Source organism: Monodelphis domestica, chromosome 1 (assembly GCF_027887165.1).
Source record: "Monodelphis domestica isolate mMonDom1 chromosome 1, mMonDom1.pri, whole genome shotgun sequence".
In the NCBI taxonomy this organism is placed as follows: Eukaryota; Metazoa; Chordata; class Mammalia; order Didelphimorphia; family Didelphidae; genus Monodelphis; species Monodelphis domestica.
Window position 1 is genome coordinate 408,729,100 of NC_077227.1, and position 116,197 is coordinate 408,845,296.

The 116,197-nt window shown below is 39.5% G+C and overlaps 2 protein-coding genes across 4 annotated transcripts in view; both read right to left on the reverse strand.

Annotated features, from left to right (window-relative positions):
* The window catches only part of MYLK2 (myosin light chain kinase 2), a 26,974-nt gene extending 18,913 nt beyond the window's left edge, over positions 1-8,061 (reverse strand). Inside the window, 4 exon segments of the mRNA XM_056811975.1 lie at positions 4,808-5,205; positions 5,742-6,141; positions 7,498-7,594; positions 7,908-8,061. Of these exon segments, the coding sequence (XP_056667953.1) occupies positions 4,808-5,205; positions 5,742-6,141; positions 7,498-7,558 (859 nt within the window). The 5' untranslated portion in view covers positions 7,559-7,594; positions 7,908-8,061.
* Positions 8,062-51,370: 43,309 nt separating this feature from the next.
* Positions 51,371-111,477, reverse strand: TPX2 (TPX2 microtubule nucleation factor). Of its 3 annotated transcripts, none has more exons than XM_007474463.3 (18): positions 111,332-111,477; positions 105,781-105,896; positions 96,288-96,446; positions 90,669-90,791; positions 82,608-82,746; positions 80,278-80,406; positions 78,651-78,764; positions 78,303-78,418; positions 77,628-77,779; positions 76,133-76,304; positions 72,150-72,288; positions 71,052-71,268; positions 64,169-64,264; positions 62,659-62,832; positions 59,168-59,314; positions 58,316-58,427; positions 54,356-54,522; positions 51,371-52,453 (listed from the first exon to the last, which is right to left on the reverse strand). In XM_007474463.3, exons 3-18 carry the CDS (start codon positions 96,388-96,390, stop codon positions 52,343-52,345), a joined length of 2,211 nt encoding a protein of 736 aa, XP_007474525.1. In that variant the 5' UTR covers positions 96,391-96,446; positions 105,781-105,896; positions 111,332-111,477; the 3' UTR covers positions 51,371-52,342. The 3 variants fall into 3 exon arrangements, with proteins under 3 accessions (XP_007474525.1, XP_007474524.1, XP_001364540.2); XM_007474462.3 differs by having other exon boundaries at positions 54,356-54,543; XM_001364503.5 differs by lacking the exon at positions 111,332-111,477 and adding an exon at positions 111,075-111,240 and having other exon boundaries at positions 54,356-54,543.
* Between the last annotated feature and the right edge of the window lie 4,720 nt (positions 111,478-116,197).

Genomic DNA, 116,197 nt, shown 5'->3' on the forward strand with positions numbered 1-116,197 from the left:
GAAACCCAGCATCTCGGAGAAGTCTCATTTGCCATAGAAGAAGGTTGCCACCTAGTGCCAAAGACCCAGAATAGGTATCCTTTGCTCAGAGCTGAAAGGAAATGAGTCAGCTCCCTGGGAGCAACTCTCTTACCTGGGAGCCCAGGAGCACAGGTGTGCCATGGGGCAGGGTGTGGGTCCACAGTGGCAGATGGGTCCTGCCCCTCACACTACCTCATCCCTCCCCAGGGCCCAGTCCATTTCCAACCGTCTTCATCCCTTGGGGAACTAAAGATAAGCAGTCATCATCTGGGGGCAGGGGTGGCCTCCCCCTTGGGCAAAACCTCAATGTGGCCCCAGAGGCAGCTGGGTAGTGCAATAGGTAAAGCATTGGGCCTGAGACATCAGATACTTATACTTACTACCTGTGTGACTGTGGGCAAGTCACAGCCTCTGTTGGCCTCAGTTTCCTCAATAGGAAAAATGGGAATAATGAGAGCACCTACCTTGAAGGGTTGTTTTGAGGGTCAAATAATAATATTATTATTTGACCCTCAGATAATATTTGTCAGATAATATTTGTAAATCACCTAGCACATAGTTTGTCGTTTAAACTTTTTCAGTCTTATCTGACTGTGACCCTTTAGGGATTTTCTCGGCAAAGATACTACTTTGGTTTCCTTCTCCAGCTCATTTTACAGATGAGGAAACTAAGGCAAACAGTTAAGTGACTTTCCCATGAGCACACCACTAGTAAGTATCTGATGTCAGATTTGAATTCAGGTCTTCCAGACTTTAGGCCCGGTGCTCTATCCACTGTGCTACCTAGGTGATATAAAAATGGTTATTTCCTTTCAGTTTCATTTTGTTTCTTCTCTGCTCAAGAATATTGCAAATGTAGAGGAGCTGGGTAGCTCAGTGGATTGAGGGCCAGGCCTAGAGACAAGAGGTCCTGGATTCAAATGTGGCCTCAGACACTTCCAGCTATGTGAACCTGGGCAACTCACTTAACCTCCACTGCCTAGCTTTTACCACTTTTCTGCCTTAGAACCAATACATGGTATTGGTGGTTCTAAGGCAGAAGGTAAGAGAAGAAAAGAAGGAAGGAAGGAAGAAAGGGAGGGAGGGAGGGAGGGAGGGAGGAAGAGAGGAAGAGAGGAAGAGAGGAAGGAAGGAAGGAAGGAAGGAAGGAAGGAAGGAAGGAAGGAAGGAAGGAAGGAAGGAAGGAAGGAAGGAAGGAAGGAAGAAAGGAAGAAAGGAAGAAGAAGGAAGGAAGGAAGGAAGGAAGGAAGGAAGGAAGGAAGGAAGGAAGGAAGGAAGGAAGAAAGAAAGAAAGAAAGAAAGAAAGAAAGAAAGAAAGAAAGAAAGAAAGAAAGAAAGAAAGAAAGAAAGAAAGAAAGAAAGAAAGAAAGAAAGAAAGAAAGAAAGAAAGAAAGAAAGAAAGAGAAAGAAAGAAAGAAAGAAAGAAAGAAAGAAAGAAAGAAAGAAAGAAAGAAAGAAAGAAAGAAAGAAAGAAAGAAAGAAAGAAAGAAAGAAAAGAAAGAAAGAAAGAAAGAAAGAAAGAAAGAAAGAAAAAGGAAGGAAGGAAGGAAGGAGGAAGAAGAAGGAAGGAAGGAAGGAAGGAAGGAAGGAAGGAAGGAAGGAAGGAAGGAAGGAAGGAAGGAAGGAAGGAAGGAAGGAAGGAAGGAAGGAAGAATATTGCATGAGTTTCTGTTGCTTTAGGATAAAGTCATAGACTCTATTTCTAAGAGGGACCTTAGAACAGAATTTTTGTGTTCTATTACCAGCAATTTCATGTGTAGGGAACTCTCTACCTGGAAATTCCTTCCGCTGATGAAGAACAGCTACTACTCTCTAACTCATAATCTTATGGAGTGACCAGGGGTCATTTGGAGGTTAAGTGACATGTCCACAGTCACACAGCTAGTATGTTTCATAAGCACACACAACCCAAGTCTTCTTGACTCCAAAACCAGTCTAATATGCCTATCTAGCAGCCGCTTTCATAATAGAACGTTAGATTTGATTGGGATCTTAAGACCCCACAAGAACTAGAAGGAACATAGAGATCATTTAGTGTCACTCTATTAGGTGGGAACTGCTGCTCATGCCACAGTATCTCCAGGGTCCCTAGGGAGAGAACTCCCATCAAACCTGCTGATAGCAACACAGCCCTCCCCACCTTCACTGAGCTTCTGGAGGTCTTTTTTTCTGTATCCTGAAGTTCAGTATTTATTTACTCTGATGCTTGTGAGATTTTTCTCCCTAGCCAAGACCATGACCACCCCAAGGGCAGGCACTGAATTCTACTTAGGTCTTCATTAGTTCTAAAGGGGGAGTGCAAGCTGGGCATTCCATCTAGAATTCTCTTAACTCTAAGCTAACAGTCACAAATCCTTCACTTCTTGTAACTCTCTTACAGCCCCTCGTATTTGCATCTAGAAATTAATAATCTTGGGCATAAACATATAGAGACCAAGAATACCAACCCTTTATACCTAGATTGAGACTTCCACTTCCAACCTCTCACCTCAGTATTTAGAACCAAATATGAACACTTCCCAACAATACACACACACACACACACACACACACACACACACACACAACACCCCCCCCCCCCCCAATGATCTCAATTCCTCTCATTTGTGGCCGGAACCTAATAACTCTAATTCCTTTCAACTAAATCTAGAACTCAATGATTCTGGCCCCTCTCATCCGTACCTGTAACCTAACAATTCTAATTCCTTTCATCTCTCTCTAGAATCCAACAATCAACCCCTCTCACAATCTCAATTCCTCTCCTCAATAGCTAGAATTTAAACCCTCACAATTTTGTCTAGAACCAAACATTTCTAATCCTTCTTATTTGTATATAGAAACTAACAATTCTAATTCCTTTTGCATGTATCTAGAATCCAGCTATTCCAATCTGCCCTTCATCTATATCTGGAACCTAGCCATCCCAGCTCCTCTCTTTGATGTCTAGAATTTAACCCCTCACAGTTATGTTTAAAAGCAAACAATTCCAAAGCTTCTTATCTTCATCTGGAACCTAACCATCTCAACACCTCTCATTAATTATCTAGAATTGAACAATCCCAAATTCTCTCACCTGTGGCTAGAACTTAACCCCTTACATTTGAGTCTAGAACCTAAAGACCCAAGGCCCTTCCTTTCTATACCTAGACCCTAACCATTCCAACTTCTCAGATTTATACTGAGAACTTTTGAAGTCCAACCCTCTCACATCCATATTTAGAACCTAATAATGAAATCCCCTCACATCTGGAAGCTGAGTGTGCTGAACAGGGCAATGGATTTGGAGCTAGAAAATTCTAACCCTGCTATCCACTATGTATATGGCCTTGGGCAAGACATTTGAACTCCTAAATCTTCGGTTTCTATACCTGTGAAATGAGAGGAGTGGACTAGATGGCCTCTGGAATCCTTTCCAGCTAAAAAACCCTATGCTCCTAATCACAATCCTTCACATCTGTATCTAGAACCTAATATCACAGCCATTCACATCTGAACCAAGCTACGCAGGCCTCCCTGGGTCACAATATCAGCACATTGCCTGGCCTGTTAGTTTCCTAATAAATCGTGACTGATTGAAGTAGATACTTTGGTTATAAATCATGGTCTTTATTGATTCTCATAAATGAGGCAGCCAGGAGGCACAGTGAACAGAGGATGGGGTTCAAATATGGCCTTAGATATTCCTAGCTGCAGGACTCTGGCACTTAACCCCTGTTTGTTTCAGTTGTCTCATCTGTAAAATGGACATAAGAATAGCACTTACCTCCAAGGGTTATGGTGAGGATTAAATGAGATAATATTTGTAAAGCACTTAGCATAGTGCCTGGCATATTATAAGCACGACATAAATGTTAGCTATCATAGTTATTATTATTCATAGCATCCTTGTAAGAAAGGTTGAATAAGGATTTTTATCCTCATCTTATGTGAAGAAAGCACTTTGTAAAGCTTGAAACACTATAGAAACAGGGGCAACTAAGGTAGCAGAGCAGATAGAGTGCCAGGTCAAAAGTCAGGAAAATATGGGTTCAAATCTGGCCTCAGACATTTCCTAGCTGTGTGACTCTGGGTAAGTCACTTAACCCAAATTGCCTAGCCCTTATCACTCTTCTGCTTTGGAACAACTGAGGCTTAGTATCAACTTTAAGACAGAAGTTAAGAGTTTTAGAAAAACACTCTAGAAATGTGACATGTAATTAATTATTATTGTTCTTGTTGACAAATCTCCCTTCCTCTCAAAAAATAAAAACTCTTCCCTCTGGTCTGGGAAGGAGCTCAAAGCATTTTACAGAGTACTTGGGCTTCTGCCTCCCCGAGGTAGGAGAAAAACAACAGAACTGTTAACTAGTCCGAGCTGGGGTGAGGCTTCTGCTTCTGCTCTGCCCCAGTCCATGAGGCTGCCTGGTCTGGTTTTCCAGCCCTATCCTGTGACATCTGCTTGATGGCAGGGCTTGGTGCCCCTGCCTCAGGCCCTCTCCTTGGCCAGGAGGGGAATCCTGTCGGGGAGCCTGAGCTGAGTGAGCAAAGGTCAGGCCCCAACTTGTCCCCAGGCCGGGAGGATGGGGGGAGAGTAGGGTTGGCAGTGCCTTTTCTGAATCTAATATTACTGCCCTGGGGGCCATTCAGGCTGGGCCTGGGATCTGGTTGGCACACGATCTTGGTCCTTTTGGTTCTTAGGCAGGCTATTGACCCCATTGAGTTGAGGGGGGGCAGACAGTGCTAGAGTTTGGGGACTAGATCCCCCTCCCACCCTCTGCTGAACGGCACCTCGTCACTACAAACCTACCTAGAATCTCGAAGTTATCCTCTTTGTTGGCAGTAGGACAGGCAGTCTTCTCTGTCGTCTCTTTTTCCACAGGAACAGCCTGGAACACGATCCCTTCAGGGTTGTCCCCTGCTTCTTTAGCTGAGCTGCTGTCCGGCTGGGCCCTGGGAGGACTAGCGGGGCTGGACTGGGCCTGGGATCTCTCTCCATCTGGGCCCTGAGCCTTCTCCAAAGGCTTCTCCTTCTGGCTCCCTGCCAGAGGATCCAGGGACTTCTTCCCTCCCTCTTCAGGCTTGCTAGAAGCACCTGGGGTGGAACTGGTTTGTCCAGGGACAGTTTCTGAGATCTGGGAACTGTGCTTTCCAGCACCTAGAGCTTTCTCTGCTTCCCCCAAGCTCTTCTCTGTCGCTTTCTCAGAGCTGGAAAATAAGGAGGGGGCAGATTTCAGGGCCCCTGATCTCCTTAGGGGTCAAGGCTCCCTACTCCCCAGCCATCTCAGGAACTCCAGTAGGGCATGCTCACAGAACCGTTCACCAGAGAGACAACTTCGTCATCAGGAAAAATTCAAGGTCCCAGGGTAGGAGATGAAGGGAATAGGTGTCCAGGAAAGGTCAGGAATGGTGTCGGGGGACTGATAGGCTCTGTTTGTCAAAATAGGGACTATACCTGGTGTCCCAGAAAGGAAGGCCATGGAAATAACCTTACAATTATTCTCAAAAGATTTATAAATGTCTTATCAGAGCTAAAAGGAACTTTAGAGAGATATCTAGTGCAACCCTTCTTTATTTTGCAGACAAGAAAACCAAGACCCAGGAAAGGAAAATGACTTGTTTAAGATCAAACATGTTGGCAACAGAGCAAAACTAGAACCCAGATCTCCTGCCTTTCACTGGCACTGGCTCCATGATCCCATGGCTCAGGTGAAAAGCCCTGTGGGTGCCAGGAGAGTACTTACCTCTGAAGAGTAGCAGGGCAGCTGGGGCTATGCAAGAAGGGTGGGGGTGCCTTCTTAGGGTCAGATTTGCCTTCAGGCTTCTTTTCTCCCTTGGCCTGTTCTCCTGCCCCTCGGCTACCCTTGTCCTGTCCAGTCTCAGAGCCCTTGGTGCCAGCCTCTGATTTCTTCCCTGAGGAGTCCTTCTGTGGAGACTGCTGGGGCAGGGCAGCTGTTGGTCCAGCACTTCCCTCTGCTGCCAGGGATGCCTCCCCTACCCCTCCATCTGGGAGGGCCACCCCACCAGCAGCCGTAGTTCTCTCCTTGGGGGGGCCTGGGCTGCCAGGCAGAGGCTGACTTGGAGGCACAGCCCCTTTCTCTTGGACAAGAGAAGTCTCATCAGCCCTGCCTTTGGGGGCATTGTCTGCAAGTGAGAAGGTGATGTTAAATTGGGTGGTCCCCTGAGCTCCACCTGTACCAGTGTGCTGGAGCTCTCTGCCCCTGCAGGGTCTTCTTAATCCTCCCCCAAGTAACAACACTAACAATTTATATTTCTACAGTTCAAGCAACACATAGGGCAAGGATCATAGCTCTACACCACCACCCCCGCTGCCCCTTTTACAAAAGTGAACAAGGATTCAGAGAGGATCATGGGATCTTAGAGGTAGAAGGAACTTTAAGCATCATCTACTGCAGTCCTGTCATTTTGCAAAGAGGAAACAGGCTCAGAAAGAGAATGGGACTTGCCTGTGATCATGTACCCAGAAAGCATAGAGCTGGGATTTGAACAGGGATCTCCCCTGACCTCAGATACAGTACTCTTTCCCCACCACCTCATTGTTAGGGTCTATATCGCTGGCCCATGTGCCAGGCCCCTTCAGACTCGGGGTCTCCTGCCCCTCCTGATAGGCAGCTAGAAAATGCCCACAACTTCACTTCCTCTGTGTTTAAGATGCTCTTGTCCTCCTCCCAAGGTCCAACTTCCTTTAGCTGGCTGAAGATGACATCCACCCCTATAGCCCACTTGCTCCTTTCCAGGAATGCTCAGAACTGAACCCTCTGCCCAGGGTGTCTGTGGATCTTTTCAAGAAGGGAGAGGGAACATGCCAGGGGTTTGCCCAGTGCTCAGACCCTGCCTTCCTGCCTGCCAGATGACCTGGGAGCACTTCCCATCTCTCTTGAAGAGACCTATGGAGTCATAGAAAAGTCCCTGCATTTAGAGTCCAAGAAGACGGTTGAAAATTCTGATTCTGCCCCTCGTGGAACAAACCACTTCTTGTCTTTGGGCCTCCATTCTCTAGTCTCTAAAACAATGAGAGGGAGGGAGACAACAAGCATCATGTAACCATGGGGAAAATGATCTTAAATAAAATAAAATAAACAAAATGATGAGCTTGGAATTGGTATCATTCAAACACCAAGAATTTATTAAGGTACTAGGCTAAAAGACAGAGCTGCAAAGAAAGGCAAGAACACAAGCCTTGACCTCAAGGAGTTTCCACTCTAATGGGAAAGACAAAAGACTCTTCTCATCCACCCAAAGCTCCAGAGGGTATCCCTGCCCTCTGAGGTAGAGACAATAAGCAGAGGATGGCAGGAAATAACCAGCTTAGGGCCCAGCCTCACAAAGAAAAGAATTCCATCTCAAAGAGCAGCAGGGAGGGCAGGGCTCTGACTTCAGCCTCCAATCTCAGAGTTCAAAATTCTCCACTAGCTACCTCCCAGGGCTGGCTCTTTCCACTCCCTACTGCCTGCTAGCTACTACCCGCAATCCCAGCACCTGTACCCGCTTCTGGGCTCGGGCTTCCTGGCTGGGTTGCTCCTTTGTCTGCAGTTGCCATGAGGAAGGCTGGTCCTTCTGTCTGTCCAACTATTGCCTGCAGAGAGAGGAGGAGAGGGGAGGCTTCAGTCCCAGGGAATGAAAGGGCAGAAGGGGACCGGAGACAAGTGAAGGCAGTTCCTGGCCAAAGTGGGTCCTTGCAGGGGTGGAAAATCCAGAGAACTGAGGGGTGGGAGAGAAGGCATTAAAGGCGGCTCTGGGGCTTGCCACGGGTGATAGAGAATCCAGCCCTGACTCTGGGGTGAAGGCTGCTGAGTTGCATAGACTGAATGGGAATGGCCCCTAGATCGGGAAGGTGTTGAGTGGTAAGGGACCAGGGGATGGGTGAGTGAAGGGGGTGGGGAGGTTACCTGGTGGCCAGGCCAGGGCCAGGGCAGAGACGTGTGGCTGCCGGAGCTGGTGCTGCCCTATAACGAGTGTAACAGAGCTGGGGAGGCAGAAGAGGAGGAGAAGAGGAGGAGGAGGAGGAGGAGGAGGAGGTGCAGGACGAGAAGGATCCCTTACACGGGGGCCATGCAGCAATGAGCCCAACAAGCTTCGACTTTCGGGCCACCTGTTCCTCTTGGCCCAGGTTCAGAGGACACGCCATTCTTCCCACGGCCACCCTGCCGGCCAGCAGGGGCTCAGGCTTGGGGGAGCTGGAGCAGGAAAACAAGCAGAAGCAGATGAGAGAGGAGAGAGGGCCGAAGCAGTCACGACTCAATTGCCCAGGCCCAGGACCGCCCATGCATCCCTGGACCTAGAGCGCTACTCCTGACACCCAAGTTTCTTTTTGCTTGGGTCCTGCCTAGTACAAGGAGGATGACCAGAGTGCCAGAGTCTTGCCTGGGGATCACCCCCCTTATATCCCTCTAGATCAGGAGTTCTTAATCCTGGGGTCCACAGACCCATTTCAGGAGAATCTAGAAACTTGATTTTTTTTTTTGATAGCTGTATTTCAATATGGCTTCCTGTTTCTCCTATGGTTCCAATATAGCTTCAAACTTCAATAAGTCCTTCTTTGTAATCCTACCCCCTTTAGTTTATGAATTTAAAAGCTTATTCCAAGGAGGCCATAGGCTTCATCAGACTGCTGAAAGGGTCCACAGAAACACAAAGGGTTAATAACCTCTGGTCCAGATCCCACCATATGTGGGGATTCGGGGGAATTCAAGAGGGTCTGAACTGAGCTGTTAGGGAAATTCAGACTGTAGGTGACTAAGGACATGAAACCTGCATCATTCTCTGCAACGAAGGGAAATAGAATAAATGGGTTCCAAGGCCCCTTCCAGCTCTCCCATTCTTCCTACATTCGAATATTCTTGCCAGCTCAGGTCTTGGAAGCAGGAGACCTAAAGCTGAGACCTGGCTTTGATGCTTACCAGTTTTGTGACTCTGTGCAAGTCACTTTGCTTCCTGAGCCTGTTTCCCTATTGATGGATTTCCTACAAAACTGGGCCAATAATCTACCTTGAAGGATTGCTGTGAGGAGAATGCTTGGTGAGCTAGGAGGTTTGGGTTTTTTTCCATTGTTAAGGTCCCTCCAGGCTCTGCCATTCTGTGGCCCGTGTCCTAAAATCCTTCCCAGCTCTGACATTCTATGTTCTGTGTCCTAAATTCCTTCCTAGCTCCATCACTCTGTAAGTCTATGACTTTGGGCACTGACCCTAGGTGTATTGTCCTGAGGCTCAGGACACTGGGGAAGCTCAGAGCCTTCCCACTGGAGGCAAGAGTCTCTCCAGGTCTGGTTGGCATGCTCAAGTCACACCCACCCTAATGACATGAACAATGTTACCTCAGGCTGGCCTCCTGGTCACCCACCTCAGTCCAGAGCACTGAGGGGCTATTTAAGGAGCATGACACCCATCTCAGTGTGGTATGGTAGAGAGAAAATTCGATTTACAGTCCTGTCCCTGTCCTTAGTCTTGTCTTTGTCCATCCCCCATTAGACTATGAGCCCCTTGAGAGCAGAGACTGCCTTTTGCCTTTCTTAATATTCCTAGCTTTAGGAGCAGCTGGGTAACTCTGTGGATTGAGGGCCAGGTCCAGAGACGGGAGGTCCTGGGTTCAAAACTGGCCTCAGACACTTCCTAGCTGTGTGACCCTGGGCAAGTCACTTAACCCTTACCACTCTTCTGCCTTAGAACCAATACCCAGTTTTGGTTCTAAATCAGAAGGTAAGGGTTTAAGAATAAAAAATATTCCTAGTCCTTACCACAGTGCCTGGCACAGAGTAGGTGCTTAAAAAAAAAAAAAGCAAACCTTACCTTCTGTCTTAGTATCAATTCTAAGAAGAGTGTCAAGGGCTAGGCAATGGGGCTTAAGTGACTTGCCCAGGGTCCCATAGCTAAGAAGTATCTAAGGCCAGATTTTAACCCAGATCTTCCCAACTCTAAGTCTGACACTCTATCTACTGTGCTACCTAGCTGAGTTGCTTTCAAGTAGTTGGTGCTAAACTGTTTATTAAATGACTAACTGATTACTAACTATATATCATAGCTCAGCTCCAACAGGGTGTCCCCAAAAAATCTAAGTTTTAGACTTTTGAGACACCCCAAATGAATATTTGAGAAGCTCTTCCCTGGCCAACTCGGGCTACTAAACTTTTTCCTTCTCTTGAGTCCTAAATCCTTTACTTGATGTACCATTCATGGAGCATTGCCTACAGGCAGTTGGAGATTGTGAGCTCATTTTTTTTTAACATATACACATGTCCTACCTCAGCAGATAGACAGCATGTCGTCTCATTTATATCCACTAGAGCAATGATGGTGAACTTTTTAGAAAGAGTGCTGGACCCCACCCCACCCCCAGAGACCATGTGCTGTGCCCCTCCCCACCACTGAGTGCCCTGCCCCCCCCCCTTACTTCACACAGGGAAGGGAAGAAGCACTCTTATTGGGCTTCTGGGCAGAGAGGCAGGTCATGTGAGGAATGCCCTCAGTTAGTGCAGAGAGGGGGAGGGGAATGGCCTGAGTGCTCTGCTCCCCTCCAACTCTGCTACCTATGAGCCACCCACCTTATCCACTGTGTGCTCCCATTGGCTGCTGGGCAGAGGGCCAGGTGATGTGAAACAATGTCATCAGGCACAGTGGAGAGGGGGAGGGAAGCAGCTCCACCTGAGTCCCTCTTCCTTTCTAGTAAGGAACTGTGGTGAGGAGAAAGTGGCTGCGTAATAGAGAGTGATCTGCATGTCATCTTTGGCACTCATGCCATAGGTTCACCATCACTGCCCTAGAGTGCTTTACAAAGGATAGTTTGGCATTTTAGATGGACCACAACCTTAGAGTCCAAAAACTCTGAGTTCAAGTCTTCCAATATTTGATAGCAGTGTAACTCTAGCTAGGCAAACCACTTAACCTCTCAATAACTAATTTAGCCAGCTCTCTGAAGACCCATGAATTTCTGAACAATATCTTTGAAGGGAGTGTCTGTCTGAGAAGTTCCTTACAGTAATGAAGCTGAAGGTCTGGACCAAAAAGAGTGCTCCAAACTATTCTCTTGAGAGTAGGTGTCCTGTTCTCGAGGAATCTCTTGTTAATTTGGGAAATGAAACTTTTTAAAAAATTATTATTGTCTTAAAACTGTGTCCACATTGCTACCAAAATAATCTTACTAATTCTCAGATGTGCTCATGTCACTCTCCTGGGCTCCCTGTTGCCCAGACTACAAACTCCTTAACTTGGTATTTAAGGTCTTCCACATTCTGATTCAAATCTACATTTCTGGTCTCATTTCATGTTAGTAAAATACCCAAGAATAGCTAAACCCCTCAGCTCTGAGCTCCTGTCATTGGGCCATGCTTTCTTCCCACCTTCCCAACCTTCTACCCACCTACTTACCTCTTACACTTCTTGCTGTGGGAGCTTTAACCAAACCAACCCTACCATCGCTCATGATGTCTTTGAGTGCAAGAACTGTGGTGTGTTCATTCATGCAGCCTTGGACTTGGGAGATGCTTCATACATGTTGATTGGATTGAACTGTATTGAACTGATTGCTGAGAGGGGGTGAGATCAGAGAAGACTCTAGAATTCGGGGATTTCTTCCATCTTGGCCAAGAAAACTCCAAATGGGATCATGAAGAGTTGGACATGATTGAACAACGACCAAACAGCAACCACCACAACAGATGTTTATTAAGTTCATGAGACCATGCCCTCAGTCACTTAGATCCTCATTTTCCTCATCTATAAAATGGAAAGACAGAGTTTTCCTGCTCCCCCTAGTTATTAGTTCTCTCACATTCCTTAGAGTATCTTATATTTACTTTTTGAGAAAATATTATCTGTATTCTTCCAGGAGAATACCAGCTCCTCCAATGTAAGGGCATTTTGCATTTGGGTCTCCAGCACCAAGCATGGTGCTTTGTCCATTGTGGTTGCTAAGAAATTCTAGGTTAATTGCACTTAAAAATTATATTACAGAAGCAGTTGGGTGGCTCAATGGATAGAGAACCAAGCCTGAAGAAGAGAGGTCCTGAGTTCCAATCTGGTATCAGACACTTCCTAGATGTGTGGCCTTGTATAAGTCACTTAACCCCAAATGCCTAGCCTTTATCATCCTTCTGCTTTGGAACTAATACTTAGTATTGATTCTAAGACAAAAGGTAAAGGGTTTTTTTTTTTTTCAAAACAAACAAAAACCAGTTACATCACGTATTGTACAGGATTTTTGGGAAGACAGTGCCCTGCAAGCCTTAAAATGTTCTACAAATTGGGGGCAGCTAGGTAGCTCAGTGGATTGAGAGCCAGGTCTAGAGACAGGAGATCCTGGGTTCAAATAGGATTCTAAGAGGATAAATGACATGCCCAAGGTCACATAGCTAGCATCTGTCAGAGGATGGTCTTCATGAAGGGCAGGCGGGTGACACAGTGGGCAGGACCTGGAGTCAAGAAGTCTCATCTTCCTGAGTTTAAATCTGGCCTCAGACATTTCCTAGTTGTGTGACCCTGGGCAAGTCACTTTATCCCCATTGCCTAGTCCTTACCACTCTTCTGCCTTAGAACCAGTACATAGTATTGATTCTAAGATAAAAGGTAAGGTTTTTTTTTTAATTTTACAAATGTAAATTAATTTTTAAGATATAGCCTACTTTAAAAATGATTTTCAATTATGAAAATAAAATTATTTTTGAAAGTACAGATAAACCTGACTGTTAGAAATGCATCCTCTGAAGATAGACACTTCCCCTCTTGGAATTTCAAATTTCTAATCTATAAAATAAGGAAGCTGGATTAGATAGTCCCCAACATCCCTTATGATTCTCTTTTTTTCCTTAATGACCCTTACCTTCTGTCTTGGAATTGTTATTGTGTATCTGTTCCAAGACAGAAAAGGATTAGACAATCGGTATTAAATAATTTGCCCAGGATCACACAGCTAGCAAGTGTCTGAGTCCAGATTAGAATCCAGGATTTCCTGTCTCCACGCCTGCTGCTCTATCCACTGAGTCATCTAACTACTCCTGTTCCTTATGATTCTAAATCCTAGAAAACCGAGGCCTAAGGAAGGAAATTTACTTGCTTAACGTCACACAGCAAGTCTGTAGCAGAGCTAGGGCTAAAACCCAGGTTTCCTGATTTACGGTTCCCCTGGCATTGGCTCCAAGGTCCCATAGCCCAGATGAAAGGCCCTCTGTGTGCCAGGGCAAGAGTGCCCTTACCTCTCTGACAATCACTGGCATTTGACAAAGGAAAAACACAATCATTTGTTCCATAAAAGTCAAGCCAAGCCACGGAGGGGCTTCCAAAAAACCACAGCTATAGGACAGAAGAAGGGAAGTAATTTAGGCATGCAACAGGAACAAGTTACCAGAAGCTTAGGCTCTCCATCAAATGCCTAGCCCCCACGGTGAGAATCCTTTCTTGCTGGTGATCTGAACTTTTCCCCTACTCTTACTCGGTCCTCAAGAATTGGGTGGTCTGAACTCGACACATTATGTGTAACTATTGTTGCTAAGACTCTTAAAAGAAGTGATAGACTCGAGATACAGAACGGGACTTCCATTTTTAAAAAAATAAACTTTATCTTCTGGCTTAAAATCGATACTAAGTATCAGTTGTAAAGATTAAAATTTTTTTTACACAGTTTCAAGGCAGAAGAGTAGCAAGGGCTAGGCAACTGCAATTAAGTGACTTACCCAGGGTCGAACAGCTAGGAAATGTGTGAGGCCAAATTTGAACCCAGGATCTCTCATTTCCAGGCTTGGTTTTCTCAATTCACTGAGCCATCTAGCTATCCCTGGGAAATACTAATACTAGATTTTATTTCATTTTCATTTTTGCTTTTTTTACAGTGAGGAGAGTAATTTCCCTGGCCCCAGCCCAGAGGCACTGCTTTTCTTCCTCTGATTCTTACAGACCTGTTAATGACATCTCCTTGGTCTTCAACAGCATGTTTTTATGTATTTTTCCTCTTCTCTCTCCAGCTGTGCCCAATGGGGGTTGTAGCAGTATGAAAGTGGTAGAAACCGGATGTGACCGGATACAGCTGGATTCTAATCCCAGCTCTGCCACTGACACCCTGGACCATCAATTTTCCTCTCTGTGCCTCAGTTTCTCAGTCTGTGAAAGTAATAATAATACTAAATGACCATGAAGGACCCTCCTGGGTCTAATGTTCTAGGTTATAAGTTCCCTCCCAGCCTTGATCTGTAACTTGCAAAGACTTTGATCTACAGTATTGCAACTTTCATAAGATATATTCCTATGGTAGTTCTAAGTAGCCAGAAGTCAAGTTATGTAGGAGGAAGGAAACAAGCAGTTGTTTTTGTTTGTTCATTTTGTTCCTGATCACTAATAATGAGATTTTTATTCAAAGATATTTTATTTTCCCATTTACATATAATAACAATTTTCCACAAAAGCTTTCTAAAGTTATAGGATCCAAATTGTCTCCCTCCCCCTTCCCAGAGATGGTGAGCAATTTGCTCTGTTATCGTGCAAAACCCACTTCCATATTGGTCATTGTAAGAGCAAACTCATATAAACAGTTCTTTCTCTGGAGGTAGACAGCATCCTTTTCAGAAGTCCCTCAGAATTGTCCTGGATCATTATGTTGCTGTGAGTAGCAAAGCCCATCAGGGTTGATCATGCCACACTACTGCTGTTCCTGTGTACAATGTTCTCCTGGTTATTTTACTCCAGATCAGTTCATGAAGGTCTTTCTAGCTCTTTCTGAAATCCTCCTGCTCATCATTCCTTACAACATCACCATCAAATACCACAATTCATCCAGTCATTCCCCATCGATGGATACCCCTTCACTTTCCAGTTCTTCGCCACTTGCCACAAACAGTGTGGCTATGAATATTTTTGTACAAACAAGTCCTTTCCCCTTTTTCTGATCTCTCTGGTATACAGAACCCTTAGTGGTATTACTGGGTCAAAAGGTATGCATTGTTTTATAGCCCGTTTGGCACAGTTCCAAATCGCCCTCCAGAATGGTTGGATCAGTTCACCACTACACCAGCAATGCATTAATGTCCCAATTTTGCCACATCCCCTCCAGCATTGATCACTTCCCTTTACTGTCATTTTGACCAATCTGATAAGTATGAACTGGTACCTCAGAGTTGAAACAAGCAGTTATTAAGCCTTTACTGTGTGCCAGGTACTGTGCGAAGCACTTTATAAAGATCTCTTCTGGTCTTCACAACAACCCTAGGTGCTATTATTATCCTCATTTTATAGTTGAGGAAGCGTGAGGCAAACAGAAGTGACTTGCTCAGGGTCACGCGGCTTTGTAAATGTCTGAGGCCAGATCTGATATTAGGTCTTCTTGACTTCAGATCCTGCTTACTATCCACTGCACCACCTCACTGCCCACATATCCTAAACAGTAGCAAAATGATTATTAACATTATAAGTAGGGTATTCATTTTCCCAGCACCATCACTGACTCCTTGCCCCTCAAAAAGTGAGTGGTATGGAAAGTATAAAATCAGAGGTCTTGGATGCAACTCCCACTTCCAATGATTACTACTTAAGCAAGTTGATTAACTACCCTGAGCCTCAGTTTCCTGAGAGAAAGAGAGAGACAAAGGGAATGAGGGAGAGACAGAGAGAGGGAGAAAGACAGAGAGAGGGGAAGAGAGAGACAGAAACAGAGAGGGGAAGAGAGACAGAGAGAATCAGAGACAGAGAAAGAGAGACAGAGACAGAGAGAGGGGAAGAGAGAGACAGAGATAGAAATAGAGAGAGGGGAAGAAACAGACAGAGACAGGGAGATAGAGAGGGAGAGAGAAAGAGAGATTGAGGAGAGAGAGAGATAGGGAGGAAGAGAGAAACAGAGAGAGGACTGTTATGAGGGGGAGGAGAGCAGTGAGGATTCTGTTAGGGACTAAGGCGACAACTTAGAACAGCCTGGTATATGGAAAAGATATTCCATTTTGAGTGTGTCTTAGCTCTGATACTTACTACCTATGTGACCTTGAAATTGCTTTGCCTTTCTGGGTCTCAGTTTCCTTAGCTGTCACATTGGGGGTAAAGAGGGGTAGACTAGAGGGTTTCTAAGGCCTCTCCCAGTTGCCAGTTCTGTGAATGTCTTCTATGTTAAAGCTCTCCTATTAGAGGCCCTGGGAGTCCTAGGCCCCCCCCCCCCCAAAGTGCTGGTCCTCCAGGCTAGGGGGTGGCTTCTCTGGTGTTCCTGCCCAATCAGCACATTCCCTTGCAGGCTGTGATGTTGCTCATCTCTACTGGCTGTGGGCTGGCCTGGTTCCTGAGAGAGGGCTGGTGACAGATCCACGGGATTACCTCTGTCTTTCCCCGGCCGCCTCTGGTCAGCTGCCTCCCTGGAGCTGCCCTTCCTCTTCTTGGCGAGTCTCTGAATCTGTGGGGGAAATTCACCCTCTGCCCCCCACACACATGATCACCAGATCCCATCGGGGGACCCCTCGCCAGGCCACCAGTTTGCCACCGGCACCCCTTCAGGCCTCGGGCCCTGCCAGGCCACCTTCGTATTTCTGAGTTTGGGTGACTCTACATGGAACAGCTGCTCAGGCCCCCTCTCCTACTGGGGTAGGACAGGAAGTGGGAATCCCAGGGCCAATTAAAACTTCCCAGGGAATTAAGGTCAGTGGGATGTAATTACTCTAGTTCTATGTAATGGCCTAACTGCAGGGAGATAGAGGAGAGGACCTCCCGTGAGCATGCCCCATGGATACTGTGGGCCTCTGGCTCCAGCTCCCATGAGGTCTTACCCCAGGGAATGGGGCACCTGTGGCTAGAGGAATCCTCTCAATCTCTGGGAGATGAGGGGTTAACCCTTCCTGCCTGGTCATCAGCCATGTCCTCTCCAGCTCCTGGCATGGAACATGGAAATTCTCCCAGCCTCCAAGAGGGGAGGCATCAACACTTTAAAAGGCCTTGCTTGGAGGAGAGATTTCCCAGCCTAACCCTCTGCCCCCAGCCACCCCCCACCCAGCCCCCGTGATGGAACATACTAAGTATTGGGCAATAACCTTCCAGACTCTGAAAAGAACAGCCAACTTCCTCTCTTCCCTTCCCCCCAGCTTCCCCTGTCCTGGTCCTAATATGGGAGCCAAGGGCAAAGTCCACACCCCGAGGCAGCCCTGGGGCCCAGGCTCAGGGTGAAGGCAGCAGCTGTCTCTGGGGAGCCTCAGAGAGCTTGTGCCAGCGTGGGCTCAGGGAAGTCTCCTCCCTGCTTGTCCCTTCGCTGTGTTAGAGACAGACTGGTGTGGAAGGTCAAAGATCTAGGTTTGGCATTCTAGAATCCTGGACCGGGAGAGAACTTTAGAGACCAAAAGATTCAGTTTATAGGTGAAGAAATGAAAAAAATTAAGTGACTTATCCAAGGTCACAGGTGGAGTTCCTAGCAGAGTCAGGATTCAAACCCAGGGTTTCTAGCTCCAAATACATCACTTTTTCTTTGACAAGGTGCAGTTTTTTTTCACCTTGGGCAACTAATTCTCTGAATCTGTTTCCCCAACTGCAAAATGATGGTACCTACCTCATTAGAGATATTGTTGCAGAAAATGCTTATTGGTTCAGTCGACTGAGAATCAAATCTAGAGATGGGAGATCCTGAGTTCAAATCTGTCCTCAGACACTTATTAATTCTAGGATGAAAGGTAAGGGAGAGGGGGGGGGAGAAAGAAAGAAAGAAAGAAAGAAAGAAGAAGAAAGAAAGAAAGAAGAAGAGAAAGGAAAGAAGAAAGAAAGAAGAAAGAAAGAAAGAAAGAAGGAAAGAAGAAAGAAAGAAAGAAAGAAGAGAAAGAAAGAAGAAGAAAGAAAGAAAGAAAGAAAGAAAGAAAGAAAGAAAGAAAGAAAGAAAGAAAGGAAAGAAAGAAAGAAAGGAAGAAAGGAAGAAAGGAAGAAAGGAAGAAAGGAAGAAAGGAAGAAAGGAAGAAAGGAAGGAAGGAAGGAGGAAGGAAGGAAGGAAGGAAGGAAGGAAGGAAGGAAGGAAGGAAGGAAGGGAAAGGAAGGAAGGAAGGAAGGAAGGAAGGAAGGAAGGAAGGAAGGAAGGAAGGAAGGAAGGAAGGAAGGAAGGAAGGAAGGAAGGAAGGAAGGAAGGAAGGGAAAGAAAGAAAATGCAGATCTAAAACAAACAAGAAAAATACAGTTTTAAAATTTTTTAAAGTATGCTTCAATCTGCATTCAGACTCCAGCTCTTTCTCTGGAGATAGCATTTTTCATTGTAAGTACTTCAGAATTGTCTTGCATTATTATATTGCTGAGAATAGCTGTCATTCAGAGTTCATCAATATACAATATTGCTGTTACTATGTACACTGTTTCTGCTCACTTCCCTTTGCATCAGTTCATGTAAATATCTCCAGGTCTTTTCTGAAATCCTCCTATTCCTTGCTTCTTATAGCCCAATAGCACAACTTGTTCAGTCATTCCCCAAATGATGGATATTTCCTCAGTTTCCAATTCCCTCAATTTCCCAATTCTTTGCCACCATAAAAAGAGGTAATATAAATATTTTTGTACAAATGGGTTCTTTTCCCTTTTTAAAAAAAATCTCTTTTGTGAGATAATAAGGAAAAAGGACATATACAAGAATATTCATAGCTACACTCTCTGTGGTGGTAAAAAATTGGAAAATGAGGGGGGATGCCTTCAATTGGGGAATGGCTGAACAAATTGTGGTATATGTTGGTGATGGAACACTATTGTGCTCAAAGGAATAATAAAGTAGAGGAATTCCATGGGAACAGGAACAACCTCCAGGAAGTGATGCAGAGCGAAAGGAGCAGAACCAGGAGAACATTGTACAGAGACTGATACACTGTGGCACAATTGAATGTAATGGACGTCTCCATTAGTGGCAATGCAGTGTGATCCTGAACAACTTGGAGGGATCTACGAGAAAAGAACATTATCCACATCCAGAGGGAAAACTGTGGGAGTAGAAACACAGAAGAAAAAACAACTGCTTCATTGCATGGGTCGAGGGGGATACGATTGGGAATATAGATTCTGAATGAACATCCTAGTGCAAACATCAACAGCATGGAAATAGGTTCTGATCCAGGACACGTGTAATACTCAGTGGAATTGTGTTTCGGCTGTGGGGAAGAATGGGGCATCAGAGGGAAAGAATATGATTCTTATAACCAAGGAATAATGTTCTAAATTGACTAAATAAAATTAAAAACAAAAAGAATCACATCAGTGAAAACATTAAAAAAATAAAAATCTCTTTGTGATACAGATCTGTTAGGGTTATCAGTAGGTCAAAGACTATGCATAGTTTTATAGCCCTATGGGTATAGTTCCAAATTGCTCCTCAGAATGGTTGGATCAGTTCACAACTCCACCAACAGTGTGTTAATGTCTCTATTTTCCCACATCCCCTCCAATATTTGTCATTTTCCTTTTCTGTCACATTAATCAATCTGATGGGTGTGAGGTGGTACCTCAGAGTTGTTTAATTTGCATTTCTCTAATTAAGATGTATTTAGAACATTTTTTCATATGACTATAGTTTTAATTTCTTCTTCTGAAAACTTTCTGTTCATATCCTTTGACCGTTTATCAATTGGAGAATGACTTGTGTTCTTGTAAATTTGACTCAGTTCTTAATATATTTGAAAAATGAGGCTTTTATCTGAGAAACTTAATGTAGAAAATGTTTCCTTTTTCCTGTTTTCCTTAGCATTGGTTTCATTTGTGCAAACCTTTTTTTAATTTAATACAATCAAAAGTTTCCATTTTACATCTCTCTATCTCTTGTTTGGTGACAAATGCTTCCTTTTTGCCATAGCTCTGAGAAGTAAAATTTTCCACACTCCCCTAATTTGATCATGCCATTACCTTTTACCTCCAAATCATGAACCCATTTGGTCACACTGTGTGAAACATTGGTCTATGCTTGAAACACTGGTCTGCTGAACTGCTTTCTAGATTTCTAGTTTTTCCAGAAATTTTGTCAAATTCTGAGTTCTTTTCCCAAAAGTTTGGATCTTTGAGTTTTTCAAACAGTAGATTTCTATGGTCATTTACTACTGTCTATTGTGTACCAGAAACTATTCCACTGATCTATCACTCTATTTCTTGGCCAGTACCAGAGTGTTTTGATGATTACCATTTTTGCAATACAGTTTGAGAACTGGTACTGCTAGGCCACATACATTCCTTAACATTTTTTCCCATTGATTCTCTTGATATTCATGATCTTTTCTTCTTCCAGATGAATTTTGTTGTTTTTTCTAAATCACTAACATACTTTTTTTTTTGGTAATTTGATTGTATATCACTGAATAAGTAAATTGAAATGGGTAGAACTTTCATTTTTATTATACTGTCTTAGCCTACCCATGATCAGTTAACATTTATCCAATTATTTACATCTGACTCTGTGAAGTGTTTTATAATTGTGTTCCTATAGATAGATTGCCAAGTATTTTATATTATCTGTAGTTATTTTATTTTATTTCTTTTTTAAAATCCTTACCTTCCAATACTATGTATTGGTTCTAAGGCAAAAGAGTGGAAAGGATGAGATAATGGGGGTTAAGTGACTTGCCCAGGATCACACAGCTAGGAACTGTCTGAGGCCAGATTTGAATCTTCTGTTTCTAGGTCTGATTCTCAACACATTGAGCCACCCAGGTGCCCCCTATCTGTAGTTATTTTAAATGTAATTTTTCTTTCTATCTTTTCCTTTTGCTCTTTGTTGGTAATACATAGAGATGCTGGTGATTTATTTGGATTTATTTTATAGCCTGCAACTTTGCTAAAGTTGCTAATTATTTTCACTATTTTTAAATTTTGATTCTCAAAATATACCAACATATCTGCAAAATAAGATAGTTTTGTTTATTATTTGTCTATTCTAATTTCTTCAGTTTTTTTTCTTCTCTTATTGCTATAGTTAGCATTTCTAGCACAATATTGAATAATAGTGGTGAGAATGGGCATCCTTGCTTAACTCTGATCTTATCAGGAAACTTATAGCTTATCCCCAACATAGGTAAATGTTTGGTAGAATTCACTTGTGAATTCATCTTGTGCTGGGGACTGTTTTTATTATTTTTTAAACCCTGACCTTCTGTCTTAGAACTGATATAAGTATCATTTCCAAGGCCAAACAGTGGTAAGGGTTAGGCAACTGGGGTGGTAAATGACTTGCCTAGGGTTACACAGCTAAGAAGTGAGGCCAGATTTGAACCATGTCCAACCAATTCTAAGTCTGGCACTTTATCCACTGACTCACCTAGCTTACTCCTGGGGACTTTTTTCTTAGGAAGGTCATATATGGCTTGTTCAATTTCTTTTCCTAATACAAGGTTATTTTTGGATGGTATTTTCTTGTCTGTTAATCTGGCCAATTTATACTTTTGTAAATGTTTATCTGTTTCACTTAAATTGTTAGATTTATTGGCATATGACTTAGAAAAATAGCTTCCAACACTTGCTTTAATTTCATCTTCATTAGTAGTGAATTCATCCTTTTCATTTTTGATGCTAGTAATCTGGTTTTCTTCAAATCAAGTTAACCAATAGTTGTCTACTTTGTTCTTTTTTTTCATAAAACTAGCCTCTAATTTTATTTATTATTTCAAAGGTTTTCTTGCTTTCAGTTTTATTCATCTTTCCTTTGATTTTCAGAATTTCCATTTTGTTATTTAATTGGAGATTTTAAATTTGTTCTTTTCCTAGTTTTTTTAGTTGTATGGCCAATTCATTGATCTTCTCTCTCTCTCTCTCTCTCTCTCTCTCTCTCTCTCTCTCTCTCTCTCTCTCTCTCTCTCTCTCTCTCTCTCTCTCTCTCACACACACACACACACACACACACACACACACACACAAGCATTTAAAGTTAGAAAAGTTTTCCTATATACTGTTTTGACTGCATCACATAAATTTTGATGTTGTCTCATTGTTGCCATTTTCTTTAACAAAATATTGATTGTTTCTATGACTCACTCATTCTTTAGTATTGCATTTTTTCAAACTAGCTTTCAATCTATGCTTCCATGGCTTTATGTTAAATATAATTTTATTCCATTATGGTATGAAAAGGATGCATTTAATATTTCTGCTTTTCTGCATTTGGTTCTGTAACACTTAAATTAGTTTCTAGTAATAAAAGTATTATATTTTGTGAGGTTTATTAAGATTATTAGAAATCAAGGATAGTAGTAGTAGTCTCTCGGTAACCGAGAATGACAATTGTCTTTGTGCGTTTTCATCTATGGTGTATAGATGAATGTGCACAAAGACACTTGTGCATGAAGGAGATTTAAATGGAAAAGTCGATGCACAGAGACAGTCCCACTGATACAAAATAATAAACCACATTTGTGCCCACAGTTGATTAGCCAATTCAGAACCCCCGCAAAATCGTAATGGGAAACCAGTTTCCCCAAAAGGATCATGGAAGCATAATCAACTTAAAGATTGCAATAATTTGTGGGTAAAAGGAAAAGAGAACAAAACCAATGATTGCTAGGCACATTGACAAAAAGCCAGTTGGGGGGGCAGTCCCCTTTGGCATGAAAGTATACATACAAATAAATGTTCAATCAACCACTCCCAAAGTTCATTCTTGATCTTCTCCTGCACAGCTTGTGGTCTGTGGAGGCATCTTCATGGTGTCTTCTCCAAACAGTTCAGTTTCTGGATTCAGAGAGGTAGCATGTTTCTTAACCTAAAATTTCTCTCTCAAGGAATTTAAACTTTGCAATTTTAAATAATAAATTTTACATTTTTACATACCCCCCCCCAAGAGGATGATTGAAAAAACACAGGGATCACTTAGGGATGCATGGCTGAGTTATGAGGTATATGAATCAATTGGCAAGAGAAATTAAAAACATTTAAAAATCCAAATAAAAATAATTTCTGGATGAAATATAGACTATCAAAGTCTTATGTGTAAAAATTCCAAGTAAAGGAAAAATAATCTATGACAGGTCCTTGAATCAGGGCCCAATTAAAATGATATAAGCAAGTAAGCATTTACCCAGTCAGTAGCCAGGACTACAGAAAGTTGCCACACTATGAGTGGGTCATAGAAACAATCAATATTTTGTTAAAGAAAATGGCAAAATATAAAAAGACAGAAAAGGGACTAGATCATAGGAGCCAGGTAGGAGCCAAATTTGAGATACTCGTCTGTAAGTATTTTCACAAAGAGTGTGGATACAAGGAAGGCCTGCATATGTTAAGCATTGCAACCTCAAATCTCACACTAGGTTCTTAGTTCTTCTTGGCTTAGAAGTGCATGAATCCTACCTGGATTGGTTTCTTCTTTTTTGACCTCTGTGCTCTTTTGGCACAATTCAGGTTTAGCTTTGTGCTTCTTTGGCCCTGTGCAATGGTTCTTTTGTATATTCTGTCCTGGAATCAGACAGAATCATTAAGCAAAGTCCCATAATTTTTTAAAACAATTAGTGGCATCATTTATACAGTCTCAAGCTTTTGGGGCATGCATTGACATTATAGTAAATATATTTTAAACTTATGTTACTGCAAATAAAAAAAAAAGTTAAAGAAAATCTTAATACTGATGATATGTGCTTCAAATATAAAAAGGAGAGAAAAAATAAAAGACTGAAATAGTATATTGTGCATGCAAGAAAAATATAACAATAAAAGAGTTTTAAAAAATCAAAAATGTAGCTTATAATCATTGACATACTGTGTCAGCTAAGAAAATATAGAATACAAGGCTTTCTCACCAAAACTGAGATCCATTTCCTCTTCATACCTGGCCATGATCCACTGTGAGTATGAGCAAATGAATTGTACAAAGTAATAGTTTTTTATAAAGAACAATAGTTCAAAATCTGCAAAATTCACAATAGCCTAAATAATTACAAACCCACTATCATTTTTTACATGAATCTGCTGTATGACATTTAAAGAAAATGAATACTTGTCACAAGTTTTTCAGGTGTAGCAATGTTTCCACCTTGGCAAACATATTTTTAAACAAAGTAAAATTTATTTTGGTCTAGAACATCATCAAGAAATCTAGATATCATTACAAAAATGTGGCAGAGGAGTCTAGGAAAAACCCAAACCTCTGTACTGTTGATGTTGGGTAAAGTGAGCAGAAGAGTTATAAATGAAAGATGCTCCTCTTTTGGGAGTCATCCAGAAGGGTGCAATGCCCTGGGATTAACTTCCCAGCTCTTTTGGTATGAGACTGTGATGTCCCATATGTTCACATTTTTATAAATGTGGGAGGTGGGGATTAAATTTGTATTTCACTTCAGCTACTAAATGGACCTTACTTCCTGTTAGGGGCAGGCAAAATTACCAGAGTTGTTAGAAAAAATATATAAAAATCATTTCTAAAAGACCCCTTCCTTAAAATCAATTTGAGATATGTAGCTCATTAAATTTTCCAAAGGTTGTTATACAATTGTAACCAGTTCTGATGAAGTTCATATATCCTCTATGTTACAATTTACAAAGTCAAAAATAGAAAAGTTGTTTTTATATGGGCTTATTCAATATTTGTTCAGTGTAGTTATAGGGGGAAAGCAACAGAATATAACAGTAATGAAAACCCAGTACATTAAAACGATTCAGTGTAGCAGAATAGTATTGAATGCATTAATATATGAACTTAAAACCAACAAAATTAAATCTTAAATAAAACAATCAATAAAATGCAATAAAATACAGAGGTTTTTATAAAACATTTGAGTCTGAAATACCTTAAAACTATAACCTCCAGTCTCTTTAAAGTTTGTTGGGTTTTTTGTTTGTTTGTTTTTATCCATTTAGATGTCTATTGTCAGAAGGCAAAAGATTGGTAAGGGGTAGGCAATGGGGTTCAAGTGACTTGCTCAGGGTCACACAGCCAGGAAGTGTCTGAGACCACATTAGAACCCAGGACCTTCTGTATCTAGGCCTGGCTCTCAATCTACTGAGCCACTGAGCCACTGAGCTGCCTCCCCATAGTGAGGGTGGGTTTTTGGAATCTCAAATTGGGCCAAAGAGTTGCAGGGAGATGAATTTCTCCCCTGAATCTCAGGTGAGATAAGTAACAGAATCAGTGCACTCAAAAGATATCCTTTTAAATAAGCCATGCTTGTAACTTCCTGTTTGGAAAAGTCTCTTCCTTTTCCTCACTGTCCCCCTCCCTGTAGCCTAAGGAAAGAACACACCCATTTTTACCAGCTGGGTTGTGATTCCTGAAGACACAGGAGCAGCTACCAGCAGCCTGGGTCCTGGGGTGATGAGCGATCTGGCTTGGAGGCCAGAGTTGCTGGGGCTGGGGCTGGGGCTGGGGCCAGGAGAGCCGTCTGGGTCAAGCAGGTCCGGATTGCTAGAGCGCAGAAGCAGGCATCGGGACTGGGAGCAGGAGCCAGGCGGGCAGAGTCGGGACTAGGTGAGTGATATTGGTCAAGAAGATCAGGAGGAGCTCAAGAATCAGCTTTGCTGAAAAGCCTTGGCAGGAGGAACGTGGCTTAAAAGAATTATCTAGGCTATCTCATTAAAAAAAATTTTTTTGAGAAGTTCTCATCCAATCTAGTGGTTGCCATTAACTGTAACAGTTAAATTAGTTTCTAGCAATAAAAGTATTATATTTTATGAGGTTTATTAAGATTATTAGAAATCAAGGATACAAAATAATAAACCACACTTGTACCCATGGTTGATTAGCCAATTCAGAACCCCCAGTTTAGCTTACTTACTACATCATTGCAAAATGGAAGAATGTGTGTGGGAGGCAGAGAGGAAGTTAAATACTAATTGTAATTTCACCCAGGTGGAGACTGACGTGAGATTATAGGGAATTTTGGGAAATACCAAGGATTTCTGGGGATTGAAGTCTGGAGTTCAAATCTCCATTTTTACAGTTCTGAAGGGTTTTGTATGACTTAATACATGATGAATTTTTGTGAAGGTGCTATATAAAGCTGAGAAAAAGGTATACTTCTTTGAATTCCCATTAAATTTTTCTCAGAGATCTATGATATTTAACTTTTCTAAAATTCTATTCTCTCTTCAACTTCTTTCTTATTTTATGGTTAGATTTATCTAGTTCTGAGGGGAAAGCTGAGGTTCTCTCACTATTACACTTTTGCTGTCTATTTCCTCCTATGTCATTTAACTTTTTCTTAAAGAATTTGGATGCTGGGGGCAGCTGAGTGGATCAGTAGATTGAGATCCAGGCCCAGAGATGGGAGGTCCTGGGTACAAATCTGGCCTCAGACCCTTCCTAGCTGTGTGACCCTGGGCAAGTCACTTAACCCCCATTGCCTAGCCCTTAACACTCTTCTGCTTTAGAACCAATACATAGTATTGATTCTAAGATGGAAGGTAAGGGTTTAAAAAAAACTAAAAAAAAAATTTGCCGTGTTTAGTAATGATGTTCCTTCATTGCCTGTGGTAGCTTTTATTATTATTTTTAAACTCTTACCTTCCATTTTAGAATCAATATTGTGTATAGGTTCCAAGGCAAAAGAGCAGTAAGGGTTAGGCAATTAGGGCTAAATGACTTACCCAATGTCGCATAACCAGAAAGTGTCTGAGGCCAGATTGAAACCTAGAATCTCTTGTCTCTAGACCTGACTTTCAATCCACTGAGACATCTAACTGCCTCCTCTATGATGCCTTTTAGCAAGATATAGTTCCTTCCTTTATCACTTTTAGTGAGATCTATTTTTGCTTTTGTTTTGTATTAGGTCATGATACTTTTTTTTTCTCTTAGCTGAAGCACAACAAAATCTGCTCCAGTCCCTTATTTTTACTGCATGTGTTTCTCTATTTAAAGTGTATTTCATGATACATGTAAAACCCAGTGGAATGGCCACAGGAAGGGAGAGGGGGAAAAAAAACATTAATTATGTAACCATGGAAAAAATTCTAAATTAATTAAATAAATTTTTAAAAAATAAAATAAGGTGTGTTTCATGTAAATAACATACTACTGGATTCTAGTTTTTAATCCATTATGGATCCACTTCTATTTTATAGAAGAGTTCATCCCATTCGCATTTGCAGTTATAATTACTATGTATTTGCTGCTATCCTATTTTTTTCCCTGTTTATCCTTCTCTCTCTTTTTACCCTGTCCTTCTTCAAAATGCTGTTTTGCTTCTGATCATTGCCATTCCTTAATCTACCTTCCCTTTTATCAGTCTTTTTCCTCTTCTCTTTCCATTTTCTGTTAGGTAATATAAATTTCCAAACCCAAATGATTATGTGTGTTATTCCCTCTTTGAGTCAATTCCAGTGAATAAGATTCAAACATTTCCCATAATCCCTGCATCTTCCCTTCCACTGTAAAAGTTCTTCCTTGTGTGCCTCTTTTATGTGATATAATTTTCCCCATTCCTCCTCTCCTTTCCTCCTTTTCCCAATGCATCCTTCTCTCTCTCTTGAATTTTATTTTTTTGAAGTTATTCTTTCATGGTCAACTCACATTTGTGCCCTCTGTCTCTGTATACTCCTTCTAACTGCCCTAATAATAATGTTCTTGGGAATTACAATCATCTTCTTCCCATATAAGAATGTATAAACAGTTTAACCTTATTAAATTCCTTATGATTTCTCTTTCATGTTTACCTTTTTATACTTCTATTGAATCTTTTTTTGAAAGTGTGAAGGGTTAAAATTTTGGGGGTAGAAGTTTGAACAAAAGCCAGTGTGCAGTTTATTAAATGCAAAACACTTAGTTTATTATTAGGAAATAGGAAGGAGGAAAGTGCAAGTAATCTTATGACTTGTAACTATACTCCAGATCCCAATCCTTACTAAATTTCTCTAAAAAACCCTAAGTCTATCTGCCTCAGAAGGCAATATCGTCTGCTAAGTCAAAGCCCTCACCTACTCTCCTACTCTCTCTATCTAATAACATAACCACTATCTATCTACCTTATCTACCCAAGTTATAAATAATCAACAAGGCTATTAATGCTTTAATTCCATTCTCTATCTCCAACCAGAGAGAGTGCTAGCCACACACCCTCTCTCCAGGGGACCCAGAGACAAAAAGCCCTTTGCAACTGTCTCCAACTCACTAACTCCTCTTGGCCACACCCTTCTAATTGTCACTAACTGACAAGCGGCATAGCAGGGGGTTTCTTACTGAAAAATATTATTTTTCCTTTTCCTCTTAATATATAATTTTATAATAAATAATTCCTCTTAAATATAAAAATGGGAGAAATTAATAACTCTCTTAACAGAAAGTCAGATTTTCTATTCAGCTATTCTCTTTTCATAAGGAATACCTGAAAGTCCTCTGTTTCATTAACTACCCATTTTTTTCCTCTAAAGGATTTCAATTTTAGGGGATAAGTTTATTCTTGATTATAATCTTAGCTCCTTTGCCTTCCCCAATCTCCTTGATCCTCTACATGGAAGCTGCTAGATCTTCTGTGATCCTGTCTGTGGTTCCATCATAGTTGAATTGTTTCTTTCAGGCTGTTTGCAACATTTTCTCCTTGACCTGGACACTTTGGAATTTGACTACAATAATCCTGGGAGTTTTCATTTTGAGATCTTTTTCAGGAGGTGATTGTTGGATTCTTTCAATTTTTAAATTTCTTTTGATTCTAGGAATTATGGCAGTTTTTCTTGATAATTTCTTGAAATATAAGGTCTAGGCTTTTTTTTAAAAGCAAGGCTTTCATATAGTCCAAAAATTTTTTAATTGTCTCTCCTGAATCTAAGTTATTTTTCCAAAGAGATATTTTGCATTTTCTTCTATTTTTAATTCTGATGATTTTGTTTATTGTTTTTTTGATGTCTCGTGGACTCATCAAGCTTCTACTTGCCCAATTTTAATTTTAAGAAATTATTTCCTTCATTGAGATTTTGTACCTCTTTTCCCCATTTGACCTATTCTTCCATTTTAAGGACTTCATCTCTTCAGTGGATTTTTGCTTTTTTTATTTTTAAATATTTTTTCCATAGTAACATGATTCATGTCTCCCTCCCTTCTTCTCTCCCCCCGTCCTGGAGTTGACAAGCAATTCCACTGGGTTTTATATGTATCATCACTCAAAACTTATTTCCATTTTTATAATAATGTTTTAAAACCAAAGCCCCAAATCACATATCCACATAAACAAGTGATAAATCATGTGTTTTCTTCTGCATTTTTACTCTAACTGGGGTTAGCATTCTTTCTCATAAGTCCCTCAGAATTATACTGGATCAATGTGTTACTAATAGTAGCAAAGTCTATTACATTTGAACATCCCACGATGTTTCAGTTACTGTGTATAATGTTTGCCTGGTTCTGCTTAGTTCACTCTGCCTCAGTTAATGTAGGTCTTTCTGGTTCTTATAGAAGTCAAGCAATTCATCATTCCTTATAGCACAAATTCCATTACCACCACATACCACAATTTGTTCAGTCATTCCCCAAACAAGGAACAATCCTTCATTGTGGGGGTGTATACATTCCTAGTTGCTAGAATTCTAAAGACTAAGCAGAGTGGAGTAAATCTAAAATTCACAATCCCCCCTGATGATGATTGGAGGACTAGCCTCCCCAATTGATCACTTAACATAATCATCTTGTACCTCTAAAATCTTCTAACTACAGGTGCATACAAAATTTCACCTTCTAAGAGGAAACTATAAATAGTTAGAGATAAGAGGGAAATAGAAGAGATAGAAAGCAAAACCAATGTTTTGCTGGGCACATTGACAAAAACCAATTAGGGGGCAGTCCCCTTTGGCATAAGAGTGTATATTCAAAATAAATGTTCAATCAATATTCAGTTCAATCAACCACATCCCAAAGTTCATTCTGGATCTTCTTGATGTAGTGTAGGTTTTGCAGGATCTTTCTTCAAACAGTTCTAGAATTTAGGAGTTAGCAAACTTCTTTCCTTGAAGAATTTTTTTTTCTGAACAAACTTTTAGATCTTGGATTTTGTGAAAATACAATCCCCCCTGAAGCAGGTGTTGAAAAACACCCAGTTCAGCTCAGGATGCAAGGTTGAGTTATAGGGTATGTGAGTCAATTATCAAAAGAAAAATGGAAGAAAAAATCAAACTTTAGGGAGAAAGAAAAGTTCAAAAGCAGAATCAAAATATCAAAAATCTATGTACATAAAATTTTGAGTAAACAAGAATAAATTCACAATAGGCCCTTGTATTAGGGTTTAATAAATTTCTAACAGGCCCTTGTATTAGGGTCCAATTAAAGTAATTTCTATTCCACAGTCTATAGGACAGAATGCAGTAATACTTCACTTACCCATTTGCAGCCAACACTACAGGAAGTTGCCATACTATAAGAGAGAAAAAAGGACTATATTTTTTTGTGTGTATGATGGGGAAGTGTCATTCCTTGGTCTGAGTTTACCTTCACTCTCAGGGATAGGGGGAACCAGGATGATAGCCAAACTTTGGTACTTATCTATAAGTATTTCACAAAGAATGTAGATACAAGTAGTCCTACATCTTAACATGTCAAGTGTCGCAACCTCAAATCTCACACTAGGTTCAAGTTCTTTTGTAATGGCTTAGAAGTTCATCAATCCCATCTGTACTGGTTTGGTCCTTACTGACCTTGTGCTCCTTGGCACTGTTCAGTGGCTCTTTTGTTCCCTTCTCCTGGAATCAGGCACAATCTTTAATCACAGTCCCATAACTTTATCAATAAATGGCAGGTTTCCATAGCCCTAAAGCTTTTTTGAGTCTGCATTAATATTATAGCAAGTATATATATTTTAACTTATATCACTGCAGAATTTTAAAAAATTAATATAGATTGTATGTACCTTAAGTAGAAGAAATGAGAAAAGGGGGGAAATCAAATATTCTAATCAAAATAAAAGGCAATAATAAAATTAATTTTAAAATTCAGGAATTCAATGTGTTCCCCAAAACAGTAAAGTAAAAAGTAAACCTCTAAGATAACCTCATTGCACGGGAGGGGGGGGGTGTCCAGAAAACCAGTGTTAAAATCAGTTGCTCACCTCATGCCTTGCTTTAGGAATCTGAAGGTGGCTTCCAACCTTTAAGGAGCTTTCAGTCTACTGAAGAGATTTGGGGATGTGACACATACACCAACAAACATAAGGTAGAATGTGACGGGGACCGAGGAGAGATCCAAAACACCTTTGGAGGATATGAAGAGAACAAGATGGCTTGGGGTTGGAAGGAACTAATGAGGAAGTATGTAACTGGGTAGAAGTGGTGACACCTGAGCTGGGTCATGAAGGCAGGCAAAGGTTCAATGGGCAGAGATGGGACAGGGAATTATTCTCTGCATGGGAGAGAGGAGCCATGAACATATGGAGCCCACACAGTAAAGTGAAAAGGAACAGTGTGAGAGCAGGCTGGGAAGGTAGATTTAAGTTTAGATTATGGAAGACTTCAAATACCAGGCTAAATAAGGGATTTGAACTTTATCTTAACATTTTTTTAACAGCTCTGTGATATCAGGCATTGGGAAGATCACTTGGGCATCTGTGGGAAGGACAGATTCAGGAAGGGAAAGGACAGGAGGAGGGGAGATCACTTAAGAACATTACTGATTCACAGAATGGTTTGGCCCCCAGGGGAAGGGTGATGGGTCATAGGGAGAGTCTGGTGACTCACAGAGGAACAAAAAACTGGAGTTACTCCCCTTCCTGAGAAGCTGAAACCCAAGCCATCCCCTTAATCTGCAGCTCCTCCTGACTCATATGTTTTAGAGCTGGAATAGACTTGGAGATCATCTCTAAGTCAACCTTCTCATCTTACAGAGGAGGAAACTGAGGCCCAGAGAGGGAAAAGAATTTATTCAAAGGCAAATGCTAGTAACAGAGATAGGATTTAAAACCAGGTTCTCCAATACCAAGTTCAGTGTCCTTTCTACCTTACCAGGATGATCTCTCTAATCTCCGTCAATGGTCCCATGATCCCTCAGTGACTTGAAACTCTAGAACTCCATCACCTTTGACTTGTACCCGTACCCCCTCCAAATTCCTTCAGAATCCCCTGTGGATTCTACCTTCATGTACAGGTTTTGTCTCTCAACTAACAGTGTAAGCTTTCTGAGGGTAGAGACTGAATCGAGAGCAGACATTCACCACCCATGAATTGCACAGAGGATGCTGAGACTCAGGCATTTGACATTCAGGTACTAAGTAAGGTGCCTAACACTTACTCTAATCTTAGGTGCATCCTCAGAGCATCAGTCATTGAATTAGACTGGATTCATTGTATACCACATCCTGCCTAAGAAAGGTAATGCAGTAAATGCTGGATTTGGAGTAGGAGGACTTGGCTTACAGTCCTGGTTTTTCTACTTCATTTCTGTGTGACCTTGGATGAATAACTCTTTTCTTCCATTTCCTCATTTATTTCTTTAAAGGCATTAGGCTATAAGAAATGATGAGCAGATTATTTTTTTTTAACTTGGAAAGAACTATGGAAAGATAACAAAGAGCGAAACTAGTAGAACCAAAAGACCATTATACACAGCTACTGATTGAATAGTTGAAGAATAAACTGTGAATGTTCACCTCCAGAGAATGAACTGAAAAATGGAGACATGAAAAGACATGATCCATATATACATATCTATTTGCCAGATGCCTTCTATGGTGTGGGGAGGGGAGGAAGGGTTGAGGTACCTTATAACATTTTTTTAAAACACATTAGACTAGATGTTCTCTCGGATCCCCTTCAATTCTAAATTGTATGTTCTAAGAAATACTCTGTCCTACCTAGAGGGCAAATACTCACGGGGAACCCCCTAGACAAGAGCAAGCAGCTTCCCACGTCTCTTCATATCCCACCCCCATCTCTCGGAACTCCTGCAATCCAATGACTACATCCAAACATAGCACTCCGGTGACATCAGGGAACCAAGGTCATCTTAACACACCCTACACCTCCCTATAGGATCTAGTGGAGTGAAGAGCGCCTAGACCAGGCAGGCCCGTGCACCTGTTCCAAGGACAGGAAATGCCCAAGGAACAGACTTGGAAGCACCCCTCAGCTATATGAAGATATGAAGCCTGGGATTGGGGGGGGGGGGGGGCGCGCGCAGGGAGGGCATAGAAGGGGAAGCCAGCAAGAAGCCAAAAGGCTGAGCAGGGAGTACAAGCCAAACAACTTGGCTTTACCTGGACTAAAAGGCACTGCCGGACACCTGATCCCAGGAAACGGCCCAAGAAGTGAGGAATGCATGTTCTGTGCTGCTGCAGAGGGTGGCTCGCTGGATTATCTGCCATTGTGCTATTTATACCATTTGCTTGGGTCTGTTACCATAAGAACCGGGATGGACACAGCCAGGCTTGAGCCCTTGCCCATGGGCCCTGCTGAAATCAGGAGCCAGGCAGGGAGCCTCCGAGGTGGTCTTCCTGCCTCTGATCTCTCTCCTCTCCAATCCATTCTACACTTGCTGTCCAATTAAGTGCTCTAAGGACCTTGCTGATCACCTCAAGTCTACTGACAAAAGCACACTGAGCCTGGCCTTCACGCCTTCTTCCTCCACAAGAAGCCTCCTATTCCACACACATGGGGGGTGGGCAAAGACGAAGCGTCGCTTACTAATTCCTCTCCCTGTATTCTTAGCCTCTGACCATCTGGACTACTTTTCATCCCGGGGCTTGCTTAAATCATCCCGTATAGCTGGAATGGCATTATTCTCTCATTCTCCTCCATCTATCTTGCCTCAGAATCTTTCTTACCAAGTTGCTTCATTTCTTTCCCTTCCCCAAACCCTAGAAATCCTCTTTTAAGACAAATATAATAATACTTTCATTACTGATTCTCACAGAACTTTTGTGAGAAAAACACTTTACGCATCTTAAATGCCATAGAAATGGGAGCAACTGTTGCTAATAACAACCACAACAAATTGGAGAATTGCTTGAACCAAACTAGAGACATATAGGAAACAGATGTTTCACTATGTGTTCGTGGACTCTATTCCCAGCACAACTTGGAACAAAGTTATGAGTTGATGCTGTTAGAGGATGGCAGTGAAAAAAAAAATCTTGAATTTGAATCAAAAGCATTGGATTCAAATCTTGCTGCAAATTATAGAAACATGTGGAACCATGAGCAAGTCATTGCACTTCTACACTCGTTTTCCCATCTATGCCAGAACCACATTCAAATATAATTGGTTAATATTCAATAAAAGAAATAAAGATACAATAGACATGGATAATTTTACTACGTGGTTTTCTAAAGTCAATCTGCTGCCTTTGGAGAGCCTTCTGTATAGTTTAGCAGCCCCATTTTTATTTGAGTTTGACCCCACTGCTCAAGGAACATGATCCTATGTGGCCAGAACACTTTGACAATAGAGAATTTACCACAAAGACCACTCCTACCTCTATCCACTTAGTTCTGCGTTAGGAATGAATGTCACTTTCCGTACTGGAAGATTGTAAACGTGATGACTACAGAGAAATATAGAAAGATATGCTGATTCTGATGCAGAGTGAAATAAGTAAGCAGAGTCAAAAAATAATAATGCCCATAATGGCAACACCTACAAAATGATCAAATTATAAACAATAAGCATGGCTCCAAAGAGAAGTGAGGGGTAGGGGCAGCTGGGTAGCTCAGTGGGTTGAGAGCCAGGCCAAGAGACGGGAGGTCCTAGGTTCAAATCTGACCTCAGGCACTTCCCAGCTGTGTGATCCTGGGCAAGTCACTTGACCCCCATTGCCTAGCCCTTACCCCTCTTCTGCCTTGGAGCCAATACACAGTATTGACTCCAAGATGGAAGGTAAGGGTTTAAAAAAAAAGAGAGAGAGAGAAGTGAAGGGATAGCCCTACCCTACTCCTTTACAGAGGGTGGATTTCAGAGGCATTTTCAGACTTTTTTTTGGATGTATTGATTAGTTTTGATGATTTCCCCCCTCTTCTTCCTTTTTTTTCCCTTTAAAAATATTATTTGGTGTAATGGATGGCTCTCTGGGAGGGGAGGAGGGGGATACTGGGGAAAATTCTAATAATGTGAAAAACAAAAGGTGTGTGGGGGGGAAATATAGCTATAGATATAGATATATGTATATTTCTTTTTAAAGGAATGAATGCCACTCACTTCCTGGGTAATGAGGATGGATTTATGGATGAGTTAATTAAGTCCCTGAGAAATTCCAAAGGATAAATAAAATGGGACTAGTGGGGAACCTGCCCTAGAGGTATGTGACTGTGTCTATCATACCCACCACCAAGTCATCCAAGTAAGCTCCTTGGAAGCAGAATTCATACCTTATTTAAACCCTGCCCTGAGCATTGGGCCATGCCAGAAATTATAGGTCCTGGCTCCAGAAACCATAGGAACCTTTTAGTCTCTGATGAAAACAGAACCCAGAAAGGCTTCTCAATTGGCGTCACAGAAAATTGCTCAACCTGATATGGTCCCCTGGACACATAAATCAATCAATCAGCATTTATTAAGAAGCTGTTATGTGGGGGCAGCTGGGTGGCTCAGTGGATAGAGAGCCAGGCCTGGAGACAGGAGATTCTGGATCCAACTCTGAGCTGTGCAACCCTGAGCAAGTCACTTGACCCCCATGGCCTAGCCCTTACTGCTTTTCTGCCTCGGACCAAATACCCAGTATTGGTTCTAAGGTGGAAGGTAAGCGTGTAAAAAAAAGTAAACAAAATAAAAATGTAAAAAGAGAAAAAGAAAAGAACCCATCAAGAGTGGAGAAAACAGTGTGTACATGATTATATGCAAAACTGATCCCAAGTACATACAAGGTATGTGGGGCTGGGGGTAGGGAGAGAATAGAAGCAGTAAGAAGGGAAGGAATAGGAAGGACCATGGAGGAAGTGGTCCTGGAGCTGAGCTTTGAAGAAAGGCAAGGATCCTCAGCGCAGAGGGAAGGCCAGAATGCATTCCAAGCAAGGCAAATGGCCTTCAAAAGCAAAGGCGGAGCAATCGAAATAATCAACAACTTTAGCAAAGTTGCAGGATACAAAATAAACCCACATAAGTCATCAGCATTTCTATATAATTCCAACACAGCTCAGCAGCAAGAACTAGAAAGAGAAATCCCATTCAAAATCACCTTAGACAAAATAAAATACTTAGGAATCTATCTCCCGAGACAAACACAGGAACTATATGAACACAACTACAAAACACTTTCCACACAACTAAAACTAGACTTGAACAATTGGAAGAACATTAACTGCTCATGGGTAGGATGAGCCAATATAATAAAAATGACCATCCTATCCAAACTCATTTATCTATTTAGTGCCATACCCATGGAACTTCCAAAAAATTTTTTTACTGATTTAGAAAAAACCATAACAAAGTTCATTTGGAAGAACAAAAGATCAAGGATATCCAGGGAAATAATGAAAAAAAATACAAAGGAAGGGGGTCTTGCAGTCCCAGATCTCAGACTATATTATAAAGCAGCGGTCATCAAAACAATTTGGTACTGGCTAAGAGACAGAAAGGAGGATCAGTGGAATAGACTGGGGGCAAGCAACCTCAGCAAGACAGTATATGACAAACCCAAAGATCCCAGCTTTTGGGACAAAAATCCACTATTCCATAAAAACTGCTGGGAAAATTGGAGGACAGTGTGGGAAAGATTAGGTTTAGATCAACACCTCACACCCTACAGCAAGAAAAATTCAAAATGGGTGAATGACTTGAACATAAAGAAGGAAACTATAAGAAAATTAGGTGAACACAGAATAGTATACATGTCAGACCTTTGGGAAGGGAAAGACTTCAAAACCAAGCAAGAATTAGAAAGAGTTACAAAATGCAAAATAAATAATCTGGATTACATCAAATTAAAAAGGTTTTGTACAAACAAAACCAATGTAACCAAAATCAGAAGGGAAGCAACAAATTGGGAAAAAATCTTCATAAAAACCTCTGACAAAGGTTTAATTACTCAAATTTATAAAGAACTAAATCAATTGTACAAAAAATCAAGCCATTCTCCAATTGACAAATGGGCAAGGGACATGAACAGGCAGTTCGCAGCCAAAGAAATCAAAACTATTAATAAGCACATGAAAAAGTGCTCTACATCCCTTACAATCAGAGAGATGCAAATCAAAACAACTCTGAGGTATCACCTCATACCTAGCAGATTGGCTAACATGACAGCAAAGGAAACTAATGAAAGTTGGAGGGGATGTGGCAAAGTGGGGACATTAATTCATTGCTGGTGGAGTTGTGAATTGATCCAACCATTCTGGAGGGCAATTTGGAACTATGCCCAAAGGGCGATAAAAGACTGCCTATCTTTTAACCCAGCCATAGCATGCTGGGTTTGTACCCCAAAGAGATAATAAGGAAAAAGACATGTACAAGAATATTCATAGCTGCGATCTTTGTGGTGGCCAAAAATTGGAAAACGAGGGGATGCCCATCAATTGGGGAATGGCTGAGCAAATTGTGGTATATGTTGGTGATGATGGAATATTATTGTGCTCAAAGGAATAATAAAGTAGAGGAATTCCATGGAGACTGGAACAACCTCCAGGAAGTAATGCAGAGTGAGAGGAGCAGAACCAGGAAAACATTGTACTCAGAGACTGATACATTGTGGTACAATCGAAGGTGATGGACTTCTCCATTAGTATCAATGCAGTGATCCTGAACAATCTGCAGGGATCTAAAAAATACTACCCACAAGCAGAGGATAAACTGTGGGAGTAAAAACACCGATGAAAAGCAACTGCTTGACTACAGGGGTGGAGGGGATAAGACTGAGGAGAGACTCTAAATGAACACTCTAATGCAAATTCCAACAACAGGGAAATGGGTTCGAGTCAAGAACACATGTGATAACCAGTGGAATCATGTGTCGGCTATGGGAGAGGGAAAGGTGGGGGGGGGGGGGCAGGGGAGGAGAAGAGGATGATCTTTGTTTCCAGTGAATGATGTATGAAAACGACCAAATAAAATAATGTTTAAAAATAAAAAAAAGCAAAGGCAGAGCAATGGGAGAGGAATGTTCTATGTGAGGGAAAACATACCAAGAAGAACGGCTTAGCTGGATTATAGAAAGCAGGAAGTATTTGTGTAATAAGCCTGGAAAAATAGTCTAGAACTAGACTGTGGAGAGCTTCAAATGATAAACACAAGAGATTATATTTGATCCCTTAAGATAACAGAGAGGGAGCTGCACTGCTGGGCAGCTAGGTGGCACAGTGCACAGAGCACCAGACCTGGAGGCAGGAAGCCTCAGCTTCCCGAGTAGAAATCCAGCCTCAGACATATCCTAGCTGTGTGACCCTGGTCAAGTCACTTAACTCTGCTTGCCTTGGTTTCCGCCTCCATAAAATGAGCTGAAGAATGAAATAACAAACCATCTAGTATCTTTGCCAAGAAAAACCCCAAACGGAGTTACAAAATTGGACACGATTGAAAACAACTGAACAACAACAGAAGTTACTAATAAGAATGTGGCATGGTCAAACCTGTATTTTTTTGAAATTGGTAACTGTGTATGGATTGGAATGAGGAGATACATAAAGAAGGGAGATCAACTAGGAAGATAATATAGTAGTCAAGGCAAAGGTCATGAGGACCTGAACTAGGATAGTGGCCTTGTGAGAAAGGGACAAATGCCAGAGATGTTGTAAAAGAAAATTAGAGGGGACAGCTAGGTGGCTTGGTGGAACCAGGTCCTTGGTTCAAATCTGGCCTCGGATACTTCCTAGCTGCGTGACCCTGGGCAAGTCACTTAACCCTAGCCCTTTTTGCCTAGCCCTTACCACTCTTCTGCCTTGGAGCCAATACTTGGTATGGATTCTAAGACAGAAGGTGAGGGTTTAAAAAAGAAAACACATCATTGATAACTTTGGAGAGAGTGATTTCAGTTGAGGGATGACGGAAAGTAGATTGCAGACTTTTAAGAGAGTAAGAGGAAAGGAAGGAGAATTGAATGCAACAAATAGTAATGAGTTTTTTCTAGGAGTTTGACTGAGAAATAAATGAGAGATATAGATATAGGATGACAGAATCAAATGGGTGTTTTTTAAGATGGAAGCAGCTCAGATACGTCTATAGGCAACAACAAACAAGATACCCAAGACAGAAAGAGAATAAAGGTGAGACAGTACTGGTTGACGGTGTATATTCACTCTTCTCCTCATCCCCTACCCCAAGGTTGCAAATACACTGTAGACTAGGAAAAGTCATGAGGGAACAAGCCCACATACAAATAAGAGAAATAGTCTCTTAAGAAGGAAATGCCACGTTAATCTAGGGGGATCCATGGTTGATCAGATAATTGGACAATTCAAAATGGTTTAATAGCAACTTATGACCTGAGGAATGAAATTTAAATTCAAGGTTCTCTAGCTTTCAAGATCCTCTACAATCTGGCACCATCCTACTTTTCTAGTCCTGCCTCCCCAAACCCTTTCAGCCAAATGGAACACCAACTGGCACCCCACCCTGCCCCAAAACACATATTCTTTCAAGCTTCTGTGCCTTTGCTGATAATATTCCATAACTCTGGAAAGCTTTTCCCTTTCCCTTTCAACCTGTTGAAATCCTATTTATCCTTCAATACCGATCTTTTACAGAATGCTTTCTTTTGGTTGTTTCAGAATTTTGCAACTCATTTTTGCATTTGTATATCAAACCTTATATCTATCTCTGGATAAATTACAGGCCACTTGCAAGCCCTATTTGAATATCCTCCAGAGACACTCATACACTGTTGGTAGAGTTGTGAACTGATCCAACCTATTCTGGAGAGCAATTTGGAACTATGCCCAAAAAGCTTTAAAAATCATATATACTTTTTGTTATGGTCTATAGCCCAAAGAGATTGGGGGGGGGGGCGGCTTATATATACAAAAATCTTTACATCCGCTTTTTGTAGTGGTAAAGAATTGGAAATCAAGAGGATGCCATCAATTGGGGAATGGCTGAACAAGTTGTGGTATGTGGTTGTAATGGAATACTGTCGTGCTATAAGAAATGAACCAAAAAACCTGGAAAGACTTCTATGAACTGATGCAAAGTGAAGTGAGCAGAATCAGAACTTTATAATTCCTAAGAGCAATATTGCAGGATGAATGATTTAGCTGTTCTCAGCAATACAATGATCCAAACTCTCCTGAAGGAATTATGATGAAAAATGCTATCTACCTCCAGAGAAAGAACTGATGGGAGTCTGAATACAAATCAAAACATACTATTTTCACTTATTTTTTTTATGTCTTCTTCCACATGACCAATTCAGAAATGTTTTGCGTGACCCCACATATAAAACCCCTATCAGATTATTTACTATCTCAAGGAGAGTGGGAGAGAATCTGGGGACTCAACATTTTAGAAAACTAATGTTAAATTTGTTTTTACTTGTAATTGGGGAAAAAAGAGGAAAAAAAAATTAATGTTCTCCAGGCCTAGTACAAGGGACCCTGCCTATGGTGGCAGTGAATGTGTATGTTTGCTCAAGTTGAATTTGTCTGAATTTCATCCCCATACTACCAAAAAGAGAGTGGCTGTGCTCTATCTCAAGTTGCCACGAGAAGCTCTGCTGTTATTGGCTTCCTGTGACTGGCGCTGCTCCAAACTGTGCAGCTTTTGGTAAATCAGCAGGGGCTTCTGGCAGCCCCTGGTGACACATACCCAATGACGGTTAATACAGTCTAGATAACTCAGCAATGGGCATATCCAATTCACACCAGCCAGCTGGGGGGGTGCACAAGAATCTAATTTGAATCACCTGCTCCTAGTCATCTTCACTGCCCAAAGAACCTTCATTTTCTTCCCCTGTATAACCAAAGGAACTGTCCTTATTCTCCGGCTGCCACAGGTCATATGTCTGGGTCAAACTGCAAAGCAAGATAGGAATAGCAAGAAATGGTCTTGTGGGTGACATAAAAATGGCAGCAGTAAGAAAAAGCCTAACTTTTAAGTCTCAACTCTAATATACAGCAGGAGATGTCCTTGAGCTGTCACTTTCTCTGAATCTGCAGTTCCTCATCTTTAATATAAAAATAATAGCCGCACCATACCACCACCCTGATTGCGAGAAAAGTCCATCTTAAAGTGCTAAGGGAACGTGAACTGTGATGATGGTGATAATGCCCTTAAATACGCAGGATTAGAAAAAGAATCCTAGCTGTGTGACCCTGGGCCAGTCACTTAACCCCAATTGCCTAGCCTTTATTGCTCTTCTGCCTTAGAATCAATACTTAGTATAGATTCTAAGACAAAAGATAAGGATTTTCAGAAAAAGAAAAAGAGGTTAGCCAGTTAGCTAATCAGAAGAAAGACATTTTAAATGCTGAATTAACATCCACAAAATATTAAAGAACACAAGGGGGCAGCTGGTGGCTCAGTGGATTGAGAATCAGACCTAGAGATGGGGGGTCCTGGGTTCAAATCTGACCTCAGACACTTCCCAGCTGTGTGACCCTGGGCAAGTCACTTGACCCCCATTGCCTAGCCCTTACCGCTCTTCTGCCTTGGAGCCAATACATAGTATTGACTCCAAGATGGAAGGTAAGGGTTTAAAAAAAAAAAACATGAGGAAAACTTCATATGAGATAGCTTACAGCTGGACAAGAACTGCACAGACTAGGAAGGCAAGAAGATGCTGCAACCTATCCTGGTAGAGGGTCACAGCTCCATCCAAGGCAATCTGGAGGCCAAGGACCAGGCTAAGCTATTCTGTAACCAGACGTAAGACCATACTGAACAAGGATGCCAAATGGCGGTGTGTGCTTGAAATCCCTGCTTCCACCCACACTGAGGCTGGTCGACTGCTTGAGCCTGGGAATAAGCAAAGTAAGCATCGGTGCTGAGCCCGATACCAAAATGGTGAGTCTCGGAGAGAGGCAGGGCACACGCTGCCTAAGGAGAGGTAAACCAGCCCAGATCAGAACTAGCAGCTCAAAGCCTCAGTGCTGTCAGCCAGTACACTGGGATGATGAGTGACTACTGCACATCGGGCCCGGGGAAGGTGGGAAATAGTAGTCTCCAAAAGAAAAAAAAAGCATGGAACATTATGAAGAACATTTTCCAAGTCTCCCAAGGTTTAAGGGACATGTTTGCGTGCCAGGGGAGCGGACGACGGTCAAGAATTTATCCTTGGGGTTTTGAGAATGGAGTTTTGCTTCTAGAGAAGTCCTTAGAGTCTGCTAGAGTTGGCTTGCTACAGTTTTCACACCAAAATCCAAATGGAAATAAAAGATTGAATGGAGTTATTAGATATCCTCTCACAGGGATAGATAGAATTGCTGGCTGTAACAAGAATTTAAAGGGAAGGATAAGAAAATAATTCTGAAATGTTTATTAACAATAGCTAACATTCATATAGCGCTATGTGCTAGGCTCTATGCTAAGCTGGGGGAGTGTAAATAAGCAGCACATTTTCTGAACTGGCAATGAGATGAGCCATTAAACTGTTCCTCATTATTATGTGTATGTGTATGGTGTATGGGGTGCTCAGGGAGGGGTAGTACCTCAGGTATGGAGGACTTGTCGTGCCCTCCTAGGGCAGCTCTCCAGCCTCTGACCCTCACCTGACACCCAGCTCTCACTTGTGGCTCCCAGTAACTGCTAGCATGCAGCAGTGGCCACACCCCGGGCAACGGCTTTGACAGGCCGGCCAAACCTTGTGAGGGTAGCCATAGGGTCGTTGACCCCTGGTGAACCAGGGCTTTGCTCACCCAGCATGTGAAAACTGCTTCGGCGGAACAGGCGGAAGAAACCAACAAGAAGGTTCAACGGCTGAGAGGGCGACGCAGCAAAGCACTGTGGAGTGCTTAGGGAGTGATGGAGCACAAAAGACAACATGGCCTTCAATTGCAGCTGAGGGTCTCCAGGTGTAACGACTTTTCGTGCCACTGGACCCAGACTTCCAACGTCGAGAGAGTGGGACTGTCTCTGTGCATCGACTTTTCCACTTAAATCTCCTTCACGCACAAGTGTCTTTGTGCACGCTCATCTATCATAGGTGAAAATGCACAAAGACAATCGTCATCCTCCGTTACCGAGAGACTACTACCACCATTATTATTACAATAATCCTGGGAAGTAGATGCTATTATTTTTATTTTTATATTTTACAAATGAGGAAACTGAAACAAAATGGTTAAGTGACTTGCCCAGGGCCATATAACTCCGTGTCTGAAGCTAGATTTGAACTCGGGTCTCTGTGCCTCCAGATCAGGCATTCTGTTTACTGCATTATCCAGCTAGTGTTTACATGAGCACTTTAAGGGTTCCATAACATTCTACAAATATTGTCTCATTTGATCTTCGCAGCTACCCTGTGATGTAGGGACTATTATCATCCCTATTTTACAGATGAGGAAACTGAAGCTCAAAAGTTGTCTTGACCAGAGTCACAAAGTGTCTAAGGTGGGTTTTGAATTCAGACACAATTGAATTCAACTGAATACAGTTTATGCATAACTCTTCTTAGTAATATGGGCACCATCACCCCGATTTTATGGATTAGGAATCCAAAGCACAAATAAATTAAGTGATTTGTCTTTATTTGTGGTCAATTTTAGGCCTCAGTTTTGAATTCAAGTCTCTAGGATTAGCAGAATTTCCACTCCAGCATGCACTTTTTAAATAAAAAAAAAAAAAGAAATTAACAAGCACTTTTCCTCCTTTTTCATGCTTCTCCTCTCCCAATGGGAGGAAGTGAAGAAAATAAAAACCCTTGTAAAAAAAAAATCCATGGTCATATAAAACAAATTCTTATATTGCTTACATCCAAAAATGTCTTTTAGTCCATCACTTCTCTCAGGAGACAGGTAACATTTTTCATCATAAGTCCTCTAGAATCATGGTTGGTCTGGTCCGAATTCTTAAGTCAAAATTGTTCAATTTTTAAGATGTTGCTATTATAGAATAAAATTGTTTTCCTGGTCCTACTCACTTCCCTTTGCTTCAGTTCATCCAAGTTTTCCCAGGTTTCTCTACTACATCTCCTTTGTCCCTTCTTACAGCACAACAGTATCCTATCACATTCATATACCAAAATGGTATATGACTTTAACTGATTTAAAATCAGTTAAAAACTGATTTTAGTTTGGGTTTCTAGTTCTTTGCCACCACAAAAGGAGAATCTTTTCTTTTTACTTGGACCTCTTTGGCTTATAGGCCTAGAAGTGGTATCACTGAGCCATTTTGCTCAAATTCACTTTGAAAGCATAAGTCTAGGGATTTTGTAGTCCACTCAGCCACAGAACAAGTAAAAATACTAGCCCGGTCTGTTTTTCACAATACTGTAGGTTAAAAATCTTTTGATTTTGCAGTTTAATGGCTCATCTCATTACCAGTTCAGGAAATCTTATGCTGCTCAGGAAAAAAACAAAAACAAAAACAAAAAAACACAACATTAAAATCAAAACTAGGAATCAGATGAAAATAGAAAGGTAAAACAGAAAAGGAACTAGACTCAAAATCACAAGACCTAGGGCTCAAAGCTCACCTCCAGACACTTATTAGCTATGTCAGAATGGGTAAGTCACAATCTTTTAAAGCCTCTTCCCTCATTTGGAAAAAAAGAGAATCCACTACAAGCCTTGCAGAATTGACGGGGGGAGGAGGGATGAGGGGGAATGTTTAATAAACCATCAAACTTTATATTAATGAGTTATAGTTAGGGAACAATACTTGGTTGTAATTCTTAGTACATACATGGCTGTATTTTTTCCCTGATCTGGGACATGGGCATCTCTGAAATGGAGTCAGGAGGCTAGATTGTCTTCTTTCGAAGAAAACTTTAGGAAGTGTAGTGGCAACGCATTGGAAACTAAAGGGATGTCCCTCAATCGGGGAATGGCTGAACAAATTGTGGCATATGATGGTGATGGAACACCATGCTGTAAGGAATGATGAACAGAAGGATTTCAGAAAGAGCTGGAAAGACCTGCATGAACAGATATGGAGTGAAATAACCAGGAAAATATTATACACAGTAACAGCTATAGTGTGGAACAATCAAATGTGATAGACTCTGTTACTAAAAACAATACAAGGACAATTTTGAGAGACTTGTGAAAAAGAATGCTATCCACATCTAGAGAAAGAACTGTGGGAGTAGAAACACAGAAGAAAAACATACAATTTTGCCGGAGGCCATCATACCCCAACCAATTGACAAGGTCACGGTCCAAGGAAGGAAGGTCAGCAAAGCAGACCCCAGAATGAGGGCCCCCTACTGATCCCCCTTTGTGACTTCTCTCCCCCAAATTTCCCCACCAATGGACTTGTTATGATTATTATTCTCTCCCCAATATAGGAGAAATAATATGAGCAAATTCTTATAGGACCAATAAACATATACCCTACTTTCAGCCCCCTAGGTTATTAACCCAAAAAGATTGCAGTTACAAAATAAAAGCCCAAAGATTATTGCCCATGCCCCCTCCTTTCTCAAGAACAAGACATGCACCAAGACCCTACAATAAACAATAGCCGAAAGCTTGAGTACTATAATGAATCTTGTCCTACAGTCACCACACTCCAATGAATTTGTTGGAACAGAAGCCAAGCAGCATTGCTGGGCACTTCAAAGTAACACAAGAAAAACAGAACTTGTAAATTAAGGAAAACCCCAAAACCGGTCTGCTTTAAGTCCTCACACCTAGATACAAATATGTTTTGTTGTTCATCTCCCAAGCAATTATGATGGATAGTGAAACCTGACCAAAAGCACAATGATCCTCTCAGCAGGTCAAGGGATACTAACCTACAAATGGCTTGATTCCCATTAATCATATCTATCACAGAGTGTTGTAGAAACCTAGTAAATGATCACAGAATTCTTTGTTGTAGTAACATCGTGTTAAACAAGTGTTGTTTAGGTGATTTGATAATATCCAATCAAATTGTAGAATGACACATATGTAGATAATTGTGTGTATCTGAAAACCTATATAATAAACGTACCACAATACTATGGCAGAGCACTGTGTGTGATGCCTGCATATCTGGGTTGAATACATGGTATTTCTCATCTCCTTATTCCGACCGTGACATCACATCTGAGCAGAGGGACCTTGGATCCTCAGAGGGGTCTCTGGATGGACCCCTGTATGATTTATCACTCAGTTATATGGGTATAGGATTTGGGGTTTTGGTTTTATAAGATTATTTACTTACAAAAATGAATAATATGGAAATGTTTTATGTGATAATACATGTATAACCCAGATTGAAGGGGGGGATGGGAAGAAGGGAGGGAAGCCAATTTGGATCATATAACTTTGGAAAATGTATGTGGAAATGTACTAATTTTTTTTAATGTAAGAAATGGTTAGTGTAGCAACAATGCAATGATCCAGGACAATTCTGAGGGACTTGTGAAAGAACACTATCCACATCCAGAGAGAGAACTTTGGGAGCAGAAATACAGAAGAAAAACAACTGCCTGATCTGAGGGATCTTAAATGGATCACCCTTATGCAAATGTTAATAATATGGAAATTGGTCTTGATCAATGACACATGTAAAACCCAGTGGAATTGTTCATTGGCTAAGGGAGGGGGGAAGGAGGGGAGAGAAAGAATATGAATCATGTAACCATTGAAAAATATCTTAAATTAATTAAACAAATGCAAACATTTTTAAAAATGGTTAGTGTTTAAAAAAATACTGTAGAGGGCAGCTGCGTAGCTCAGTGGATTGAGAGCTAGGCCTAGAGACGGGAGGTCCTAGGTTCAAATCTGGCCTCAGACACTTCCCAGCTGTATGACCCTGGACAAGTCACTTGACCCCCATTCCCTATCTCTTACCACTCTTCTGCCTTGGAGCCAGTACACAGTATTGACTCCAAGACAGAAGGTATGGGTTTAAAAAAAAATATTGTAGCCAGGGGACTTCATTTCCCAGCATTCTTTCTCTTCCTGGGGTCCCCTTGTCTTGTGTTCCTGTGTTGCCCCCTTGTGTGGGTTTGTTTATAAATTTGCTGAAACCCACACTGGGGGGCTTTGGGGTTTTTGCTTTAACTCGAGCACGGCAGGTGTGGGTCTCTGGCTCTTTGCTCTGTTAACTCAGCTGAAGGAATCCCTTTCTCTCCCACTTTGTTGTTATGAAATCCTATAAATTTAAATTCTTGGGGTATTCATTCATTTTTGGTCTTACATTAGGTAGCTTATTTGCTACCTTCTTAGCAAGCCCAAGACTTAAATCTTCCTTACAGAGCTGATCAAACCACTCCTCTGCTCTAATCCTTCAATGACGGCCATTTTTCCCCCCTACCCAATGAAGACCAACTCCTTGGCCTAACATTCAAGATCCTTACTTGAGCCAAGCCCCATCCTACCTCTTTTCTACTCTTACTTAGTTGTCACCACATATTCTGATTCTAACTAAAGAGAATCTTGTTAACCTCCTTTTCCTGCCTTTCTCACACAGTACCTCATGCCCAGAATGCTCTCTCACTGGCAAAATGGTGGTATGGCAGCAAGAACACTGAACTTGTAGTTGGAAGCCATAGGTTTGAACATTGGCTCTGCTGATTATGACATTGGATTCTCTATAGCGCATTGTGTTATCTTCTCTACTGGACCTCAGAGGCTGTGAGCTCAAAATAATCTAACCTAATAGTCAAAATACACTAAACTCCATCTAACAAATGAAGAGGAAACCCAGAACCTTGTAGCACACAAGTAGCAAAGCCAGAATTTAAGCATTGGTCCTCTGGATCCAGAACCAGAGGTCTCTCCAATCCCCATACTACTGCCTTGAATTTTTCTAGCAGTCTTCTGTTAATAAATACCTCTTGAATGGAACATTCCTATTGCTTTCCCCTCCCCCTGCACTGAATCGTCAGAATGAAATGGTTTGCCCTTGTCAGGCCCCACCGAGAAGCTGACGCCTTCAGCACATAAGAACGGTCACCACTGAGCCTAAGCCCAGCCTCGCTCCCCAGGGATATGAAGGAAGCAAGCAAGCTTTGGCATTTTCAATGATGCTAACATTTCCTCTGACACTTGGAGAGATATCTGAGAGAATGAAGGAAACAAATGAAAAACACCAACGACTTTGCCCCTTGGACTTCAAACTAACGTCGCCACCAACTTTAGCTGGATAACAAACTGTCCTGGAATACTTGGCTGGGGGTCAAGCATGCCAGCTCCCTGGTTACACCCTCGTCACTGCCCAGAGCAGAACACACTTTAACCTTTCTGCTCTTTCCATAGGTTTGAGCAAGTCCCCACCAGAGCCAGGGCTTGTCCCATCTCCAGGAAACTTTATATGTTGTCTAAATTGAGTGTCCCAGCAGGCTGCAAAGCAGATGGTGGCTCCAGATTCAGAATGTTAACAACGTTCCTACCTGAATCTCTGCCACTGGAGCTGTAACTCACCCACCCTGTCTGTCCAAAAGGAGAGAAACCCAGCCTCACAGTTGACTGCTTCTTAACTGCCTCTCTCAGCACCAAGGACTTCCCCAGCAACAGGCCATAACTTGACACTGCCAACCAGCCTCAGCACGGCATGGACAGAAGGAAATGAAAAGGTGATCAGGCCCTCGTTTTCCAAGGGGCAGGAGCTATATCTTTGCCTTGGCAGCTGTTACACAATTGCCTTTAGGCTCATCAAGTCTCAGCCATTGGCTATGAGGCCCAGGGGCAGTCAGACAAGGGACACAGAAGGAAACGAAGCTACGTTCTGGTGTCTCCAATCTACTAAGTCAGCACTTGCAAACGAAATCTGGCCACAAAACAACCAGGGGACTGAAACATATTGGACAGACAAATTCTGGTTCTGAGGCACTAGAAGTACCTTGGGATTAAGGGAAGCTATGAAAATTGGAGAGCAGAATAAAAGAAAATAAAGATCATTTTAGACCAAAAATTATAAATACATTTGCTACAAGCTTCCTTCAATGTTTCAAGCACCCAGAGCTTTATCAGTGTGAATAAGTCACAGCCCCATTTTACAGCCCACATCACCACCCAAAAAAAAACTGGAGGAAAACACATAGATATTTTTCTTACCTATGGTTGGGGGGAAAATATTAAACAAGGAAAAGATGTGATAAAATTGTAAGACAATTTTGGTTACATGAAATTGAAAAGCTTTTGCATGAAAATCCATTACAATAAAGGAAAATCATGTAACAGGAAAAAACTTTTTGCATCAAATATATTCCCTAAAGGTTTAGGGCCCAAAATAAATACAAATTGATAAAAAAAAAAATACAAGCCATTCCCTTATGGATAAAAGAACAATTCTGAAAAAAGAAAAAAATCATTAATAAGAGATATGCAAGTCAAAACCATTCTGAGGTTTTGAAAAGACATCCCAGTTAACAAACATCTTTTTCTGACCTACCCCTCCTCCCTACCAAAAGGAAAATATGTCTAGTTAAAATAAAACAAATTACCATATACACCAGGTTCAAAAATGGATGTCTCATTTAGGCCCTCATATGTCTAGGGTGGGGAGTGGGTAGCATTCTTCATCATAATTCCTCCAAAATCAAGTAAAGTTCAGCATTACATCGATTTCAAAAGGTATTTGACATTTTGACAGTGATATAAATTATTCCCATTTCCCTCTGTATCAATTCATACAAGGCTTCCCAGATTTCTCAATAACATTTGTCTTTCCCTTTTCTTATGATAAAACAGCCTTCGATTAAATTAATATATAAATTTGTTCAGCCATTCCAACTGACAAGAACTCATCTTTAATTTCTAGTTCTTTGCCACTCCATAAAAAGGCCTTTTCTATTTTCTTTGAAGCTCCTGGTCTAATAATGGGCAACAGGGCACATATACTTCAGCAACTTTCTGGGCCCAATGCCAAATTTCTTTCCAAAACGACCAGACCAATTCATTGAACCATCAATAATGCATCAATGTGCTAGTTTTCTGACAGTTCCTCCCCATTTTTATGAATTTCCTTTTTTGTCAACTTTGCCAATCTGATGGGCTTGAGTGAGGTGGAACATTAAGATTGCTTCAATGTTCGCTTCTCTAATAATTACTACAATATTTTTTTCACATGGCAAAAGTCTGGATTGCTCCCCTGAAAATGCTTGTTTATATCCTTTGATTACCAACCAGGGACTCTTCTTGAAATCTGAATCAAATTCCTTATAAATCTTATGAGACATATATCAAAAAACCTGCAGCAAAGATTTTTCTCCCCATTAACTGTTTCCTTAATACTCATGGAAATATGAGTATTAGTAGTTTTGGTTTTAGTAGCAAAAAACTGACTAAAAGCAGGGTAACGAGGGGTAGCTAGGTAGCTCAGTGGATAGAAAGCCAGGTCTGGAGATGGGAGGACCAGGGCTCAAATCTGGCTTCAGATGCTTCCAAGCTGTGTGACCCTGGGCAAGTTTGAACCACTCTTCTGCCTTAGAACTCAATATTGACAAGGGTAAGGGTTTTAAAGTAAACAAAGGAGGATAGCCATCAATTGTGAAATAGCTAAACAGATTGTGGTCCATGACTGAATGATCAATATTAATAATTAAGAGATGAGAAGGAAGACATATGAAGTGATGCAGAGTGAAGTAAGCAGAACAAGAGAAAACATACATAGTGACAACAATATAAGTAGAAAGAATAAAATAAAAGTGAATAATGAACAACATCTCCTTCTCTTCCCCTGAAAGATGAAAAAGATGAAACTACAGAGGTACAATATTATCAGTTACCAACAGATGTAGTCTATGTATTCATTGATTTTTGCCCAACTAAAGTTTCCTCTTTTCTTTTTAAATCTTTATTTGAGAAATCACAATGAGATAGTAGAAACTGAAAGCATCAATTTTTAAACATTTAAAACAAAAATAGGGTATTGATGTGGCAAATTTGGTAATGAGTCTCTTCAAATTTAAATAGCCCAGTTCTTGGTGACATGTGGTCCAATCAATACTGGTCCCATGTTTAGTAGGACCTTCTAGAACAGACCCCCTCTGTTGATAAGCCTCAAGAATTCTGGGTCATCTTTAACCCATGATGATACATTAAACTTTAGTGGAGGCTGATATATAATCGATTATTTTTAAGGGGAAAATAGCACCAGTATTGATATTCTCTCTCTTCACCATTGTCAAATACTTGGGTCCCATGAAACCCAGAGTTTGGATAACTCAACAGTCAATTTTCCACTCATCCCATCATATCATTCTTTCCTATTAGGCCTTTGGCAACTCACAGACACCCACTGTTGGTTATCTACCCAGAGAGCTCTTGAAACATGTTGCGTTCAATTTAAATCTGCTCATATAACCACAGTTGCATGGTCTACATCCTGCAAGGTACCCAAGACCAGGGCTGGCAACCACAGACAATAAATTCTTGACTCAACCTGAAAAAAAATTTTGTGTTTAGCATGGGCTTAAATGACTAGCTGTCAATGCCACATGATAACCAACAAAGGAAAGCAAAACTTTTCCTCTAGTTTGAATACTCTAAACCCACTTTAGATTTACCAAAATGCAGAAACCTCTACTTAAACTTTACAAATTCTCTTAAATACAAACAAGAGGAGTATAAACAAGTTTATTTCAGGAATATGCAAATTCTGACTCAATAGAAATGATTAGTTCTTCAAGAACAGAATGGGCTCCCCACCAAAATACAGGTGGGATAACTACCCTTGGATCACCTTGCAGATAGGACTGCTCTATTAGGTATGATAGCTGGATTAGATGATCTGTCAGGTTTCTTCCAACTCTTCTTAGAGATATCTTAGTATTCTATCCAGATTTTTCTTCTTTTCATCTTTTTTTCAATTCTGGCTTGTTGGCAACAAATATTGGAGGGTTTGGAAAATGGAGAACAAAATATGGAAAGGAGCTCAAATCCACCAAATGTTTCTTATAATAGCTCTGGCAAAGATGTTCTATGTGAGGTCAACATGATGGGTACAATAGTTTTCTGGAACATTTGTAAATTTAATTTATCCATCTGGCCTTATCACTCATTAGTATAAATAAAGATTTGCTTAGGCTAGTTTTCTCTTAGCAACTGAAAGCTAAGAGGTCATGATTAACTCCTTATTCCTAGAGCCAACCCTACTCTCCTAAAAGAGAACAAAGGGTGGAAAGAGAAAGGTCAGAGAATGAAAGAAAGGAAAGGAGTGGAGACAGAAAGCCTCACCTCCAATTATAATTTAAGCCCTGGGTCTCTAAATTTAAATATCTTTATTTTCTTGTTTTAAAAAATGAGTTGGCTAATAGATTACACTATGCTAAAATTCATGTTGAAAAAAATAAGACACACATTCAAGGCCAGCCAGTATTGAAAGGAAGTTGACTACATGACTAGATTAGACAAAGTCCATTAAGGGCATCAGAATGGTCAGAAGTCTTCAGGAGTGAGGTATAGTTAAGACAGTTGGTAGAAATGAGTCCTACATGCTCAATGATAAAGCATGAAAAGAGTCTTGAGTTGTAGTAGAATGTGCCACCATCTCCCACAAGGAAAAAACACATACAAACACAGGAAACTGGGGCTTAACACTGGAATCTGGTAGAAAACTTGGGAGATATTGGTAAGGTCAGGGGCTGTTCACTGGGCTTCACCTCCACACTCTGGTATTTGCGAATGGGATTTGCCTTATGTACCTACAGAGAAGACAAAAGAAAGAATCAGTCATCAGCTGTTATGGACCTGTCTTTCAGTTTCCAACTTTATGTAATTTAATGGGCAGAGAATCAAGAAGGGGGGAAAAAACCCATGAAGGATTCCACCCCAATTTCAAACCATTTCAGACTAAGTATTCCTTCCATATAAATAGATGACAAGTAAAGCACACACTCTCTATCAAAAAGGAGTCATTAAATAAACTACAAGTACTAGAAACTGCATCTCTGGAAAGGGCTTGGGGAGGGAGGCAAATGTGCACTCTTATAACCAGCACTATGCTAAATGAGGATAAGTATTGTAGGGGATAAGAAAAAAACTTTTTGTTCCATCCCTCCTGAAGCCCAAGGACTGGTTAGATAAGTGACTGAATTCTGTATTTAATCACAGGCGGGGGCACTAGTAACTGCAGAACCAATTCCATTAAAATAATCAAGGGATTTGGAACTATAGAGGACCTTCAAGACTCTCTAAGGCCAAACCCCTTATATTTCACAAGTGAAGAAACACAGAGGCACAGAGAGAGAAAAGATTTCATCCAAATTACACAGGTAATAAGTGGCAGCACTAGAATCTAAACTCAGGTCCTAACTAAAGATGAAGTACTCTTTCTTCTAAACCACATTATCTCCCTAAATCAAATAAAGTCCTCTAAGACTTACTAAAAGAACCAACCATTTCCTCCCCTGCTTCCCAACTTGTGCCCACAACTGTAGTCAGGCCCAGATTCTCCCTTTTCCTTATTATTGCTGTTTACTAGTTATGTGATCCTGGGCAAGTTACTTATTTGCCTCAGTCCTCATCTGTAAAACTGAGACCCACCAGAGAAGGAAATGGCAAATCATTTCAGTATATCTGCCAAGAAAACTATGTCCATGGGGTCACATAGTCTCAAATATGACTGAACAATAACAACATTTTCAACAATATTTTCTTAAAATATACTTGTTGGTAAATCATGACATTATTCCTATTCTACAGAACCAATCTATGATGGCCACGTGGAAAGAAAACTGTCTACCAGAAGGATATTCTTCTCCCCATCCTATTATGAGTTGCCTGACTGCTAATATAGTTAATATGGATAGGACTCACCACCAACTTTCTTCTTTCTGCTGAGGAAACACTCAAGTCTCATCATCCATCCAGCCACAGCTTCCTAAGGGCCTTCAGGTCGTACCATCTGACTTGCCTCTGTCCCTTACAGATCTCAGCATTCACACCTATTCTACTACCATATAACCAAGCCTATAACTTCTGAGCCTTTCCATTCAATCTAGAACTGGACTTAACTTTTTGAATTCCAGGAAAGCAGGGACCATTCTCAATATTCTGGCTTTATCCCCAGAGCTGAGCACAATGTTTAGAGTATTATGTTAAGTGTGTTTGAAGTAAATGTTTAAATGAATGCTTTTACATTGATCTACAGAAAGAGAAATTAAAGTCCTAAGAGGTTAAGTAATTTTCTCAGGGTTAACCTGACTCAAGTCTCATTCATTCTAAAGTTAATAGAGAAAGATCACTACACCATGGATGAGGAACAAAACCAATTAATACTAGGAGGACCAGGAACATCAACAGATATAAAAAAACATTTTTATATTACTCTGAAATAAAAATTTTTTATCCCACTTTATTTTTTTAAAAAGGCCCTATATCAACTGATGCAGCTTAATCCTTTGAGGTATTCTCATACTCCTATCTTTCCAGTACTCAGAGATCCAAATATCTGGTGACTTGTTCGAAGCAAAGACTCATGTCTGAAGCATATCCCAAGGGTGGCCTAACAAATTAATGCCAAAACAGAGCAAAATGAATCTCTGCTCCCCCAATGAAACAGCTAGATGACATGGAGCTATTAATTCATAAAATTACTCATTTACCAGTTCTTGTCTCAGTTTGGCTAGTTCTTCCTTCTTCTGCTCTTCTTCTCGTTGCCTAGCCTCCTCCAGTCTCTGGGCTTTCTGTGCTTCGATCTCAGCCATTTGTTTCTCAAATTCCTGCCGCTCTCTGGCTCTCCTCTCTGTTGCCAGTTGAAAAGGTTCCTGAACTATGGAACCAGAAAGGTCCTCTAAGTATGGAGATAGACAAGGAGAATCAAAAAACACAGGGTCTTCTTTATATAACTAGACAAATTCAGAAGTAAATTTGTATGGAAAAGGATCTGACAAGAATATTAAGAGGTACATTGAAAAGAAAACTAATAAAAGGGACTTGGTATTCAAGCTTTAAAATGTATTAGAAGGAGATTATAAAAACTGGCAAAAAAATGAGATACAGATCAATTGAAATGAATGGATACAGAAAACATATGGCCCAATATAAATATACAAAAAATTAGTGATTGATAAAACATTAGAAAAAGTAATTGAAGAAAGGTTCCATTATTTAACAAACGTCCTTGGGAAAATAGATTGTCAGTTTGATAGAAAGGGAATTTACATCAAATAATCTTGTGAATTCCAGCTGAAGACACAAACATAAAAAAAAAAGGATTCTAAAAAAAAAATGGAACTTAATATTGATGTCAACTGTGGAGAGTACACCAGTGTCATTCGACAAATGGAAGGTATTAATGCAGACAAGACATATATGCTTGACTTTGATGAAAGATTTTTAAACCTTTTATACAACTAAAAAAGTTAAAAGAAAGATAACAGCTTGGGAAAAAATACTTAAAACACATACAATATATATATAAAAACTTGACTTAGATATCTTCAACCTGTTAGCAAAAACTATTAAAAAGTCAATAACATCATTTTTAAAAGGAAACAAGCTGTTAATAGCCCACTTAAGAAAATGCTTAATTTTCCCAATATCCAAGAAGATAAAAATCAAGACAACTTTTAGGTATCATCTCGTACCCATCAAATTGGCAAAAATAGTTAAAAGCAACTAAACTCAATCCTGAGAGGATTGTGGCAAACCGGGAGTAATCAATCATTGTCAGTGGATATAAAAACTGGTATTTTTCTAGAGGGCAAAATAACAAGGGGCAATAAAGGTTACAAAAAATAAGTTTATCCTATTTAATCCAATATTATTCAATTCAATAATTAAAGTACTTTGAAAGTTATCATCAAAACAAACAAAAAAAGTTGTCTGGTCCAAAGATTTTCATATAAGCATTATGTGAAACTGCAAAAGATGAAAACAACCCAATTGTCATCAACAGGTGAATGGTTAACTTAATCATAGTATACTCATGGGATGATATGTTATAAAGCAATGAAGATGGACAAAGATGTAAATAAAGTACAAAGAAGACCAAGAAAGCCTCACAGTAAAAAGTAGAACCAGACAACTGAATTATACCCTAGAATTACAATCATCTGTATGAAAAATAAAAAATGAATGTGAATGAATAGAAAATACTGTTGCAGACTCAGAAAAAAATGAATAGTATTTTGATGCTTTATGCATAGAAATAAATTCATTTAAATGTAAATACTTAAGCCAATACAGATATCTGTTTTGGTATTTCGCAGTTTCTAATAAAAAGTAATAATAGTATCTACTTTACAGTGCTGTTGTGAGGATCAAAAGAGATAATGTAAAGTGCAATATAAATACAAGCTACTACTTTTTGCCTATGGAATTGGGCCACATCATGAGATGGAGAGTATCCATTTGGACTAACAAGGTCTCAAATTGCAGAAAAATGCCATTAAAATGGGCTTAAATGCATAGAGGGTGGAAAGTTCCACTTGCCTTGGAGAAAAAAATTGCTTTCTGGAAAGAAGCAGCTTGTTAGGTAGAGAGGCCTCTCTGGTGGCAAAAAGAAATGGTTTCATTTTTTTCTTCATTTCAAAAGACCTGGACAGAATGATTATCCACTGCTGTCTATGAAATAATTGGTGAGGGCTGGCCTTCAGAATGGCAACCAAATGCAGTGTCCCTGAACAATCTGAAGGGATCTAAAAAACACTATCCACAAGCAGAAGTAAAAACACCGATGAAAAGCAACTGCTTGACTACAGGGGTGGAGGGGATATGACTGAGGAGAGACTCTAAATGAACACTCTAATGCAAATACCAACAACATGGAAATGGGTTTGAATCAAGAACACATGTGATACCCAGTGGAATTGCACGTCGGCTATGGGAGAGGTGGGGGGGGGGAGGTAAAGAAAATGATTTTTGTTTCCAATGAATAATGTTTGGAAATGACCAAATAAAAATTTTAAAAAATAATTAATTAAAAAAAAAAGAATGGCAACCAAAAACACTTTTACATTTTTGATCTCTAAAACTTAAAGTAATTGCTTATGTCAAAATTGCTTTGTCTACCAACTAATGAGCAAAAATCTACCAAAAATAATATTTAATAATATAGGATTTATGTCTCTGCCATCTGATAAACCTATAATTTTGTCAAGCATATAAAAAATTCACAACTATAGCAAATAACTTGATTAGGGTACTCAACAAATGAACATTTTTAGCCTAGAAATGTCAAAAAGTTCTCTTAAATCAGTTTTTGTTTTTAATGCCTTATTAAATATGGTATACTAGAGATCATTTAATTTCTTTAAGACTATAGACTACTTTACAAATGCTTCAGGTCATCACTATAGAGTATCATAAATATAGAAGACTGGGTTGAATGTAATCAGACCTCAAAATATTCCCTGCAAGTTAAAAAAAAAAAAAACTTTGAAACTCCTGATATCAATTGGTTTTCTTGTCTTTTGTTTCTTACTAATAAAATAACAAGCAAGGGGGCAAAAAGGAAGAAAAAAATAGATAGCAAATTTCTGTAGAACCAGAAAGCTGAATGTAGAAAACATGGTTTCTATGGGATTCTGAGTTGGAGGAAGGCTCAAAGGATCATCTAGTATAACGTGTTGCATCTTAAGTAAGGAAACTAAGACCCAGATAACATAAGTAACTTGGGCAAGTGACCAGGAAGAAGCAGAGGCTGAATCTGACCCCAGGTCTTCTGACTCCAAATTCCATACTCTACTCTATCATGCTCTCTGAGAACAGCAATTTTAAGTCATGAAAGTTAAGAAAGAACAATTGTTACATACAGATTTTCACTTAACCTGAAAAATGGAGCGCCATATAATGCCTAACTGTATATAAAAATGAAAGTTAAAAAACGTCACAGGTCCAGAATGATAGACTGCTAAAGCCAGAAGGGAAAGAGAACATAGGAAAAATAGAAGCTGGCCTCTAAAGCCTAGGGATCCTGACTGCCAGACAAGTATTCAAAGACAGCATCACCAGGGACAGCTGAGTGGATTGAGAGCCAGACATAGAGATGGAGGGTCCTGGATTCAAATCTGATATCAGACTTTCTGGCTGTGTGACCCTGAGCAAGTCATTTAACCCTTGTCTAGCCCTTGACGCTCTTCGGCCTTGGAACCAACACATTGTATTGAATCTTAGACAGAAGTTAAGGGTTTGGGGAAGGGGGAAGGGGGAAGACAGCATCACCAACACCAGAATTCCAAACAAGCAACTGCCAACAATAGCTTGTAGAAGAGATGTCCTGAAAACCTAATCATTGAAGAGAAGACCTGGCTCTTATTGTTCTCAGCTATCTGATATTCTACAGGTGGGAAAACTTGCACTTCCTGTTGAAATGTCACCTACATCTGCCCAATCTCTTGGCCTCAAACATACTCTCTACTTCTCTGAACTGAACACAGCCATCATGCTCCCTGAAGGCAAAGAAAGAAATTCCCACATTCTCCAAAACCCTACTCTTTTAATGGCACAGTATCACACCAACACAACTAAGAAGCTCATCAGTTTCCTAGGCCATGGGAGTTTTACTATAGCTTCTTCAATCACCAACCCAAGTACTTTGGAAGTATACACAATAATCTCACCTGACGTTGGTTTTTTTTCCTTTTTGGGAACAAAGGGCTCCTGATGGATGACAGTGTTTGGACGAGCTTTGAAGCAAGCTGCTTCTTTCTGCTGCTTTAAATCTTCTTCAAGCTTTAGAAAATAAAGAGAAAAAGAATTCAACCATATGCTGAAATTAGATATATTTCTCCAACTCACTTCTCACTAGCAAGGAAAACCCTGATAGAAATAGGAGAGATTACAGAAACCTCATTTAAACCTGTTCAGATAACTGGCAACTTAAATATGTGAATCACAAAACAATAATTACCCAAATTAGACATTCTGTCAGAAAACACCATCCATGGAGGAAATTCACTAGTTCTTGGGAAGTAGAAATCTCTTTTGATGCAGAAGAAAGGATTTCTTATAAACAGGGGTCAAACCTTTAGACAGAAGCTCTAAATAATTGATGAAACAATGGAAATTTTAGGTCCCTCTCAGATAAGTTAAGGACTCAGCTCTCAGGTGAGACAACATCTAGTTAACAAACAATTCATGGTTTTGATGTTCTCTATTAACTAACAAAGTTCCTGACAGAATACTTTTCTGAGAAAGCATTCTTACCATACTCTGTTCTTCAGTGAACCAATATCATAAAATACAATAACCAGGTTTGCAGAGTTCTAGAATGTGAAGTAAATCAGTCTAACAAATTGATTAGTTAAATTCTTAAGGATAGTCTCCCCACTTCAAGGAAATCTAGTAAATTCAGCTAACTGCTGAGATTACTACTCTAAATATAATTCTTATATCAATTTTCAGATATACTTGCAATACAATGGGTCCACCTGCTCTTACTAATTTCCTAGTAGCTCTCCCTCTGTTCCCACCTGATGCTTCCAGGTCTGGGCCTTAAGAGCTCCTCGTTCATCTGTCTGTAAGTGGAAAGGTTCAAGCTGTGTCGGATTCTTCACTTTCTTCTCTGGCAAGCTGACAGTGTCGAAGTGAGGCAGGGGATGTGCCTTGAATTTAGGTACCTAATCCCCCCCAAAAAAAGAAAAAGAGAAAAACAAGTGAATAAGATGTGATTCCCTAGAAGACATAGATGGGGCCTCCAAGCTACAACCTCCAATATGTCTTGTCAAACTGACCAGGGACTGGTTCTCAATCAGTGTATACTGAGAGTAATATATCCGGCTCACACTATAACCCTCCAAATGCATCATGACACACAGAGACAAACCAGCAGGGTCCTTCATATGAGGGATTCATTTGTTGCTCTAAGAGGAGACTCCTCTCCTTTAGACCAAGGTTCTGACCCAGAAGCAAGAACACTTCTAAACAAGAGCAAGTCTCTAGGCAAAATACTGCAGGGGTGGATGCCCTTGAGGTGCCAAATCCATTATCTATTACATGGCCCTATGTATACACAATATCCTCGTTCAACATGAATTCCTCAGCAAAGGTAGGAAGCAGATGATCAGACCATCAAAAGAATTATCTGCCCCTAAGTATTAGTTTCTAAATGAGACCACAGATAGGCCCAAAGACAGTTCTTTTTATCACACCACATCTTTTGATTCGTAAACTTTTCCTGCTACTTAACAACCTCAATGACCAAGAGAATCTCAGATTCTCTTATATATAAACAGTTCTCATTTAATGGAAGCGAACCATTGTGCAGAGCTTCCTTCCCTTCCCAGGGCTTCAAGGGGCCCCAGTCTGGTCCCCTCCTTGACTCTGCAGCCCTGCAGCAATTTAGTGCCTTGGCATCCCAAAACTAGACCAGTTTCAGGGTCTAGAGTAGAAAAACCCCTCTTCTCACAAGGATCCAGCAGCCCGCCAGGAGTGGGAGCAGGAGAAAAAGCAAGAGTCAGAGCCAAAACCCTGATCATATGACCTCAAATTTGCATAATGTGAATTTATATAAACACCTGGTCATATTTCAATGAACCTAGAGAGAAGAGAGGCAAGTCAAGATGTTAACAGCAATGAAGTCCCCTAACTCTTTCTGGGTTATGAGCATTTTTATCAGTCTGATAAAACCCCCCTCCTTAGAATGTTGTTTTTTTAAACTCTTACCTTCCATCTTGGAATCAATACTGTGTATTGGTTCCAAGGCAGAAGAGTGGTAAGAGCTAGGCAATGGGGGTTAAGTGACTTGCCCAGGGTCACACAACTGGGAAGTGCCTGAGGCCAGATTTGAACCTAGGACCTCCATCTCTAGGCCTAGCTCTCAATCCACTGAGCTACCCATCTGGCCCCCTTAGAATGTTTTTAAATGAATAAATAGGGCCACAAAGTCTAAGTACTACACTAGACCATCAGACTACAAAAAAAAATAACAAAAACAATCCCTGCCTTCAAGGAATGCATATTGTTAGTAATTTGTGGATTTTATAAAAGAACTGGGATGATCTATTCTTTCCACACTCTTAATTAAGCTTTAGTTAGTTCTCAATGGCATTTTCCCCTCTAAGAACCCAAGAATGGTCACCACAGCAAGGATAATCAATTAAGTTCATCAAGCTAAGAGATGCCTTCATGACAACATAAGGAGACCAGGGTTCAAGAAGGCCTTTGAAAGTCATAGCAGCACTCTCTCTTATCTCTGGGCACCTGCCAATAAAATGAGAACTTCTCATTGTGGATGAGGTCAGAAGGCATTTTTCTCTAATGAAGAAGTTCTAAAGTACTGAAGGACAATGGGAAGCTGCAGGTAGCTGACTTCAGCTTGTGATCTAAAGAAAATTTTCTTAGCAATCAGAGATGTCCAGAAGTGGGACAAGGCTGCCTTGGTAAACAGTGACACATCTCCCTGTTCTCCTGACCTCCCTTCACCTGTAGAAATGGAATAGGAAATATATTGATAAAGTATTGATAAGAACTTTAGGAAAGTGTCTCTGAGGCTGCAAGCAAAACAGAGTTCTGGACATGAGCTGAGAACTTGGAAGGAGAGAAGCAGATAAAATTCTGACAGTTGGTCACTAAGCTCAGAATCTCTCTCTGACTTCTGGTGAAGACAGACTCATCTCAGACCTTGCTCTACTTTCCTGCCTGTGAGAAATCATCATGGAGAAGAATCTGCTGTGTTGGAGAACTATTTTGAAGGAAGAAAGAAGGCCTGTTTGCCTGAACTCTGAGAGACATCAAAGACCTGTCCTCTGGTCAGTTAGCCTCTGCCATATTGGGCTAACTGACTACATTTACTTGAAGACAATGTTAACAATATTAAGTTATTTTAATATGGATTATAGTTTAGGTTTTAGTCAGATAGCATGTTATGTGGGTTTTAGTAAGTGATAAGAAGGGCAGTGTAACTAGAAGAAACAAGGCTTTGCTGTGAGGTGAAGAAATTAGTTCCTTAAGATTTAGAGCATCCGGTTTTACTAATCCTTACTTTATTCATTTTTCTATAACAGATTTTTATATAAATATACTCCAAGAAAATTGTATACTGGCCTGGTAAAGGGAAGCCACTCCTGGCTTTCCTTCAGAAAGGAGAGCTGAAAAATACTTTGTGAACATCAAGCAAAGTATTGTAACACTGTATCCTCCTCAACAACATCATTTATAATCCCAATACTTCATACCTCCATCACTGATGATGTTCAAGTAGGAGCTTAATGAGCATTGGTTAGGAATACTGCAAAGTTAATCAGAACACCTGTTCAGGTACCAGTTAGACTAGAGAGCCAATCTCTCATATCCCTTCTAATTTTGGGATTCTGTGGTTCAGATATAAACCAATTTCTAATGTTCTTCTCTATACAGGAATCACCTTTACACCTTTGGTGAACCTTTCTCTCCCCTCTCCCACAGCTGACAGAGAATTCTCATTAGCTGTCACAGCAGCCCATTCCATTGTTAGAGAGTTCTAATTGTGAGAAGTTCTTGACTGAGCACATTTGCTCAGAATAACTTATCCATTGGTCCCAGTTCCCCCAAAATACTCTCTTTCTAATGATAATATTTCACATGTTGAAAGCTGATTATCACCCCTCTCTCCCAAGACATCTCTTCTCCATGCTTCCCTAGTTACCCAAACCAAAACACTGGCACATCTTTCCTGACATATCACTATCTTGGTGGTGCTAGAGTTTGGAAATGCTCCTACCCCCCAAAAGGTGATGCCTAAAATGTGGAACATATAATATTCCAAATCTCTTCTAACAGGCACACAGTATGGTGGAACTCATTCTATGACCATTGGTTTTTCTGGGCAGTAAACAGCACACCATTGGCCGATATGGTTTGAGGATCAAATGAGATCAGAAATAGGAAAATATTTGGTTCTGTAACAACTGAGAGCTAATAGCCACACCTTAACAACCGTGTTACATTCATCATTCAGCCTCAGTGCAAAAATTCAAATAGCTACCTCTCCTTTCTGTAGCTCTTTTACTTTCTTCTCCTTTTGTAATTGCCGCTCTTTGTCCCGGGAATCAAAGGAGAAGGGGCACACCTCCACAGTTCTTTGCTCTGGGATTCGGGGTTTAAAAGGCACTCCACAGTGTGGCACAGGGTGAGCTTTGATCACTACTGGTTCTTCTTCCTAAAAGAAAACTTCCAGTCAGAAATAGAGCTCCTTCATACCAGAAACTTTGAATGTTAACAATGGGAGACAGAGACTAACGATACCTAGTGCTGGCTCTAACACTAACTCACTACATAATATAATCATAAGCAAGTCAGCCATGCTCTTCCCAGCCTATTCCCTCCCGTGGCAAATGAGAATAACCCCTATCCTTCCATGAGAGAATTTGCATAAAAAGAACTTTGAGAAGCTCAGAGCACCATAAAAAACTCCCAAACTATATAAAGTTTCTCAGCAGAATAAAAGCATTCCATTAAATGAGCACTATAGTTACTTACATCTGAAGGCACACAGGAAACATTACAATCTTATTTTGGATCCTATCACCTAGTAACTTTAAATGCAGCTCACTATGATAAGGAGTATATATCTTTCACTGTCAAATCACATAAAAATGTATCTGGGGGTATATAGGATCATACATTTAGAGCTCGAAGGGTCCTTGGAGACAAATCCAACCCCTTCATTTTATCAATGAAGATAATTTCAGAGAGGTTAGGTGATGTGCCCAAGGTCACACTGTTATTAAGTGTCTGAAGCAAGACTTGAAACCAGGGCTTCGTAACACCATGTCCAAGGCCCTACCCACTATACCATGCTGCCTCTTCCAAAACAAGACTGAGACAGTATAAATAGCTTTGGTACAGAGTTAACAAGTATTTTAGTTACATATGTGCCTAAAAAAGAAAAACCTTATGTTTGATACCTGCTATAAAATTACCCTATCCATAGAGATATTTATAGACAATTCAGGAGGGGAAATAAGAAACTAGCCTGATCGATGACAGTTTACGCATACTGATCTCATGAGGCTTTGCCATGTAGTGCATCTGTTGGAACTCAGACCATTAGGGCAAAAAGATATCAGACAGATGACACCCCTTTATGTGACTTTTAAGAGTCCACGGCTGCTTGGTAACAGTCTATGTATACTTCAGGACGGGGGTTAGAGACTAGGACACTGTGTACCAAAGGCAGCATAATGGCCAATTTCAGGGGCTAATCTCTACTGCCATATCTCTTTAAGTGCCTTCCTGAGTTGTAAATTTATCCATTGTGTTCAGCCCCCTCAACTCTACCCTCAAGAGCTAATGAGGCCAGCACATACAGAGCTGAGCACAAATATACACTCAAGACCCCACCCCTCTGCATAGAGACCAGGGACCAGAATTTCTAAACTCAATTCTGAGTAAACTCTGAACTCTAACACTTGTGGGAAGGGTAAATGTTTCAACCAGCCAAGAAGTAAAAGCCAGAGGAATGAATCTCTGCACCCCCTTGCTCCCCCAATCACCTCATCCTCTCTGGTGAGTCCACGGACTCGGTTCTTTAGGGCAAAGGCAGGAGATTTAGGGATTGTGGTAGGGAGCTTCTTTTTCTCTGGAATACCCTGGGAGGAAGGAGAAAAAGGTATATTAGTTAAGCAGCTGAATCTATCTCAAGTTCCTCCAAGAAAAGACATACAATGCACTGAAGCTTACATATCAACTAATCATCTTCCCAAAGAACCTCTCCAGAGAACCTTGATCAACATTTAGACTCTACAGAGTTAAGTAACTCCTTAAATATTTGATACTCACAAGATAATCACTCTCATTATTTTACTGACACACACAATCCACCCACCCATATTTAAAGAGATTGGGGTATTTAAGGGAATTATCAAAATACCTACTGAAACCCAGAGTGAAAGGGTAGGAATTGGGGCAAAAAGGACTGTGAGCCAAGCAACTGAACTCCTTGAGAAAAGAAGAATGAGCTGGAGGCTGGAAGCTAATGGCCGCCAAAATCAGTAGTGGGACTTAATTGTGAATAGAATAAAACTTGAAGAAATAAAAGTTACAACGTGATAGAAAAGAAAGAGTCTGGAAATAATTAGTACATTGGCAGGAAGGGGGAGGGGAGTGGAGGACATGTAACCAATACTGAAAAGAATAGTCAGGCATGAAGTATCATTTGGTAGAACAGCAGAGTTTCTGAGTGCCAGAAGGTGTCAGATCACCAGAAATTCAAAAAGAATGGAAGTCTTCATAGTGGAAACGCATGAAGTGTCCAAGTATATAATTACAGGGGTACAGCTGAGGAGAATGGGGATATGACAATGAGCAATGGAGATTGGGGAGGCAGTAATTTACTCTTGGGCTGTCACCTATTCAGTATCACTAGGCTAGGAGGCAGGAGAGGGTGAGAATTTATCAACCACAGGGAAAGTTAGGGAAAGTAAGAACACTCTTTGACATGGGATGAACACTGATGGTGACTGAGGCTGGTCTAAGCAGTGGTCACATATTCAACTTACCATGGGCCTCCTTTAGTGATGCAAGAGCTGTGAGGCAGGGTCACAGGGCTAAGTAATACAATTTGATTTCACGTCACCTCATTAAGGGGATGTGTAGGCAAAGTGGCTCCATCAGGTAGAAATGGGATCTGACTACTCCCATGCCTTCCTGACCTGGCGTTGAGGTGGTTCTAGACTAACTCAATAAGGCCCAGAAGCAATCAAACACAACAGCTTCAGTATTCTCTATTGAAAAACCACATCTTTGAGGGGAAGGAATCCCTATTTGACAAAGACTTCTTTGAATTGACAGCAATTTCAAAGAAATTAGATTTAGATAAGCATTTTGTTTGTTTGGTCACATCTGACTCTTTGTGACTAAGTGAACCATATAGCACACCAAGCCCTTCTGTCCTCCACAACTCTATCCATCTCATCCTTTGCTGCCCCTTTCTCCTTTTGCCATCAATCTTTCCCAGCATCAAAGTCTTCTCCAATGAGTCCTCTCTTCTCATGTGACCAAAGTACTTAAACTTCAGCTTCAATGTCTTTTTTAAAATTATTGACTGATTTAATCTCCTTGCTGTCTACTAATAATCTCTCAAAAGTCTTTTCAAGCACCACAATTCTAAAACATTGGTTCTATAGTACTCAGCTTTCCTTACAATCTAACCCTCATCACCATACATACCAACTGGAAAAAAAAACAGAGCTTTGACTGTATGGACTTTTCTCAGCAAGGTGATACCTCTGCTTTATGCTGCCATAGCTTTCCTTCTAAGAAGCAAGCATCTTTTAATTTCACAGCTGTAGTTATTGCCTGCAGTGATCTTTGAGCCCAAGAATAAAAAATCTAATGCTACCTCCATTTCTTCCATTTGCCAGGAATAATAGGACTAGATGTCATGATCTTATTAATGTTAAGCTTAAAGCCAGCTTTTATATTCTCCTCTTTCACCCTCATCAAGAGGCTTCTCAATTATTTACTTTCTGCCATCCAGAGTGGTTTCATTTGCATATCTGAGATAGTTGATATTTCTCCCAACAATTTTAATTCCAGCTTTTGATTCATCCAGCCTGGCATTTCACATGATGTACTCTGTATATCAGTTAAATAAACAATACAGCAATACACAGCATTGTCATAATCCTTTCCCAATTGTGAACCAATCGGTTGTTCCATATTAGGTTCTAACTTGTTTTTTGACACATAAACAAGTTCCTAGCTTTCAGAATCTTAAGCATAACCTGGCAGGCATGTGAAACAAGCATTATTGTTCAGTAGTTTTTATAGTCTTGGACACTGTCCTTCTTTAGGTTTAGGACATAAACTGACCTTTTCCTCCAATCCAGTAGCCATTGCCGAGTTTTTCCAAATTTGCTAGCATATTGAGAGCAACACTAACAGTTTGGGGATTTTAAATAGAGCTCAATTGGACTTCTGTCACCTCCACTAAACTGTATTGTTAGCAATTGTTTTTTTTTAACCTTATCTTCTGTCTTGGAATCAGTACTGTGTATTGTTTGTAAGGCAGAAGAGTGTATGGGCTAGCCAATGGGGGTTGAGTGACTTGCCCAGGGTCACACAGCTGGGAAGTGTCTGAGGCCAGATTTGAACCTAGGGACCTCCCATCTTTAGGTTTGGCTCTCAATCCACTGAGCTACCCAGCTGCCCCCATTAACAATGTTTCTAAGACACACTTGACTTCACTCTCCAGGATATATGGTTCTAGGAGTAACCATATCATTGTGGTTATCAGTGATATTAACATATTTCTTATATAGTTCTGTATATTCTTGTTACTTCTTAATCTCTAATCACTTCTGTTAGTCCCTACCATTTTTGTATTTTATCATACCCATTTCTGAATGAAACATTCTTGAAACATTCTCTTGTTATCTCCAATTTTCCTAGAAATTTCTTGTCTTTCCCATTCTATTATTTTCTTCTATTTCTTTGCATTGGTCATTTAAGAAAATCTCCTTATTTCTCCTTACTATTGTCTGCAATTCTGTATTCACTTGGAGGTGTCTTTCCCTTCCTCTTTTATCTTTCCTTTTCCTTCTTTCCTCAGTTAATTGTAAAGCCTCATCAGATAGCCACTATGTTTTCTTACTCTTCTTTTTCTCTGGGATTTTTTTTTTGTTAACCCTTGTACAATATTATGAACCTCTGTCCATTGTTCTTCAGAGGCTCTACCAGATTTAATCCCTTAAATCTTTTTATCACCTCCACCACAAATTCAAAATGTTATTTAAGTCATGCTTACATAGTCTGATGGTTTTCCCTTTCTTCAACTTGAGTCTATATTTTGCAATAAGAAGATAATGATCTGAACATTTTCTACCATATACAAAATAAGCCAAGCCCCAAAACGGTAAGCAACCTATAAACACAAAATATAATATTAAGAAAACTAAAGAAAAGTAGAGGTGCCTTTCAGATTTATGGTTCAAGAAAAATGTACATGGGATAGAGGATGTGTTTTATTTATATCTTTATATGCCATTCCAAGTAGATTATAAGCTTCTTGAAGGCAGGAAATCTGCTCTTAATCTTTATATTTCTAATAGCCAACTAAGCTAAGGTACAAGCACAGAACCTCATCATATAGAGACCCTCTATAAACACATTTGTTGATCAAATAACAGCTTCATTTAACCAGCCTCACAACCAAGTATATTTTTGATTAACTGTTAATACACATAAAGTTGAGAGAAAGGAGTACAAATTGAAAGACGACTAACATGAAAGGTTTAAGAGTGTTCTCACTAGCATGATCCTGGATATCTGTTTCAAGTTCAAAATGAGCCATGGACAAAAAACGAAAAAAAAATAAAAGCAAAGAGGTAAAATAGTGCAGAGCAAAATGTTACCTCAGGAAGGTATACAAGAATGTGTTTGTTCACCGAGGAAAAGCAACTGCCTGAATACAGCGGTTGAGGGGACATGACAGAGGAGAGACTCTAAATGAACACTCTAATGCAAATACTATCAACAAAGCAATGGGTTCAAATCAAGAAAACATCTAATGCCCAGTGGACTTACGCGTCAGCTATGGGGGGTGGGGGGAGGAAAAGAAAATGATCTATGTCTTTAACGAATAATGCTTGGAAATGATCAAATAAAATATATTAAAAAAAAAAAAGAATGTGTTTGTTATCTCTGGTCTTCCTACACTTCACTCCTCAATTCAGTTCCCAAACATCTCTGCTAAAATTATCCCTTCCCTTCAATGATACTACAAGACTACCCATATACTGTCCCTACATTCCCATTAAGATTCAGAACCAAGTTTCAATTTCGTATTCTTGTTCTTACCTTCAAGACTTTTCAGGACTTCTTACTCTAATGTTCTTTCTTAACTTCTTGCCTCTAAAACTCATTCCCTACTTCAGCACAAGCCCAGGGAAAATAAATTTTTAAGTAGTGAGGAATAACACTTTACAGTCAGAAAAAAAACCTCAGGCTCATAGTTAAGGACACAGGTTAGGTTGGAAACACCTTCAATATCAAGATATCTGAATTCTAGTGACCAATTTGCCTCTGACTCATCTGTCAGTTAAACAAGTCACTTCCTCTGTTTCATCTATAAACTGGGGGAGCACTAGGAATATATGGCCTCTGAGGTCCCATCCTGTTTTGTAATTCTCTTAAGAACAAAGGCTTGGGGGACTACCAGAGGCCTAACAAGGGTTATGAGGCTATGAAATGAGAAGCTGTTACCATTACTACTATTACAACTACAGTGATGATGATGATGATAATGTGCAAGGCACTGTGCTAGGCACTGGGAATACAAAGATGAAAATAGCACTCTGCACCTCCAAGAAGTTTCCATTCTATTAGCAGAATACAACATATATAAAGCCAAGTGAAAAAAGAGCATTTAATGGAGACACAAACACCAACAACTGGGATGGGGTACAGTTTCATTAATCAGTAAAATTTTCAAGTGGGAGTTGTAGGTGAGAGTTTACCTCAAGGTAAAACCTTGAAGGAAACAAAGGACTATAAGCACAGAGGAAGAAAAGTATTTCAAGCATGGAAGGACAAAGAATAATTTTAATATGCATACAGTATTCAAAAGACTTTGAGTTATACAATGACCTTTCTAGTCTCTCCTACTGACTACTGTTTGATCATCAATCTTCTAATAATAAGAACAAAAATAGGATGCATAAAAATCCATTGAGGGGGCAGCTAAGTGGCTCAGTGGATTGAGAGCCAGGCCTAGAGAGGAGAGGTCCTGGGTTTAACTCTGCCCTCAGACACTTACTAGCTGTGTGATCCTGGGCAAGTCACTTAACCCTCATTGCCTAGCTCTTACTGCTCTTCTGCCTCAGAACCAATACATAGTATTGATTCTAAGACAGAAGATTATGGGTTAAAAAAAAAAGGGGGGTGGGGGGGAGAGACAGAAGCCAAGTAGTAGAAGTCTAGCACCTGTGTGACCATAGGCAAGCCCCTTCTCCTGAGCCTCATTTGTAAAATGGCTGGTCAGATTGAGTGATGTCAAAGGTTTTCTCAAGCCCCAGATCCTATGCTCATCATTTGGGGACTGGCTAAACAAGCTGCAGTGTATGATTATGATGGAGTACTATTGTGCTATAAAAAATGATGAAGGGGGAGGCTTTAGAAAAACATGACAAGTCATTTATGAACTGATGCAAAGTGAAGTGAGAAGACTAAGGGGATCACTGCATAATAAAAGCAATGATGTAATGATGATCAGCTATGGAAGATTTAGTGATTCTGATCAGTACAATAATACATGACAATTCCAAATGATTCATGATAAAAGAATGTTATCCACCTCCAGAGAACTGATGAACTCTAAATGCAAAATGAAGCATAATCTTATCACTTTCTATACTTTCTATATTTCTGTAACTTTTTCTTGCCTTTAAAAACAATATGGCGTATATGGAAATGTTTTGCATGATTCCACACATATAACTGATATCATATTACTTGACTTCACAGTGGGTAAGGAAAGAGATGGGGGGAAGAGAATTTGAAACTCAAAATCTAAAAAGAAAAGAATGTTAAAAATAAATAATACACTGCCCCGGTGGGGGTAGGGGGTTTCTGAGATAACAAATACTCAACAAAACTATGAATCCACTAGAAAAGCATCTGTTTTTCCAGCTTGGCAAGAACAGCCAGAGCTTGAGTCAGGAAGGTAGCACAAGAGGTAGATAAAGCTTTGCAGCTGGGAGTCAGGAAAATCAGCTCCAATAACATACACAGCTAAGAGACCATGGAGAAGTCACTTAACCTCACCGAGCCTCAATTTCCTTACCAATAGAATGGAGCTATTAAGAGCAGCTATATCACATGCTCGTTATGATGGGTCAAATGAGATAAAAAATGTGAACTATTTCCAAAACTTTAAGAAAAACAAATACTGGCTATAATAATTATTATAATAGATTAATAAGGTGATTATTAACACATTTATAATAATTATAAATGGAATAACAGGTATATCAACATTCATCATATTAATCATATATTAATAATTATATTATCATAAAGTATCCCATTATTCATTATTTGTTATAGAATCATTTTAATCATTACCATTTTTATTGTTAATAAATTCCGCTGGCATAGTTTTTGAGAACATGGAATCACTCACCTCCATGCCAGAATGAGGAATCAGAAGCAAATGAACAGCCTTCATTTATCTTACTTAAAAAAAAAAACCTACCAAGAATTACAATTAGCCTGGTCCAATTCATTCCATACCCCAACAGCATCTCAACCTGCTCCCACATTGTTAAAAAACAAAACGTAAGTACAAATCCCACCAAGTTGGCACCCACCCATCTTATTCAATTTTTGTTTTCAGATGCATTTAACTTTTATTTAAGGAAATCAAACTATTCTTACCACAACATCTTCCAAGATCTTCGTAGGACAAGGCCTAGAATGAAACTCAAAGTGATCTTCTTCTGATTTCTTTTTTGCCTCTCGCTCTTGTATCCTTTTCTCAATTTCTAGGTCAAAACCGATAGCTTGAGTGGGTGGCTTTACTGGAGGCTTCTTTGGCAAGATGGGCCCACCTTCAAGGATTCTAGAGTCAAGTTCCCGTGCTTTGAATTTATATCTATGGAATGACAAATGAAATTTCAAGAAATTAAAACAAACAAAAAAAGTAACAAAGATGGAAACAATAATAACCATGAGGATTTCTTTTCATGAATAGCATTATTTTAAACTTCATTAAAGTATCAATAATCATGAACACACAGTAAAACCATCCTCTAATATTCATAAAGAAGAAATCATTATATAATATCATAACACTTAATTATTCCATAGATTATGGCTCTTCTTTACTCATAATAACCACAAACTTTTATCTTCTCCACAAGTACGAAAGCAAATGGTACCATTAGAAGAACACTTCCCATATTCCATCTTGACAATATTTAAATGTTGGGTGACTGAGTGGCACTAGTCATAATGAGCCACTACATATCAGAAACATAATTTAGTGGGAAGAACTCTTGGCTTTAGAGTCAGAAGATCTGTTCTTCCTAACAGCTGAATAACTATGGAAAAAGTCATTTGGCCTCACTAAAGCTCAATTTTCTCATCTGTAAAAGGAATAATACTTACCCTATCTGCTTCCCACAGTTGGTGTGAGGATTAAATAAGGCTTCTATAAAGCACATTGTAGTGACAAAGCATTAATAAAAGTAGGCCATTAATAAAATGGTTTAGGAGTAAAATTTTCCACAAATTAACTTAAGAGAACCATATCAAATTCTTTTCTTAAGTAATATCTAGCTTTTTCTTTTTCCCCATCCCTCCCAACTCAAACCTGACTTTCTCACTGTTATATCAGTCATCAGCCTTACACTGAGGCTGGATATGAAAAGGTTGTGTGCAATGTGACTCCCACAGAGAAGACTCTAGTAACCCCAAGGTAAGAAGTACGTCAATTGCTCAGTTAGATTTTTCCACTATTCTGGGGAAACTTACTGTTGGATTTTCTCAAGTTCCTCCGCTTCCAGCTCAGCAGTGCTCTTGCATGTTACAGGCCTTGTGCGTTGCTTGGTTTTAAATACAGGAGTCTGTGGGTTTGTTATCTTGAGCATCGATGGTTTGGAGGGTAACAAACCTATAAACCAAAACCACAAAAATGCCACTGGATTCTCTATCATCACTGGCCCTCTAGCTAGGTTATACTCTATACCCTCTAGCTAGGTTATAGGTTCACGGTGCAAATATTTTTCAATAGATAACTGTCAGGAGTAGCCTGTGCCTTGGCATATTTTTGCATTCTCTTCACTATCATCCAATCTATCATTCTACTCAGCAGAAAAAACTTCTCTGACTTAAAATAAAACAAACAAGAGTCACTTGGATCAGATTATTTTTCCCCGCAATGGCTAATGCTGTTTTCCACATTTATCAGCATTTTCTACCTCTTTGCTTATGATTGCCACAAACAATACCTTTATTCATTTGAGTTCAAGAAAAGGTCTTTCAAAGCCCAATTACTCTTCTTAGGACTGTGAACACCCAGGGAATAGATATTTCAAGGAAAAAAAAAACTTTCTAAAATCAAATACAAGACTTAATTTTTTTTTAATTCAATGGTCAGTTAATTACATAATTAAACTAGCACCCAACCTAAGTATCATTTTTTACCCTAGCTTACCAGCGACAGGCATTAGAAGAAATTACAGAAATAACAAACAGGTCTGAGGATCAGCCTAAATTAGTAAAGGCTTTTCACCAGTAGGATGGCCACTAAGTAATGAATTCCGTGGCTATAGCAACCCACACTCAAATAAAAATACAAAATATCCCTGGGTCTTGTATACAAGACCCCTTCTGTTTCTGCAATGACAGCAACAGAGCCCTAGAAAGGAGAGTATAGAAGGTGCTAAGAACTCGTTTTTAGATCTTCTATAAACATCAGTTTAACTCTTGGTACTGTGATTGTGAGACATTTTTACTATATATAAAATCCAAACAAAGTCACCTTACAGTGTCTGTCTGTCTTTCTTTCCTTCTTTTTTTTTAAACCCTACCTTCTGTCTTGGAATCAATAGTAAAGTCCAAGACAGAAGAGCAGTAAGCAGCAATTGGTGTTAAGTGACTTGCCTAGGGTCACATAGCTAGGATTTATCTGAAGTCAAATTTGAACCGAGGATCTCCAGACTCTAGGACTGGCACTCTATCCACTGAGCCTCCTAACTGCCCCAGTGATTAATTCAATTCAGCAAGCATTTATTAAGCTATGTTGTATGTTATATACTGTGCTTAGTCCTGAGAATATAAAGACAAAAACACACTGATTCCTGCCTTCTAGAAGTTTCTATTCTATTAGCTCACATTAAACAAGTGAATGGGTAAGATTAACGTGGTAGCAAAGTACTAGAAACTGAAGGGTTGGTGAGGGGATTTATCCAGCAACTGGAGAAAAGCTAAAGAAATAATGGTATATTTTGATGTAAATGGGAGAGAGACAATTCCTAAAAAACCTAGGAAGACTTTTATGAATTGATGCAGAAATGAGGTATACAAAAACACAAGAATAATTTATACAAAAATTCCATTGTAAAAGAGAAACAACCTTGAAATAATTAAGAATTCTGATCAATACACTGACCATCCACCCATTCCTGTATGCTAATTACTACCTAAATCCTGGTATAGATGGGTTGGACTCAGGGAGCAATATAAGACAGTTTTTGGACATGGTCAATGAGGGAATCTGTTTTGTTTTTTTTTTTAAACCCTTACCTTCCGTCTTTGAGTAAATACTGTGTATTGGCTCCAAGGCAGAAGAGGGGAATCTGTTTTTGCCTGACTACGCATATTTGTTAGAAGGGTTTTGCTTTTCTTTTTATTCAAAGGAGAAGGATAAGAAGGAAAAATAAAAATTAATTTGTTCATTAAAAAGAAGTTCATTTTTATTGTGAAAAGTTCTACTGATAAATTTGCAAATGAGTTTTTCATTTCCCAAACAAAATACCTCATGACTGACAATAGGGCACAGCATTACACATTGCTAATTTCCAACCTGTAGCCGTGTGCAAAAACCAATAAACTAACATGCCTCCTTAAAACTGAATAAAAGGGGATAATAGCACTTACCTCCCAAGGATGATATATCAAATGAGGTAATATTTGTAAAGTACTTTGTAAACTGTAAAGTGCTATATAAATCATGGGGTTATTATTATTATTGCCTCTTTTAACAGTGAAGAAAGTGAAACAGAAAAATCTACTTGAAGTTAGTGTCAACTAAGTCATTTTGAACTTACTATCTGTATAAAATTAAACAAGTCATTAACCCCTAGGCTTCTCAGTTTCTTCAGCAATAATATAACTGAGCTGGACAAGATGATCTCTAAGGTACCGTCTTATTCTAAAGCTATGATCCTCTAATCATATACAAATGAAATTGAGGGGAAAAGGATGAAATCAATTGGTCATCTAAGTAAAAATGGAACTAAAGATGATAAAGACAGAAAAAATAACTAAATCAGAGATTATAATATACACACACATAAAAATCCATGCTGAAAAGAAGTAGTTTTGAGAGATTTGTTTTCAAGATATCTAGAAAATACAGAACAAATAAGGTGGCAAATCATAGATAATATGATTAACAAAAAAAGACCAATTAATCAGTGTCTACTGAGGGGCAGCTAGGTGGCTCAGTAGTTAGAGAGCCAGGCTAAGAAACAGAAGGTCCTGGATTCAAAGATGACCTCAGATACTTCCTAGCTATGAGACCCTGGGAGCAAGTCACTTGAACTCCAATTGCCTAGTCCCTACCACCCTTTTGCCTTGAAACCAATACTTAGTATTGATTCTAAGACAAAAGGTAGGGGTTTATTTAAATTTAAAAAAAAATAAGTCAACAGGCATTAAATGATAGGCCTATTTTCTAATCTCTATAAAATCTTCATGAGAATAGTCAGTGCATATATTGAGGTTATCTTTAAGAAAAATATCTGAAGGGAACAATAAGGCAATGTAGTACTTATCTCCATATGGTTGTTGTAAGGCTCAAATGAGCTATAAGAGAAGGATAACAGCTTAAGTGCTACAAATGGTACTTATGGAATTTTTTTTAAAGGCCTCCAACATTCAAGCTAGATGATCCTCTAGGAATTATGGGGGAGATATAACCAGAATTTCATAGGCCAAGAAAGTACAAGTTGATTATAAAAGTGTACCTTTCCAAAGAATATCCGTATTGATGAGTACAGAGATGCACTGAAGTTTACAACAAAATAACGCAAATCCCTCTGTGTCTGTGTTACTCACCAATATTATCTATTTTTTTGAAAGTACAAGATTCTAGGACTCAAGAGCCAGCAATAGCTTACTTAGCCAAAACATTAAACCTCAAAGTCACACATTAAGACATTGAATTGATTTTTGACTGGGTTCCTCTTTGGTGAATGCTATACAGAGGTGGGAATGGAGGGATGACCAAAGTAAAAAGAGAAAGTGATAATGATGGAGACATATAGAGGACTGGTACATGAATGAGAGCTGGTTTTGAAGTCAGAATACCAATATTGAACTTACATAGACTAGACACATTCCACTTCATCTGTCAATTGGGAATATATACTTAAAAACTACCTGATCACAAGATTATTGAGAAGAACACACTCTTTAAATCTTAAAGTATTATAGAAATTTGACTTAATATTACAAAGAGATGATCTTGTCAGGGAAACAAGGTAGAAACCATTCTCCACTACCACCACCACTCCCCAACTGTAGTTTACTTCAGCAAGTTTACAGGTGTGTCAAACACTCAAGAAGTCAAGAAGAAACTATGCTTCATGTCTGTTACCTGTACAAAGTGGCATGCTTTTTTTAGATCTGTAACATTGGTTCTTTATGAAGCCAGATGGATGCTTCGGATACAAAGGAAAACTCTCAATTAAAACTATTTCAGCCAATTTTAGAGATGAGGAAACACTTACCCTCATCATCTTTTTTGCTCCTCAGATGGTACCTATTAGGAGTTCGTTTATGGAAAGCTTCAATTTGCTGAGCAAGAGGGACATAGGTAGAGGGTGTTTCTTCAAAAGGCCTTTTCTTTCCTTGGGACAAATTGAAAGGCTTGGCAATGGTAGGCCCTTTGCCTACTCGGGCCTGCAGACAGAGAAGATATGTGCAAAAAAAGCTTAAATTTCTTTCGAGAACTTTTACACACACACACACACAAAAATAGCAATTGCCCTTCAGTGTTCAGAAAACATGTTTTTTAAAGAGGTTTCTGATTGCTGTTGCCTTAAACCTGATCTTGTGGTATAAATCTTATGCTCAAAAATAAGATTAGCATAAATCCTACTGCTATGCAGAATAAGAGAATTTTAAAAGGCCTGTCTTCATAGCAATCCTCTGAGGTAGCCAGAGCAAACAAAATGACCTCCATTTTGCTACAGAAGAATAAGCTCAAATAAATGTAAATGATTCATACTGTAAGCTATGTTAGATGTTAGAGACTCAAACCTAGTTGAACCTAGAAACCTAGAAGAAATCCTAACCACATTTATTGTAGCCTCTGGATAAGCCTTTCTTTTCCTCTCCTCTGAATGCTGTCAATGTGCCATGACTTTTTTTATGGGGAAATCGAATTAACTCCTCTGGACAACTGGACTCAAGTTTCAGTTCTAATGTTCACTCATGTATGATTGGGTGAGTCACAACATCTCTGGAACTCATTTTCCTCACAAGACTGTTATGAGGAACTCATGAGATAAATGATGCAAAGTACTTTGCAAGAAACTCAATTAAGATTCACCTATTTCTTTTTCTTTTTTAAACCCCTGCCTTCTGCCTTAGAATCAGATTAGAGCAGTAAAGGTCTAGGCAACTGGGGTTAAATGACTTGCTCACAGTCAGATAGTTAGCATGGAAAATATTTTTAATTAACCATATCTGAACTAGACATGTTCAATGACTCTAGCGTCTCCTCAGAGTTCATTCTATCTTATACTTATTAAGTTAGTTTATATTGATTTAACATGTTCTTGGATTATCATAGTACTACTTATTCTATAGGACTCTACAGTTTATAAAGCACTTTCTTCACTTGTTCATTAGTTAAGTGATAAAAAGATAATTTCCATTTTATAGATGAAGAAACTGAAATCTGAAAAAGAAAAAGTAGCTTATGATAGGTCATCTGAGTAGTCCTGCTTCACTCTCACCAAAATCATTATTCTCCCTCCACCTGACAAACACTTTATCTGAAATGCTCAAAAAATATCCAGTAATAATTCTGATAGATCAAAGGATATATAATACTTGGTACAATTTCAAATCATCCAGAAAAGTTGGTGACAGTGTTAGCCTGAATTACTCTTCCTTCAAACCTAGAAATCTCTTCTGAGATCATTTATGATCTCAAACAACAACCCAATGTGCCTTTGAATACATTAGGAACTGGGCTCATTTTGCCTATCACCTTACCGGAGATGGAGGATGCTTCCGAAGTTCAGATGTAAAATTCACCTCTTTATATTCTTCTTGGCTCCTGGGGTGCTGTTTGAGCCTATCATCTGTGTGGAAGTGGAAGTCAACTGACTTGGTTACCTGGCTGACTGTTTTTTTCAGAGGCTGCCCTGGGTGGGGTAGGAAAAAAAAAAAGCAAACCCACAACATTGGACACATAGCCACCTTGAGCAGAGAAAATTTGTCAACTCCCACTCTTAACTTTCTGACCCAAAGACATACAATATTGTCAGGTTCCTAACCTGCTACTGGCCCTTTGAGGGTTAGACCCAATCTTCTGGACAGTGTCTTTGTAGATGCTGCCAAAGGACAAAACTGTCTTTAATCCTCCCAATCCTGCCTTATTCTTGGAACAGGCATCAGGTTTCCATTACCAGGTAACACTACTGGTAATTGTTCCAGGAACTAGCTTTACTCCTACTTCTCTCATCTAGACCAAAGCTCCTAACAATCCCCAGGAATATCAGTGTTTATAGGATGATTTGTGGTGCCAGAATTAGCAGTATAACACATTTAGTCTCAGGGCCTTAATGATCATACTCTACTTATAAAGACTATAGATTATGGAAGGTCATCCATACTAGGGGAATGCTGAATAGAATCAGTCACAAATGAGGTTTAAGCAGAGCTGACCTGCTAGAGCTATTTTCAAGGATTCTTCATTCTTCTTTCGCATTTCTACCACCTCCTTCTGCATCTTGAGTCTCTTCTCCAATTCCTGTTCCTCGGTACTTTTCAGAACCTTCTTCCTAAAGGTAAGTCAAGTTAATCAGAAATCAAGATAGAATGGGAAAGAGCAAAAGATACTGACAACTCAAATGATCACAAAGGGTCATTTCCAAAGCCCCCATGAGTCCAGCTATTTTTTCATTAAGTTCACCATAACCAGGTCAAGGTTCATTTGGAAACTATCAAGTCACCTCCCTACTTGGGCTTCTAGCATGATATGTAAAATCAATACCAGATCAGGAAAATTCTCACCTTATGGGTGGTGTGTGAGATACAGCTGACCTGCCTGTGGGGCGTCCCAGGGAAGGTTCACTCTTCTGGGCCCCATTTTTGGTGCCTTCCATGGGCTTACTTTTGCCCTCAGTGCTGAAGTTCAAAAGGATAAAATCAGACAGCATAGTCAGTCTTCCCAGAGCCGTGCATAAAATCAATTATATAATAAGTAATCGACCAAATCAAATAATCTAAACAAATTACTTCCTAGCTTAAGTCACAGTGCTGGGTACAAGGGATACAAAGACAAACATGAAAGAGTCCTGGCTCTTGAAGGGTTTACATTCTATTGGGGAAGACCATAGGTCCAAGCCACCAAAAAGTAGATAGAAGGAAGCCTTGCAGGGAGGAAGGAGGAAGCACAAGCACTTAGGGAGAGTAGGCAAGTCCCCATTTAGAAGAAAGCACTTGAGCTAAATCCTGAAGAGAACCAGGGATCTTGAGAGAGGCAGGTGAAGCAGAAGAGCACCCAAAGGAGGCTTAGAGCTTGACACTAGAGCAGGTACTTTGTAAAAAGACAGAAGAGGACAGCATGTGATAGAGGCAGATGATTAATGAGATCTAGTAAATGGCACTATGTCATGTAGGAGAGGCTGATGTATCAAAGATGACACCAAAGTTGTGAATCTGGGAACCTGGAGAGATGGTGGCGCTTTCCACACGGAAAGAAAGATTTGAGAGTTTTGAGGAAGAAAGATGAGTTCTGTTCATTGCTGCTGTTGTTGTTGCTGAGTCATTTCTGTTGTATCTAACTTGCCCATCTGGGGTTTTCTGGCAAAGATACTAGAGTGGTTTTCCATTTCCTTCTCTGGCTCATTTTACAGATAAAGAAACTGAGGCAAACGGGGTTATGCAGCTTGCCCAAGATTACACAGCTACTAAGTGTCTGAGGCCAGATTTGAATTCAAGGATACGAATTTCTGATTGCAGGTCTGGCATTCTATTCACTGTGCCACCATGACATAGAGCATGTAAAATCTGAAATGCTTATGGAACTATGTAGTAGTCTGAAATGCCCAACAGGCAGTTGATAATGTGTCTATCAGAGAGATTGATCCTGGATATAAGATCTAGGAGTCATCCGCACAGATCTGATAAATGAATTCATTTGGGAGCCAAATGAAATGGTATGCAACAACCAGAGATGAGGAACCAGGACAGAGCCTTGGGGTAGACATATCATTAGTGGGCATAGCACAGAAAACGATCCAACAAAGAAGACTAAGGAGCAGTCAGACAGGTAGGTAGGAGGGGAAGCAAGGGAGAATAGTATCTGTCACAAAAATCCAGCGAAGAAAAAAGATCCAGGAGGAGAGGGGTAGTCAACTTTCCCACTTTTTAAAAAGAAAACAAGTGTTTTTACCACATATTTAATTCATCTAACTCTCAGCTGAGCTACCATTTCAAGAGTGTCCCAGAACACTCAATAACCATACAAGTATATCTGAGGAAAGCCGACCTTACATCAGTAAGAATATAAGGCAAAAGCAAATTCCCCAAAAAAGGTGTAGTCAAAAGAAAAGTTGCCTCTTCCCTGGGTATGAGAGGATTAAGGGATAAGCAATATCACCCAAAGTGAGGAAAACTCAACCAGCTGGTTACTCACACTTTCATCTTCTTAGAAGGTGGCATTTCCTCACTGACCATTGGAACAGGGTGTCTCTCTGCTTTCATTCTGAGCTGCTGTTTCTGCCGCTGTTCTGACTTCTTCTGAGCAGACAGGCTCCTGGTCACCCTGGAGACGAAAGTAGCAAGAGCAACTGATCCTGTGTACCAATGTTTATTGTTTATTTCTTACCTCATAGAGACACATCGTTTTTATCTTAGTAATTTAATCTCTTCTTGTTTGGTCTTATAAATGGCTTCTAAAACACCATAATAACATTTTAGAGCTTACAAAGACCTTAGAAATGATCTAATCTGATGATCTCTTTTTGACAGTAAGGGAAGAGAAGTCCCATGATGCATCAGCCCAAGGTCACAGTCATACAAGGCATGTATGTGTTAAAGTCAAAGATATTCCTGTGAACCCTGTATGTATAAAAGGTTTATCTTTCTTTGTATTTGCTTTTCCTTCTTTATGTTCTCTGAAGGAAATTTTCCATGATAGAATCTAGGTTCTTAAAAGTTAGGCCTACATCAGGCAATTCTCCCAGGGTACTCTCCTCTTGGTTTCAATATTTGCTAACAACTTGCCCATTCCACATTATGTTACAGGTGCTTAATGCCATACAGCAACTTAATGGAAGAGAGTAGTACTGTGACACCACAGTCACCAAGGGCCTCAGGCTCTAAGAGAAAAGTATGCCCACTGAAACTCAGGCAAAAGAGAGGGGAAGAAGTCCAGGACATGTTTTCAAGACCAGCTAATGTGTCCTTCTGTTTTGCTTGATGATGCTTATCTCTCACAAGGGAGTGCTCTATTGGGAGGAAGGGCAAAGGACAGGAAAGGGTTTAAGAAAGAAGTGATAATGATAATTATAAAATCATCAACAAAATACATTTTACAAGGGGAATATCATGTAATACAATGAAGTAAAATATCAGAAACATTTTTTAGGATAAGAGAGCAAAGAATGATACCAAAAGTCAAGAATGAAATTAAGAGGAGTGCTACTTGCTGCCACGAGGAAGCCAAAGGAAAACCTGCTGAGAACCCCCTGCAGGACTGGGAAGGCATCCTGTGACATTTTAACCCTTAACATCTTAACAGGTCCAAAAATGGAACCTATTCTTTCACCCATAAAAAGCTCCACTCTCCTAAGGGCAATACCTTCTCCTATTCCCTCAGGATGGAATCCTAGGAGTCATTTCATATTCTTGACTATCTCTCTCCTCCCTGTACCCCATCTGTTACCAAGGGCTAGGAGCTTTACCTTTTCAAACTATTCCTATGACCTACCCCTTCTCTCCTCTGCACTCCAACTCAAGACTTCAAATATTCTCCCTGGCTGATCCCCACTGTTGCAAATGTCCTTTCTCATCTCTACCCTCCTGGACTCCTTGTTTCCTAAAGATTATTTAAAAACACACTGGGACATGTTAGGATGGCAAGGCTCAATAAGAAGGTTGTTGGACCTGTAATTGCAGGGGGATCTTAAATAGGCAGGAAATAGATAACAAAATTCAATTTGAATGGAGATACTCAATTACAATACCCTCTATTAAGACAGAAAGAATCTTCAAGTGAAGCTTAAAATTCTTGCTGTGAAAAGCTATTATTTTAGCTATGTGTCTCATTCAGTAAAATAAGCATTTAATTGTCTCTCTGATATTTAAGGCACTTCTCTGGGTGCTTAAGATATACCCAAAGATGATTAAGTGATACATATAATGTCTTCTGGGACCAAATGATAACAGAAAGAAGACCACCACCTACAAATAGGATAAAAGGTAGAGTAGGTGCATATTTGAAGGGGAAATAGCATTTCCAGGGACTGGGAGAAGAGAATCAAAGAAGTCTTCAGCGAGACACCAATTAAGCTGAAGGGCAAGAAGAACTTTAAATATTGGGGCAGAGTAGTGGAGAGAATCCATTCCAAGCATAGTAGAAAGGAATAAGCAAAGAAAGAGTATAGAGCTAGTACCACAGGGCAGCTAAGTAGCACAGTGGATAATAATGCCAGGTCTGGAGATGGGAGGTCCTGGGTTCAAATGTGACCTTAGGTATTTTCTAGCAGTGTGACCCTGGACAAGTCACTTAACCTCACTGCCTAGTCCTTACCACTCTTATGCCTTGGAACTGATATTTAATATTAATTATAAGACAGAAAGGATTTTTTTAAAAAGTGCTAGCACCACAAGAGGACAGAGGTCCTATCTATCCTAGAGAATCCAGTCCCAGGGGTTCAGAGGTCAGCAGAGACGTGTTTTCTCTGTCAGTTTCAGCTTGGCCTTGATCCCTGAAGCCATTCTTGGCTCCCAAGCTGGTGTTACCTTAGGGACTGGCCTGGAACAAGGGATCCAAGAACAGGAGCATTTTTTGACATAGTTTCCTGAAAGCCTGGTGAGTCATAAGCATTTGATGGAGCAGATTCTTCTGGTAGATTCTCTGTTTCCACATAAGAATTGTCAACTAAAGTAAAAGACAAAAAAAACAGAGACATTTTAATGTATCCATGTCTGCATGAGAGAGAGAGAGACAGAGAGACAGAGAGATAACATGTCAAACCAAAGACATAAGGCAAAAGAAGAGTAAAAAAAAGTGTTCTAGATGTTCGACTCCTCCTCTTTTCTTGTGTATGGGCCCCTGAACCCCTTTGTTGGTCTGATGGGGCCTACGAACCACCTTCACAGAAGTCTTTTAAATGCAAAAATTACAATCTATAGGATTGCAAAAGGAAACCAATCATATTTAAATGCAGTTATCAAAATATGAAAAATAACAAAATCATAGGTCCCATGTAATAGATCCTTGGACAGAGCAAAAGACTACTTAATAGGCAAAAATGCTGATGTTACCATTTGAAGTTTATGATAAAAACAATAATAATCGTCATTTATATACTTTGTGCTTTACAAAGCACTTTATATACATTAGCTTCAACTGATTCCCCAAAATTAGCCTGTGATTTACATGAACCAGAAGAACATTGTACACTAAAATAGCAATATTTTTTTTGATGAACAACTGTGAATGACCTAGTTATTCTCAGCAATACAGTGATCCAAGACAATCCTAGAGACTCATGTTGAAAAATGTCATCTGCCTTCAGAAAAAGAACTAATGGGGGCAGCTGGGTAGCTCAGTGGATTGAGAGCTAGCCCTAGAGACAGGAGGTCCTGAGTTCAAATCTGGTCTCAGATACTTCCTGGCTGAGTTGCTGGACAAGTCACTTGCCTAGCCCTTACCACTCTTCTGCCTTGAAGCCAATACACAGTATTGATTCTAAGATGGAAGGCAAGGGTTTAAAAAAAAAAGAAAAGAAAAAAAGAAAAAGAACTATTGGAATCTGAATGCAACCCAGAACATACTATATTTTTCTTCTTTTTTAAATTCTGGATCTCTTCCACAAAATGACTAATATGGTTTTCTTTCAATTTTATTAATCTTTCTTTTGCTTTTCAGAATTTCTAATTTGGTGTTTAATTGGGATTTCCTTAATTTGTTCTTTTTCTAGTTTTTTAGTTGCAGATCCAATTCATTGGTCTGCTTTTTCTCTGTTTTATTGATGTGAGCATTTAGAAATATAAATTTTCTCTTAAGTACTACTTTGGCTACATCCAAAAAATTTTGTTATGTTGCATCCTTGTCATTCTCTGTAATGAAATTATTATTTCTATGATTTGTTCTTTGACCCATTTATTCTTTAAGATGAGGTTATTTAATTTCCAATTAATTTTTAGTCTTTTTTTTTGACCAGCTCTTTGTTCAGTGTAATTTTTATAGCATTGTGGTCTGGAAAAGATGTATTTAATTTTTCTGCTCTTCTGCATTTGTTTTAAAACTTTTATATCCCATTATATAATCAACTTTTGTGAAGATGCCATACAAAATGACTAATATGGAAAAATGTTTTACATGATTACATATGTAAAATTTATATCAGATTGCTTACCATCTCAGGGAAAGGGAAGAGGTGGGAGGGAATAAAGGACAGAGGGTGGGGAGGGGGAAAATTTGGAATTCAACAAAAATTTTTAAATGAATGCTAAAAAATTATTTTACATGTAATTGGGGAAAACTTTTTTTAAAATTAAGCTTTTCTGGTAGTATTTAACCTAGTGTTATTATTTCCATTTTATAGATGAAGAAAGTAGAGCACAAAGAAGTTCAATGGCTTCAATGCTTCCTCATTGTTCAAGGTTCTGAAACTGGGATCAAGCCAACATCAAGACCTGAAGACTCAGCCTTCCCTATAAGATCAGGAGTGAAACAAGGATACCCATTATCACCTCTATTAGTTAACATTGTACCAGAAACACTAACTGTAGCAATCAGAGAAGAAAAAGAAATTAAAGGTATTAAAATAGGCAATGAGGAGACCAAGCTATCACTCTTTGCAGATGATATGATGGTCTACTTAAAGAATCCTAGAGAATCAACTAAAAAGCTAGTAAATATAATCAACAACTTTAGCAAAGTTGCAGGATACAAAATAAACCCACATAAGTCATCAGCATTTCTATATATCTCCAACACATCCCCGCAGCAAGAGGTAGAAAGAGAAATTCCATTTTAAATCACCCTAGACAATATAAAGTACTTAGGAATCTATCTGCCGAGACAAACACAGGAACTATATGAACACAACTACAAAGCACTCTCCACACAAGTAAAACTAGATCTAAACAATTGGAAAAACATTGACTGCTCATGGGTAGGATGAGCTAACGTAATAAAAATGACAATCCTACCCAAATTAATTTACTTATTTAGTGCCATGCCCATTGAACTACCAAAAATTTTTTTTACTGAATTAGAAAAAACCATAACAAAGTTCATTTGGAAGAACAAAAGATCAAGGATATCTAGGGAAATCATGAAAAAAATGTGAAGGAAGGAGGACTTACAGTCCCAGATCTCAAACTATACTATAAAGCAGTGGTCATCAAAACAATTTGGTACTGGCTAAGAGACAGAAAGGAGGATCAGTGGAATAGACTTGGGGTAAATAACCTCAGCAAGACTGTCTATGATAAGCCCAAAGATCCCAGCTTTGGGGACCAAAACCCACTATTTGATTAAAAAAACTGCTGGGAAAATTGGAAGACAGTATGGGAGAGATTCAATTTGGATCAAGATCTCACACCCTACACCAAGATAAACTCAGAATGGGTGAATGACCTGAATATAAAGAAGGAAACTATAAGCAAATTAAATTAGGTGAACACAGAATAGTATACTTGTCAGATTTTTGGGAAAGGAAAGACTTTAAAACCAAGCAAGAATTAGGAAAAAAAAAATCACAAAATGTAAAATCAATAATAATTTAATTACATCAAATTAAAAAGGTTTTGTACAAATAAAACTAATGCATCCAAAATTAGAAGGGAAGCACCAAATTGGGAAACAATCTTCATTACAAAAACCTCTGACAAAGGTCTACTCAAATTTATAAAGAGCTAAATCAATTGTACAAAAAATCAAACCATTCTCCAATTGAAAAATGGGCAAGGGACATGAATAGGCAAATTTCAGTTAAAGAAATCAAAACTATTAATAAGCACATGAAAAAGTGCTCTAAATCTCTTATAATCAAAGAAATGCAAATCAAAACAACTCTGAGGTATCACCTCACACCTAGTAGATTGGCTAACATGACAGCAAAGGAAAGTAATGAATGCTGGAGGGGATGTGGCAAAGTCAGGACATTAATGCATTGCTGGTGGAGTTGTGAAATGATCCAACCATTCTGGAGGGCAATTTGGAACTATGCCCAAAGGGTGCTAAAAGACTGCCTATCTTTTAACCCAGCCATAGCATGCTGGGTTTGTACCCCAAAGAGATAATAAGGAAAAAGACCTGTACAAGAACATTCATAGCTGCGCTCTTTGTGGTGGCAAAAATCTGGAAAATGAGGGGATGCCCTTCAATTGGGGAATGGCTGAACAAATTGTGGTATATGTTGGTGATGGAATACTACTGTGCTAAAAGGAATAATAAAGTGGAGGAATTCCATGGAGACTGGAACAACCTCCAGGAAGTGATGCAGAGTGAAAGGAGCAGAACCAGGAAAACATTGTACACAGAGACTGATACACTGTGGTATAATCAAATGTAATGGACTTCTCCATTAGTGGCAATGCAGTGATCCTGAACAACTTGGAGGAATCTATGAGAAAAACCACTATCCACATTCAGAGGAAAAACTGTGGGAGTAGAAGCACCAAAGAAAAACAACTGCTTGAATACATGGGGCGAGGGGATATGGTTGGGGATGTAGACTCTAATGAACATCCTAGTGCAAACATCAACAGCATGGAAATAGGTTCTGATCAAGGACATAAGTAATACCCAATGAAATTGCGCATCAGCTGCGGGAAGGGCGGGTGGAGGGGAGGGAGGGAAATATTGTGATTATTGTAACCAAGGAATAATGTTCTAAATTGACTAAATAAATTAATTTAAAAAAAATTTTTAAACAATATAACATACAATTCTCATGTATTGTATGTGTAGACATTGAAGGGTTCTCAGAGACCCAAAAAAAAAAAAAGACCTGAAGACTGCCCAAGTCAACAGCTGAGTATCCTATGCCTACCCCTTGAAGTCTGGAGATCCAGATCAAGTCCCCAGTGCGTCTGACCACTAAGGTGAAAGAAAGTTCAAGGAGAGGCCTAAAGTCCTTGCCCAAGGTACCACTGTGTACCTGGCCCTGCAAGTCAATAGCAGGCCCTAAGAAAACTGAATCAGCAGTGAGAAAGGGCTTCCAGAACTATCATAGCATCTTGGAAGAACTGAAACCTGCAGATACCTAGAACTAGATCTGAGGGTAGCAGCAAGGAAAAACTGAAATTTTTTATTTTTTTATTTTTTATTAAAAACCCTTACCTTCCGTCTTGGAGTCAATACTGTGTATTGGCTCCAAGGCAGAAGAGTGGTAAGGGCTAGGCAATAGGGGTCAAGTGACTTGCCCAGGGTCACACAGCTAGGAAGTGGCTGAGGTCACATTTGAACCTAGGACCTCCCGTCTCTAGGACTGGCTCTTAATCCACTGAGCTACCCAGCTGCCCCCAGAAAAACTGAAATTTAAGAATGCCCTATCTACCTTGAGAACAGAGTCTACCTTTAAGATAAAAATAACACTCAAGAAAAAGTTAGATCCCAAAGAGATAAGGAAAAAGACTTGTACCAAAACATTTATAGCCATGCTCTTTGTGATGGCAAAAAATTGAAAATGAGGGGATATCCTTTGACTGAGGAATGGCTGAACAAATTGTGGGTATCTTTTGGTGATGGAATACTATTGTGCTAAAAGAAATAATGAACTAGAGGAATTCCATGTGAACTGAAACGATCTCCAGGAATTGATGCAGAGTGAAAGGAGCAGAACCAGGAGAACATCATACACAGAGACTCTCTACTAGCAGCAATGCAATAATCCAGGACAATTTTGAGAGACCTATGAGAAAGAACTCTATCCACATCCAGAGAAAGAACTGTGGGAGTAGAAACACAGAAGAAAAACAACTGCTTGATCACATGGCTCGATGGGGATATGATTGGGGATGTAGACTCTAAATGATCACCCTAATGCAAATATTAATAATATGGAAATAGGTCTTGATCAATAACACATGTAAAACCCAGTGGAATTGCTCATTGGCTACAGGACAGGGCGGGAGGAGAAGAGGGAAAGAACATGAATCATGTAAACATGGGAAAATATTCTAAATCAATTAATTACATTTTTCAAATTAAAAAAAGGCTGGAAAAAGAGCAAATATATACATATATTTTTTAAAGCAATATCTAACCATAGAAAATTATTAGGCATAAACTCAGAAGGGGACAATGAAATCAAAAGCAGCTACATGTAAAACAAAAAAAAAAGGAAATTGGTGTAAGGCCCTAGAAGCACTCAAAAAATTTCAAGAAAAAAAATCTTTCTGAATGTTCTCTTTTTCTGATATGGATGAGGTTGCTAAGAAAGTAATAACTTTAAAGTATTAATATACTGGAATCATTTCAGATTTTACTTACTGTTCTGTTCTATGAAAGTTCCTGGATATTTTTAAAGATTAAAAAGAACAGGATTGAGGGTGGACAGACAAAAATTAATTTTTCTTAATCAAAGGAAACACAAAGATGGAATAAGTACATAATCCTTAAATTAATCAACAAAAATTATGCTCAGGGCTTATTATCAGCAAAGTAATGCACTAGGAATCATGGGAAATTTTTTAAAAGATCAGAAAATAGGTCAACTTGGAGCTACATTCAAATAGGGCAGATAAGACATATACAATTAGCCATAAGAATATAAAATATGTAGTTCTTATAAATATGAAAATAATACAAATTAAACTCTTCATCATATGTCTTACCTTCTAGAAGGGTAATTTATAAACCCCTTGAAGATAAGAATTAAGACTTTTTTTTATCTTTGATGCTCCTCCAGTTCCAAGGAGAACATGCTACCCAGAAGGTTCTACTTAATAGAATAGTTCTACTTATTGAATGGATGATACTACCTATCTTCATGAATTATTTGCAAATCAGTCTAGCAGCTCAGGCCATATAGGGAAGACAGGCTCATTAGAAGGACAGTCATTTGTCTGATACCACAGATCTAGTTAATGACGTGATTGGGGTCAGTTTCAGATTTACACTTAAGGAGGCTCTTGATGTTGAAATAAACAACAGGGATTTATGACCTCTTAAAGGATGCTTATGTTGTGACCAAATGGACAAGACTCTGAGCATGTATTTGGTAACCAGCAATTTAGACACTGACCATCTTCTGAAACCAGATACATGACTCAGACAAAGTATGCATGCACAGTGGGTGTTTTATAGTTTTATAATAAGGTTTAACCTGAGTTAAACTTAGGGCTGGACAGATGACCAAATGGGAAAAGAATTAAACAGCATAATACAAGCACACCTTATATAACATTGTGCCAACAAATAACTTTCTGTTAGCATGTCATTAATTCTTTATAACCAAATTCCACTGCAATGTCATCCAACCCAAGATCCAATTCCCACTTTTCAGGATAACATGACATAATGTTTTCCTTCAATTAACCGTTCCAATAGTGAGACCAGAACAGAGATTCTGACTATAGTAGCATACCTTGAGCTTCCTTATATCCAGGGAATAAAGTTGGTCATACAGTGGTAATAATACCTATCCAGTCCACAATGATCAATTCTACTACTCAAGGTCAATCAGTCAATTTCCCTGAATACCAATTAATTATAGTCATATTGTTTACACTGTGTGAGCAAATAATGTTCTATTGGCATTTACTGTCCCTTTTAACACTTCACCTAATGTCCCGCTCTTGACAAATCAATTAATGACACTAGCAGGGTAACATTGCTTGTTCAAAACCTGTCAAAGGAGCAACTAAGTGTTGGGGCAAGAAACAGGAGATCTTGGGTTCAGATTTGGCCTCAGACACTTCCTAGCTATGTGACCCTGGGCAAATCACTTAACCTGAATTGCCTGGTCCTTACTGTATTTTTGCCTTGGAACCAATACATAGTACTAATTACAAGCGAGAAGGTATGGGTTAAAAGACAAAAACAAAACCCAGAAATGTTAAGGCTGACAGATCTTTGGAGCTTAGGAGTTCTGAGCTACAAAAGGTTATGCTGATTTTAGTGTCCAGTACTAAATCCAGTACTGGATCTGGTTCAGTAATAAACAAGCATTAATATAGGAAGCTCATGGGAGTGGGAGCCCCCCAGATTGCCTAAGGAGGGCAAATCAGGCCAGGTTAGAAACAGATGAAAAACTCCTGTGCCAATAAGTAATGGGATGGAGCCTCTGAACTTTCAGCTTGGGCAAGAAAGATAGGTCAAGTCTTAAAAAATAAAATAAACTTAAGGTTTCAGAAAAACCTGGGAAAACTTGTATGAACTGCAGAAAAGCAGAACTAGGAGATAGTAACAGCAATATTGCAAAGATAATCAATCAACTTTGAAAGAAAAATAAATAGTAACTTATTAATCCAATGACCAACCACAATTCCAAAGGACACCTCCAGAAAAAAAGCTGATCAACTTGAGTGAATATTAAAGAATGTTTTTTTCTCTTCCTTGCCTTTTTTTTTCTCCTTTTGGAATATGACTAATGCTGAATTTTGTTTTGCATGACTATACTTAGTTGTAACAAGTTTTTCTTGCCTTTCAGGGATGGGGGAAGGAGAGAATTTGCAACTGAAAATAAAACTAGACAGATACAATTTTTTAAATTCATAAAGAATTTTCATGGGTTTCGTATGGGTAAGCATTTTATCATTTCAGAGAAGAATGTCTAGAAATCTGTGCTAGTGTTTCATCATTCTTCTAGAATATCTTTTTTTTTTTTCCAGGACACTTACCTGATCTCAGAGGCATGACAACTGCTTGGGGAACATGGGTCTTTCTCAAAGGTGTCTTCCTATAGGAGGGCCCTGGGACTTCATCATCTTCAGGAGGCTTATTTTCCAAATTGGCCCTCTCCTCTGTAGAAAAGCAAGATCACTTTTATCACCTTGTAACTACTCACAATTATATTGTACTTTAATATTTCAAAAACCCTTTATTAACAACAAGCTTATGAGAGCACACTATTAGCACCACCTAATCCTGGTTTATAGATAAATTAAGGCTCTGATGGTTAGGTGATTTGCCCAGGGTCACACAGTGAGCACATGTGGTATATCTTAAGCCACTGTTGGAACAAGTAACAGGTAAGAAAGTACAAATCAATGCCATACCACATCTGAACTTTCACCAGAAGGGAACCCCAAACTCTTACCAGTTTATACTCAAAAAGGAAAATGAGACTTTTGTGGACTATAATGACTACAAATCCAAATTAGATCCCACAAAAAGAAGGGGAAGGATTGCTTGGAATCAGATTTCTACCAAAGATATTGAAGATACCTCACAAAAGGCAAAGGAATATCTAAAGTGGATTTTGTACTCTGAACATCTAGACATTTTACAGGCCTGAAATAGTCTCATCTATAACCTAACTATATCATAATTTTCTTTATTTTAATTAATTTATTTATTTGGAATATTTTTCCATAGTTATATGATTCATGTTCTTTCCCTCCCTCTTCCCGGAGCTGACAAACAATTCGACTGAGTTATACATGTATCATTGTTCAAAATCTATTTCTATATGATTAATATTTGCAATAGAGTGATCATTTAAAGCTAAAATCTCCAATCACATACCCATCGAACCATATGTTGATCATAAATTTTTTGACAAAATGTGGTTGCAAGGCTTTAAAAGCCAAGGTATTTATAAGCTAGCCAAGGGTCATGTTATCACATTTACAAGGAGGTTCCAAATCTCAGCTGCATAACTTGTCTCTTTCAAGAGTCCTCCTCTTCCAGGTCTTGGGATCACTCTGGCTATGACTGGAAGTTCTGTGAAATTAAGGAGTATTACTCCTCCAGGGGCAGCTGAAAATATGCCCCAACAAGGGCAAGCAAGTCAGAGCTCTGCTGAGATCCACCTCAAACAACTGCTCAAAGAGCAACAAAGACCTTCTGACAGCCCAGCTGAGCTCTCTCATTATTTATGTGAGCATATTCTGAGAGGTCAAGGACATGGAATGGGGTGAAGGGAGGAAGGGGAGGATAACCCTATCAAAGATTACACCTTCATCTGCTCTTCTACTAGACTACTAATTGGCTCTTCCTTATTGTTTCCAAAATAAGCTCCCATGCCTAAAATGAGATATACAAATACAAATAGGTACATAATATCAATCACAGGTCACACTCAGATTTCAGACAAGCCAAAATTGTGTAGAAATACTTATTGATGGTCATTATTCAGACCAATAAAATATTAGATTCCTTCTAAAAGAAAAGCCAGCTCAAATTGTTCAGGCATCTAGATATTGATGGTAACTAATTCCAATTTTTAATACCCCTAATTTACTTGTAAGTCATTTCTTAGATTGAGCTGAAATCTATTCCATTAAAATGAAATTCACAAAATAAGTCTAATCCATCCATATAATTGTTCCTCAAACATTTAAAAATAACCATCATGCTTCCCTTATATCTTCTCTCCAGGTTAACTATCCCCAATTTCAACTGATACTTATATGACACTGTTCTTTAGTCTTCCTACCTTTCTGGTTGTTCTTCTATGGACTTACGGGATCATAAGTAGAAAAGGAACTCAGAGGCCACCCTGGCTAGCCATGTTTTAACACAAATCCCTTGTATAACATCCCTAACAAGTAAGTCATCCAGTCTTTGTCTGAAGACTTCTAGTAAGGGAGAATCAGCTATCACCTAAGGCAGCACATTGCGCTCTGGAATAGCTCCAGATTTTTAGGAATTGTTTTCTTTACTTCAAGCTCAAATTTAGCTGACTGAAATTTCTACCCACTATTCCCAGTTCTGCCCTCTAAGGTCAAAAGGAACAACTCTAATTCCTCTAACACACAAATCTCTCAAATACTTCAAAACAGTCATCAAATTCTTTCTATGTCATTTCCCCAAGCTAAACATTCCAAGGTTCTTCAACATATCTTCACGTGGCAAAAGATCAAAAGACCCCTCACCATCTTGATTAACAATCTTTAGATGGTCTTCATCTCATCAATATCCTTCCTAAAATGAGGACCTAGAATTTATCAGTGGTTTGATCATATATTACAGTAGTATTGGCAGAGTACAGGAAGGCTATTCTTTCCCTTGTGATACACCCTATGCTGCTTCTTTTTTAAAAGTAACCTTTACCTTCTGTCTTAGAATTAATAAAAAATATTGGTTCCAAGGCAAAAGAGCAATAAAGGCTAGGAAACTGGGGTTAAGTACATTGCCCAAGTTTGCACAGCTAGAAAGTGACTAAGGGCACATTTGAACCAAACATAGGACCTCCTATGTCTAGACTTAGCTCTCAATCCACAGAGCCACCTAGCCACCCTGACTATGTTTCTCAATTCACCCTAAGACTATATTACAATTTTATGACTCATATCAGTACAAATGATCATTGAGTTACAGTCCACTAAAACATTTGGTTTACAGACAAATTGTTAGCTGGCGGTGCATTCTCCATCTTGTTCTTGTGAAATTAATCTTTTCTGGACCCAAATGTAAAGCTTTACATTTGTTCATATTAAATCTTATTTCATTAGCTTCAGGCTCAACATTCTAGCATGTAGAGTTCTCTTTGGCAATTTGGATCCTGACTTTGTCATCCAGCTGTCTTATCAGCAAAAGTGATAAGCATGTCATATTTAGATCAGTTCAAGTCACTGATGATAATATTAATCTCAAAGCTATAGGCAGACTCTATTACACTGCATTAAAGACTTCCTTACAAACTAATTTGAATCACTAATAGCTAAATTATTTTAATTGTGTCATTGAACCCACTGCAGACTTCTATCTATACTACTATCTAGCATATCTAGTTTTTTCCTTAAGGATGGCATGAAACTGTTAAATGCTTTGGTAAAACTGAATTTGCAGCTTTCCCCTGATCTACCCCCAAGTGGAAGAGAGATGGGAATAATAGACTGGCATAACTTGTTTTTGATGAAACCACGACCATCTTTTTTAAATGCCCACTATTTATCTCCTTAAGCTAACATTTTCCCAGGAACCTAAATTAAGCAACAATTTGCAGAGGTTTTTTTCTCTTCCTTTTATTTTGTTCAGTCCCATGGTAATGGTAACACTCCCAGCACCCATGATCTTTCAAAGGTCACTAAGAGCACCCTCAGTAATCATCTGCCAGTTCTTTCAGTGCCCTAGAATGTAATTCATTTCATCTTGGTGACTGGAACGCAAAGGCAGCTCTAGAAACTCTTTTATTATCTCCTTAAAGGTGTACTAGGTATCAATTCCTTATTAGCCATTTTTCCGTCCTTCTTAGGAGAGAGATCACTCCTCTTGGGAAGAAAAACAAGAAAAAGAAGAGTTCAGCAGTGAGCTCTGTGTTCTGTTATCTATTAGTATTCCACTTCCAAAAAGCTACAGTCCCACTTCTCCCTCTCAGCCCAATACTACTTAAAAACTTTTTTGCATTATCCTCTGCTTTATTCCAACCATAGCTCATTGTGAACTTCAGGACATCTCGGGGCATGTAACACTTTTGTATTCATGGCATTATGTGCTTTTGCTTCCAGCCTTCAATGGGACAAGTTATTTGCCATTCTCCTTACATGTCCACATGGGATTTTTTTTTTACAACTACTCCTTTACATTATTACTGGAATATTTTCTCTTTGTGTCTTCAGAATTTTATTCCTGAATGCTTCTGCCCTTCCTGAGCTAGCTTCCTCTGTAGATTTTAATCCATAAAATCACAGAACCACCTATCTTTTCTCTCTAAATCCCATGAATTGTACTCTCCTGAAAACTGAAGGTATATCCCCTGCTTTCTTCTCCTCTATCCCAAATTCTAAAATTGAGTCGTTGAGTATTCCCCAAGACTTCCATGGTAAAAATGGGTGAAAACCCAACAACAGTTCTTTTTTCTTGGTGCCAAACAATCAAGTCTGGAGTAGAAATTCCATTCTTTTATATCCACTGCTTTTTGAAGAATAAAACAACAAGCAACTAGGTGGCACAGTGGACAGAATGCCAGACCTGAAAGTCAGAAAGATCAGAGATCAAATTCAGACTCAGATACTTATTAGCTGTCATTTAACCTGTCTGTCTCAGTTTCCTCAACTATAAAATGGTGATAATAATAGCACCTACCTCCCAGGGTCGTTGTAAGGATTCAAGGAGAAAATATTTATAAAGTGCTTAGGACAGTGCCTGGCACAGAGTAAGTAATAAAATGCTTATTCCCTTACCTTCTCTGGCTTGTGATCTATTTCACAAGTTCCTTATCTATTTCTTCTTTCTGTCCAGGTGGTTAGTAGTGTACTCCAACTTGATCCTGCCTGTCAGTGACCTTCCTTATGATGTGAAGCCCAGAGGGCAGTCAGGTGGCTCAGTGGATTGACAGGCAGGCCTAGAGAAGGGAGGTCCAGGGTTCAAATATGACCTCAGACACTTCCTAACTGTGTGACCCTGGGCAAGTCATTGACTAGCTCTTACCACGCTTCTGCCTTGGAAATAAAACACAGTGCTGATTTTAAGATGGAAAGTAAGGATTTAAAAAAAAAATGAAGTCCAGACCTGGGCATGATGTTGTAGACATGTTCTGATGAGGACAGAGGGCCGATAACCTCCCTCTTTCTATTTGCATGGACTAAGATCATACAAGTTTTTTAAGCAACCACAAAACATTCACAATGACTTTATAACACTGGGTCTTTTACTCTCTAGCCACAGCTCTTGCACTCTATGCCTCAACATCTACTCCCTACCCAAACCTCTGTTTTCTTTGAACAAAAACATGTTTTGTAACCACTGCAATTATTCTTCTAATCATCTAACCTGACACAAACACAAAGCATTGTACCGAGAGAGACAGAGAGACAGAGAGACAGAGAGAGACAGAGAGAGAGAAACAGAGACAGAGAGAGACAGAAATAGAGAGGGGGAGAGAGATTTGTATTTAAAGATAATAAATAAGTTGGTATAAGAGTTGACCTCACATTTGGCACTTTTAATAAGGTCTAAAATAAACAGAAGGAGACTCCTATTCTGGCCTCAAAGCTAAAGAAATATTTCTCCCATCCATCCTCCTTATGGCTGTCAAAATCTTAAAAAGCCCACGTCTGACTATGTCACTACTCAGCTCAATTAACTCCAAAGGCTCCCAATTATTGCTAGGACCAAATACAAACACTTTTGGTTGGATTTTTAAAAGTCCTTCATACCTTCAATTTCAGCTTGCCTCATTCTATTCCCACTACCTAGCACAATGCCTGACACACAAGGAGCACTTAATAAACATCTGCTTTCAATAAATAATCCCTCCTTATAAGTAAAAGGGTAACAACTAATACAATCAGAAAAAGATGCCAACTAGCACTAGACAGGTCTCAAAGCTGCCAACAAAAGCAGATACCTACCAAACCAGGAGTCCACATTACAGACATCTTCATTATTAAAAGATGTGAAATTGATGAAGGCTGTTGGAGCATCAAAGGAGTAAGAGGCTCTGCTCTGAGACATCGTCACTGCCACTCCTTTATCCAGGAGTAAGTTCGTCTAGGTGGTGCAATCACTGTCTGAGGAAGAAACAGTTTATGAGTGAAGCAGTCTAAAGCATGACACTCAAAATGTACTTTAAAAAATGTGCTGAAAAAGGTTACTTGAAAAAATGATGATTCTATCTACATTTCTCCAATTTAAGTTTTAAATAATGTTTATATAAAAAATCCTTAATCCATACAGCAACTTTTTGTTAAAAAATAGAATTGATTTCTTCCACATTGTTTTCAAATTTTCCAAATCACTCTGTTTACTGAATATATTCAATTAACACTGTAGTCAGCATTTTGGGGATTCATCAACAAATACATTACCAAAGTAACAAACATCCTGCAATCAAATTAGTTTGGGAAACAATTATCTAAAATGATGGATCCTGACCTTTTGGGGTTGTCAACACCTGGTGACATGATGCTAACTTGCTGTCAACAAATTCAATTCAGTGTGAAAGGTATTTTCATGGAAATTTTTTTTAAAACTCAAAATTAAAGAAACCTTGAACTCAAAGAAATAATAAGCTACTAGGATCCAAAATGAACCAAGAGAAGTACAGGTAAAGTAAGCTGAACCAGGAAAAAGCACTAACAGACTTGGGGGGTTAAGGGAGGAGAGGAAGAAGTCAGAGATTTCTCCAAAGTTGTAACAAATGAGGCAGAGGAGGATTCTGGAACAGAGAGAGGTGAGGAATACATTCTAGGCCCAGAAAACAGTCTGTGTGAAGGGATGGAAACAAAGAACACTATAAGCCCACTTTATCTAGAATATAGAATGCTCAAAGGGCAGGAAATCTAAAATCCAGTCCAGGAAAAGAGGTTGAAGCCTCTTGTCTCTCAGGTCAGGCAGGCTAAAGAGTTTGTTTTCTCTTAGGGCCATAAGGAGTACACTGAAGGTTGTATTGCAGCTTATAGCATAGTTTGGTCCAGGTGTAATGAAGATTACTTAGGCAGCTATGAGGAAAATAGCTTGAAGGGAGGGAAGAAAACTGAAGCAAAAAGACTACTCAGGGGACTATTACAAAAGTGAAAGGTAATAAAAGACTTCAATAGGATGGTGGAGAAATAACCATTTTGAGGCATCATAGAAGTAGAATGTACACTTGGAAAGTCCTTGGATATGGGAGTATAAAGGGAAGAATTGGGAAGAATGAGGCAAAGTTTGGAGGTGGGCTAGGTCTGGAGAAAGTCACAAGTTTAGAGGTGAAAGAGATGTTAGAAGTCACCTAGGTGGCAGCTGGGTGGCTCAGTGGATTGAGAGTCGGACCCAGAGATGAGAGGTCCTGGGTTCAAATCCGGTCGCAGATACTTCCCAGCTGTGTGACCCTGGGCAAGTCATTTAACCCCATTGCTTAGCCCTTACTGCTCTTCTGCCTTGGAACCAATACATAGTATTGATTCTAAGACAGAAGGTAAGGGTTTAAAAAAAAGTCATCTAGTCCAACTCTCTCACTTCATAAAGATGAAAACTCAAACATTATTATTGTCCAAAGTCACATACTTACATACTCCTAAGTATGAGAATAAGGACTCAAGCCTATGTCCTCTGACATCAAATCAAGTCTCCCTCCATTATGCTACACTTGACTGACAGGTTCCTCATTGATCTGGGTGGAATATCCAAGTGATGTGCAGTAGAAAGCTGGGGCTATCAGACTAACATTCAAGAGAGAGAGGTTAGGTTGGTGATAACACAACTATAATGTCAAAGGTCCCAAATCTGCATGGAATATTTAGTCTGTAGAAAAACTTTAAAGTAGAACAGAAAAAGTTCCAGGAGTTGGAGAAAGCAAAGGCCAAAAGGTATAAAAGAGTTCCTATTTTATCTTTCTAACTAGAGGCCAGATAAATTGGAGTTTCTATTCCTGGTTAAACTACTGGTAGCTTCTTTTCTCTCTCCATTATCATTCAAAGCTCCTTGTACTAAAGAAAGTTATTCAGCAGGATATGATTGGCTCTCCAAATATTCCTAAGTGATGGTGATTAAAATGCCCCTGGGACAATCTTGGAGGAGGATCCTACCCAACAATTTTATAAGGTTTTCCTGCTTGGGTAAACCAAACATTAGTGGGCATGGGAAAAATTTGAAATTCCCATGATCTAATGCCCATCCCAGGTCACTGGGCATGATTCCCAGGCTGGAATGTGATGGAAGAGACCAAAGGGGAAAAGAGGAAGGAGGTAAGAGAGAATATAATCCATCAACCTCTCACAACATTTTGAAAACAGCAACCCAACTAGATTGTGGAACTGAAAGATGGTGGGGAGTGTGAAAAGATAAGATTAGAATGGTAATATCTGAAATTTATACAATACTCTAAGACCTCCAAAACACCTCATATGGCAGTGGTTCTCAACCTTTCTAATGCCATGACCCCGCTACAGTTCCTCATGTTGCAGTGACCCCAAACCAAAAAATTATTTTGGTGGCTACTTCAAAACTGTTATTTCGCTACAGTTATGATTCGGAATGTAAATATCTGATATGCATTATGTATTCTCATTGCTACAAATTGAGAGGTTGAGAACTGCTGTCATATGGCATCATTTAGTTTGGACGTTTTGTTTTGTTTTTAATAAACCTTTTAAAGAGCTATAAAACCAAATATAAATTTTGGATCTCCCTAAACACACTTCTTCACAGGTCCTAGATACCTGCTAAATCAACACTACCTCATAACATAAACCTATTAGTTCTTACATGACTTAATTTTAACATAGTGCCTGGACAGTTAAAGGAAAAATGCCCATAAACCATTTTCATCAATGAAATCCTATTTTAAATATCTCACTATTTAAAGCAAATTCCTGTAGAGGATATACATTTCTCTCCTTAGATTTTTATATATATGGTTTTCCTAAAACCAAACACCAGGATTCTGCTGAGGTCATAAACTCCCAGAAAGATATTTGGTTGGGGAGGAGGGGGTTAGGGTTAGAGTCCCACAGAGAGAAGTGCTTAACCTATATTTAGGTAAAATTTTTAAATGAATCTCAATATGTTGGTGGAACTGTGAATTGTTCCAATTAGTAAGTAACTAAATTGATAACATCCTTTGTCTAAGAATCTTCATGACAGAACATATTCCCTCCTAAGGATGTCAAAGGCAAAATCAAAGTTCTAATATATACCAAAATATTTATAGCAGGACTTTTACAGTAACAACTAGAAACAACTTGATTTTCCCATATTTTCATGAAATGAATTGTTTCATATTTCTAAATGTTAAATAATATTTCATTACATTCATCTGCCAATTTGCTCTGCTATTCCTCAATGATGGCACCCACTTCATGATATATATAGCAAACCATACCCTTTTTTTCTTCCCTCTGCCTCCACAGAGGTCTAACCTGATCTTCTTCAATGAAAACAATGGTGGTTCTGCTTAATTGAGAAAACAGAAATGTGATAGGTAGTGTTAGGAAGGTCCATCCACAAGAATCCCCTTATTTTAATAGATGAGGAAACAGAGTTCAAAAGACTTATTCAAGTACAGAAATGAAACCAAAAATTATACTGAGTTAAGTAGCTAGCTGGGGCAAATTCAGGTCATAGAAACTTTTTTTAAAGCCCACAGGAGCTAAGTGGGAAATAAAATAAGCCAAGGCCAAAACCAACTGTTAACAGAGCTACAGGCATGGTGGGAATTGGACACTTTCCTCTACCCTTCAATCAGGATTGAGTTTCTGTCAACACTCCTCACTTTAAAAAAAAAGCACATGCGTCATCGCATTCTCCCAAACAAGCCAAGCAGCCAAGTAAGAGATTCAGCATCACGTTTCAAAATTAGCTGAATCTGATGCAAAATGCCAGAGCTTTAGTGTGGCAAAATTAGGAGACCCTTCATTGGAAGGCAGCTATTTCTGACAGTTACTCTTTAAGAATAAAAGAGAAAACATCCTCTCTAATAACAAGAGTAAAAGTTCAACTCAAGGAACCTATTAGTTTCAGAAAGCTATACTCAGCATTGAAAGTTATACAAAGATAAATTTTAAAATGGTCCCTGCCTCATCAAGTGTAGAGTGCATGACATATAAAAGACTACAATTCAAAACTGAACACAAATGTCAGGTGCAAATGCTAGGTAGGTTCGTTCAATGACAGAAATATCAAGAAGACTTAATGGAAGTGATAACATTTGAGTAGAGTTTTAAGAAATGAGCAGATTTTTCAAGAGGCTAGGGGTATAGAGGAGAAGAATGATATAAGCGAAGCTTTGAGGATAAAAAGATGAGCAATGACACAATCCTTTCTCTCAAGGAATTTATAATACAGGGGTAGGGTGGGAAATCAGATAAAACATCAACACACAATTATTACACAAATAAGACTATAAATACAGAAAAGAGCAATAGAGTGGCTTGAGAGATATGAAGAGGCAGGATTCACTTCTATCTGAATGACCAGAATAAAATTCCAAAGAAGATTCATGGAGGAAATAATATCTGAGCTAGGTCTAAAAGAAAAAGGATTTCAGCAGAGAGAGATAGATTATCATTGTGTTGCTCCAGATTTAGGAGTCAACCATAGCAGTCAAAAGGCAGCTAATCTTGAGGTGAGGAATGGTCAATAGTGCCAATTGGCTGTAATGTGGAACAAGTGAAGTAAATATGATGAAGATAAAAGGCTAGATAAAGGCATACTATAGTCAGATTACATAGAGCCTTGAAATGCAAGGCCTAAATGATTCAAATTTTATTTATCAAGCAAGGGGAGTGACATGATCAAAATTGTGCATTGAGGTTACTTTGGTGGCAATGTAAATGAAGGTTTGAAGAAGGGAAACACAAAAAATGCAAGTAGTTTTAGTCAATAAACTATTCTTAATCCAGGGGAGAAGCAACAAGGATTTCTCTCCTTTCACTATCCTTTCAACTCTTTCTTTAGTGCCAAACAATAATTGGAAAGAAAATTAAGTCCCAGCAAGATCAATAAGTAGAAAAGTAGACTTTGGGAGTTTAGAAAACCCTTTTCAATAAGCATTGAAACAAAAGGGCTTTGGTGCTTAACCCTCAGTTTACTGGTAAATTCTACTGAATCTTGATCATGGATAAAAGAACACTAGTCAGGAAACAGTTCTAGTTTTAGCTCTGCCACTATCTAGCCATGTCAACTTTGTCAAGAAAGTTCTCTTTTCTGGGTTTTACATAAAAGGAAAAACAGAAAAGTCAAAGTTTCTACTGGCTCTAATATTCTATGCCTACTTCCCCAGGGAATTCTATTACATCAAGGTTTGAATGTAACTGCAAGAAGTCAATCCACCCATGGAATTGCAGACAGGAAAAACCTTAAGACACCAGCTAGTCTATTTGACATCGAGGACAGCTGAGACCTGAAGAGAAGTAACCTACCAAGAGGAAAAGCTGAGATTAGAATAGGTTTCTTGACCTCCAGTCTCTTTCCCTCCCAGCACCAGGCTTTCTACAGAAGTATTTGCTTGTCTGTATATTTTTTACTTAGAGCCATACATCAACCAGGTATGAAAGCAGAAATGTTTTACTTTGCTTGGAAGGCTTACAAAGTCTGTAACTTACAAACATGGGGGGAAATACAAATGCTATGGGGACACAAGACACAACAATGCAAAAAAAGCACAATGTAGTACCATAAAAAGCCCTAAACTGGCAGTCAGCAGATGCACCTCATACTTCAGGTTCTGTCACTAACTGAGCAAGGCATTTCCCCTCCCTGGACCTCAGTTTCCTCATCTGTCTAATACGGTAATCTGGCTAGATGGTATCTAAGGTTCATGCTCCAAATAATTGATTTTAATTACTTGCACAATCACCTAAAATCTTCTCTCAGATGACATTCTAGAAACAATTTGAGAGTGGCACTTCTGTGCCTGAAATGCAAAGTAAACAAATAACAAAAAATGCTCTGAAACAAAAGTATCAGAAAAAACAGAATCATCATTCTTATCCACTTTACTCAAGTTGATGTCTGTCTCTATCTTAAGACTTTCAATTGCCAGCAATTCAAAGGGGAGATGTATGCTCCCTAATGGAAGCCCCCCCCCCCCCTCAAATGCCTGGTGTAGAAGACACAGAGGTGCTTAATGAACACCTGTTCACTTGAAAGTAAATAATGTTCGTCATTCTCCTGACCAAGAACCTATAAGAGGTTTCCTGTTATGTCAAGTTCAAACTCTTTAGGTCTCTCAAGGACCTCCACAAATTAGATTATACCCTCATTACTTAGCCTTCTCATCAGTCCTCCCCACCAAGCAGACTTCTTTCCAGTTAGATCCATATTCTCAATATTTCCTTTAAAACATGGATGGGAATAGATATTGCCACCTGCTTTTATCTTTACTTATATTATTCTGGCCCAAAATGTACCCACTCCCTAAAAATCACCCATTCTTTAAAAACCAGTGCAAGTCCTACTTCCCTTCTCAACCTTCTCCCAAGTATTCCAACCTAGAATGAGTTCACAGGTAGGGTGGTGGAGGGGAAAATGACATAGATTCAGAGTCATAAGATCTGGGTTCAAATCCCAGTTCTGACTTACTACCTTTGTGACTTTGGGCAAATGACTAAACCTCTCTGGGCTTATATCCTTATCTTTGAAATGAGGGGATTGGAAAGATGACCTGGATGTACTAAAGCCATGGGCCAGCTCTAAATCTATGATTACTAGCCAATGAGATCACTTTCAATTCCATGAACTTCTATTGTACTTATGATCTGATAAGCACACAGCTAAAAACTTAATAGTTGCCAGGAGTAGCTAGGTGGCTCAGGGTGGATAGGCCTAGAGACAGAGAAATCCTGGGTTCAAATCTAAATCTGACCTCAGACACTTCCTACCTATGAGACTGAGCAAGTCACTTCACCCCCATTGCCTAACTCTTACCATTCTCCTGCCTTGGAACCAATAGTTAGTATTGATTCTAAGACATAAGATAATAGTTTAAAAAAACAACTTAAGAATTGTCTCTCTGATGGGCCATAAGTTTTTTGAGGATAGCATCTGTCTTCCACATACTTCCTTGTATAGAACACCTGGGATGTCTAGCACAGTATTTTGCTCACAATGTGCTCAAATTTTTGTTGAAAATCTGTTCCCTAATTAGAGTTGTCTATATTTCCCATTTCATTTCTGCTTCTAAATCTCTACTGCAATTCATACAACTTTATGAGTAAATGGCACCTAAGTGTTTAAAGCCCCTGACAAAAAAAAGAAAGTGTTAGTGAGCTGTAAAGTTCATGGGTTTCCAACAAACTTAAGTTTCTGCATGGGATTCAGAGGACTGATGAAAAAAGGAGAACCAGAAAAATAAGTATTTATAAGAAAGAACTGCAGAAGTTACATCGTAAACCCTCAATTCCCATGAAACCATGATATCAGCCACCCATAGCCTTCTATTTCTCTTCCCTCTCCATCTAAAAATAGATTAGACAAGTTCCATAAATCAAATGGTACTGGTTGTGGAAGAGTAGAGTTAGTTGCAAGACAGTATATTCTAAGCAGTGCTGATGCAGTAGTAAAATAGCTGCAATCCTCTTAAGAAAATCAAATTTGTATGCCCCCTAGCCTCCATCCAGCTTGTAAAGTTAAGTAAGCCTCAGTTCCACAAGAGAAAAACTATAAATTAAATTAAATTATACAACAGGCAAAATATGAAGCTAAAACTTTTGACATTTAATTGCTTTCAGAAAATATTACTTTCTTCTTTGTTTTGGAACTGAAATTATAAAGCACCCCAGCAAATTCTGCTGGGAAAGGTCCTAAGGTAAGATCCCTATTAACTTAGCTATTTAAAATAGTAAAAGAAAATACCCTATAAATCATGAAGTGGTTCTAGTTTTGTAAGTAGCAGGGGAAGATCACTTCTTTGAGGTAAATCAGAGTTAGCAAAATAATCTAAAAAAAATATTAGGTAGCAAGTACAAATAACTACCACCGACCATCCTATTAGTGCTGATTCCCAAGGGACACTCCTGCCTCCCTTCACAAGAGAGGCGAGATCTAGTTACAGCACCAGAAGTTAAATGGAGTCAAGTTATTTTCATCATGCCCAGGGAGAAAACACCTACATATTTTTTTCTTGTACATGAGGGATTAGCAGGAGCCAGTAAATGGCAACATAATCCAGTATGCAGTCTTAACTGTTAATCAAAGTCACAGACTAAGTCTGAAGGAAGTTTAATGGACTTTGTGTTTCCACATTTAAGTTTGCTAACTTCTTCAATGTTGAAACCAGATCTGTTTACAGAAACAGATCTAAGAAGCTTCCAAAATTGGGTCAATTTTAAATCCAATGACAATCCCCTAGTGTCCAAACACCCAGAAGTCAGCACAGGACACAAGAACACTTGTTTTAATCCATCACTGTCAAGAAACTTGAAGCAAATATAGTATTTCTAACATTTCCCTCACCTCACCCCTTCTAGGCTATTTCATATGTTATCCTTAAAAAATAAAAGTTTTCTCTTAAGAGAATAAACTAATTCAACAATCTTGCTTTCCTTCGGGGGATAAACAATTACTTCCAGAAGTCTATGAATAACAGTCCACTTTAAGTCATGCCTGGGTCCAAGAGGAAACTGATGATAGTGGTACTCAAAGCAACAAGCTTGTTGGTTTCAGGACTCGGTAGAAATGAAGAAAAATACCAAGTTGATAGTACACCTGATATCGAATGACCAACCTGTTAGGCTGATCTCAAAAGGTCTCTTTCAGCTCTAAAAATCTAGGAAACTTAGCCCTTCAAGACTTAAAAGGCAAAACAAAAAACACTGAAAGAAATATCAAAATGACATTAAATTCAACTGAATTAACAAGCTTGTGTTTTTTAAATACCATCCCCCCAACACCAACAAAACTAAAGATCAGATATAACAGAAATGATCAGGAAGCCAAGAATAACTAGGTTTGTCACTAACACTTTCCCTCTCTGAATCTCAAGTTGCTTCATCTATGTAATAAGGGAATTGAACTAAATAAAATGACCTGAAAGTCAACTATTATTTGATTATGTGAGTACGCATGTGATATTTTCTTTCAGAAATCAGTTCATTTTGCTTAAATTAGTAGCACTGTCTTAAAAAAAAGTGTTTGCTATAAACTCTTCCAGTTTATTATAACATGAGTTAGCTGGAACACTTGGTCAGGACAAGCAAAGCATTTTCCCTGAGTTTTCCTACTAAATCCATTGTTTTAGCCATCTGTCCAATCATATTATTGGTTGAAACATATCAACCATTTTCTCCCCTCTCTTCATATCAAAGTTAGCTACAAACTTTTGAGATTATCAATAAAATTATCAAATTAGCTTAAGTTATTTTCCCCTTATCCTTTTTTCTCTTATGCTTTTCACTATAGAAACAGACTGTAATCTCCACTTACCTCTCAGTTTGTGGGCCCACTTGCCCATAGGCTGGGAGTGAGAAGTCCAATATAACTTTTCCCACCTCTTCCAAATTATCTGGAACCCTGGAATGCACTTTCTGCTAACAGCAGTCCTATAAAAAACAAAGAGGTCTTAGCATGGGTATAAATTCTTCTAGTTTGGAGGTAACTAGATAGAAGAAGAAAAGGAATAAAAAGTAGATCAGTACAAAACTTGAGTAAACAAAAACCTAATGATGATTGAAGAAACATTTACAATCTGATGAGTAAATACAGTGATCGCCCACCTATGGCAGGAGTTACATTCCAGAGACCCCATGATAGGTGAAAATTCGCTAAGTAGCAGCATTATATTTATTTTGTTATTTATATATATTTTAAGGTTTTATAAACCCTTCCCACTCTCCTATAAACCTTTTCCACACTCTTTATTAACCTACCATCACTGAGTCAATCAGCATTCAAGACACAGAACACAGCGCTGCGGTGGGTCAACTTTCATTCCATCAACCAATAGTGTGTTCCATAAGTGTAATTACAAGATACAGAATTAAGATTTTTTTTTTTAAACCTGGGATAAGTGAACTGCAATATAGTGAGGGATGACTGTATTTCATTCTGTGAAAATTTTGCCAGTGTCATTATTGTAATAATAGCTGTGCAATTTTGGGCCAAACTTAGCTTCTTTGCAATCTCTGAATGGTGAGAATAGAAAGAGCAAGCTTTTTTAGTGGCCTAATATATCAAGAAAAAAGCAATGGTCTTGGAGTCAGGACATCTGGTATTTTCTAGCTTTGTGATCCTAGGCAAGTCCCCTAACTTCCATCTATAAAATAGAGATATAATACTTGCACCACCTCCCTTTGGGAGCTGTCTAACCTTAATACACTAAAGAAATATTAGCTATGGGCAATTATGAATTACTATACACTCATAAACAGATCCAAATCTTGGGTAGGGATACTTCTGAATAAGGGAAGCCAAGGTAGATGCAGAAGAAAAAGCTTTAAGGTCAGTACCCAAGTCTCTGGCAAGGCTGCCAAGATGAATGAATGAAAAGCATCGTTAAGCTCTTAGTTAACCTGCCAAGTACAAGGATACAAATATAAATCCCAATCCTTAAGAAGCTTGTTCTAATAATGTGGGAAGACAATGGGAGAGCAGTGGCTGGGAAAAAAGTAATAAAGAATGGAATAAAAGAGCAGTTCTTTAGTGCACCAACACATCTTTCCAGGTTTGTTATTGGCAGCAATGATTAGGTTATAATTCTCAGATTAAGAAAAAAGGTGAAGGATGGTTTCAGGAAAAAAGAGGGATAACCCAAGGTGAAGAAAGATGAGGTATCAATGCATACTTCATCATCTGCTCCCTGGAACTTTTATTAGTTTTTCATTTTATTCAGAGTTCAACTTCCTTTTAGTAGTCTCTTCATTTACATCACTGGATATTATTTATTATATTGTACATTATGTATTTTATTTGCATTGTTTATATTTTCATTTGGTTCTACTTATTTCACTCTGCATCAATTCATACAGATATTTTCATGTTTCTCTAAAATCTTTATAATTTCTTATTAGAGTAATATTTTGTGGACCCCCTTTACCAGATGATATGTTCCTGGCAACAATTCGCCTTCTTTAACTTGGATTATCACAAATTCTTTTTCATTAATGAAGTTAATCTTTCACATTAATGAATTATCACCTTCCTATATCTGGTACCCTGAGAAGAAATCAGTGGTGCTGAAGGTGTCTCCCTGCTTCTTGGCCAACATGCAGATATTCAAGAACTAAGTTCATTTCAAAAAGGAATTAGTTACTTAGTAAGACAACATTAATTTCTATTGAAGAGCTCCCTTTTCAGTGAGGTAAGAAGCCAATTTCATCAAGGCTGAATGAATAAATCTAAGGCTGGATCTATACTGAAGGAAAGCTATCCCATTCTTAATCCAAATAATTCAAACGGAATTTTAAGACAACTCCCAAAAAAGGCTGGATATAGTCAAGTGGTAATTTAAATCACATTTGAAATCATATTGAAGAGTCTAATTAGACACAAAATATGCTCATTCCCTCTCTTCCTTGTACCTAAATCAAAGGTTGTTCATATCATGGGCTCCTTTAGCAGCCTAGTGAGGTCTATGAGTCCTTTCTCAGAAAAATGTTTTTAAATGAATAAAATTTAAATACATAAGATTATAAATATTGAAATACAGAATTCAAAAAAACTTTTTAAAGTTCATTAACCTCTAAAGGGTATAAATTTTTTCCATCATTTTAAGTCTCATCCTCTCTATGAAAGACTCTTCTCCTACCCCCTACTCACCCAGATTATTCTCTCAATGATGAAGTCATTTTGTTCAATCTGTACCTGAAGCATTAAACATCTATATAACATCACCAAAAAGTGTTTGTCCAGCTCTGCCTGAAGACCTCTACTGACAGAATTCTATGCTTCTTAATTTCTCCAGGCAGCTCTCTCTTCCTAGTTACTACTAGGCTAATTTACAGCATGTTTATACTGATATGAATTTATGATCTCATTCCTTTGATGTTCCCTCCAATAACACATCCCAAACCATTCATGCAAGAATGTATTATATGCTGGCTCTTCTTTATGTTCTCCTATTAGATCATGAAACATATAGGATGTAGGGTTTTCTTGCTTTTTCCTGATATCAAAAAGATACCAGTTGTACACCTGGGCTGTCCAACTGTCATTCATATGATCAAGCCATATTCTTTTTTATCTAACATTTCCCCCGACTTCTTTTATTCCTGTTTTACTCCTGTTCTCCTCAGTTTTATTAGACTACTCACACTCAACATGCATGCCTCCACTGCCTTCAACTCATAAGAGACCATTCTACTTGTCTCATAGCTATCCAAAATCTTTGAGACTCATCAACACAGAGATCTTCTTCAATGAGAGCATTAGTAGAAAACAGGTAGACTTTTGTCATATCGCACAATGGACTTCATTTTTACCAGCATGAACAGTCTGAAAGACATACAGAATACAAGACTGCAATGTGCTTTTATTGTTTGTTGATGATGAAAAAAAAATATTTGAACCTGAGAACAAAACAGGACCTGAAAGGTTCTCTTCCAACCAGATGCCTCCCATCCACACAAAATCCCAACCATTCAAGGTTCCTTGAAAGATAAATCAGAAACTAACTTATACTAGTCTCAAAACATTTTATTTTATACATCCTTAAATATAAAGGAAGCATCTTTGGAAAGCAGGGTTTATATTTCATACTCCTATATTCCTAGACTATCTAATACAAAGAAGGCCCAGCCTACAATGACGACTGAGAAAAACTTAATGGTTATAAGAGAAGTAAAGTCCATTCCAGAATAGGTACTTGGGCATTACCACCTAAACAAAAGAAATGTCCTATGAAAAGCAAAGAGGAATCAAAATCTTTTCTCACTCTCTGGATAACCAGAAATTGAAGAGGCAAGAACAAGCTGTCTAAGGAAGAAAGATGCAATATAAATACATGAGAATGAAGTCAGATTATATGCCATGCAAAAAGCACTAGATTTATCCCCTGGATTTATCACAGTGTAATTAATCAATTCTTGTTGACTGACAATTCATTTTTCTATAGTGTTTTAAATTTCCTCCAAGTCTCCCAACCATAAATCTTCCCCTATACCCTGTGGATGTGAGCATTATAAGACCTGGTGTTCCAAGAAGGAAAATCCTCCCTAGCTGTGTGACTGGTTAAACTGTCAGCTAGGTTCAAAGACTTAGACTTGGGAAGAACTTCTGAGGGATTCTAGTCTAAATCCCTTCATTTTATAAATGACATCTAAGGGCTACAAAGGTTAATGTCCAATCAAAGTCACATAGCTAGTAACTGACAAGAGGTCCTGTCTCTAGAACCCTGGCTTTTTCCACTGTACCACAATGACTCCCTCTCTAAGATTTCATTTCCACATCTTTAAAAATGAGTTTATTAGGGGAAGCTAGGTAGCTTAATGTATATTCAGCCCTGAAGATGAAAGGTCCTCAGTTCAAATCTAGCCTCAGACATTTCCTAACTGTGTGACCCTGAGCAAGCTGATTAACTCCAACTGCCTATCCTGTAATGCTTTTCTGCCTTGGAACCAATATCAATTCTAAGACAGAGTAAGGTTTTTCTTTTTTTGTTTTGTTTTGTTTTAAACCCTTACCTTCCACAGTAGAATCAATACTATGTATTGGTTCCAAGGCAGAAGAGTGGTAAGGGCTAGGCAAAGGGGTTAAGTGACTTGCCCAGGGTCATACATCTAGGAAGTTTCTGAGACCATATTTGATCCAAGGGATTCCCATATCAAGCACTAACTCTCAATCCACCGAGTCATCTATCTGCATGCTCCCCCCCCCCCAATAAGTTTTAAAATATAAAAAATAAAATAAATGAGACTACTATCTATTCCTAGTGGAAATTATACCAGTAGGTCAGAAAAGATAGGTGAGAGGCCCAGTTTAAAGAACTACTAACTGGTTCCCAGTTGTACTTGTTAATAGTCTTACTACTCCTAATTACTTCATATTTACTCATCTATATACGTGTCCTATTATGCCCAATAGAATGAGAGTTCTTTGAAGAGGCAGGGATCGATCATAGATTTAAAGCTATAGACATCATCCACTCCCACACAACTTACTTTTACAGGTAAGGAAACTGGTGAGAAAAGTGAAGTGACTTATCCGGGTTACAGAAGTTTTAAGTAGCAAAGTGAAGATGCATTATCTAGTTCCCTGGAATTCAAATCCACTTTTCCCTGTAACAAACGTTTCTGCACCACTACTCCCTACCTTAGAGCTGTGGTTATAACTGGTCCTTAATAAATGTAGGAAAAATTGAATAGTGGGACTAGGAAAATCACTTCACCTGAGTCCGTTTTTAACAAGGGCAAAACTGGAACAATATTTAGCAATCCATCTAATAGACAGTGGAAGGAAAAGTGCTTTGTATACAGTACCTTAAACTCAAATAAATGGGAGTGAGGGTGAGGACTACCCACACCCACTCCCCATTCTTAGGAGTTAAAAAACCTGAGTTCCAATTCTAGCTCTCAGTAATTGAATAATCTTGAGTCAATCACTATCCTGGAGCCAGACGCGGGTCCTGCAGCTGTAAAAGAGGGATAGAGATGAGCTCCCTTTTCCCCGTCTCTGAGGCTCGCAGAGAGGAAAGCGCAATAAAACGCGAGCTACCGATGCTATGCCAGGCTTCCCCTCTCCCGGACCCCCAGGCCGGCGGATGAACCCCTCAGCGTTGTCATTACCGTTTCTCCAGAGAAAGGAGGAAGGAAAGAGGAGAAGGTAGGGGACAAGGCCCACTCAGATCACCATCTGTACAGGCGAGGCCGGAAAGAAACCCTGGGAAATTGGGCGACAAAGAGACAGCCTCTGCAAGGCGTGGTCCCGCCGTCTCGTCTACCCCAGGACCTCAGAGAGGCTGCGGAGCTCCGAGACCTGAAAGGAGACCGAGGCCGAAGAGCAAAGGAGAGGAAGGCGGGGACGGGAAACCTTCTCCACTCACCTCCAGCTTTAGAGCCCGAGCAATACCCGTCCGCCTGCTGCAACTCCACCCGCTACCCGTTAAAGATTTGAAAGCAGACTTTTGAGTCTGAATCCTCCAATCAGAGGACAGGGAGCGCGGGACTCTACGCCTTACGATTGGCCAGGCCGAGAGCCCACTGAAAGGAAGAGAGTACAAATACACCCCCCTTTTTCTCAGCCGAGTCCCGGCCCTCGGGAGCCTGCTGGGAAATGTTGTCCTTGGACTGCCACGACCAATGGAGAAGTAGATCGTGTGTAAACTACAACACCCAGAAGGCTGTGCGTGGCGCTAGCGAGCGCTTTGGATTTTCCCAACTATACTCACTAGGGGAAGCGCGGATTGTTTATTTAAATTTTTTTTTTATCTCTATGAAACTCTGTGACATGTTCATAATTGCAGATAAAAACATCCCTTTTCATGATATACAATGTGAACTTGTCCCTGCTAGTAGATCCATTATTGAACTGTCTCAAAATATTCTTTCTGATGCTACTGATTGAACTGTTCCACATTGGAAAGCTGAATACTCCCCTTCATCCCTTGGTTGTAGAGAGGTCCTGGACTGTTCCAAGCCCTTCCTCTCCTCCCTAGGTTGGAGTGTGCCTTGTGTTGGTCCTTTGGTTCTAGGACAAACCAATGGCATGGGTGCCAAAGATGGCACACAGAGAGCTCTCTGTGGGCACTAGGCTGTCCCCTCAATCTCCCTCCCCCCCATCCCCCCCAGTTTGTTACTAGAAAGGCAGAGGGACTGTGGCGGAGCTGCTCCCCTCCCCCTCTCCACCGTACCTGACAACATTTTTTCACATCACCTGCTCCTCTGCCCAGCCCAATGGGAGTGCTTCCTTCCTCCCCTATGTGGGGTAAGGGTAGGGGCAGGGTACACCTGACATTGGGGTGGAGGGGCTGGCACTGCACTTGGTCTGTCTGAGGAGTAGGATGGGGTTGGGACCCAGCATTCTATCTCTAAAAGGTTTGCCATCACCCGGCTAGGAGAAAGCCCCAGAGGAGTGGGTATAGAGAGGTCCAATCCATTGGAGGACTCCCCAGAGTGGGAATAAAGACTAACCCTTTTCCAGTGCCAAAGATCACAACTTAGACATAAAAGGTCTATTTAATATTGCAATCAGATGTTGTAGCTCTGACTTTTATAGATGTGTTTTATAAATATGGTTTTCATAAGAGCCTCACAAAGCAGTAACTGCATTTATTTTCATTTCCATTTAACAGATAAGAAACAGTCGATTCACCAGCCCAACTTTGGCCTCCACCTATTTCTGTGGAAGGCACCACCGTGTTTTCTTTTCATTTCTCCCTCATAAAGCCAATAGCTTCTTCCTTCAGGGTTTAGTTCAAGTGTCATCAGCTTTTCTGATTTGTTACTGACCCTCTTCCCTACTTACTTATTTGTGTTGTTTCAGTTCAGTAGAACATGAATTCAATCAAGGGCAGAGCTTAGTTTTCATGAATAAAGGTTTATTTAAGCACCTTCTCTAGGCCAGTTCTGGATTCTAAGCCCCAGGCATACAAAAAGGCAAAAGACTATCCCTGCATCCAAGAGCTTCACAACCTAATTAGCTTATAATATTTTGTGTTTGTAATTTCACTGAAGTGAACAATATCTGACACAATTTGTTATTCAGTCCTTCCAGTCCTGACTCTTTTCTGACTATTCTCCTAGCTGCCCTTAAATTACTTAGCCTCCCTACAAGGCCAGGAAAAGATTACTGGCACTACAGTCTCATAGGTTTACATACCTTAAAGTATTATATAAATCTAAATATAATTATATAAATAAATATTAAAAATGTAAAAAAATGTATACAAAAGAAAAAGATTAGAAGGGGAAATTAGAGCTAAAAGGATGTTGTTATCCAAAACTGAAATATACACTTAAAAAATTACAAACTTCTACATTAGCACAATTAACAATAAATTACTAACTTCTTCACTACCAAACAACCAAGTAAGAGGAAGCTATGCAGATACCTGAGCTCCTACCCTAGCACTTATTTCTCTTCCCACCCCCACTTCACATCTAACTTCTCTGACTGCCCAGAGTAAACTTCCACTAGGTGGCCCACCAACCAACCTAGAAGAGCAACTATAGGGACGGTCAATTCTGGGAGTCACCACTAGGGGAGCCAGACAGATGTTGAAAGCTCAGTGACTGATGCTCCAACTTCCCACACCAATTTACATCCCCTAGAACAGCGGTTCTCAACCTGTGGGTCGCAACCCCGGTAGGGGTCGAATGACTAAAACACAGGGGTCACCTAAAGCCATCGGAAAATACATATTCCCAATGGCTTTACCCGCTGAGAAATCACGCTACTTTACAGCAAGATCTCGGAAAGAATGGGGACCCTGCTGCCCACACATTGTTAATATTAGTTACCTATCAGCAGCCCTCCCCCTATGAGGGGCGATGGATTTATGCTGTTGCCTGGAGACTGGACTCAAATAGAGACCTAGAGAGAGCACCCGGGCGCTCACTCTGGAGGGGTTAAGAACGAGTCCTGGAGCGGATAACTCCTGGAGCAGATAACAGAGCCGAGTAACCCCAGCAAAGTGAAGCCTCAACTTGAGCTGGAGGGAGACGACAGGAAGAAGGCAGTGTCTGCAGACCCCCTCCCCAGACAGGACTTACCTCCTGCCCCAGCGCTCAGGCTGCCTCCTGCTGGATTACTATTTCTCAACATATACTTAAATATTGTTTTTGTGATTAATCACTATGTTTAAATTATGTTTGATTTGTAGCAATGAGAATACATAATGCATATCAGGTATTTACATTCCCAATCATAACTGTAGCAAAATTACAAAATTCTGAAGTAGCCACCAAAATAATTTTTTGGTTTGGGGTCACCACAACATGAGGAACTGTATTGCGGGGTCATGGCATTAGAAAGGTTGAGAACCACTGCCCTAGACTCTATTGCTACTCCTCCCTTCCCAGTATTATCCACCCACCCAGACCAGCTCCTCATCACAAGGTTCTATGGCAACCAGATTCAGAATCAAACCTATCAAGGATGTACTGGTGACAGCTCAAACTTGACTCTAAAGAGTCAATTGGGGTAGCTAAGTAGATGGCTCAGTGGATAGAGAGCCAGGCCAAGAAATGGTAGGTCCTGGGTTCAAATTTAAACTCAGACACTTCCTAGATGTGTGACCCTGGGTAAATCACTTAATCCTAAATGCCTAACCCTTACCATTATTCTGCCTTGGAACTATTTTTTAGGATTCATTCTAAGACAAGGTAAGTGTTCTTGTTTTTTTTTAATGAGCTGACTATTAAATTTTCAGTGGGAGCATTTACATCTCCAAAATTGACAAACACAGGACTTGATTTCTTCTTTTGTTGATTGTCTAGACTTTAGAAAGTGATGGAGAAAATGTTAATAATGCAGATTAAACTTAAAAGTGTGGTTATGTCTTTCTCTATAACCCAACCAACCAATTGTTAAACATTTTACCAGCATATCACAGACTCAAAAATAAAGGATGAGACTCTAAAGAGTCCCAATCAGATGAGAAATCTGAAGCCTAGAGAGCCAATGGCTCAAGCACACTCCCAATTAAATATAAAGATCTTGAAGGAGGCCATATAAAAACATACTTTAATTCTCTATTACTAGAAAAAAACAAAACCAAAAAAACCTTGACACCAGGACTCTCATCATCTGATTACCTGACCATACTCAGTCATAGCTCCTCTCCAGAGTAGTATACATACCATCATTGTTGATTGAGAAGAGTGTGATAAACTGTTGACCTGTGTCTAGCAAGGTGCCTGTGTAAGAGAGTAATACTGCAGGAAACCTGGAGAAACAGATGCAATGAATGGAAGCTTGGAGATCCATCCATCAAGGAAAAATTCCAGGGGCGAATGTGACCTGTGTGAATTTTATATTTTTCCGTGCCCTGATTAGTTTTTTAAATCCTAACAAACAGGAATGTCTACACCCTAACTTAAGGACTAAGTGTTGAGGAGGATGGCCTATGACAGATATGTGCTAGCAAATGACAAATAAGAAACAACTAACAGACCCCCCTGGGCTGTCCTAAATCAAGCTTAAGCTACCATTGGTTCATGTGAGATACAGGAAGTGATGTTAAAAAAAGAGTCTATATATTTCCTGCCTCTTCCTTTCTCCAGGCTCTATTCCCGTAGACGTCGCTCTGGCTCTTTTGTAGGACTTGGCTCTGGCTCTCTCACAGTGATGTGGCTCTCGCTCTGTCTCTGGACATTGGTCTCTGTCAGCAACATGGGCAGTGCTGGGCAGCGTCTTGGCATCTTGGCGTGAGCGTGCTAGGTGAGTGAGTTTAGGCTGATTCCTTGTTCCTTTACCTTCCAAAATACTATTCTCTTGGGAAGCCCCTAATCTTCTGAGGACATCTCATGGCTGAGTTCTCTGAACTTCCCTTGGCTTAGGCTAGACCAGAGAAATCTTATACCCCTTTCTCTCTCTTCTTCTTCTTAATTCCTTCCCTCTATATAATAATTAAAATCACCATAAAATTCCCAAACTGACTTGAGTATTTTTATTGGGATTTTAATTAATCGCTGGCAACCACTAGTATAATATATTCAATCAAAAACCCCTACATTTACCCTTTACACCTGGAGAAGGCAGTTAAACAGAGGGACAAAAACTGCTGCTGGGGATTCTTTTTCCTGATACTCAAGGAGGAAGAGCTGAGATTTCTCTGCCTTTTGGTTGCTGATTTTTCTCTCTGAAATATTTGGAGTTGGTCTCTGAAGACCTTTGAAAACTGTCAACAACATCCCTCTTATAAGACTATATAATTCTATTTACTCGTTTTAAGATTTACTATTGATTA

Excerpts from the sequence above, each read along its gene's own strand:
- TPX2 (XM_007474462.3), bottom strand. The coding sequence starts at position 96,390 with ATGTCTCAGAGCAGAGCCTCTTACTCCTTTGATGCTCCAACAGCCTTC. Across the intron at positions 64,265-71,051 it reads AGATCTTGGAAGATGTTGTG|GGTATTCCAGAGAAAAAGAA; the intron begins GTAAGAATAGTT and ends CCTTCCTCCCAG. Across the intron at positions 59,315-62,658 it reads AAGAGCTACAGAAAGGAGAG|GTACCTAAATTCAAGGCACA; the intron begins GTAGCTATTTGA and ends GGGGGGGATTAG.